The sequence below is a fragment of the Leuciscus leuciscus genome (assembly GCF_965113295.1).
Source record: "Leuciscus leuciscus genome assembly, chromosome: 5".
In the NCBI taxonomy this organism is placed as follows: Eukaryota; Metazoa; Chordata; class Actinopteri; order Cypriniformes; family Leuciscidae; genus Leuciscus; species Leuciscus leuciscus.
In genome coordinates, this window is record NC_138729.1 from 49,782,272 (window position 1) to 49,922,432 (window position 140,161).

The following is a 140,161-nucleotide window of genomic DNA, read 5'->3' on the forward strand; positions in this document are numbered from 1 at the left end:
TTTTTTGGCTTCAGTATCTCGCGGAAAAGAGATTTCCCCTAGCGTAAGATTTACGCAGTACGAGAGTACCTCTCGTAAGAGAACTGAGCTTAGTGTATCAAATTATTAGAGCACATAGTATCAATACTACTGTACATTCCTGCAATACAGGAATATTACAGGACTTCATTTCTAGGAAAATGCAAAGCAATTAGAATCTCTTAAGAACTCCTTCCCTGACAGCTTGGAGTATTGCGCTAAAAGAACAGCGATTTGAATCTATTGAGTACTCCTGCCCTGAGAGCAGCACGTAATACACTAAAATAACAGCAATTTGAATCTATCGAGTACTCCTGCCCTGAGAGCAGCGCTTAATACACTAAAATAACAGCGATTTGAATCTATTGAGTACTCCTGCCCTGAGAGCAGCGCATAATACACTAAAAATAACAGTGATTTGAATCTATTGAGTACTCCTGCCCTGAGAGCAGCGCTTAATACACTAAAATAACAGCGATTTGAATCTATTGAGTACTCCTGCCCTGAGAGCAGCGCTTAATACACTAAAATAACAGCGATTTGAATCTATTGAGTACTCCTGCCCTGAGAGCAGCACGTAATACACTAAAAATAACAGTGATTTGAATCTATTGAGTACTCCTGCCCTGAGAGCAGCGCGTAATACACAAAAAATAACTGCGATTTGAATCTATTGAGTACTCCTGCCCTGAGAGCAGCGCGTAATACACTAAAAAAAACAGCGATTTGAATCTATTGAGTACTCCTGCCCTGAGAGCAGTGCGTAATACATTAAAATAAAAGCGATTTGAATATGAATACTCCTGCCCTAAGAGCAGTGCGTAATACACTAAAATAACAGCGATTTGAATCTATTGAGTACTCCTGCCCTGAAAGCAGCGCGTAGTACACTAAAATAACAGTGATTTGAATCTATCAAGTTCTCCTGCCCTAAGAGCAGCGCATAATACACTAAAATAACAGCAATTTGAATCTATTGAGTACTCCTGCCCTGAGAGCAGCGGATAATACACTAAAAATAACAGCGATTTGAATCTATTGAGTACTCCTGCCCTGAGAGCAGCGCTTAATACACTAAAAATAACAGCGATTTGAATCTATCGAGTACTCCTGCCCTGAGAGCAGCGCATAATACACTAAAATAACAGCAATTTGAATCTATTGAGTACTCCTGCCCTGAGAGCAGCGGATAATACACTAAAAATAACAGCGATTTGAATCTATCGAGTACTCCTGCCCTGAGAGCAGCACGTAATACACTAAAATAACAGCAATTTGAATCTATCGAGTACTCCTGCCCTGAGAGCAGCGCTTAATACACTAAAATAACAGCGATTTGAATCTATTGAGTACTCCTGCCCTGAGAGCAGCGCATAATACACTAAAAATAACAGTGATTTGAATCTATTGAGTACTCCTGCCCTGAGAGCAGCGCTTAATACACTAAAATAACAGCGATTTGAATCTATTGAGTACTCCTGCCCTGAGAGCAGCGCTTAATACACTAAAATAACAGCGATTTGAATCTATTGAGTACTCCTGCCCTGAGAGCAGCACGTAATACACTAAAAATAACAGTGATTTGAATCTATTGAGTACTCCTGCCCTGAGAGCAGCGCGTAATACACAAAAAATAACTGCGATTTGAATCTATTGAGTACTCCTGCCCTGAGAGCAGCGCGTAATACACTAAAAATAACAGCGATTTGAATCTATTGAGTACTCCTGCCCTGAGAGCAGCACGTAATACACTAAAAATAACAGTGATTTGAATCTATTGAGTACTCCTGCCCTGAGAGCAGCACGTAATACACAAAAAATAACTGCGATTTGAATCTATTGAGTACTCCTGCCCTGAGAGCAGCGCGTAATACACTAAAAATAACAGCGATTTGAATCTATTGAGTACTCCTGCCCTGAGAGCAGTGCGTAATACATTAAAATAAAAGCGATTTGAATATGAATACTCCTGCCCTAAGAGCAGTGCGTAATACACTAAAATAACAGCGATTTGAATCTATTGAGTACTCCTGCCCTGAAAGCAGCGCGTAATACACTAAAATAACAGTGATTTGAATCTATCAAGTTCTCCTGCCCTAAGAGCAGCGCATAATACACTAAAATAACAGCAATTTGAATCTATTGAGTACTCCTGCCCTGAGAGCAGCGGATAATACACTAAAAATAACAGCGATTTGAATCTATTGAGTACTCCTGCCCTGAGAGCAGCGCTTAATACACTAAAAATAACAGCGATTTGAATCTATCGAGTACTCCTGCCCTGAGAGCAGCGCATAATACACTAAAATAACAGCAATTTGAATCTATTGAGTACTCCTGCCCTGAGAGCAGCGGATAATACACTAAAAATAACAGCGATTTGAATCTATCGAGTACTCCTGCCCTGAGAGCAGCGCATAATACACTAAAATAACAGCAATTTGAATCTATTGAGTACTCCTGCCCTGAGAGCAGCGCGTAATACACTAAAATAACAGCGATTTGAATCGATCGAGTACTCCTGCCCTGAGAGCAGCGGATAATACAATAAAATAACAGCGATTTTATCTATTGAGTACTCCTGCCCTGAGAGCAGCGCATAATACAATAAAATAACAGCGATTTTAATCTATTGAGTACTCCTGCCCTGAGAGCAGCGCGTAATACACTAAAAAAATAACAGCAATTTGAATCTATTGAGTACTCCTGCCCTGAGAACAGCGCATAATACACTAAAAATAACAGCAATTTGAATCTATTGATGTAACGACAAACTGATAGGAAACAAGTGCGAGTGCACAATGTATTTATTGGGTAACAAATACTCAAGGTTAATGACAGACAACGTATTCTTCTTGATGCGATCGCCAGGAACACAGCAAACAGGAGAGCGTGACACAGGGGCTGAGACAGGCGATCCACAGTGAGAATGCAGGTGAAGAATCCGTGGTGAGATCGGCGGTGAAGAATCCGTGGTGAGATCGGCGGTGAATAATCCAGTCCAGTGCAGTGCAGTGCAGTGCAGGCGAAACACGAGGGAATAAACAGGAGCAGGCACGCAGACAGGGATTCATCAAACAACGATCTGACAAACATAAGACGAAAGACAGGGCATTAAATAGGCTGTGATTATTACCATCAGCTGCCGCTGATCAGGATGATCAGTGACAACGCCCACATGAAACAATGAATGAACTGAGACACACCCACACACGCACACACATGAACACACAGACTAGAATGAGACAGCGGATCTACCAACCGTGACAATTGAGTACTCCTGCCCTGAGAGCAGCACGTAATACACTAAAAAAATAACAGCAATTTGAATCTATTGAGTACTCCTGCCCTGAGAGCAGCGCGTAATACACTAAAAATAACAGCAATTTGAATCTATTGAGTACTCCTGCCCTGAGAGCAGCGCATAATACACTAAAATAACAGCAATTTGAATCTATTGAGTACTCCTGCCCTGAGAGCAGCGCATAATAATACACAAAAAATAACAGCGATTTGAATCGAGCTCCTGCCCTGAGAGAAGCGCTAAGGTGTATAGCTGGTGTGTGGTGAGCGCACTGGCGCCGTTGTACTGTGGCTGCCGTCGCATCATCCAAGTGGATGCTGCACACTGGTGGTGGTTGAGGAGAGATCCCCTGATATGATTGTAAAGCGCTTTGGGTGTACAGTAGTACATATGAAAGCGCTATATAAATGCCTCATTCATTCATTCATTCATTCATGTATCATTTTGACCGGCGTTGAAATATCGCGGAAAATTTGAACGAGTTCTGTTCTCGCATATCAATTTAACAGACAGCGAGGTACCATTGGAAAAGCATGTTTTACACCAGTTACCCCATAAGCAGCTTTGTTTTGGTTGACTGATGAAACAGTCAAATCAAAATGCATACAATACGATATTTAGACGATGATATTAGTTCTGTGCATTTTAAATGTTCGCTTATTATCTTAGTAAACGTTAGAGGATGTTGAATTGTGACAAAATATAGTAGTAAATTCACTTACCTTGCAATAAATGCGTTCTCCCACGAACATCTGTCTTTTATTCCGACTATTCCTCAAGAATCCCTCCGCAGACCGCAGCGCACATCAAATTCAAACGTCTAAACCCCGCCCTTGCTTTAGTTTCATTGGTTGAAGCTGTAAACCAATCATTTTCCTTTCTGCCCTCAGAACATGTTTGAGTAAGTAAAACTCCCATCTGCCTTTGTCTATGGTCAGAAACTTTGCTTTCAAGGAATGCAATAGACTCATCGTTGTGGACTGGGGCAACCACAAGCTCCACAATCTGTTTTAGATCCAACAAGACTTGCCATGCAGGATCATGCTCAGGAATTTTGGGCCCAATTAGAAAGGGGAGCAATCTTAGCAAGTTCCAGTTTTCATGGGCATTGCCGCCTACGGTTTTCCTGCTTGACAGATTTTGCGGCAAAACATGAGGCTTATTTGTTTTGTCGGTCCACTTGTATGGAAAGTGAAGAATGGAATTGTTGATATCATCCAAGCTGATATACTTCTTTGATATTAGTATTTTGAGACAACTTGCTATTTCAACAGGCACAATGCCTTCAAAGAGGTCATGGGCAATGTCAGGAGGGTAGCCACTGACAACATGAAAATGAGAAAGGGCTTTAGTCAAAGGACATGCTCGTTTAACTCCAAAACAGTTACTGCCACTATCTAAGGCTGCTTTGACATGAGTCCCGTGTGTTTCTTTTGTTCTGAGGATAAAAGTTTCTGATCTCACCTCATTCAATGCAATTTCTGAGGCTGTTGCAGTACAAAAACGGCAAAAATAGGGGCCTGTAAAACTCTCAACAAAGCCTGCTATTCCGTGAGCTCCTAAATTGTCTGCAGCAACTGACTGAACTGTACCTTTAAGCGATCTGCCTAGTTGTGGAACAAATATTCCATTAATTTCCAAAGACCTGAGATCTCTAACAAGTGGTTCTAAAACCCTGTCATAGCCATAGCACTTCACATCGTCTGTTTTGCACAACAGTGCTAAGTAGATGGAGGTCAAAGACGAATTACACCCAGGAGGAAGGTTACTCAGCACCCAATACACAGCACAAAGTTTGTGTGTTTTACGGGAGGTGCCTAGAGGGTTGCAGACCTCGAAGTCATCAACATACAAACTTACAGATAGTCTTAACTCCTTCCCTTACAAAAAAAGTGTTTTGCTTAAAATGCAGACCGTCCCTGAAAGACCTGTACACAATTTCACCTGAAGTCTCCACTTCGGTTTCGTGATTACAAACTATCTTGTCCAAGATATCTTTCCTATTCAAAAGCACTTGTAGTGATTCAAGAATGGGGACATACATACTGAAAGGTTTTGTTCTCTTTAGGGCAAAGTACTCCCAGCTTGTGGAGGGTTGCCGGAGCAATGGGTGGCGGGCAATATGCCAACCCGTCGAAGTGGGATGTCGAGGGTTTGTGGGCCAATCCCTTTGCAGGGCCAACAAAATGCTTGGCATCACAGGGGCGAGCCAGCGAAGGGCCATCAAGTTGGCCACTGATGCTGCAGAAGTAGCATCAAGGTGGCTGTGGATCAGGAGAGGAGAGGTATGGCGTGTAGGGTAGTAGCGCTACATGGACATAAGCTGGGACCTGATCACCCCGGCTGGGTCGCCTAGGGGAGGGGGTCTGATTGTTGAAAGACCCGAAACCCCCCGTGATCCTAGGTTACATCACTGATGATATGTCCAGGTGCACCAGACGGTGTATCTAAAATCTAGCATCCAAAATATATTCAACTGGTTCTATTACATTAAAGTTTGCCTTATAATACTGCTTACGTTGATATGCAGAACTCAAAGTCCCACCCTTAGCTATGGCTTTATTTATAGGACTCCCTGTGCATAAAGCAGTGGTTATTTCCTCTATGACATCTCTGTCAACCTGAAGGTTGTGCTTCTGAAAAATATCAACTAGAACACCATCAGTGTGGGAACTTGAGAGAGAGCTAGTTAAGTGGTTAAGCTCAGACAAAAAAAAAAATCACTGATTGCTGTGCTTGGTACATGAGTAAAATGTTCTAACTTTAACAGAGCTGCTGCAAAAGTGTGTTCTATTACATTTGGAAGGTCTTTTGGGGCATTTACACTGGAATCTGTTTGTGCATCCAAGTATGCCTCACCTATATCATCGTTTGAAGTATTTTCAGCTGAATTCAGGGAAACAAAAGTGGTAGATGTCACAATGCCTGGTTTAAAATCTGTTAATGAATAGGAATTGTGTGTTCTGCTCTTGTGGGATTTAAATGTTCCGTAGATATTTGTTTGAAAGTTGCAACCTAAAAACATGCAAGTTACAATCTCATTTTTCTTCAGGTGTGCATTAATGTGAACCCAGTAATCCCTTTCAGAGACAAGATCCTCACAAAGACACAAATGGCAGCTAAATATACAACTATCTATTTGATGAGAGGTTTCAGCCACATGGAATCTATTCAAATGAATTAAAAGTGCATTCCATGTTCTAAAAGTGCATGGGCAGGTTACATATGCACATGGGAATCTATTATTATTCCCATAAAAACTATGTTTTACCCGATAATGCTTTAATACATGGGACTACTTGGTAAAACTGAGGGGCAGGCTTTACAACGCCACATTCACAGCATTTTCTGCATCACTCATCACTGAAAAAGAGAAATAAAAAATAAATGAAAAAAGGATAAATCAAAAGAAAGGTTTCACAAATATAAGTATTTCTAATTAAAAATAAACATGCTGTCAAATTATGAAATATCAAACAACAACAAAACATACTCCTATCAGGATTTTTAGGGACAATCACCATTTCCTGGACATTGTCGTCCGAAACCAATCACCGTGTCTATAATGATGCCTGTGGAATTATATTTATTTAAATATTCTTTTTAAAACCCTGTTTTTAAAACATGAAATAAACAACGACAACAGGTGGTCAAATTTGTAAGTTGCACTACTGGCACTATCTCAAAAAATTGTTGCAAAATGTGAGAAAACATTTTAGACTCACACTCTGTGGGAAACACTGAATAGCCTACTACAGAACCCTGCCCTGTAAGGCAAAAAATGTAAACATTACTCACCACACAAATTGAGCCCACAGTGAAAGAGCTGACTCCACATTACATGTACAGAGTGAGTTTAGTGTCCATCTGCAACAACAAAGAGCAAGAACATAAATTAATGTTACCGTGAAATAATTAAAAATTTAACTTATATGTTAACCTTAAATCATAAGCCCTTCAAGTTAAACTCTTCCTTCTTGTTTAAGATGAACAGCGAACCATTTAAAAAACACATTTTGTAGATTAAGTGACCCTTTGTCTTTTCTAAAAGGTTACTCGAAATGTACCATAACTTAAAACATTAAAGGTATAGCGGAGGATTTTCCCGAATTTTAGAAAAGAACCGCCCTCTCCACTTTTTGAAAAAATGCACATGCGCAACACTCTACCTGCTCCCGAGAGGGAACGCCTATTAAACGCTAGCATCGCTAATCATAGCTTACATTAACTTTTACTAGCAGTGATTTTAAATGGATTTCTCCAAATAGCATGCCAAACTTTACCTGTCGAGTAGAAACTTCGCGACTGAGGCATTGAGGCATCAGTGGGAAGCCCAACCTGTGCTTTTAGCGCACGCCAGCGTGTGAAATATTCTCCCAAAAACACTTCGTCTTGTTTCTTTCTTCAGAGGCCTTTCTCTTCTTGTCATACAATTCGTAGACACTTTTTCTCTTGCGACCCTCAGACATTTGGAAAAAACCCGGTGAGAACGGCGAGCTTCAATGAATGGCTGAAACCATAGCTCACCACACACATATACACCTGAAAGTGCGCATGCGCAGAAAGGACGAGCACGTACGATGGCCTTACGTAAACATATCACCAGAATGATTGACACTTAGGTGGACCAATAGTATAGGCTACCCACCCGGAAAAAGAAAATCCTCCGCTATACCTTTAATGCAGTTCCTGGCAAAGCAGTATTTTTGGGTGTTTGCGCCACAAAAGTTAACTTGGCTGGGGTACCCCACCCCCAAAGTAGAGTAGTAGGGAGAGATTATGGGCTCTAACAGAGTCAACGCATCGATACGCATACGCGCCTGCAAGGCTACGCATCACTACGCTTCGGCCGCCATTATGCGTAGCAAAATGTGTCGTCCCAGTTTTTGATACGCGACGCACCGTTGCATGCAATACTATGCGTTGTTGGTGGGGGCGATACTGCAAGTTGCTTGCGTCCGATGTGTAGACTATGAAAGGGAGCACGTCGCTCACGTTGCTCGCGTTGACTCTGTCAGAGCCCTATTGCGTAGCCGGCCGCACTAACCTGGCAAGTTGTCGCTTCAGTCTTTTGAAAAATGAACCTGCTAAAATGGCGTTTTTCAGGGACTAATATGGGCTAAGGCCACGCCCCCTTGGCGGGCTCTGACGTGTAATGGTGTGATGCAAGCTCATTGGCGCACACGTCAGAGGCGCCCGCGCCATTGGATGTGCAGTTGCCACAGCACAAACAATGAGTGAGCCAGACACTCACTGTGCTAGCTGTGCTGCTGCAAAATGCGTTTTACACAGACTGTATAACGTTAAAACAGTTACTGTGCACTGGGATCCTTCAGATTGATAGTCAAAATGTCCTAGTTTTTTCCCCTTTTCGGGGATTATATTCCTAGTTTTGATCTCAGACGTCTGGTCACTTTATCTCATATATCAGAATATTCTATTACTGTTAAGCCCACTATAAATACACTGAACCATGTGTTCTGTATCATAGCTACATTTATGACCTTTGTAGAAAAAAAAAAAAGCCGCGTGAAAATCAGTTCGGTATTCAGTGAGGTATGATTAATTAAATGCGCTGACATCTTATTGCACCCGCCAAACAGATTACACGGAGTGGAGCGGGTGACCAGTCTAAGATGGCGGGCCCACGGCTCGTCCGCACCAATAACTTAGGCAGTAGCGGTCGATAGGGCGTCTACTCTCTATCTCTGGTTAAACACACACTTCGTTCAAATTCGACAAAAACTATATAAAACTCACCAAAACCTTGTTGTTCCAAAAATCTGCAATTTCAGTTTTGCTGCAACAGTGCTCTAACTCGTAGAATTATTATTTTAGCCTAACGTTATTCTGTCTGTAACTTACATGATGCACGTCTCTGTTTCTCTCTTACTGGTAAAGTTACTCTGAGCTACGCAACCGTTTATTGCAGGTGCTTAACAATCGACCAAAGCGGTCCCGCACCGTCTCACTTTCATCTTGTAAAATCAGCTTTTTTCTTTGCTCTCTTCGAAAATGGGGGTCCCACATTATTTAATTGTTACCAGCAGACTATTAGCAAAGCATACTTACAGAGTTGAGCTGAGCGATGGTGGAAATAGACCCAGGGCAAGTTGAGCTGGAAGTTGCAAGTGGAAACGTTGAAAAAAAGCGCTGACTTTTCTTTCTTCTTCCCGAAATGCATTTGAACCCGTGCGTGATTATCGCGAGATAAAATGAGAACTGGTATTAACTTGATGGATTGACTTACTTTATCCCAACATGAGTTAAATATGTTTGTGCACGCTTTCTGCAGATAATGTGCAGTCTACACAATTCTATCACGTTTTACATAAGAACATAAAACCCTTTAGTAAAATATACTAAATATAATTTGATAAATCTAACAGGTGACCAGTCTCCCTTTTTTCAGTGTAGATGACAAATAAAATAATGGTTCTTTTTTATTTTTTAAATTCTCTAGAAAAGGTTTTCTTCTCATGGGTTCAACAATGTTTTGGACCAGCTGTAGTTTGTTTATTATGCATGCAGGGCAACCACCCATTAGAGCATTACAATAATCTAGAATTGAGGTCATGAATGCATGAACTAACTGTTCCGCATTTGTCATTGAGAGCATATATCGAAATTTAGATATATTTTTAAGATGGAATAATGCGGTTTTACATATGCTAGAAACATGGCTTTCAAATTAAAGATTGGTGGTATTATACCCGCGTCCAGACCTCTGGAAACTCCATGTATGGTCCCTGGACTAGATGACCTACCCCAGACAGTAGTTGACACCATCACTTCTGCTAGAGCCCCCTCTAGCAGGCGAACCTGTTCGTTGAGTGGTGTTCTTCTCACCAGGAGAACCCCCAAACTTGCTCGATCAAAGCAGTGCTTTCCTTCCTGCAAGAATAGTTGGAGCGAAGGATGTCTCCCTCCACCCTTAAAGTGTATGTTGCCACTATCACCGCACATCACGATGCAGTTGAGGGTAAATTGCTGGGAAAGCACGACCTGATCGTCAGGTTCCTGTGGGGGGCCGAGGAGACTAAATCCACCTGGCCCACTCTCAATACCTTCTTGGGATTTGTCTCTGGTCCTTTCGGCTTTTCAGAGAGCCTTTGAGCTTTTGCAATCAGCAGAGTTAAAAAAAAAAATCCCTTCCGGGACCAGGTGGTGAACTTGCAAGCGCTGCCTTCGGAGGAGGCAGACCCAGCCCTGGCTTTTCTCTGTCCCATTCGCGCTTTGCACCTTTACGTGGAAAGAACGCAAAGCCTCAGGACCTCAGACCAGCTCTTTGTCTGTTACGGAGGCCAGCAGAAGGGAAAGGCTTTCTCCAAGCAGAGGATGGCCCACTGGATAGTGGCGTGTCCTGCCCGTTCGGCTTGAGAGCCCACTAGGAGTGTCGCTTCTTCCTGGGCGCTGGCACACGGCGCCTCGCTGACAGATATCTGTAAAGTTACTGGCTGGGCGACACCTATCACGTTGGCTAGGTTTAATAGCCTACGTGTTGAGCAGGCTGGAACACTGTTTGTTATGTTTCGTGGTCCAGGCTGGGCCAGTTTGTTTTTTCTTGCCATTTGTGGAGCCTGGGCTGTCTATAGAGACCGCGCTTTTTTACAGTGTGTTCAGGGGACAGGCAGCTAGCGGATAATGAAAAGATTTTTGCTGTATGTGACACAAAATGTTTTGGCCTATAAAAACACGTGACATCGCTTAGTTAGTCGCTTTAATTCCTGAAAAGACCGTAGTAGGCATTCACATTCGAACGAACTGAACTGAGTCACTTCCACACTAACTGAACTGAGTCCTTGTAACGTAAATGCCTCTGGGTTAATGCGAATTAGCTCAAGAATATAGGGAATTTTAGGAATATTAATATTTATGACTCATGGTCATAATTCATAAATCGCATATGCATTTACTTTATCAATTATAGGAAATGCCTCGTTCTGTACTGTCTGATCATTACAGTTAAGAAGAAGTATTCCTGTTTACAAAACTCCAAGAAAGTTTATCTTCTGGCCACGAAGACAAAACCTCTTTGGGTTTATAAATTAAAACTACTCAAAGTAGTTTTATAATATAGAGCCTGTAGCTTTATAGATCTTTTGTTTCATTGACTTTATAAAAAGTGGGTTTTCAAAACACAGAGACAGTTAAAAGTATAAATGGGTTTATTAATAAAATGGCACACGCTAGAGATTATAAGCTACAAATATAAACGTACGTAAAATGCAAACGATAAAACAAACAAACATTTAAACAAACATGACGTGATCGGAATGAATGACATGAAAGAAAGAAAGAAAGAAAGAAAGAAAGAAAGAAAGAAAGAAAGAAAGAAAGAAATAAAGAGTTAAGAGATAGAGGGTAACTTAATTCACAGACCTACAAGCTAAACACCAGGAATCAGCTGTTAGAGAGAAAGATACTTGCGAGATGTGGTACTCTTTCAGTGTGATGCTGAAAAGGGGGACGCGCGCGTGCGCGTGTCCGGCTGGTTTGCGTCTAGCTTTGTCTTCTGGGTCGTTTCGCAAAACGATGTAAAGGCTCACTTGAATTTAACGTTACCGAGAAAGTTCAGATTCGTCTCCCGGGATGGGAGAGGCTGGAAATCTTAGTTGCAAAGACCGGCTGTTACGACTCGAACATGGGTTCGTTCGATGGAGAAGGCCAGGGCCTCCTCCAGATGTTCCTTGGAGGAGCGCTGCGCCGGGGAGAAGAAGGTCCGAAGAGCGGAAGTTGAGTTGGAAGCGATAAGAGAGAGGAAGAGAGAAGGTTTTGGACTTTTATCAGTGTCCCAGGTGCCGTCCCCTCCTTCGTGTAGGACGAATCAGCTGTCGAGATTTTTCGAGCGGGAAGATTCCTTTGTCCGGTTAGACACGCCCACTCGAATGAGTCATGATTGACTTTAACTGGAGAGGATTTTCTCCAGACATATGAACTTATAAAACAATGCGCATCACTGAATTCTGCTATCGGAATTCAACTCCGTTAGCTGGAGAGGATTACAGAGATATCAAAAATAGAATCTAGGCATTGTAGCCATGCAAAGATACATTATTATGCATTTGTATAGGCAATAGTGGTTCTATTAATGTTACAAATAGGACATATGCTTTCCTATGGTTTACACACACCTCTTAACACACAAATTTATATATTTAGTACCTTTAAGAGTGACTTTATGGGTAAAATTCCTTTTCTGTAGGGGGTTTCTGTTTCACAGTCCAGAGTGTGTTTGTGTGTGTGTTGGAATGTTGCGACCCTGTTATCTCATGCACAGGGCTGGATAGCTCTGTGGTCAAATTTTATGACCTGCCAATGAGTTCGGGTTACGGGATGCGATTCTACTGGGAGAACATTCTTCAAAAATACATTTCAGATCCAAACACTCGAAGATCATAACTATATGATCAAAACAACATTAATCACACATACATACAGGAAATTCAGATACAAGTCTGAGTTACACACATTTAAAAGAATGTTAAGTTACACACAACGGATGTGTGTGTGTGTGTGTGTGTGTGTGTGTATGTGTGTGTGTGTCATGAGACTGTAAAAGTCACATGGAGTCCATGCTGAAATGGGGGTTTTAGAGGGGATTCTAAGAAAACAGGGTTTCCTTATGTGACTCAAAGGTCCCTCGGGGGATACGAGTCACATGGGCGCTGGTAAATTGGTCCTCGTGGGGCAATTATTAACCAGCCAGGACAAAGACGATGTGTTTTGCCATCACATGATCCACTTAATGCGAAAAGCAGATGCCATTGTTGTTACATCCTTTACATTCACACAAACTGAACTGAGTCAACTGCATTGCACTCAGACTTCAGTGTACACATACAGGTTGATTCTTTCTTTATAATTTTTTTTATTTGATTGTCATAGATGAATGATATATTTTGTTTTCAAGTGGTGATTTGTAAAGGACGAAGATAGTCTCATGATAAGTGATAAGTGCGTGTTGAATTGACGTGAGATAAATTTCAGTGAAAACAGTTACTGTTCAGTGAACTGAACTGTTCATTAATTCATTTTATTATTATTCATTAATTCATTTTATTTCATATTTTATTTTATACATTGGTTTAATTATATATATATATATATATATATATATATATATATATACACATATATATATTTATTTATTATAAATATATATATATATTTGTTTTATATATATATATATATATATATATATATATATATATATATATATATATATATATATATATATATATATATTAATCTAGTTAGTACTGTAGATAACCATTTAAACAAGTGCAGACACACATTTAAAATCCTTAATAATTTTTTTTTTCTTCTTTTGATTAATGCAAGGTGTGAGACCCCGAACCCGGGACTCCAGATACTATTATAATAAGTTGTGATTATATGTATTTGGTGAGCTAAGACCCAAGGAGATAATTGTCCTCCTTTTTTTTTCTTTTTTTTTTTTGAATCGTACTAATGGGTTACAATTACATGTTGTCAACTATATTGTTTTAAGTTTATGTCAAATTTGTTATGGTAAACATATTGGAATCTAAAGTAGGCTTAAAGGATGTTATTTGGCATAATATATTAAAATCAATATAAAACTGTCACTCATCCCAGACTTCATCGCAATCTCAGAAAAGTTCTGTTTTAATCAGTGAAGGCGTCTGCACTGCATAATTACTCTCTTATTTAAATCATGACTAGGCTACACTTTGTTATAATGAGAGGATATGTGAGCATGCAGAACTCACTGCTGTACAAATACTCTGGCGTTTTGAGCGGTGGGTGGATTCTGACTAACTTACACCTTACACCACTTACACCTTTGATTGGCCATTGCGTTCAAGAAATCAACAGACATGTCTGTGAATAGCTTCATTGCTCAATGCTGCAAAAACACATTGTAAATAGAAACCCTCTGACTCTCCAGAAGGCAAACACAAATACACACTGGAGCGTTTGTAAATCAGTTTCTCCAATATGATAATATAGTATTAACCTGAGGGTGCTCTTGCGTTCGTTTGAGGGTGCTTAGCACCACCTAGCACCGCTGTAGAACCGGACCTGCCTTTTGTGCGGCGCCCCCCTTCCATTTTGCACCCAACCAACCGCCTATGCCACGGGCTGCCCTGCTCAGCTCCTGGAGGGCCACAATCCTGCAGAGTTTCTTTCTAACACGCATACATTTAGTTTTAAAATAAATAATCCTGAAGGACTTGATTAGCTTGATCAAGTGTGTTTAATTAGGGTTGAAGCTAAACTAAACCAAAGAGTATAGAAGCCCAAGAGGCGAAACTCTGTTGTGTTATGGGTAACAGTCTGTAGATGGCGCTGCAGAGGCGCGTCTGCCATTATGGACTGAAAGCTGCTGAAATCGTTAGTGCCAGTCAATGGTAAAATCAATGCCTCTTCTCTCACAAAAAGAAAAAAATACAAAAAAACGTATCATACACAAATGCACACACAATAGATGGTGGTGTCTGATTAATTACTGAGATCTTATGGCACCACTTCCATTTTAGTACTGTTTATAGTTCATGTGTGCACTTGCTAGTTTGCACATCTTTTTTGTAGCCTACCTTTCCGCCTGTAATAGGACATTCACAGATTGTTTTTATTCTTGCCATTGAAACGTTCACTGTGTGCACTTTCACTGAAGATGTTGAAAAAACAAGTTGTTAATATTTTTGTGATATCTATGTAAAAGATTAACTGTCTTTAGAAATGTTCATTTATAATTTTATTTATTTATTTATTTATTTATTTTTCCAAATCATATGGTGATGTTCACTAATTTCAAAATCAACATTTGAATAAATATCTTATTACTGTGTGTCTGCATATATATTATTTCATGAATTTCTGTTATTCATATAACAAGGAAAATGCATAATAGAACATAAATATTGATAGATTAAAGGTCTGCAGTAATTTTATAATTGTATCTTTGCAAACCGTAAGTGGTAGGCTAATGAAGCCGATTCGGTGGGGGACATACCATTACGAAAAAGAATATAGGAATCTTATATTTTGGGACAAAATATTATAGTAATCTTATAGGAATACGAGCCGCTATAGTATTTCTATAGTAGTCTTATAGTCCTTCTATAGTAATATTTTGTCCCAAAATACTATTTTCCTAAGGGTAATTAGGCCATGTATAACCAACACATAAACGTAAAATTTTCTGTCATTTAACGTCGGTCATCCTCATTAATGTATTTTAAATTGTTTTCATATTTAGATATGACGGCCAGAAAATTAAGTTATGTTAAGTTTTTGTTATGTTAAGTTGGTTCAGTGCCATTGACTATTATTATTATTTTTCGGCGTTTTCCTTCAGTTTTCAGTCCATAATGGCGGCCGCGCCGTCACGTCATGGGGGCAACTGTTGCTATGGAGCATTCTATTGAGTTTCGCCTCTTGGGCTTCTATACTCTTTGACTAAACTACAGGACTGTGGCCTCCAGGAACTGAGTTTGAAACATATGCACTGGATCAATTAAATGGGACACATTTTTAATTTACTGGTAATCTTTAGCTAAATAATATATAGTAATTGTACATGTTGGCAAATCAACAAATGCATAACCTAGACTATGTACATGCAAAAAATGTTTTTTTTTTGTTTTTTTTTGCACTTCTATGTGCATCTCAGTAACAGAATACCTAGAACCTTCCCAGACTGAATCATCTGGATATCAGTTCCTCAAAATTATGTGAAAGCGCATGTTTTTTTAAGGAACATGATTTCATAAATGATAAATATACCTTATTTATGAAATCTTGTTCCTTAAAAACATCCACATCAACACTTTCTATTTGATGCAAAAATAAACTGTGTAAGATAATCAAACGACAGAAAAACAAGCTGTTTCCCCTTTTTTCCGTTGATGCATGGAAAAATGCTTTGATTTTGTATTGTTTGAATACTGAACCACAGAGCCATACGTCACAGCAGTTTCAGGACAGCGCCAGGCCAGCTGTTTATGCAGGCTTAAGATTTGCACTATACGCAGTGGCTATCTGTAGTGTATCATTTGTAAAGTGTATTATTACAAATACATATAACATGTAAAGTATGTGTTTTAAAACACATACGTGTTTTTATTTCACGCAGATATAATCAACAGAAGCTATTTCTTTTAATGTAACGTGCGGCACAGTAGCTGATTCACGCTGATAATTCGTGTGGCGGTTTGTCCCATTTGTAGAATTATTATTTATAAGAACAACATACTCTTCAGATCTGTGGATAAACAATTTCTACAAAATGAAATGATGATGGCAAGGATATTAAACCGAACTCGGTGTGTCTTTAGTTCTCCATACATGGTGCTTGCTCAGCGCAACTGGACACACACCGTCAGTTATAAGTAGCTATGAGAGGAGCTCTGCTTTCAGAACAAAATATAGCTACTTTTTCCAACAAATAGCTGTGCAGTGTGGCGATCTCTGTTTTTAATGTCACATATAGGCCTCTAATGTTGAACGACTGGAGGTAAACAACCACACTGTCAGCTCTATGTCGTTGTCACGGAATGGGTAAATACAAAAGGTGCGAGGACTCAAGTGCAGAGAAAGAAATATTTATTAATAAAAGAAAAGCTAAACACAAAACAAAACCCACGAGGGGGAAAACATAACTAGTAAATACAAAACCAAAAACAGAACAAGAACTTACTGGGGAATCACAGGGAACAGGAAACATTAGACAACGAACCGACACAGACTGCAAACAAGAGGGGACTTATAAAGGGAACTAATCAAGAGGGAACAGGTGGAAGAACTCAAACAATAATCAGATAACAAGTGGGAGGGATCAGACAATGACATGAGCACATGGCCCAAAATAACAAAACACCCATGTGCAGCACAAGACAGGACAGGCATGTGACATTACCCCCTCCCTACGGAGCGGCTACCAGACGCTCCATCAGGCCAGGGCGGGACGGGAGGGACAGACCAGGGCGGAGCAGACTGTCCCTCGGGCGGCCAGGGCGGAGGAGACTGTCCCTCGGGCGGCCAGGGCGGAGCAGACTGTCCCTCGGGCGGCCAGGGCGGAGCAGACTGTCCCTCGGGCGGCCAGGGTGGAGCAGACTGTCCCTCGGGCGGCCAGGGCGGAGCAGACTGTCCCTCGGGCGGCCAGGGCGGAGCAGACTGTCCCTCGGGCGGCCAGGGCACCGGAACAGACACCACCGGCTCAGGAACTGGAACCACCGGCTCAGGCACTGGAACTGGCACCAACGGCTCAGGCACTGGAACTGGCACCAACGGCTCAGAAACAGGAACTGGCACCATCGACTCAGGCACTGGAACTGGCACCACCAACACAGGCTCGGCAGGCGTGACGTGAACAGGCTCGGCGGCGGCCATCTTGTCCTAAGACACAGGCTCGGCAGGCGTGACGTGAACAGGCTCGGCGGCGGCCATCTTGTCCGAAGACACAGGCTCAGCAGGCGTGACGTGAACAGGCTCGGCGGCGGCCATCTTGTCCAAAGACATAGGCTCAGGAACAGTCTCTGGATCGGCAGACGTCCTGTGCTTCCTCCACGCCTGCAGTACCGCCACTGCATAAAAAAGGAAGACCACTCTCTTGGCCGTGGCAGGACTGATGGTGGGCGGCTCCGAGACGATCTCAGGGATGACAGCGGGCTGCTCGGAGGGGATGGCCTCCGGGACGACAGTGGGCTGCTCGGAGGGGACGGCCTCCGGGCCATTGGGGAGGCAGGAAGTCTTCCTCCTCCTCCTCCTCCGCTTCCGGACCACCGGACTCGAGACCACCGGAACTGGGACCACCGGACTCGGGACCACCGGACTCGGGACCACCGGAACTGGGACCACCGGGACAGTCACGGAGGGAGTCTTCCTTCTCCTCCTCCGTTTCGGGACCACTGGACTCGGGACCATCGGACTCGGGGTCACCGGAACTGGGACCATCTGACTCGGGACCACCTGACTCGGGACCACCTTCCTGGCAATTCTCTCCTGATGGCGAATAAGACCCTCCACCATCGCCTCAAAACTGACCCGATCAAACGCCGATCGGATCAGCCAGTCCATCGGTTTGTCGAGCGCATGATTAAATAAGTCCTTACGAGCCTCCTCGTCAAGATTCAGCCCCTCAGCTGCGCTACAGAACACGTGACTGAATTCTCTCACCCCCGTCCCCTGCTGACGAAGGGAGATTAGCTCCTGAAATCGGAGAATCCGCTCCCAGTGCGGACAGGAGACTGGTTGCGCCCCCTTTCTCCGCTGAGTCCTCATTGGTCGGGTCGTTATGTCACGGAATGGGTAAATACAAAAGGTGCGAGGACTCAAGTAGTGATGTTACGTCTGACACCGACGCTCCGAAGCTTGCTTCAAACTCGAACGGTCCTTGCAATGAACCACTGCTTCGGAGCTTGTATCATTACGTCACTATTCACGTGAAAATGACTTCTGAAGCAAACACACTGGTTCACTCCTGTAGTGATCCACCTTTGACAGCCCAATCCAGTGTTGACAGGTTTGAAACCTGGCGGCTGTATTTCTTATAAAAGTGAAGCCAAACCATGGCAACAGTAGTCGGTGTCAGTAGTCGGTGTCTCTAAAGCTGGTGAAATTGTTTTAAAAAAAAAAGATATCACCTTTCACCAAAGACAAAGAAAATAATATTTCTGAATAAAAACCATACCATTTAATGAACACTTTGTCTAAGCCTTCTGCATGTACCCAAAGCACATCCTCTGCCACATTTTTTTATTATTAATTAGAGAACATATGAACATTGTTGCATAAAAATATGCATCAAAGACAGAAACTTCAAAAACCCTCTGCTACATTATACAAGTACAACCAGTTACACAAGCACATCCTTTTCAACATACAAAAATATCAGTCCCACCAGTTAACAAGTTATAGAGTTCTGCTTCCCACAGCTAAACAAGATAAAGCTTTCACACATGATACTGCCCTGCTAAAAAAAAAACAAAAAAAAAAAAACTATAGAAACCATTACCGAAATTCTATTGGATTTAATGGTTTTCATGAGAATTTTATTGGTTGTAATGGGAATTATAGTGGTCTCTGTGGGTCTCTACTGATATGTGTTGGGTTCTATTGGTGGGGGCATTAAATCCTAATGGAATATGTCCCAAACACACTACAAAAAAGAATTCTGTAGTGGTTTAAATGGTAAAAGCCAATGGTTCCTATTGGTATTTTAATAGAAACCATTAGTATTTCTGTGATGTTTCCAACTTTTTTTAAGCTGGTCTGATCTTCTGTCCTTGTCTAAAGAAATAATTACACACACACACATCATGCTTAATGTTTTATTATCAAGGTGAACACATAAAATTCATCAGTATATGTAAAATTCACCAACATAAATGAGTTTCACAGCTCTAACACTGTTTCAGCTTTGATCGCCTCGGTAAACACGTAATAAACGGGGCGTTAACATATAAGCCTACTTGCATTTTATGGTTGTCAGCTTTGTTGCATTACATTTACTTCACCAGGAGATGGTGCTGCAATTCAGTGTTGCCAGATTAGAAATGTCGAAGTATCGTACCAAAACCTCAAAATTATCGTTTTTTGAGAAAAATTATCGTACACGAACCAAACACATAAAATATAGCTATTTTCCAACAATTTTATTTTCCAAATAATTTTACAGCCAATTTAAACAAGCTGTGTAATACGCTCACACTAACTGGAGGAAGTCTGGCTACTTAACTTTTTTTTGCCAAAGTGCAAAAGATATGCCGACAGTCCACATTTTGAACTAGACCATAATTAAACTATGATACAGAGAGAAAAAAGTGCACAATTAACACTAGACAGATTCAAATTCGATCTCTAAGTTGCTGTCATCATCGGATTGTGCTGTGTTGGCAGGTGTTGTTGGTAGGGGAATCCTTTTACGGTACAGATTGGATGCCATCATGGAACTGATCTAAACTGAACTGTCTTCTTCGGCAAAACTGTAGTGTAGTGTTGACGTGCGGTCGACACCATGTGGTATGTGTGTGTATACGTGTGCTTGCGTGCAGGCAGGCGAGCCTGCGAAATGATTCGGGGTCAGAGAGAGAAGCGGTAGGATGTGTGTTTGGACGAAAGAATGAAAACTCTGAAATTATCGTACATTATGGGATTTTTTTCATTATTGATCGTACATCGTACAGAGGTCAAAATTATCGTACAGAGGTCAAAATTATCGTACAAATACGATAATTATCGTACATCTGGCAACACTGCTGCAATTTCTATCTGAATGAAGCTTCGAGTAATGAACCATTTTCGACACAATTGTATCAGAAAGCAATAATGCTTCGAAACGCTTCATTTGGCCATCACTAGACTCAAGTGCAGAGAAAGAAATATTTATTAATAAAAGAAAAGCTAAACACAAAACAAAACCCACGAGGGGGAAAACATAACTAGTAAATACAAAACCAAAAACAGAACAAGAACTTACTGGGGAATCACAGGGAACAGGAAACATTAGACAACGAACCGACACAGACTGCAAACAAGAGGGGACTTATAAAGGGAACTAATCAAGAGGGAACAGGTGGAAGAACTCAAACAATAATCAGATAACAAGTGGGAGGGATCAGACAATGACATGAGCACATGGCCCAAAATAACAAAACACCCATGTGCAGCACAAGACAGGACAGGCATGTGACAGTCGTGCATATATTCTTCAGAAATATACTTATATTCTTCATAAAAATCTTAAAAGAGTTAGTGTGTTAGTTGTTGTTTTAGTTAGTTAGATCGAACAAACCAAACAACATTGAAACAAACCGCCACACAGTATGAACGAATTATCAGCGCGAATCAGCAACTGTGCCGCACGTTGCATTCATAGAAATAGCTGCTGTTGATTATATCTGCGCGAAATCAAAACATATATATTTACAAATTTTACACTACAGATAGCCACTGCATAGTACAACTCTTCCTGTCCTGAAACTGCTGTGACGAATGGCTCTGTGGTTCAGCATTCAAACATTACAGAATCAAAGCATTTTTTCTTTTTTACTTTCTTTTTTACTTTCATTTTAAATGAATTTTTTTCCTTATTTTTTCCGTCGTTTGATTCTGAAGTATTAGATGACAATTAAAATAACAGTCCTTTTTCATTTTTAAAATTCTCTATCTAAAATGAAAATCAAACGACCAAAAGATACACGGACCACTAACCATATACTAACATCAAATAATGTCTTGTTAATGCATTATTGTGTCATGACTTTACTTGAAGGGGCACATCATAATTTATTCACAAATTCAGCTCATGATTTATCATAAACTTACTATCAAATACTCATGTACTAGTACAACCAGTATTCAGCCCAGTTAAGTGATGTTGTATGACTTTTCAAAAACTCAGAGAACGGAGGTACAGTATCATTATGGCCTGTGTCTGGATGGAGAGTGATCTTCTGATCCCAGCAAACGTTCCCCTGACCTCAGTTCGTTTCCTGTTTGGATATTTTTTTGGGAACCGTTTCCTCAGGAACTTTGTTAGTCACAGTAGGCTGAGTTGATGGCAAAGAGAATATCACAAAACAGATTAAGACCTTTTAAGATAAATGATTAGTGGATTTAGTGTTTTGTATATTTACCCGCGGTTGGGTATATATACAATAGAAGTCGCTTTGGCTACGGCAGTTCATTGGAACGAAACCGTAGCCAAGGCGACATCTAGTGTATATATCTATACCCGCCCGCGCTCTCAGATCACTTGGACGTGGCTGTGTACAAGAGGTAAAAACGATATAAATACTGTTCGTTTTCTCACACAAACCGCTCGTTTCGTGTCTTAGGCCATCAATGTGTACTTACGATGGGGAATTGTTTAATTTGAACGATGGGGAATTGTTTTAATTTGGACTCTGTGCATGCTCTTTGAGGTGGTGACCATCGACCTGCATTATATGACTGACAGACAAGAACGGTTTGACCTAAAAATATCAAAATTGAAACTACTGCGGAAAAAAAGACACCTACATCTTGGATGCCCTTGAGGTAAGCTAAAACATACCAAAAATTTATTTCAAAGTGAACTATCCCTTTAAAAACATTAACATCATTCTGAGGAACGCTCGGGGTTACTTAAAGGTGCTCTAAGTGATGCCGGGAGTGTTGACATTCGAATTGTTGTCAAACAAAACGGAGGCTAGCTAGACCCTCCCTCCTCCTCAACCCGTCTCCTCCCTCCTCCCCCTCCCTTCCGGCATAAAGGAAAGTCAAAGTAGTCACTAAAAACAAAGTTAAGTTTTATTGATACTTCATTCAATGTGTAATGTCACCAAGTTAGATAAATGCTTTTATATATTGCAGAACAGAATGCAGAAAAAGAGAAACATTGTCTTAAAATCGTTTCGCCACCTGAGGTTATAACGTTAGCTCCCATACAAGGACGCAATAATAGCAAGATAACGTTAGCTTCGCGTTTCCCAGTGAGCATAAACAACGGCGGCGGCGTAAACAAATTTAGTCAAAGTTGTCAATAGCCTATAAATGAACATTCAAATCCATAACAAACAGTGGGTGAAAACAATCATTCACACAAATTGTCGCCCTACTGTGAATTTGCTTGACCATTTACAATAGAAATTGATCGCTAGCTGCTAGAAACATAACTGTTATATGTTGTATTCACCAAAGCTAACGCTGACTGCATAGTTCTAGCTAATTACATCCTTGTGTTGGTTTGGCGAACATGAACGTCAATTTAGAAAGAAAAATGGATTTACCTGTTCTGCAAAAACAGAGCAACTGAATGTCGGATTGGAAGCCCTTCTGCCGGCGGAGTTCTCGCCACCTTTCGAGGGTTTTTCCGATGTAAATTCGGGACTTTGCGCGTTCCTTATCCTCGTCCCTTATCCTTGTCCCTCTTCTTTGCAATTTGTTCATCGGAACGTCGTCTCTTTAGTTGTGTGTCGGCCATAATTCAAACTTCCCTCTTCATGCTTCTCTCTCCTCCACACACACACCCTTCATGTGCACGCGCACTAACCCCCAAACCACACCCCTCAAATTCTTCTTGTCGGTGATTGGCTGGAGCACTGTTTGTTGTGTTTCGTGGTGCGGGTGAGCCCAGTTTGTTTTTATTGCCGTTTGTGGAGCCTGGGCTGTCTACAGAGACCGCGTTTTTTTACAGTGTGTTCAGGGGACAGGCAGCTAGCGGATAGTGAGGAGATGTTTGCTGTATGTGACAAAAAATGTTTTGGCCTAAAAAACGCGTGACATCACTTAGAGCACCTTTAAATAAATTAACAGAAAGTGAACTAGTGTGGATAAAAGATGCAAAAAAAAAAAAACACAAACAAACCAAAAAAAAAACATGGCAGATCGATTCAAACTATAAACTTCGACGGGTAAGGAATAAAGCTACCAGCTATCAAAACAAAACTGTTCATTTCACTTAATTTAACTGAACTTATCGTATGTGTGTTAAACACGTTGTGGTTCATAGGAAAATATTGTATTACTCTCCCCATTGCACATGAATGTCATTAAAAATAATTATATTTAACCATTTTTCACGAAGATAGGCTTTAAGAGTTCATCAAATGCATATTGTATATATATGAGGCAAATACCTGTCTTTTTGTTTGTTTGTTTTTTGCTTAATTGCTTCTTAAAAATATAAATAAAACAAATTATTAGTGATAATTGACACTTAAAGCTAAGAATGTAAAGAAACCTTAGACATTTTTTTATTTTTTATTAATAGTTATTTTCCAGCACATTAGGGCCCCAAAAAGCATTATTTATTTGATTAATTTTTTCAATTTTACATCTTACATAGCTTATGGATATACAATTAAAATAGCTGGAGCAATTGCTTTGAGGTCAGGTGTCCTTTTTTAAAAAAAAAAAAAAAACTTTTTCCAGGGGGAGTGGGATTTTCACAGCATTAAAATATGGACTATTGAAATCACACTCCCCTCTCCAGCACAGGTGTAGGTCATAGACTCGCCACACTACTGCCCCTGTCACATCTTGGTTTAGAGATTATGTGGTGACAAAAGCATTTGATTGTAACTGCATTAAGATGGGTTTTCCAGGGGGAGTGGGATTTTCACAGCATTAAAATACGGACTGGTGAAATCACACTCCCTTCTCCAGCACAGGTGTATATGTTTACAATTAATAACAATAACAATTATGTGCTAATTGTGTGCTTATTTACAACATTATGTGTTTATTTCTTTAATCAACGAAAGGTCAATCTTCACCCATATAACAGAAGATACAATACAATACAACTATTATACCTTCTTACGTGCAACGTTACCAGGTGCTGTCCGTGGCGATGGTGCTGAATTGGTTGATATCGATGGCTCGAGAATCAATTATTCTCTCGTGCAGGGGCTACTTCACTGCGTTATGTGAGAAAGTGGTGTTCTTGATAAAAGAAGCACTTCAGTAAATAGTTGAAATTGCATTTATTATTTAGGACTCAATAGCAGTAAACATGAACTGAACAAGGAAAAAATGCAAATTAAACGACCACAAAGCAAAACAATAGTATGTTGTTATGATGTTTGTGTTCTGATATGCTTATTATGTAAATAAATGTAAGATGCTTAATAAATACTTTAGGCTGATTTTGTTGTCGTATGACATTTTGTTATTGAACCAGCAACTGCATGTTTTGTACACTTGGGTAAAGAGACGAGAACTATCATTTGACATGGTACACCTAAATGAGTCCAACTGCCCATTATGACAAAAGATGATGTGATACATGTACTTCATCTGTGTATTATAATAATTTTTGCCAGTGTGATTCACTTGAAGCTTAATGTAAAAACTGTTGACAACTCTCCAAAATAGAAATACCTTTGATTAATGTGATGTTACATTAAATTATTCCAGCTGGATCCCCAGGACTATAAATACATCCTTGGGATCATTAATGACTGCAGCCATTGGACTCTGACGGTACTATTATTTTCTCATGACCTCATTTGTCTTTTTATGCAGTTATGTTCCTAAAACATTTATGTTGTTTTGCAATAAAAAAATACATGTTGTTTACACATTGTTTATGTTTATATATGTGTTGTGGTTAGGCTGTTCCATGTCTTTGTTTTTGTGAGATCTAATATCCTAAAAATTTCACATTAAGGTCATGATCCCACAAGAGAGGAGGGCTTTATACCTTAATCCATTGGGGGAGAGCAAAACCAACATAAAGAGATGTCGGGATGTGACAAGGTAATCCAGCCTTCATAGCAACTTACATGAAACTTGAAAGCATAAAAACTTGCAGAGCACTGTTCCACTTTTACAGTTTTCTTTTCCATTTCATACAGATCATTCATGAGACAAAGGGGTCTTCATCATAGATCAAGGTGGATGTGTGACACACTACCACACCCACTGCAAAAAGACAGCAGTTCCTGTGGGGCCTTTGTCTTAAAAGTAACTAAACGATCAAAGTGCATTTAAGGATCAGTGTTTATATAATGTGGAAAAAGTTGAAAAAGACACACACACACACACACACACACACACACACACACACACACACACACACACACACACACAGACACAGACACAGACACACACACTCTCTCTAATATCTCTCTCTATATCTCTCTCTCACACACCTATCTCCAGCTTTGATTAAAAAAATAATTTGAAAAGATTACAACTTAATATAGCGATTATAAAATGTAACACTGTATAAATATTTGCCTCAGAACTACATTGTATGTTATTTTTAGTTTGCAGAATGCATCTTGAAGGAGGAGACTATAGACTTTTCCGTAAAATTGATCAGGTGGGAAATTGCCACTTGTCTCCTAAAAAACACGGGTAAGAATTTGGGATTTGCAAATCCTAGTCTAAATTAACTCTACGCATGTTTTCAAATTAAATGTGGTGTTTAATATAATCACACTCTACCTTATTTTTTTTTTGTTAGAAAACCTGATGGACCTGTGTTTCATCTGTGGGGAGAGGGAAAATGGAACTTACTGGGTAAGTTTACCACATTTTTTTTGTGTGTAAAACATAATTGATTTCAAGATATTTGCATTGCAATTATTGTTTAACTGTAAGAGTATTTACTAAATATGTATAGTAATATGTTTAGATACGCTGTGATGTCTGCTCAAGGTGTTTTCACTGCAACTGCGCAAACAAAACAATGGAAGTCAAGAGCTTCATTTGCCGGGCCTGCACTTAGAAATCAAAACTGTAAATTGACTGTAAATAGTTCATTTTAGTTAAGTGTGTAAAATCCAATAGCTTTCCTGACTCACATATACTTAGTAAACTTTACTCAGCAATATAAAATACGTACTTCTTACTAGGTTTTGTTGAGTTACAGTCAATTACAGGGTGAAAATTACAAGTTACTCAATCGTTTGAGTGACGCTTACTTGAAATAAGCAAGTAGCAACAAAGGATGCAATGACGTTACTAAACCAGTTAGAGGCAGCAGTGAATTAAAGCATGCCTAATGTGCAGAAAAAACAAAGAAGAAGAAGCGGCACTTGTGAGAGCATGCGCAGTAGATTCTGTGCGTATTTCATTTTCGGCGCCAATTTTGCAGATGTGGAAAGACTTTGACAGACTGCCTACGTTTTTGGCATAATAATAATAAGGTGAGTAATCAAGTATGCGACTTTTGTGTGAATGTTTTTTTTAACTGTCTGTCGCTAATTTTTACTGATCTCCTTAATGTCTACCAAATAATTGTGATATTCGGAGCTTGAAGAATATGGTTTGGCCTGTTGTTGTTTTTTTGCGCATAAAACTATCAGGTACCATAACAGTTCCTGGAATGCCTGAAAACCGATTTATTTGTCCCAAATGTAATAATTATGGTTCTCTTACGAGAGGTACTCTCGTACTGCGTAAATCTTACGCTAGGGGAAATCTCTTTTCCGCGAGATACTGAAGCCAAAAAATTATCCTTAATTTTGAAATAATGTAAAACGCGTTGCGGCAGCATGCAGACATAGGCGAGACAGCTCGCGCGCCTATTGGCTGCCCTGCGGCAACTGCAGCAGCCTATCGATAAGGCCCTATCGTGACGTCATCACCAATGGGGGCGCTTCGCGCCCCATACGTCACGTCCCGCCGAAACGGGCGTGGCCTGGGGCTATAAATATAGCATCGAAAGGCTAGCTTACCGATTTTTCATCTCTTCAGCGGAGCTCACGCATCGCTGGATCCAGAGAGAAGAAGCCGCGCCGTGGAAACAGCATTTCAGCGGGACGAGTTCGGTACCTGGAGTCGCTGGCCGCGCCGCCTTCAACCACCGTTCCTGCTACGCTATCCGGCGTTATATCCTTTTATTGCATTGTGTGTGTTCGCCGCCGCGACTCACACTCCTTCTCTAAAAGAGCAGAGCGTCTTTTTCAAGATGTCTCGTCCATCCTGTGGCTCGTGCCGAGCCCCACTCAGCGACGGGGACCGCCATGTCATCTGCGTTTCCTGCCTGGGTGAAGGACATGCAGCTCTAGCGCTCGCTGACGGCGGATGCCCTCACTGCGAGCTTATGCCTATGGCGACTCTGAGGACTCGCATGGCAACTTTCCACGAGCCTGCACCTCCCGCTTCGACGCCGCGCCGTAAAAAGCGCCGTGCTCAGCGGATCCCTGAGCCTCCCACCGAGAAAAGCTCGCCGGTGCGCCTGCCAGCTTCGCCGTCTGCTTCTCTCGAGTCTCTCACTCCTGGACAGTGGCCGCCGCTGGCCGCCGCTTCCGCCGGAGATGACAAGGAAGAAGCGGCAGTTTTCGAGGAGGACAACTGCTCTATCCTGGCTTCGGACAGCGAGGATTGGGCGAGCTCTGTGGACCTCGCCCCTTCTTCTGCCCGCGAGTCGTCAGGAAAACGGGCCAGCATTGAAGCTGAGCTGATGCGTCTGCTCACACAGGCCACAGAGAGCCTCGGCCTCGAGTGGTCCGCGCCCGCCGAGCCTACACGCAACCGTCTGGACGGCTGTTTTCTGCAAGGGGACCGCGTTTCCACGCCCTCAAGACCCGCCCCGTTTCTTCCTGAGCTTCATGAAGAACTGGCAAAGTCTTGGAGCGCCCCTTTTTCAGCCAGGCTGCGTTCCTCTGCTTCGGCGGCATTCTCCGTGGTGGACGGTGCAAAAGACAGAGGATACCTCGCTCTCCCTCTAGTGGAGGAGGCAGTAGCAGCCCATCTTTGCCCGCCCTCTGCTGGACGGCGGACTAAGACGGCGCTACCTTCAAAAGCCTGCCGCGCTACTTCTACCCTGCACAGTCGCGCTTACACCGCCGCTGGGCAGGCTGCATCAGCGCTACACACTATGGCCACTCTCCAGATCTTCCAAGCTAACCTTCTCCGAAAGCTGGACGAGGAAGGCACGGAAGCAGTCAACGTGGCGGATTTAAGGAGCGCTACGGACCTCGCTCTCCGCGCTACGAAATCCGCTGCACAGGCCATAGGGCGGAACATGGCCTCTCTCACCGTTGCTGAGAGACACCTCTGGCTGACGCTTTCAGAAATGCCGGACTCGGAGCGCTCTGTGTTCCTCGACGCCCCCGTTTCTGCTACTGGCCTCTTTGGATCGTCCGTCAAAGATTTCGCGGACAGATTCGCTGAGGTACAAAAGACGTCGCAGGCCATGAAGCACTTTTTGCCAAAGCGCTCTAGCTCCGCATCAGGCCGCTCTAAACAGCCGTCTGTTCGCAGCTCGCAGCCGCCGCCCCCCGCCGCCGCTTCACAGCGTCGACAGGCCCGGGACCAGAGACCACGCTCTCGCTCTGCCGGCCGCCGCCCCCCACAGCGTGGGACTCGGCCGAAGGTTGAGATGAAGCCCGAGGCCTCAAAGTCTTCCTAGCCAGCTTAGGAAAACGACGGTGTTCAAGCCCCGCTGCGGCCGGGTTTCCACCAAAACTTCCCGCTCGTCCAGTTCCATTACATGCGACTGTTCCAGTGTACTCTACAGTAAACAAGTCGGTTACATTACCCGCTTGCCTGTACACAAACGCCGTTTTCACGGCGACCCAGATAAATCCTGTAAAGAGCGTATTTTCTGGTATTCCGGCCACGGCCGACGGTGTTATGAGTGTAGTAAAAATGCCCACTGCCCAGTGCCCATTCCTACACAAAGACACAGCCCGCCCCACAGGGCTCGCGCACATAAAATCGACTCATGTCGATTGCGCACAGAATGTAGTGAACGTGCCCACGTCCCAGTGCCCACAAACACTACACGCTGCATGTCTCTCGGTTTCTGTAAAAACGAAACCAACGCACATACAACCGACTCAGGTCGATGGTGTTTTCAGTGCAAATGTGCCCGCTGTCCTGCGCCCACATTCACTCACAGACATGACGAATCCCTCGGTTTCCCCCACGCTCGCCGTCTCTCAGCTACCTGCCGTGAGAGAGCCGAGCGCGGGCGAACCGCCCGCTGTGATCAAAACACTCCCCGCCTCGAGCGCTGCAAATGCGGTGTCTATAATACAGCATACCGAAGCTCCCCGGTCGCCACTATGTCACGACCAGAGCTCCGATCTCATTCAACCCTTAGCTATGCATGCACATGCGTGGGCAAAGCTTCCCGGTGTATCAGAATGGGTGCTGAACATTATAGAAAGAGGCTATTCGCTACAGTTCGCTCGACGTCCCCGCCGTTGTGCGGTGCGAGTCGAAACCACGGTAGAAAAGGAAGTAGCAAGTGTACTTCGTACCGAAATTGCGAAACTGTTGAGCAAAGGGGCAATAGAGCCTTTATCTCAAGCTCAGAGCGAAGGGGGGCTATACAGCAGATATTTTCTGGTTCCGAAAAAAGACGGGGGTCTCAGACCCATTCTAGATCTAAGACAACTGAACGTAGCGCTTTCAAAACGCCGGTTCAGAATGCTCACAACCAAGAAAATCCTCGCGCAAATTCGCCACGGGGACTGGTTTGTGTCAATAGATCTGAAAGACGCGTATTTCCAAATACAAATAGCGTCACGTCACAGGCGATTTTTGAGATTCGCCTTCGAGGGCCAGGCTTATCAATACACAGTCCTACCGTTTGGCCTGTCCCTAGCACCCCGTACATTCACGAAGTGCATGGACGCAGCCCTCGCTCCCCTGAAACTTCGGGGAATGCTAGTTTTGAACTACTTGGACGATTGGCTGGTTCTAGCTCAGTCACATACGGAGCTCATAGAACACAGAACCATTTTACTCGAACATCTCGAGAATCTGGGTCTCAAAGTCAACTGGGCGAAAAGTTCACTGTCTCCCAGTCAGAGAATGTCTTTTCTGGGCAAAGAACTGGACTCGCTGTCAATGACAGCTCAAATATCGCTACAGCGCAGATTGACTATTCAGCGCATGACAGAAACCTTCCGCCGTGGCACTATAGTCCCGCTAAAGAAGTTTCAAAGGATGCTCGGTCTCATGGCAGCAGCATCCACAGTTCTCCAGCTGGGTCTGCTTCGCATGCGCCCACTGCAGTTCTGGCTACAAGCGCGAGTACCGCGTTGAGCATGGACTTCAGGTCTCTTTCGTCTCAAGGTCGATCAGAAATGCGTCTCAGCACTGATACCCTGGAGAGCGACCGACTGGTACCAGTCAGGTGTAAGCCTGGGGACTTCCTCGAGTGTGAAGGTGGTGTCCACGGACGCCTCCACCTCGGGATGGGGAGCACTGCTCGAGGGCAGACCGTTTTTCGGCCAGTGGTCAGAACGGGAAAAGCTTCTGCACATAAACTGCCTGGAAATGATGGCAGTCGACAACGCGCTGAGGCGCTTTCGTCCCCAAATAGCAGGACACCACGTCTTGGTCCGCTCGGACAACATGTCAGTGGTAGCCTACATAAATCGCCAGGGAGGCATCACATCCCGAAACCTATACAGGTTAGCGAAACGCCTCCTGGTATGGGCTCAGCACAATTTGCGCTCGCTCAGAGCAGCGCATGTGCCTGGCCACCTGAATGTGGGACCAGACAGACTGTCCAGGAACAATGTTCCAGCAGGAGAATGGTCACTGCATCCGCAGACAGTCCAACTGCTGTGGCAGACATTCGGCAGAGCAAAGATAGACCTGTTTGCGCCTCAAGAAAACGCTCACTGCCCGGAATTTTTCTCAAAGAGCAGGGATGCGCTGGCCCACGTCTGGCCCCGCTGCCCGCTCTATGCTTTTCCCCCCATCACGCTCCTACCTCAGGTATTAGAGCGGATCAGGGAAAGCAGATGCTCAGTGTTACTGGTTGCTCCGTTCTGGAAGAACCAGGCTTGGTTCCCAGTTCTTATGCAGCTGACGAGCACTGCCCCATGGCCAATACCAGTGAGGAGGGACCTCCTCTCTCAAGCCAGGGGCTCGATCTGGCATCCTCGCCCGGAGCTTTGGTCCCTACATGCGTGGGCCATCAACGGGTACCCTCTGATATCCCAGAGGGAGTGTTAAACACGATCATGCAGGCTAGAGCTCCCTCTACGAGACGGCTCTATTCCTCAAAATGGTCAGTGTTCTCCAGCTGGTGCACAGCACGCGGCTTTTCACCCCTGGACTGTGGAGTGACGGAGGTTCTCTCCTTCCTACAAGAGCTACTGGATGAAGGCAGAGCCCCATCCACGCTCAAAGTCTATGTGGCGGCTATAGCAGCGTTTTCCAAACCAACGCTTGGTCAGTCACTAGGAAGGAACGATCTGGTCATTCGGTTCCTTAGAGGAGCTAAGAGGTTAAATCCTCCCAGACCTCCCTCAGTCCCCATATGGGACCTTTCTACGGTCTTGGAGGCCATGAAGGGTGCCCCATTTGAGCCTATCCAGTCAGTAGATATCAAACACTTGTCTTTCAAAACGGTGTTTCTTCTGGCTCTCGCTTCAGTGAAGCGCATAGGGGACTTACAAGCGCTCTCAGTGAGTGCGACGTGTATGGAGTTTGGGCCAAATGACTCGAAAGTCATACTCAAACCAAGGCACGGGTACGTCCCTAAATCCCTCAACACACCGTTCAGGGCCCAGGTAATTTCCCTGTCTGCCCTGCCGGTCTCTAACGAGGAGAAGGACGCCAGCTTCCTTTGCCCAGTCAGGGCGCTAAGGGCTTATGTGTCCCGCACGTCTGTTTTCAGACAGACGGAGCAGCTCTTTGTTTCACTCTACGGACGTTCTAAGGGACTCGCCGTTTCGAAACAGAGCCTATCCAGATGGATAGTCGATGCTATAGCGCTGGCTTACACCTCTAAGGGCTTGCAGTGCCCATTAGGTGTCAGAGCGCACTCCACGAGAGGCGTGGCCTCGTCGTGGGCTTGGTCTAGTGGGATTGCCTTGCAAGATATCTGTATGGCGGCAGGCTGGGCCTCCCAGTCTACATTTATAAGGTTTTATAACCTAGAGGTTCCCGCTCTGCAAGCTAAGCTGCTTTCAGTCTAAAAATCGGTACTGTCTGCCCCGAGTACGTCCGGCCCAGAATACTGAAATAGCGCGAGCAACGCTCGTTTAGATCGCGCAGCTCTATGGGCAATGTGTAAGACCCACTATATTCATCAGTCCAGGCCGGGGTCGCCCTGACTGAATAAATACCATCACTATAACTGTTCTTATAGGATGCTGCATTACAGGAATGATGCTATTCTAGCCACTCTTCCTGGGCTCTCTGTGAGTCACTTATGATCATGTACTACATGAGCCCGGGCACCTGCCCTTGGGACTTTGGTGCTGGATCATAGCATGCACAGCGTTTTACACTGTTTCCCCTAGCGTAAGACTTACGCAGTACGAGAGTACCTCTCGTAAGAGAACGTACTCGGTTACTAACGTAACCTCGGTTCTCTCTAGAGAGGAAACGAGTACTGCGTATCTTGCCGTGCCTGCGCACGCTCCGGTTCGCTCCGGCGATGAAAAACCGGTAAGCTAGCCTTTCGATGCTATATTTATAGCCCCAGGCCACGCCCGTTTCGGCGGGACGTGACGTATGGGGCGCGAAGCGCCCCCATTGGTGATGACGTCACGATAGGGCCTTATCGATAGGCTGCTGCAGTTGCCGCAGGGCAGCCAATAGGCGCGCGAGTTGTCTCGCCTATGTCTGCATGCTGCCGCAACGCGTTTTACATTATTTCAAAATTAAGGATAATTTTTTGGCTTCAGTATCTCGCGGAAAAGAGATTTCCCCTAGCGTAAGATTTACGCAGTACTCGTTTCCTCTCTAGAGAGAACCGAGGTTACGTTAGTAACCGAGTACGTTTTCTATTTTACCATTCTCACTGATGCATTCTCCTCTGGCATTGGTTTAAATTATTAAGGTTCCAAATCTGGTGAAATGGCGCACATCTAAGTTACAGTTAAATGTAACCTGCAGCTTATGCAGAGATGAAGTATGTGATGCTTTTTGACAGTATTTGTGATTTCACAACAGCATTAAACTATTATTTTTTAAATTGAGTAAATTCAGATTGTAATGCATGCAAGCACTGTAAAAGTTTTTTTTTTTTTTTTTTTTACTCAAACTCAAATGCTTTATCACTGCTGATAAAATTAGCCATTTTTTAACAAGATGAGAAACTTAGTAATGTAAAGTGATGTTATCCCTAGTGATGTTACCCTAGTGGAACTCTCATTGCATCAAAGATGGACCAGACCTTCTCAATGCAAAGACGTGAAATTGTGGATGCAGATGGAGCAGTGGCCAGCTCTTTTTACAGAGAGACAAGTAAGTACTTATTCATACCGTTTCCACCATGAGAAACCACATTCTGTTTAGGTTTGGCTTTAGAATTGGCCTGTTGGCCTGACCATGCATTGAAAAGATTTCCACACTGTCCCATGCCTTTTTTTTTTTTGTTGCCTGTGTTGTAGGTGTTTTCAGAGTTTAACAGGATAGTCCCCACAGATCTGCAGACTGCAGAGTAACTTTTATGTTGCTGTGGAATGTGGATCGGTACACACCACGCTTTGTCACAATCTTCAAGTCTTCAAGAAGCATTGGAGAGAAATTAGATGAGCTTATGCAGCAAATTAATACAGGGGTGAGTTTACTGCAGCCTTAATTTTTTATTATTATTCTGAGTTGATCATGGTTTTGCTTACAATCTATCTAGCTGTTGTACAATCAGAGTTATATTAGAAAATGTCCTGTCTCATCCAAGCTTGATAATGGCAGTGAATGGCTGTATATTTTTTTAAGTCCATCAGAATGCATCCATCCATGATAAAAGTGCATCTATCCATCAATATATCAATATACGGCCATTCACTTGCATTGTAAAGCTTGGATAAGACAGGACATTTTCTTTTACATAACTCTGATTGTATTCATCTGAAAGAAAAATGTAATATACACACAGGATAACTTGAGGGTAATTTTCATTTTTGGGTGAACTATCCCTAAGAGTCGGCATAAAATAAAAAAACATATAAATTATATAAACTTAATGGGACATTTTAATTAAAGGCAGTGTATTCAGGGCAGATAACTGTCAATTAATCAAGCCTTTTCACTTTTCCCTGTTGTAATATTTTTATTTTTTGGTTTCATTCAGGTATGTGATGTTGATGAAGCCTGGGCACAACTATCTGTTGGGGTGCTGACTGTCATTGATGAGGAAGAACTTCCCTCTCTAACTTTGCCCAGTGTCTACTGACATCATTGTTGAGAGAGGTATTGTAATGGATAATCTGCAGAACCTGCCTCAGACAATTTGAATCTATTTTGGTCAGTCTTATGCTTTAAATTTGGATTACCCAAAAGACTTGAAAAATACTTTTAACTTCATTCAGAAATTGATGCTTGGTTTGGGACAGAACAAACTCCCACCAAAACTGCAATCTCTAAAAAATCTCCTGTTGAGTAATCAAATGTGCAAAATAAAAGGGAAATGAAGCCATTTGTTTAAAATTGTCTACCCATTAGTTCATGAGCAAGTTAAAGGGTTAGTTCACCCAAAAATGAAAATTCTGTCAGTAATTACTCACCTTCATGTCATTCAAAACCTGTAAGACCTTCATTCATCTTCAAAACACAAATAAAGATATTTTTGATGAAATCTGAGAGCTTTCTACCCCCCAATGACCGTAACGTCATTGCAACTTTCAAGGCCCAGAAAGGTAGTAAAAATATTGTTACAATAGTCCATGTGACTACAGTAGTTCAACCTTAATATTATGAAGCGACGAGAATACTTTTTGTGCGCAAAAAAACCCCAAATAATGACATTATTCAACAATCTCTTCTCTTCCACGTCATTCTCCTACGCTGCCTGTTGACATAGTGTAAACAGCCCAGTGCTTCTGGGTTCTACGTTAGAACGAAGGCTTATTATTGGCCAGCATCACACATGACCAGCGTCAGCCAATAATAAGCCTACGTTCTGACGTAGAACCCAGAAGCACTTTACACTACGTCAACAGCATAGGAGAATGACGTGGAAGAGAAGAGATTATTGAATAATGTCGTAATGGTGGAGTTTTTACACACAAAAAGTATTCTTGTCGCTTCATAACATTAAGATTGAAGTACTGTAGTCACATGGACTATTTTAACGATGTCTTTACTACCTTTCTGGGCCTTGAAAGTTGCAATGACATTGCAGTCTATGGAGGGACAGACAGCTCTCAGATTTCATCAAATATCTTCATTTGTGTTCCGAAGATGAACGAAAGTCTTACGGAGTTGGAACAACTTGAGGGTGAGTAATTACTGACAGAATAAAACATTTTGGGTGAACTAACCCTTTAAGATGCTGTCAGCGTATTCATTCAGCGTATGTGTGTCAGAGACATTGCTTTTTCATTGTTTAGGCTAATGAATGTAGCCACTTTTTTTGCACTTCTATATACCAAGTTTGGTCTTCGAATTATTATTGATTAAAGTGAGTAATTGTTATGTATTGAATTGTTAAAGCTGTTTGTTGAGAATGAGGTAGACTCCAGGGTATGGTTTTAAATATATTTATTTTGATTCAGATTTTATATACATTTACTAATACGTTATTAAAATCAAAGGTTGTATTTGTTAACATTAGTTAATGCACTGTATTGTTCAACTAACATGAACAATGAATAGCTGTATTTTTTATTAACTAACATTAACAAAGATTAATAAATACTGTAACAAATGTATTTATCATGGTTAGTTCATGTTAGTTAATACACTGACTAATGTTAACTAATGAACCTTATAACGTGTTTCTGTTTTTTTGTTTTAAAAAAACTTTAAAAAACTAAAGTGACTACACCCAGCTGGCATTTTAACGTAGAGTCAGCGTTGAATCAACGTCAGGTGTCAGTGTTGGATAACCGTTGGATTTTGTCATGGTTGTAAAAATAATGTTGATTTGACGTACAACTCAAATTTTATTTATATTTCTATGTTGAATCCATAGTGAGTTAACAACACCATTTCAACCATTTGGTGTTCAACGTTGTTTTGACGTTGAATTAATGTTTTTTCATAAACTGACATTATTTCAACCACATTTAAACGTTTAAGGTCAGTCGAATGCCAGCTGGGCATAAATTGTATACCCCAATGCAAACTTGTGTGGACCACCCCTGTGTCAGTTGTTAAGAAAACAAATACAATAAATTTACCTTTGAACTGTATCATTGCCTTAAATTTATTTGTCCAGTTGTAAATGTTATCTTTGTAAAATTAAGAAAGTTTTCTCAATGATATATAATAGATGATTGATAGCACTTAAGTTATTGGAGTAAAGCTTACTTGCTCTTTTAAGTGCAATCGGTTTGCATGGTTTTATCAAGTAACCTGGATTGCTTTGGAAGTAAAGTAAACTCAGTAATTCCAAGTTGTATGCAGAAAACATCAGAGTTAACACGACTAGCATAAATGAGTACATCTAAAGTAAATAATCAAGTATACTATACAAATTAGTTTTAAGTTACTAGAACTCTCTTGTAAAGGCGGCCGCACACCGGACGCGCAGCTCAGCGCCGCGCCGCGCCACGTCTAGGACAACTGTCACCTGAAAATCCGATAACATCAGCAATTTTCTGATTTCTGTAAATAAATATAAAACTAAATGTAAATTGCAGCACAGGGTGAAGTCCGTTTATACATTAACTACGATTTGAGACACACACATGTAAATTTTATATAAAACTATGTAAATGGCGCTCTGTGGCGCGGCAGGATTTTGAACACGGTCCTGAGCCGCCGCGGACAGACGCCGAAAGGCGGTGTGTGTACTCTCATAGAGAATAGTGTGTTCGAATTTAAAAGACGTGGCGCTGCGCGGCGCGCCGCCGAGCTGCGCGTCCGGTGTGCGACCCCCTTAAGTGTACACTACTAGACATGCACTTGTTAGTACTACATACTATTCCTATTTGACGTTACTTAGTTTTTTAAGTGCAATCGGTTTGCATGCTTTTTTTGAGTAAGCTGAACTAATCGGATTTTACATAGTGTAATTTTGTTATTGTTATTCAGTGCATAGAATGTAAATAGAGATTAATTTGTTTTTGTTCAACTGTAATTTGTTTTTGTTCAAATTCTCAAATTGTTCAAAATTGTCATAATTTAACCCTCTGATGCTCTTTATTTATGTCTACACTCGTGTTTTTTGGGGTCTCCAGAGACCCCAGACAATAACATTTAATTTTGTAACAAGATAATAGTTTTTTTTTTTACAAATGTAATTTTATTCTGTTTGTTAATGTTTTTACTCAACATTTGTGCAGTTTTTGGAGAATTTATGATATCTTTTAAATTTCTATAAATAAATATTTATTTAAATAAGCTTTTTACAAAAAAAAACAGCATTTGATGTAAAATTCACTTTATAAAAGACCCAGATTTCTAACTTTCATTCATGGGGATAACATGGATCATTTTAAATGGTTTAATGTAACATTTTTGGAAAATGCAGTAAAAAAAAAAAAAAAAATCACTAGATGGCCATAGAGCTCCACTATATGCTATTTGCTATTAGACTACCTGAAAGATATCTTTTCACAAGTTGGATTCAGTTGGATTCATATCTAAATATTATAAAATCACAATTATAACAAAAATAAAATATTTTTGTCAAAGTTTAGCATTTTTTTGTACTGAACCCCCACCCCCCCCCCCCCACCCCATAATTTTGACAAATTATAGCCCTACAAATGTTCCTGTGTGTGTGTGTGCATGTGTGTGTGTGTGTGCGTGTGTGTGTGAGTGTGCACATTTTCAATGTGTCAGTGTCACCAATTTATTTTTGTGGTGGTACTGCATTTTGGATGATTTTATTTGACAAATGATAAGAGAACAGTTATAGTCTCAAAAATGTATTCCTCTATATGTGTGTGTGTGTGTGTGTGTGTGTGTGTGTGTGTGTACGCGTGTTGTGAGCAAAATAATTTAGCATTGTGGATGTTTTTTGCATTGGTGGAAGTGTGCCACTTTATTTGTGCCATTTCTGTCGATGTGTTCTGCGTTGTTTCTGATTTTGATGATGAATTTTGTCTATTTTGATTGCGGGGTCTCCAGAGACCCCGAAGACCACGAGTGTCACAATTTTTGTCACGCTAACATAAAAACAGATATCATTCCAATTTAAATTTTTTTTTGTAGATCTAGAAAGTGTGAAGAGCCGTAGAAGGTTTCATACCATTTGGACAAAGGGAACATTTTTTTTAATTTGAGCAAAAGTCATTTGGGGTCAAAAAGACCCCGTAAACCACCTGAGGGAGTTAAATGCTTTTGCACCACACAATCTCTAAAGTGAGTCTATGACCTTATACACCAGTCTGTATTTTAATGCTGTGAAAATCCCACTCCCCCTGGAAAACCCATCTTAATGCAGTTACAATCAAATGCTTTTGTCACCACATAATCTCTAAACCAAGATGTGACAGGGGCAGTAGTGTGGCGAGTCTATGACCTACACCCGTGCTGGAGAGCGGAGTGTGATTTCAATAGTCCATATTTTAATGCTGTGAAAATCCCACTCCCCCTGGAAAAAGTTTTTTTTATTTAAAAAAGGACACCTGACCGCAAAGCAATTGCTCCAGCTATTTTAATTGTATATCCATAAGCTATGTAAGATGTAAAATTGAAAGAATTAATAAAATAAATAATGCTTTTTGGGGCCCTAATGTGCTGGGGTGCGTTCTCCGATAACGTTGTCTCTTAGCGCGCTACGAAGACTCAAAAGGTACACCTTAACTACAGGTATACCTTTCCTACGTGTGTTCTCCGAACTATACCTTAGGATGTTGCTTAAGGTAAACCTTCTTAAGTTCGACCTTAGCAGGTGCTGTCCATGGTGGAGGCGCTGAATAGGTTGATATCGATGCCTCGATGATCGATTGTGCGCTCTTTCCTTCACAGCGGTATAGGTAAAGTATTGAGAAAACAATGTTCTTTATAAAGAAGCGTTTTAGAAATAGTACAAACTGCATTTATCGGGGCTCATTTAAATATGTACATGCAGAAATAAATATGATTGTGTTTATAATTTAGCAAGTGTGCAATCCCAAACCCTCACGGCCATAAGTGTGTTAATGTTCTCCACAACGTATGCTCATTATCCACCAGCCATGTAGTTGACATACACTAAAGGCGGCCGCACACCGGACGCGCAGCTCAGCGCCGCGTCGCGCCACGTCTAGGACAACTCTCATCTGAAAATCTGATAACATCAGCAATTTTCTGATTTCTGTAAATAAATATAAAACTAAATGTATATTGCAGCACAGGGTGAAGTCCGTATATACATTAACTACGATTTGAGACACATACATGTAAATTTAATATAAAACTATGTAAATGGCGCTCTGTGGCGCGGCAGGATTTTGAACACGTTCCTGAGCCGCCGCGGACAGACGCCGGAAGGCGCCGCCGGTGTGTGTACTGTCATAATGTGTTCGAATTTAAAAGACGTGGCGCTGCGCGGCGCGCCGCCGAGCTGCGCGTCCGGTGTGCGACCACTGGCTCCGCGGACGGCGCCGTCTTTGATTTAAAACAAGTACTCGCTGTCTCGCTGCCATAGCTATAAAGTTTGTGTAAACTCATCTTTCTTTATATAGACTCCTAACCCCTCCCAGCAGGCACACAACGTCATATGACGTTGATATTCGGTTGAATTTTGGTTGCGACGTCGGATGACTAAAATCCAACATCAACTCAACGTCTAAGACAGCAACAGGTATCATTCAAAAATAATTGTAGAATTTTGATGAAAGGTTTTGATCCACGCAAACTACTTCTTCACTGCTGTTTCCCGGTGGTTTAGAGGTAAATTACTCCGAGTCGCCCCCTGTCGTTTCAAAGAATAACACAACGGCGCGCGCGTCAAGTATAAATGCCTCGTCCGTCTGGAGAGGTGCGCGCGCGGTCTGCGGTGACTCGCGCTCTTGCGGCTGCGTCGAGTATAAACAAGGCTTACGTTGATATTTTGTTGTTTTTAGGTTGTGTTGTAAAGTTACCAAAATCCAACGTCTCTATGACGTCATAATGGTAACGTCCACACAACGTAAAATTCTAACATCATTAGACGTAGAAGTTTTGTTGGTTTTAGGTTGTGGTATTTACTAACCAAAATACAACGTCAAGCCAACGTCTCAAGACAACGTCATATTTACGTCAAACACTGACATTCAGTCGTGAGGTATGGTGACCAAAACTCAACGTCACCTTGACGTCATAATGTTGACGTCCACACAACGTCAAATTCTAACACCATTAGACGTTGATATTTTGTTGGTTTTAGGTTGTGGTATTAACTAACCAAAATACAACGTCAAGCCAACGTCTCAAGACAACGTCATATTTACGTCAAACACTGACATTTAGTTGTGAGGTATGGTGACCAAACCCCAACGTCACCTTGACGTCATAATGTTGACGTTCACACAGCGTCAAATTCTAACACCATTAGACGTTGATATTTTGTTGGTTCTAGGTTGTGGTATTAACTAACCAAAATACAACGTCAAGCCAACGTCTCCTAACAACGTCATATTTGCGTCAAACACTGACATTCAGTCGTGAGGTATGGTGACCAAACCCCAACGTCACCTTGACGTCATAATGTTGACGTCCGCACAACGTCAAATTCTAACATCATTAGATGTTGATATTTTGTTGGTTTTAGGTTGTGGTATAAACTAACCAAAATACAACGTCAAGCCAACGTCTTCTGACAACGTCATATTTGCGTCAAAAACTGACATTCAGTCGTGAGGTATGGTGACCAAACCCCAACGTCATATTGACGTCATAATGTTGACGTCCACACAATGTCAAATTCTAACATCATTAGATGTTGATATTTTGTTGGTTTTAGGTTGTGGTATTAACTAACCAAAATACAACGTCAAGCCAACGTCTCCTGACAACGTCATATTTGCGTCAAACACTGACATTTAGTCGTGAGGTATGGTGACCAAACCCCAACGTCGCCTTAACGTCATAATGTTGACGTCCACACAACGTCAAATTTTAACATCATTAGATGTTGATATTTTGTTGGTTTTAGGCTGTGGTATCAACCTAACCAAAATACAACGTCAAGCCAACGTCTCCTAACAACATCATATTTACGTCAAACACTGACATTTAGTCGTGAGGTATGGTGACCAAACCCCAACGTCACCTTGACGTCATAATGTTGACGTCCACACAACGTCAAATTTGAACATCATTAGATGTTGATATTTTGTTGGTTTTAGGCTGTGGTATTAACCTAACCAAAATACAACGTCAAGCCAACGTCTCCTAACAACATCATATTTACGTCAAACACTGACATTTAGTCGTGAGGTATGGTGACCAAACCCCAACGTCACCTTGACGTCATAATGTTGACGTCCGCACAATGTCAAATTTTAACATCATTAGACGTTGATATTTTGTTGGTTTTAGGTTGTGGTATTAACTAACCAAAATACAATGTCAAGCCAACGTCTCCTGACAATGTCATATTTGCGTCAAACACTGACATTTAGTCGTGAGGTATGGTGACCAAACCCCAACGTCACTTTAACGTCATAATGTTGACGTCCGCACAACGTCAAATTTTAACATCATTGGACGTTGATATTTTGTTGGTTTTAGGTTGTGGTATTTACTAACCAAAATACAACGTCAAGCCAACGTCTCCTGACAACGTCATATTAGCGTCAAACACTGACATTTAGTCGTGAGGTATGGTGACCAAACCCCAACGCCACCTTGACGTCATAATGCTGGCGTCCACATAACGTCAAATTGTAACATCATTAGACGTTGATATTTTGTTGGTTTTAGGTTGTGGTATTTACTAACCAAAATACAACGTCAAGCCAATGTCTCCTAACAACGTCATATTTGCGTCAAACACTGACATTTAGTCGTGAGGTATGGTGACCAAACCCCAACGTCACCTTAACGTCATAATGTTGACGTCCGCACAACGTCAAATTCTAACATCATTAGACGTTGATATTTTGTTGGTTTTAGGTTGTGGTATTAACTAACCAAAATACAACGTCAAGCCAACGACACCTGACAACGTTATATTTGCGTCAAACACTGGCATTTAGTTGTGAGATATGGTGACCAAACCCCAACGTCACCTTAACGTCATGGGGCCCTATTTTAACGATCTGAAACGCAAGTGTCAAAGCGCAAAGCGCAAGTAACTTTGTGGGCGGGTCTTGGCGCTGTTGCTATTTTCCCGGCGGGATAAATGACTCTTGCACCTGGCGCAAATCTAAAAGGGGTTGGTCTGAAGTAGCTTCATTATTCATAGGTGTGGTTTGGGCGTAACGTGAAATAAACCAATCAGAGCGACATCTCACATTCCCTTTAAGAGCAGGCGCGCTTGTTCTAAAGCGGATTCCTATTATAACGGCGGATTTGCCAGGCGCACGACAGGAGCGGTTCAAGGCCGAGGAGACCGACGTTCTCGTCAGGGACGCTGAGGATGGAGAAACACACCCAAATTAACTTCGGTTAAACAGGCGTATGATAATTTGGGTAAATGTGTAAGCTAGATGTATGCTTTTATAATAAAATGTCTATCTATCTATCTATCTATCTATCTATCTATCTATCTATCTATCTATCTATCTATCTATCGTAATAATGTATGATTTGCAAAAATGATAACTGCTGCGTCTGTGTGTAGATGAGAGAATCAAAGTGTATGCGCGTTGTGCACACGCTACATTGTTTAAGGCCAAGCATGCGCCCTTAAAATAGCATATGAATAACATGCGCAACGCGCCACTGACTTTAAACTGTTTTTTTTTCGGTCAGTGGCGCAATTGTTTTCTAAACCTGTAAAATAGCATGAGGGAACGTTTGCGCCGGAACACGCCTCCTCTTTGCGCTGAACCGCCCCGGGGAGCGCAAGTGTATTTCTTAGTTAACCGACGTGCATCTGTGGAGGGAAAAGTCCGCTTTGCGCGGGTGCAAAATAGGAATGATACATGCGTCGGTGTACAAAGTCAATTGCGCTGGGTGCAAGATAGGGCCCATAATGTTGATGTCCGCACAACGTCAAATTCTAACATCATTAGACGTTGATATTTAGTTGGTTTTAGGTTGTGGTATTAACTAACCAAAATACAACGTCAAGCCAACGTCTCCTGACAACGTCTTATTTGCGTCAAACACTGACATTTAGTTGTGAGGTATGGTGACCAAACCCCAACGTCACCTTAACGTCATAATGTTGACATCCGCACAACGTCAAATTCTAACATCATTAGACGTTGATATTTTGTTGGTTTTAGGTTGTGGTATTAACTAACCAAAATACAACGTCAAGCCAACGTCTCCTGAGAACGTTATATTTGCGTCAAACACTGACATTTAGTTGTGAGGTATGGTGACCAGGGCCGGCGCTCCGCACACGCACATCACGCACTGCGCGTAGGGCACCAAGTGCTTGGGGGGGCACCAAAAAATCTGGGTCGTGAAAAATCATCACAATAGGGTACTAGTATAAATAACAAATAAAATATGTCTAAAGCATGTTAATATTGGGTTTAAGTGGTCGTTCAATGAGGCCTATTATATGTTGATCCGACGAAAATTATGTGTATATTTAAGTGGTCCAGTGGTAGAATTTTTGCCAAGCGTGTCAGAGGTTCTGAGTTCTAATCCGCACTCATATCGTTTTTTTTTTTTTTTTTTTTCATCAAAACCGATTATGTTTTTTAGTGGTTGTATATCAGGCAGGGACACTTTTTGTGCTTTTTGTTTTCTAATTGTACCGGAGCGAATAGAGAGTCTCTCCACAACGGATTGAAACGCGCGTCTGAGTGAAGGCTGTGCGCGAGCCAGAAACAAACATAGTATCCGCGCCACTGATCGCTCGGCAACGAGCACTTTGATCAGTTGATTTAAAAAAACAACACATTTCAGCATTCCACCAAGCATTTGTGCTTAGGGCACCCAAATGGCTAGCGCCGGCCCTGATGGTGACCAAACCCCAACGTCACCTTAACGTCATAATGTTGACGTCCGCACAACGTCAAATTCTAACATCATTAGACGTTGATATTTTGTTGGTTTTAGGTTGTGGTATTAACTAACCAAAATACAACGTCAAGCCAACGTCTCCTGACAACGTTATATTTGCGTCAAACACTGACATTTAGTTGTGAGATATGGTGACCAAACCCCAACGTCATCTTAACGTCATAATGTTGACGTCCGCACAACGTCAAATTCTAACATCATTAGACGTTGATATTTTGTTGGTTTTAGGTTGTGGTATTAACTAACCAAAATACAACGTCTCCTGACAACGTTATATTTGCGTCAAACACTGACATTTAGTTGTGAGGTATGGTGACCAAACCCCAACGTCATCTTAACGTCATAATGTTGACGTCCGCACAACGTCAAATTCTAACATCATTAGACGTTGATGTTTTGTTGGTTTTAGGTTGTGGTATTAACTAACCAAAATACAACGTCAAGCCAACGTCTCCTGACAAAGTTATATTTGCGTCAAACACTGACATTTAGTTGTGAGGTATGGTGACCAAACCCCAACGTCACTTTGACGTCATAATGTTGACGTCCATACAACGTCAAATTCTAACATCATTAGACGTTGATATTTTGTTGGTTTTAGGTTGTGGTATTAACTAACCAAAATACAACGTCAAGCCAACATCTCCAAACAACTTCATATTTACGTCAAACACTGACATTTAGTCATGAGGTAAGGTGACCACAACCTAATATGTTGTGGTCACCATACCTCATATCCTTTTCTACACGCTGAAATGTCAATCACTGTAACTTCAGTACATCCTATAACTTAATTGTGTCTTATACCTGACCTTAAGATGATCGTTGAAACGGTAGGCAAACAAGTGGAGCAACATCTAAATGCGCAAGCAACCTTACGTTGTCCATTGCATGTAGAAGTGCTAAATACTGACATTTAGTCGTGAGGTATGGTGACCAAAACCCAACGTCTCCTTGATGTCATTATGGTAACATCCAGACAAAATCAAATTCTAACATCATTAGATGTGACATTTTACAATTTACTTGTGACATTAACTTACCAAAATCAAACGTCAAGCCAACGTCATATTCATGTCAAACACTGACATTTCGTCATGAGGTATGGTGACCAAAACCCAACGTCTCCTAAACAACAATGTTAACATCCACACAACATGAAATTCTAACATCATTAGACACTGATATTTTGGGGGGTTTGTAAGGTGTGTTGTAAAGTAACAAATATTCAACATCTTTCCAATGTCAACATCTGCTAATTCTAACATACGCCTAGATATTTTCTTGGTTTTAAGTTGTGTTGTAAAATCCAACATTGTGCCAATGTCTCAAGCTAACGTCATATTGATGTCAAATACTAAATGTGAATGAATGTGTTGTTGGGTCACAATCTCACTTCTAAATTGTCGTGAGGTATGGTGGTCTAAACCCAGCTATGAGACAATGTTAACATCTAGGCAAACAACATTCCATTATTAGATGTTGTTGTTTTGTTGACTGCACATTATGGTTACTAACCAAAACACAAACGTCAGCATGCTAATGTACATACATCTAAAATAGGATACAGGCAACATTAGACAAATTTGATACGATTTCAGTTATGGTGTTGGGTAAGATAAATCAATGTCTCAAATACCCCAACTTCAAGCTTCCTGTAAGCATGGCTCTTTATTTTATTTAAGGTGATAGTTCAGATTATCCATAGATTTTCTGGTCCATGCAAGTGTAATAGATCAAGTTGACCCAGTGTGTTCCCTGTCAGAAGAACAAGCTCGACTTCACCAGGAGTGTGCTGATCTAAAATGAATGAACTACCTGCAAGCAAGCAACTGAAAGACTGTTGTGCGCACAACAACACACATTGGTTCGGGATTTATTAATGGTTTATACTTATTTCTACAATTATATAATGAATCCTAAACCACCTTGTGTTGTTTTGCATTTTTTTATATAAATATATCAGCTGGGTTGCTGCTCAAAATTATGTTGTTTGCAGGTGTATACACTATATTCATTTTGGAGCAGCACACTCCCAGTAAGGTGTTCATTCTCACAAGAGAAAATGGTTCAAATTGGGATGATCTACATTATGGAACAGCAAATACACTGTGTGGGTGAAATGTTTAAGTTGTGCCTTTTGGTAATGATCAAAATCTCCTAAGTCACAATACAGCAGTTTGTCAGCGACTAATGAATACAGGTAGTGACAGCGTAACAGTAATCAACATCTGTATAGCATCCCAGCTGGCATTTTAACGTAGAGTCAGCGTTGAATCAACGTCAGGTGTCAGTGTTGGATAACCGTTGGATTTTGTCATGGTTGTAAAAATAATGTTGATTTGACGTACAACTCAAATTTTATTTATATTTCTATGTTGAATCCATAGTGAGTTAACAACACCATTTCAACCATTTGGTGTTCAACGTTGTTTTGACGTTGAATTAATGTTTTTTCATAAACTGACATTATTTCAACCACATTTAAACGTTTAAGGTCAGTCGAATGCCAGCTGGGATACGTCAACCACCTGACAAAAGTTTTAGCTGTTTTATCAGGGCTACTTATCAGGTGAGTTGGACCTCATGGCACTGAAATTTTGGTTATAGCGTTTATAACACATGGCCTTAATTTGGATTCCATGAGACACAGACATACATTGCACCCATAATTTATTTATCAAGTTGTGCTTCATAACAGTGCAGCTGTCAGACAAACGCAGTAATTATTATTAGTATACAATAATGATGATAATATGAACAACAATAATAATAAAATCAATTTAGCCTACTGACGTGTGTAAAAACAAATTGTAGAATGTTGCAGGTAACCCAAGAAATTTGAAAGTAATTCCTAACCAATCACAGTTAGGCATCAATTTGAAAATAATTCCTAACCAATCACAGTTAGGCATCAAAGACCTCACGTTTCCTCTCCAGCTGTTGTACTGGCGGGCTGGGCACTGCACACACAGTGCACACATTTCAACATCCTGACACACCTGCTGTGGACGATGAGTGAACAGAGGTAAGGAAAATATAAATAGATATTGGTGTTTATTCGTTTTTTTTTTTTCTCTGTGAGGCAGCAATGGATTTTTGTGAACTGGCGCGATTCTCCACCTACTATTTAACTACCAGAGTAGGCCTACCTTTAATAATGTAGTTAAAAGTGACTTAAATATAATAACTATATATAATGTAGTACAAGTAGTGATAGGAATGTCGCCTCAGCGCACATTTTTCTGACTGAACTGCACGTGCGCCGGCTGTCCGGTTCGCTGGGGGTACCGCTGTTGTTGAGGGAGTCGGGGAAACGTGACTAGCACGTGAAATAAATGCATTTATTTATATCAATTTTACGGAGCCCTCCACATGACACGCATAATAGTAGCCATACGTGTCCTTTGCCGTGGATTCTAGATCACTTTATTGTGTAAAATGTGCTAGTGGGTCAATTTAAAGGGTCAAAAGATTTTCGACATGCCAATTTTAAAATACAAAAAATAATAATATCTATTGCAATTGTTCTAACATTAAGACTGTTGTGTACACATACATACTGAGTGTTTATTCATATAGATGAATTGGTCGTAGCCTTAAAAAATGTCATGTGGTGCGACCGTGATTTATCATTTTATTTCCTTAACATGCTTAATTTATTTTTTTACGAGTAACACTTTACAATACGGGTGCACTAATATGCATTAATTCATGCACAGATAATCATGAGTTAATGTATGACAGAATTATTACTGCATCAGCAACTAATATGGAGTCTAAATGATTAATACTGTAGATGAATTAATATATGAATAGTAATTAATTAAATCTGTCATAATGTATTAATTCCATAATAATATATTTTATTAACTAGTGTCAATTAATGTGTTCATTACCACAATGGGTCAAAGCAAATTATTTGCAAAGTTATCATTATGTGTCCATTAACTAATTGTTAAGTAATATGTCATAGTAAAATCCATAGTGTGGATGTCAAAACCAAAATGACAAATTACAATTAGTTAATCATTTGTCTTAAGCTGTAAATTTACTCTCTGATTTTTGTAGCCCCCCGGCAAATTCAGAAGCCCATCTCAGAAAAGCAGACCAGACCACCTTCTCAGGGAGGACCATCTCTCCAAACAAAACAAAGTTGAAGATCAGGTTCATGTCATCCTCAGTTATAATATAAGGGAAAAATATGATTTGTGCATTTTACTTTTGCTTTCAAATTGGCGCCAATTGCTTGAATGGTGGGTTCATTATTGATCTTAATGTAAAACAAAATAATACAGTACAATGACAAACTTGCTTAAATAGGCGCTTTTACATTTCATTTTCAAACCTAAATCTTCCGTCATCATCTCGTCAGTCAGCTCCTCACTAACGCTGCATTGAGCAGACAATTTCAGGTTTTAAGTGTAGCGTCTGTTCTCTAACTTTTTCAACCTTTTAGGACCCACACTAAAACGTTGTGTTTTTGCTCACCCCCGAAAGTATCAATTTTAACATGTTATAAAACCAGTGTGACATCAAGATATGACAAACCTACTAAACTATAACAACCGCTTCATAATGTGTTGTATATAATTAATTATTTGGACATTTAAATCCTCTTTCTTTTGTATCCACAGGTTGATGACAAATGAGGTAATGGCCAGTTTCAATATGAAGTGTGGGAAGGGGAAGCTTGCCTTCACCAAGCTCCATCTTTACAATGTTGTCACAGGTAAAAAAAAAAACGTAAAAAAAAACAGTAACCTCATAGTACCTTTCCGTTTGATATCTTTAATTTTTCAGAACTCTAACGTAGGGATGGGCAATCTGACAATTTTATATCGTGATCGATCTTGAAGACGTCCACGTTCTACTTTTCAAGCGAGTCTTAGAGATCGCAAACTTTTATGTCCTCAAAACAGCAGGACTTTTATTTTGACAATAATGTGTCCCCAGTGAAGCTGACTTTTATTTTTACGAGCGACCCTGAGCACACAGCGCTCTTATTCTTCGTCTTCATTAGTTTATGGTCTCTGTTTAACAGTTTTGTCTAATACGTTACTGGATAGAACCTGTTGTTGGATAGAACAAAAAGTAAACTGTATATGAAAAAGTATTATAGTGTTTGCTTTTATATTATTTGTAACAGAAAGGCAAACACTATTAATACTTTCTCATTTACCATGAGCATTCAGCAAATATACGCATTTATATCATTTAACAAATCTTTGAATATTTAAAAAACATTTAATTTCACAATCCTTGCAGACTTAGTCGAATCCAGCTGTCAGATATTCTGAAGTGTGCATAGACGGTCAGTCCTGGTCAGTCCATGTGAATTAGTTCAGCTTCACTGGGGACACATGATCGACAAACTTTAAACCCTTGATTTCAAACTATGCTGGGGCTATATTCAGTTGCCCTCTGTCATATTCATGTCATTTACACTGTGTGCTAAATGTAAAATGAGTGTCACCATGTCTTTATTTGAAAAAATATGATTCCTAGTGCGCACAAACTTACTGAGTGCCCAGTTAAAGGACAAGTTCGGTGGGCTTTAAAGGTGGTATCAGTGATTTCAGGCCTGAGATCTGCACACAAAAACAAATGGTTTCACCAAACACTCAAAACAAAAACAAATAGTGTTCCAACCAATCACCGACAGGGGGAGGGTGTTGTGAGGTTTTGAGCCAGCTTCTTCTTCAGCTCTGACTTTGCGTGCAGCCGTGCACGAGCACAATGTTTTTGTGTGCAGATCTCAGAGCCTAGGCTGCCTACAGAGCAGGGATGGAAATTAGCACCCGCCACCAGCCAAATGCGGGTGATTTTGTGTTGTGGCGGGTAAACTCGCTTCACCTACCGGCCACCGTGGCGGGTAAATACAAATATACTGTTTCACACAGACGGCGGACACTTTTAGAGGACATAAGTGTACGCTGAAATAAAGTCTTTCACCTCAGAAAAACGGACTTTCTTGTCCTGTCACGTCAGCCGTTATCCTGTGCTCGGAGCGCACACTCTTCAATTGCACGCGCAAATGCGGCGGCGCGCGCTGTGTATCGCCTCACTGTATATAAAGTGCACAAGAAACTACGAGCATGCAACGCCGTTACGTTGTAAATTACACAAAATAAAAGTAATGCAGGTATGATTTTCATTCTGTTCACCAGGAGCAGTTTCCATGGTTCATTAACAGTTATTGTTAATATTGTGTATTCACCATGGCAACTGTCGTTTCCATATTAACCCCAAAAATGCCCCTTTATTTTTCTTTGTGTTATTTTTAATATTTTTAAATGACTCTAGTGGCTCATACCAACATTGTATTAACAAAAACTAGTTTGGGACTGCTATTTAATAGCTTTAGCATAGGCCTAATGTTTATTTATTAGTACTAGTCTTTACTATTAGTCATATTCTTACAATTTATGTTAAGTAAAGGGGGACAGTACTTGTGTGTGTGGAAATAGCCGGTTTCAATAAAACTACTTGTGACATGTCATATTTGGCTTTGACTTTGACTGAACATTTGCTCTCACTTTGCGGAAAAAATATCGGGATATATATCGTATATCGATATTCAGCCTAAATAATCGGGGTATGACTTTTGGTCCATATCGCCCAGCCCTAGTTTCATTGTTGGGACTAAAAACCTAAAACTGGAAGCCATAAAAGACCACGAATCATTCAAATGCCACATCCAGGTAAAAAAGAGAAATATATATAAGAGAGAAAGAGAAAATGTCAGTATTTCATTGAGACTTGAGATTAAATAAACTGCTTAAGTATTGTAGATCTTGTAGTATTAATTTTCACATGCAGTTACACATTGTCGGTTAAAAACAAGAAAGTGGCTGGTAAAAACATTGAGTGGCTGGTAGATTTTGAAATCCACCAGCCACAGTGGCCGGTGGACAAACAAGTTAATTTCCATCCCTGCTACAGAGACGCGTTTTTTTGACGGCATGCTTATGGGGCGGGCAGCTTGCGGATCGTTAGGAAAAAAAATAAAAATATATTTGGGCCTGAAATCACTGATACCACCTTTAAGTGTAAAATACAGAACTTGTCCTTTAATTACACTATTTTTATTCACATTTTTTTAAGCGATTTCTTTTATATGTGAAAAATTCGGTAATAGCCTATAATTACAGAATTAAGAAGTTACAATCTAAAATAAGGCTGTTTAATTTATAGATACATTTTTTTAACTTTTTAAATTAATTTTCAGATTATTTATTTAAATATGAATTCATATCTTAGTATATCAGATTGGTATCGGTCGATGCCAGTCTGAATTTTCTTGATGAGAGTTCATCTCAAATTTGGGAAGATCACGATTATGATCATGGATCGTGATTGTTTCTTATAAGATCGTGATTTGAAATTTTTGTAAGATCCTCCACCCCTACTCTAACTGTTGTTTTTACATTCATTCTGATGTCTTTTAAATGTTCATTTAGCTTAAGACACTCTGCAAAAACACTTAGGCTTTGCACGTGTGCATTCACATTTTTCTGCTTAGAATGTCTGATCGCTATTTGTGAACAGCATCAAAAGTTAAAATTTCTCTCTTTTGATGAGTTACAGCATGTACATGCAAGAATGTTACATGTGTATGGCCCTTAAAGCTAGGGTAGAATTTTTTTTCCAGAAACTGGTTGAAAGTGTGTTCCTATCTTGGTAGAGATATATATATATATATATATATATAGGATGTCCTACCTGTTTGTCAATATATACATTTGCATACCTCTACGCAACTTGTTTGCAAAAACAAACATGTCATCAGCGTGTTCATTGTGCAGAGAAAGTGAGAATAGATGCCAAACATTAGCAGTTCCTCTTGAACCAACAAGTGAAAAAGGTTTTATTAAAAAAAAAAAAAACTTATGACATTATATTATTGCAAAATGTTTTTTTTTTTTTTTTTAAACCTTTTTTTCATTATTCACATTCATTATTATTGTTATGTCTCACCAGTGAATAAGACATGAGGTAATCTAAAAGCGTTGCACTTTCCTCCACCAACTCTTGTCTCTCCTCCTGGCTCTTTGCAGAGGAGGCATGGCTTTGGAGACACTCTGAAGGGAGGGTGGGATCATATGTTTTCAAAGCTAGCTTGCTATTGCTAGCCTCTGTGAAATTTCCTACCCTAGCATTAAGACTGTTCGCAATATTTATTGTTTTAATGCTTACTGTAGTGCATCATATCCTATATTCCCCATACATTTTAATTTTCTAATATTTCTTACAGAGAGTGTCCAGAGGACTTCAAAGGAGACGGAGGCAAACATTGGAGCGGTTGTCGCCTTATGTTTAAAATATGCCCCAGACAGGGTGGGCGGAGATGGCAGGAAAAACATTTGTACGATTTTAGAATAAGGATAATGTTAAATATAAATGGTTATTGTTGAAATCCTTCTGTTAAAATAATGTAAATAAAATAAAATAAAAGGTTATTTTATAATCCATTTAATTTCTTTGTCATTTATCTAATAAACAACATTTGTGGATTCCAGTTTCACTAAGATTTTTAAGTTACTTTTCTGTTTGCTCGTCTTAAGATAAATACTTTTGGGTTGTCTCGCATTGGATCTTGCCCTCTGTTCGATCTTGTTGTTACATGAAGTTTCTTTGTATGTTGATTTTTATTTTACAACGAAAACCTGGCTTTGCCAATGGCAACAAAATAACCATATATTTCTTTAAGTTGGAATTTGACAGCTGATGTTGTGATTTGAATGATATCTGGCCCAACATGTGAGTTTGATGTCTAGCTTAACATTGGGTTCTGACGTCAAACTGATTTCCATTTTCAACCAAAATGCAATGTCCAACATGGGAGGTTTACCCAACATCTAGTTGACGTCATAACCCAACGTCAGACTGACGTTTACTTTCAATGTTGGACAGACATTGCATTTTGGTTGAAAATGATAATCGGGTTGACATCATAACTCAACGTTAGATTGATGTCTACATCAAACGTTGGATAGACGTTGCATTTTGATTGAAAATGAAAATTGGGTTGACGTCATAACCCAACGTCAGTCTGACGTCAATATCCAACGTAGGAAAGACGTTGCATTTTGGTTGAAAATGAAAATCGGGTTGACGTCATAACCCAACGTCAGACTGACGTCAGTATCCAACGTTGGAAAGACGTTGCATTTTGATTGAAAATGAAAATCGGGTTGACGTCATAACCCAACGTCAGTCTGACGTCAATATCCAACGTAGGAAAGACGTTGCATTTTGGTTGAAAATTAAAATTGGGTTGACGTCATAACCCAACGTCAGTCTGACGTCAATATCCAACGTAGGAAAGACGTTGCATTTTGGTTGAAAATGAAAATCGGGTTGACGTCATAACCCAACGTCAGTCTGACGTCAATATCCAACGTTGGAAAGACGTTGCATTTTGATTGAAAATGAAAATCGGGTTGACGTCATAACCCAACGTCAGACTGACGTCAATATCCAACGTAGGAAAGACGTTGCATTTTGGTTGAAAATGAAAATCGGGTTGACGTCATAACCCAACGTCAGTATCCAACGTTGGAAAGACGTTGCATTTTGGTTGAAAATGAAAATCGGGTTGACGTCATAACCCAACGTCAGTCTGACGTCAATATCCAACGTAGGAAAGACGTTGCATTTTGGTTGAAAATGAAAATCGGGTTGACGTCATAACCCAACGTCAGTCTGACGTCAATATCCAACGTAGGAAAGACGTTGCATTTTGGTTGAAAATGAAAATCGGGTTGACGTCATAACCCAACGTCAGTCTGACGTCAATATCCAACGTTGGACAGACGTTGCATTTTGATTGAAAATGAAAATCGGGTTGACGTCATAACCAAACGTCAGAATGACGTCAACTTCCAACGTTGGACAGACGTTGGATATTGACGTCAGACTGACGTTGGGTTATGACGTCAACCCGATTTTCATTTTCAATCAAAATGCAACGTTTGGGTCCAACGTCAATCTAACGTCATATTGACGTCCGGTGCCTGCTGGGCTCATTTACACCGCACACATCTGCGGCACAAGACGATACAGAGATAATGCAGTTCTCATGCTATACTTCTGGCACGATCATTTTATAGCAACAAATCCCACCACTAGTATGGTCTAAAACACAATTGTCATCCTTTTTATACCACAGGACAGCAAATGCGAGTAAATCTTTGCAGGAATGCAATATGGAAACTAGGGATGCAACAATACAGTTAGCCCACGGTTCAATACATAAATCGTTTTTTTAACCACGATTTTCGGTTCAGTTCTGATGGCTTGACACATAAGAGTGTTTTTTTTGTGTGTGATTCTGTGATGCTTAGGCAATAGGGAACAGTAAGAGGTTAAGGAGAAAAAAATAAAAACGATTTATTGCAATACTCCTTTATTTTACTTAAAAGCTAAGAAAAGTCCACTAGTTCCTAGTATATTGTATAATATAAAATTAACACTGACATCTCACTGCTGCTGGTAGCCCATGTACAAACTGGGGAACACATAAATTCTTAAATTTTGAAAATAAACATACATGTGAAGTTAGTAAACATAAATTGAACATTTCAAATAAACATATTTGTGCCTTCAGACAGTGATATTGCTGGGTGATGGCGCCGCAGATGTGCAGTCATGTTGGAAGTGTTTCCGTTTGAGTAGGCTACACGTGTAAAACAATGCTTGCACACAGTCATTTTTTTGTTTACCGTTTTTTTCTTCCTCGGCATTATACTCAACGGCAAACCCGAAATATCCCCACACCGCAGATTTGAAAGACGCCGGCGCTTCCTCGTACTGTAGCCTCACTTCACCGCCGCTCGCCATGTTAAAGTGTGGAATGATGGTTAAGCGCCCCCTAACTTTAGAGTATAGTGATTGAATATTTACTCGCGGGGAGGAGTTTCCTCATCTCAGCTGAGATGGTGCTCGATGCAGAGCCAAATGGGAGGAGCTAGAGCTCGAGCTCCCCCTTTTCTGGAGCTCCAGCTCCACCTCGCTATGTTTAGTGAGTGGGGATTCGCTGCAGCGTAAAATGGGAGGAGCTAGAGCTCTAGATCTAATCCCTCGCTGGATATAGTGGACAGAACATGATGCGCTATCAAGCCTTTTAATGTTAGTGCGAGTTCAACCGTGATAAAAAGACAAGTTTGTTTTGATGCGCAAGATGTTGACATACATAATATTGTATTTCTCTAATATTTGTCATGATTGATTAATTATGTATCGTTTCTGTGACAAACGCGTAAACACTTAATAAGACCATTGCTCACACTATGCGTGTGTTTTTCTAAAAACCGTTGAAACTTTGTTTCTGTGTATTATTTTCTCTTTATTATACGATGAACAGTTTCGTTGTTTTCCTCACTTTTTAAAGCCGATTTGTACAAAAGCGTCTGCTATATGATTATGTAAATTACTAGACTTAAAAGGCAATGTGAAAGCCTACTATCTGTGCACCCGTTTATTTTTTGTCCACTGCATTAACGTGTGTGTTATTTGTGAATTAATCTAAATCATCTGATTAATTTATGAAATAAAAATAATAAGACTAGGTTACCTAATCTACCCTTTTTGTACGTAAATGTAAAAGGCTACTCCAACAGGCCAGTTGTAATTTTTTTTGTTATATTGTAAATTTAAATGGAATATTGACTGTAATTTTGGATAGACTCAACCTTGATAGGCTATGCATTAAGCTAGTTTAATGAAATGGAAACAAGATAACAAAATGTGCTCTGAGATTATCCACCCAAATTTGGGAGAAGATAATTTAAAAGTCACTTGCTCCACTCTCCCACAAGTGTTGAGTTGGATTTATTTGTTTCTATTAGCCTAAATTAGAAAAATGTTCATCTAACATAAAATTAATCCTAAATCTAGATAAAATGTTATAAGATAAATAAATAAAAATTACATAAGTATATCCCAAGAACACAACACTTTTTTTCCACACAACATTTTTGGTATAATAAGATAAAATAATACATTTTATGAATATATTTCAAGAACACACTTCACATAACATTGTAATATTTTACAAAACTCAATCAATTTATTTTCATAGTACCCCCACTGGTAGATTCAAGTTCAATTTGATTTTATTTATACAGCACATTTTATAACAGCCACTGATTGACCTAACGTTAAGTGCTTTACAGAACTACAAAATTAAAAGGGAATAATACTTGCATAACAGCACAACACAGATAAGTGCAGCAAATAAGCTAAGAGCAGCCTTAAACAGGACAGGAGTAGCAAAAACATTATCGGACTTAAAATATAAAATAAGAAAACAGAAATGGCAAAAACAGTATCAGACAGACTTATCAATAATAAAACAGAGATGGCAGTGTCAGACTCCGGTAAAAAGGAAGGTTTCAGGCGTCATTTATGTGTGGAAATAAATCTGATATGAATTGGATGTGCATTTTTGACCTGCCAATTAAGCGGACAGATCGTACATGCTGTCAATGCGAGTCGTACGTCATTAAAAATGTGTCTTTTTATAACTGTTCGCGGTACAGATATCTATAACAAATGAAACAACTCTTGTTAAATAACAGAGTATTCATTTTGTTCATTTGTGTTACTGTTAAATAAAAATCGATCTGGCGCTGAAATATGTTGCTTTTGAAATCATGCTGAGTGTTCGTAGTCTGTCAATTTAGCGACAAGCAGTTTCTCTAAATAACGCTGCCTAGCATAATTATTTAGTCTCTCCCGATAGAGCCCGTTTCCTTACGCTTCCTCCTAATCCATATCTTTATCTTGGCCTCACTGTAGAAGTAACCATGGTAACTGATAGAGTTACCACCTAAAATGGCGTCGCCTTCCCGGAATGCAACGCTGCGGGAAAATATCGTGACGTAACTCTTTGATAGCGAGAAAGTTAACCTGCGCATGCGCGGCCCCGCCCACTAAATCCAGCGTGGTGAAGCTGGAGCTCTAGCGAGGGGAGGAGCTGGAGCTCTAGCTCCTCCCATTTGGCTCTGCATCGAGTACCACTTGTCTCAGCTCGTAGACTTACGGGCACACACAAACAGTCAATTTGGAGAGAAATAAAACGCACATAAATTATTTAAACGTAAAACCACAATTCACAAGCACGTATTGAACCGTGGATGTCGTGCCGAACGGTTCAATATTATATTGAGAATTGTGGCATCCCTAATGGAAACTGTACAAAGGAACATTTCTCTTCAGCAACACTATGAAAGTAAATAGCAGGCACAACAATGCCGTTATAACCATAGATATCTATGGGTTCAATATGCGTCACATGACTTAACGTGTCATCTTTTTCAAATACCTCCGTTTTCACAGTCCACACTACAACACCAAAATGGTGTTTTCAAATGTTATTAACTTTGGAGAGCTGTTTAAAAAAGCTCTGACTATGACAAAAACGCCGTCTCAGTGTGGACGCAAGACCAAAACGGAGAGAAAAAGATGCGTTTTCAAACAAAAGTGTATTACAAGGCCTATACAAGCTGGTAGTCAGACTCATTAATGAAGGTTTTAACAAGAACCAGGTGAAGATCATTTCCTGAATATCCCACTGTGGCGTTTAGGCATTTGCATGTTAGAAACATGGTGTAAAGTATTCGTCTGACCCAGACTGGAAGAGGCTGATCACTGTTTAAGGCTCCATTAATTCTCTCCATTAAATGTGTCTTATGGTGTAAAGTATCTCGGCGTGATTCGAGTCATTAACATTGTTTCCACTTCCCCTTTTTTGTCCGCTGTGGAAATCTTGGTTATGAGCCCTTGAGTCTGAGACACTCTGATCACATGTTTTGATTGTTTCGTGTGATGAGATAATGAAGTTTAAAGAAATATCTCACCCAAACATTTGCTCACCCATAAAGTGCTTCCAAACAATGACTTTCTTTCCTCTGTGAAACACTGGATATCTGAAAAGAAAGTCATACAGGTTCATATAACAACATGAGAGCTAGAGTTTTCTTTTTTGGATGAACTATCCCTTTAAAAATATTTGTGAACTTGTAAAACAGTCAGATTTGCTCTATTTCCTCTATGTTAGAAAAAGCAACTGCTAAATGCATAAAGGGAAGTTTTCTGAACTTAAAGCTGCTGTACATGTTTTTTGCACATAACTAGATTTGCACATTATTTGCTGTAAATGTGTTAAAGTGATGTTAAGCTGTGCAACCATCATGTTGCTATGGGTGTTGTGGATGGTGCTTGGTTGCTATGATGTTCTATATGTTTTAAGCATGTTGCTATGCAGTTGCTAGGCTGTTCTGGGTGATTAGTTGGCCATTGTCAAGTAGTGATTTGGGTGGTAACTTGGGACAAGTTACACATCGAAGTATAATACTGCTAATTTTGAGCAGTGGTAAGAGAGACATATTTTGCAATGCTAATGATTGTTTCCAAACTATTTTCCAAAAGATAGAACTAAAGATTAAACTATTAAAATTATTAAAAAACATTGTCGAAAAACTTAAACTTAACTTAAACTGTTGCCTCGACAAATATAACTGAAAAAAGTTGAAGTACTACATTTACTAAAACAAAACTGAAATATCAATAAAAGCTAAATGGAAATATATTTTTAAAAACACTCATATAAAGAGCAAAAGCACATTAAATGAATTAAACTAACATTAAAATAAAAACTGAATATAAAAATAAAAGTAATACTTTAGGTTTTATTTGGTAACATTAATTAACTGCATTATATAACATGAACTTACAATTAACAATACTTCTACAGCATTTATTAATCTTTATTTATCGACATTTATTAATACATATTAGGATAAAAAATGTGTGCACTGTGAACTAACATATACATTTATATGAACTAACAACAACAAAAGTTAATAAATGCTGTAAAAATATGTTTTGGTTATTGTTAGTTTATGTTAGTTAATTCATTAATTAATGTCAACCAATTAAACCTTATAGTAAAGTGGTACCTTAAAGCTTATTCAAAATATTAGTAAATACTACACTAGTCAATAAATGCTAAAATAACTCTGGTTGTAGTTCTAGAGGTAAAGCAGGTTTCCTCTCTCAGGACTGAATGATCTTCTGTCTCCCTCAAGAGGCTCAGGGAATGTTAACATCTCTGTTGTGGCTTTGACTGCTAAAGCAGAGCCTCGCTGACACAGTCTCCAAGGGTTTTCTTTCATTGTTTCATTGAGTGATGCTGACAACAATCGGGCATGTGAAGAGCCAAACTCATCCTTCTTCCCTCTTTCTCTCCTTCTCCTCCAGGTCCGTCTGACGTGCCTTTCTTGGTGAGGTATAATCGACGGCCCACTTGCCCTGATGCCAGCGTGGGGGTCCATATTCCCTCCACACCGCCCTCACGCCACAGAAAGAGCCACAGCCTCGGCAACGCGTGTGTTTTCTCTCCTCTTATGTTTACACACACTCAGGCCCTGTTTACAGCTGGTGTTAAGATGCGTTTCGGTCGATCGGATCACAAGTAGATGAGGGAGACACGTTCCCGTTTACACCTGGTGTCTCTTTTGTCCACTTTCGACCACTTCTGTCCTGCTTTCTTGAGTTAAATCTATGGGCTTTTTCAGATCTTTCGATCTAATGGACGAAATTAGCTCACGCAATTTACATGTGAACACGACCGGAGACAACAGAAAACATGTGGACAGCATCAGCTTTAGTTTCTGCTCTGACAGACACAAGATCAGCCGAACGCTGTGAGTGTGTGTTAGAAATCAGGAATGGTGAGAGAACATTGAGCTTGGTATGTTGTTCCTCTTCAAACCAAACTTTGGTCTTCAGCCGACAAAGTTTAAATCCCGTCTGGCTAGAGCTCTTCCCATAATGTTCATTCATTAGGTCAGTAGGAGGAGAGTAGACGGTCTTTTGTGTCTGTTTGAACACACTCGACCACATGAGCGTTTACAATACGAAAGCGATCCGGTCGAATGTGTTTTCATCTACCTCTGGAAGAGGCTGAAAGTGGAAAAGCTCAATGTTTTAGACCCCGTTTACTCCTGTATTTAGTGTCGTCCACTTGTGATCCGATCGACCAAAACGCTTCTTAATACCAGGTGGAACCAGGTGACAGTAAAGACATTTATAATGTTACAAAAATGATATTTCTAATAAATGTTGTTCTTTTTAACTTTCTATTCATCAAATAATCCTAAATACAATATGTCTCTGGTTTCCCCAAAAATATGAAGCTGCACAGCATTGATAATAAAGAAGAAAAAAGAATGTATCTTGAGCATCAGATCATCATATGAGAATGATTTCTGAAGGATCATGTGACACTGAAGACTGGAGGAATGATGCTGAAAATTCAGCTTTGATCACAGGAATACATTACACTTTACTATATAATCAAATAGAACATAGGTTATTTTTAATTGTAATAATATTTCACTGTTTTTACTGTATTTTTGATCAAATAAATGCAGCCTTGGTGAGCAGAAGAGACGTCTTTCAAAAACATTAACCTCAAACTTGAATGCTAATGTAAATATCAAATATGCAGCACTTTTCCTTAAGTCTGTTAAGTTTACCTCGCACTAGAAACTGGTTAAGACGATGTTGTTGGACCTCATGTCTCATGATGGTTTTCTGACTCTCCCTCTCCCTCTCTCAGTATGATGTGGCATTTCGGTGTGGTGGAGAGTAAAAGTGCGACGTTCCCCACAGAGAAACCCCGTCACCTGCTGGACGACAGCTTCTTAGAGTCTCAGAGTCCGACCCGGATCCATCCGCACAGCTCATCCGTGTCCAACGGCATCTCTATAGGTATCACAACAAGCTGATGCGCTTTACACAAGCACTGCATGTCCCGGGTGTTATCCCTCCACTTCAAATAAATAAATCCATGCATGCATACATACATAAAATGTGGAAGTACTTGGAAGTACACAGGCCTAGCGTGAATGTGAAACTTTTGGTTACACTTTGTTTTAAGGTGTCATTGTTACTGTCTAATTATAGATTTAAGTACTGAATAATATTAAGCAACTACATGTACTTACTATAAGGTTAGGGTAGGATTAGGATTTGGTTGAGGGTTAGTTGCATGTAATTATGCATAATTTACTGTTATTACCATGGTAAGTACATGTAACATGTAATAAGGACACTGTAAAATAAAGTGTTACCCTTTATTTTAATGTGTCTGTGTTACAGTGTAATTAAACATTTAATTACTTAGTGATAACAATTAACTATATGTACTTACTATAGGGTTAGGCTTGTGAATAGGGGTTGGCTTAGGGTTAGTTGCATGTTATTATGCATCATTTATAGTTATTATAATTGCACTTTATTTTACAGTACATGCACTTACATGTACTTACAGTGTACTTACCTAAGAAAGTACTGGTTAATATAAGGTAACTACATGTGTTAAGGTTAGGTTTAGGGGCAGGTTCAGGGTTAGAACTAGTTATTACCCAGTTATTGTAATTACTATAATAAGTATATAGTATGTACACAGGGAACAAGACTACTGTTATTACTACAGTAACTACATGTAACGTGTAACAAGGACACTGTAAAATTAAGTGTTACCAAATTTTTACTTTACTTCTTGTTGTGTTTCTGGTGTAATTCCTGAGGGCAGATTTCAGGTATAACTGCATGTATTGTGCAAAAGGTACTGTGCCACATGGCAACAAGGTTGAAAGACTAAATATAACTTTATATAGAGAAAATCAGTGAATCTACCACACAGATCACATGCAACACATACGGTAAAGTCAGTAAATACCCCATGTACTTCCATTGTTGAGGTATTTTTTTTTATTCTTCATGCTGATTGGTCAATAAAGTGTACGTCACTGTAGAGACCAACTATTAACCTTAATTATAGTTAGATTATCAACATTATTCCACAACTCTTTTTTTTAAACCTAGAACTTTATGCTGAACTGCTTTTGTACCTTATTGCTTCATTATCACGGTCAGAGATGAAGGATTGTGTGATTTGTGCTCAAATGGAAACGGTTGAGGTTTGTTTCTGTTTATCAGGCAGCAGTCAGAGTTCCTTCTGTGGTGATCTCTCCCCGGGACTCGAGAGGTGAGACTCTGGCATGTAGTTGTGTGTCATCTAATATCATCTGCTCACATTACAGCTTTATTATGGGTTACTCAGATCATTCTAGAGTAAAACTGAACTATTATGAAAAAGAAAATGTTTTTTTTTTTCTGGCCCAAAAGTCTGTGATTACTAATAAGAGGTAATCTAACTGGTAACCTTTACAATAAGGTCACATTAGTTTACAAGTTAATGCATTAACTAATAATGAGCAATACATTAGTCGGTAACCTTATTGTAAAGTGTTGCCATAAAACCTTCATATGATCAACTGCCATGTATCTTTTCATGCTAAAGGTTTAAAATGAGAGTTCTAAAAAGAATGGCTTTTATTTAATTTTTCATTCGAATTTCAACTGTATTTATTTTTGTTGTTGTTTAATTGTCGTTTCCCGTTCTAAATGTTTAACATCCATTTATGTCCATTCCACAGAAAAATGTGTAGATATACATACAGCAAAACACAATAACACAACTAAAGCAAACAAAAACTGCTCTCAGAACAGTTTAAGGTTTAAATGGATAGTTCGCCTGACAATGAAAAGTCATTTAATCACCCTTACGTCGATCCAAACCCGTATGACTTTCTTTCTTCTGTGAAACACAAAAGGAAATGTTTAGCAGATGTTCACGCTGCTCTCTTCCATGTGACCGAAGGGCTGTTAAACACCATGAAGCATTTCAATATCTGCACTAGTCTTAAGTTTGCACAGGAACATATGAATAAAGAAGACTTGATATATATAGTGTCGAATATTTGTCGAATGAACTGTAAAATTATGTTTTTTTGGAAGTTGAAAGTAATCACTGTACTGTATGTTTTAACTGCATGGAAAAGAGAAAGTGAGTAAATGATGAGAAATCTAATTGTTGGGTGTACTATCCTTTTAGCATTTGCACAGATTCAATAATTGTATTATTTTTTTCATTAGTCAGTGAGACTCCGTGTATACACTTAAAATATATATATATTTAGACCTACATTTAAGATTTATGCATTTGAATTTCATATGCAATTTCCATCCATTTGATTTACACAATTTTATCTAATAAACTTAATGTGATGCATATTTGTCAGTCATACATAAATTAAACGGGTAAGATTTCTGTGATTGGACTAATAAATTGAATGTGTTTAAATACACAATAACTAGGTTTATGTATCTATTATCAATAAATCCAATTTGTTTCATACATTTTATTTGCTGTTATACAGCTAACCATATGTTAACAGTATAACAATGCATAACAATGCACAGATTTATGATGATTCTGCTCAATTTGAATAAATGCATTTTTAGATTATGTGAATAAAATCAAAAAGATGCAAATAGCTAATAATAAAAATGTAAAAATTCTTACCCGTTTCTTTTAATTACGACAGACACATATGCATCACATTAAGTTTATTTGTTTATGTTAAATTTGTGTAATTCATACAGAGAGAAATTTTAGATGCAATTTGAATCCCTAAATTTAGGCCTAAATATTTCTTTTGAGTGCAGTTGTCGGCTCAAATTGCACTGACGTTAAACTGATTGTGCCGAATGTGCAAACAGGGGCCGCATGTACTCGACTCTGGGCCCTAACTGGAGGGTCCCTCACCGCAACTCCCCCAGAGACCGCAGCCATGCCCACAGGTACCAACTCCACGGGGTCAAAGGTCACCTTCTCCATTCCTCTGGGGCGTCGGGTTCACCTGTCTCGGCATGCAGCGTCTCTTCTAAAACATCCCAGTTTTCCCTCTCTTTCGGGTTTAGACCAAAGACTGTCATGTCTGTCATCCGTTTTCTCTTTTTCCAGATGTCAGGATGTTTATAGACCAGAATTACTGTATTTCTAGAAGAGAAAAGCTCTGTTCTGAAACCTAATGAGCTGCCTTACGGTCCTCTGTCCTCTCGGCCTACCTAGAGACTTCCTTCTGATGCAGAATCCTAACTGTAGTGACACTGAACATGGGCAGCATTCATATCACATTACTTTTACATTCAGTCATCTAGCACAGGCAGTGCCAGGGGGCGCAAAAAAAATTAAATGAACAAATAATAAAAAACATGATTAAAATAAATTAATTAATTAACTGATTAAAATAAATAATGACAATTAGGTTAATTTTTTTTTTATAAAACAAACAAAAAAGATTAAATAAGATTAATTCATTAATTAGATTACAATAAATAATACAGATATTTAAAAAATTTTATATAAAAATGTATTATTCTTTAAAAAATAAAAAAAGATTAAACTAAATTTAGTAAAATAAATAAACAATAAAAGCATGATTAAACTAACTAAATAAATAAACTTAGTAAAATAAATAAACAATAACACTAAGATTCATTAATAAAGTAAACAAAAATATTAAATAAGAATACATTTAAATGATTTGATTACAACGAATAAATAATAATAATAATAATAATAATAATAAACAGTAATTACAATAGGGACCTCACACCATCGGTGCTCGTATTGCTAATATTATAAATAATAATATTTAAATTAAAAAATAAATAATAATTCATTGAAATAAATAATACATCTAACAGAGCAGTACTATAATGAGTCAAAACATATATATATATAATATAATATATCAGAAACAAAATATTTTCTATATAATATTTTACACATATTTATAATATTAATTTTACACAATATAAATTGGGTCTTTATAAATGAAAGTATATAGCTGCTTTTTAAATTTTAGGATGGGGTCCCTCACACAAGGATGATCATATCTGGGCATCTAAAAGATTGAAAGCCGCAGATTTAACAGAAACTTTTATCCAGTGCAACGACACGTTTGAGTGCTTTGATTGTGTTTTCTTTGAGTGAAGATTCTAGAAGCAATGCAAGTGTGATACAAACACACAGGAGACTCGAATCCACACACTGCAACAGTGACTGTCCAATGATGGTATAGTGTAAAATGAAGGAGTTCATTGTAAAATATATCCAGATAGTGGCAAAAAGTGATGTCCAGAGGAGATATTTGTTTTTTTATCTCCCAACAAGTTCAATTAAACAATCAAAATATGCGGAAAATATGTAATAATTTTTACATATTCCAAATATGAGGGAAGAACAAAACACTAAACTTGGTTAATTATTTGGCAAACTACAGCTACAGGTTTTATTTGACTATTATACAAAAAATGCATAGATAAACAAAAAACTCACGGGGAAAAAGCATGCCTTGACTACAACATAATCCGTTATTAATATTCCGTTGGTTCTCACTTGTTTTTGCATGCGTTCATAATTTCTTTGTAAGACAGCTTGACCAAAAATGATGTCACACAAATTGGCATGTTCCATTGCGTTATCACAAATAAAACAATCGACTATGCAATATCCTTTACAATGACATTTTTTATAATATTTGCATAAAGTGTGAAGATGTCCAATTTCCTAAGCCGGACATCACCTTTGGCCTCTACTGTGTATGCAAATGTATCATAGTTTGAGAGAGTAAAGAAATGGGTAGTGTAGGTCTTCACTGGAAGTTCAGATGTGAAAGGCTGTTGACCTTCAGTGTTTACATTGATAGTCTGAATAAGATTCCTCGAGTTAAAAGGCTTCCTACAGGCAGCTCACTGGGTTTTGACACAGAGCCGGTATCTTTTGAGTGGGTGTTTGCCTGGTGAAGGGAATCTTTCTGTCCTCTTTACACTCGCACGTGCTCATCTTTACTCCACCGCATCCTCAGATCAGATGTGAACTGTAACTTCTGTTCTCTTAGGGCTCATTACATGGTTAGAGAAGCAACTATCACCATATGTCCACTGAACACACACACACACACACACACACACACACACACACACACACACACGGGTCGGTTGTTGTATTCGAGGTGTTCAGCTGATGTGTTTTCCCACTGTCAGTCCGTCAGTAGCAGAGTCCAGTGTGAGTCCCGGAGAGCCAGGCGTCACGATGGAGGGGCCGGTGAAGAGGAAAACCCTGATGAAGGAGGGCAAGAAGCCTACGGTAACAACACATCACACTGGGATGATACTTCAGAACACTAATAATAATATGTTTCATTTATATAGCGCCTTTCCCAAGCTCAAGGATGCTTCACAATAACAGCAAACAACAAACAGTCAGTTCATACATAATAAATGGACAGTAGATATTTGCCCAGTCCAAGACATGAGCGATTGCAGTTGCACATCACATTCCAGTCGAATACACACAGAAACAAAAACAACACTATTAACAGACAGACAGAAGGTGGGAGTTGAAGCAAAGGTCAGATTCAAAAGACTAATGGTATGTAGGATACATTTATGACTGTAATACAGAGTTATGGAAAATGTAGAAGAAAAAAAAATGTCTCTACTATGTAACTGTTTGTGTACAATAATGAGCGAAGACCTCATAAAACCATCTTCCAAACTCTAATCCCTAATCCGCTAAGCCTCGTATAATTATTTATATTTTACGGATTTCCTGGCTGCATACTTTCATCATTTGTTCATGCATGTTTACATCATAAACATAAATAAAGGAAAGAAAGGCTTGAAGCCACAAAATGAACCTCGAAACAAAAATAGTGTTTACAAGCAGAAAGGAAAAGCAACAGTACACATAATAAAACATCAATATATTACATATTTTACATAATAATACATATTTTGCATAGCAGCACATTTGCTGTGCATTGACTAGTTTCACAAAACACTGGTTACGTTGGTAACAATGTCAATCTCTAAACCAGCTTTGGTCTATTTGCCTTTAAATAGCCTTGCCAAGTTATAGTTTCCACTGTTATACACTGTGATCTGATATCTGATCTAATGTCAGCGTTGCCAGCTAACTTACTTTAAAACAATTGATTTCAACAAGTCAGAACTACAACAGCTATAAGCTACTTCCCTGCTCAGTTTTCAGATATGTGTATCTGTTATTAGAAGAGTTTTGGTGTCATTAGTGACATTCATACTGATAAAGTGATCATCTGTAATCATGAGCACAACTATAGCATAATTACCAAAACAATATTCCTCCGCAAGTAACCTGTGCTTCCACCGTTAGAGGACCAAAAGTCACGTACAGTTTAAATATTTTTCAGCATTTTCCAATATTTGGCGTATAATGATATTTCTGCATTTGCTCTGAAATGGTGTACACTAACTGCAGGATGCAGATCACATACTTCTAGAGCATGGAAATACAAACGGATACACTCTCCAGATGTTGATTTGCTGATTTGAACATACTTTACAAAGAAAAAAGGATGCAACGGGGCAAGTTTGTAGCTTCGACTTTATTTGGTGAAAGGTTGCATGAGGTTACAGGGCCTTACAGGGCCCAACGTTTGAGAACACATTCACAATTCCCATCAGGTGTTCCTGTGGCTCTGAGCTAAATATTGACTCAACCGCTCCATCTAGTGACCAACATCTACAAAAGCAGGCCATAATCTAACTCTGCTGTGTGCCTTCTTTGAAACAATGTATCTAGAAAGAATATCCAAAAGATTTCCCTTGATATTAAAATAATCAAGCCATGTTTTCCAATGACAGTTTTGAACTAATTTAACACAAAGTATTAATATTGCCAAAAGAGTTATTTACTGTTCAGTATGTATGTATGCACACTACCGTTCAAAAGTTTAACGCCTGTCATATTTTGAAAGAAGTCTCTTATACTCACTAAGACTGATTTTCTGATTTTAATCGAAAGTATAGTAATATTGTGAAATTATTACAATTAAAAAAAAAAAATTCTATTGTAATATATTGTAAAATGTAATGTGTTCCTGTGATCAAAGCAGTCCAGCATCATTACTCCAGTCTTCAGTGTCACATGATCCTTCAGAAATCATTCTAATATGATGATTTGATGCTCAACAAACATTCCTGATTATTATCAATGTTGAAATCAGTTGTGCTGCTTAATATTATTGTGGAAACCTTGATACATTTTTTTTGGATTCTTTGATGAATAGAAAGTTCAAAAGAACAGCATTTATTTGAAATATAATCTTTTGAAACATTATAAAAGTCTTTACAGTCATATTTGAATAAATTAATGCATTCTTGCTGAATATATATTGCTGAATATAAGTGTCACTTTATTTATTTTTAAAAAATCGTAGTGTATGTGGATTCTGTGTGATGTTTTATTTTATGCTTGTTCTAGCTTGCCTCATGGAGCCGGTATTGGATCTCACTGTGTGGTTCGACTCTGATATTCTACAGATCTAAAGCCCTGCGAGCCGCTGAACGGAAACATGTGAGTGTTTCTGCATACGCTGCGTTCCATGATTCAAGCTAAAAGAATGTCAGAGCAATTCCTCATTTAAAAATCGTCAAAACATTGATGGAGGTTTATGTGATTCTTTTAAGAAGAAAAAATCAAATCATTTGAAATTGCTAAATAAAGCAATTTGCTTTATTTAGCTTAAATTATGCTTAAATAAAGATAACACGTCTGAAATGTTCCTCCTGAAAACAGTACAAGTCTCGGGCGTGTAAGAAAGTGTCGGTTCTGGGCTGGATGGTTGTTCTGCCGGATGATCCCGATCAACCCAACATCTTCCAGCTCAACGATCCTGATAAAGGTACGTCTCTTCCACAGTAGTTTTATATGTCACTTCACAAATGACAGACTTGGTGAGTGTTAAATGAATGATAGTGAGATATATACCTGTGTGTGTGTGGGTGTATATATATTGTACATTTTTTAATATATATAACTGGAGCATAACCTCTGTGTTTCTTAGGGAATGTTTACAAGTTTCAGACTGGAGATCGGTTCTCTGCGATCATATGGCACAAGCGGCTGGAGGAGGCCTGTCGGAGAAGAAGACCTCAGGTATCCGCAAATGTGTTTTGACACAAATATTTACATGCTAGCAATAAAATTATTTTGCAATGGGACTGGACAGTATGACCAAAATGATCATGGTATGGTAATTTTATATCACAATAATGGTATATATTGCAATATAGTTATTTTTGATGGAAATTCAAATGAAAAAAAAAATGTGATGGACACATTTATTTTTTTTTGATAACAAAAGAAAGTCCAAATCCAAAAACAGTGTCACATAATGTTACACTTAAGTTCAATTCAAAAGTAAAATGGTAATATAAATATATTATTTAATAATACTATAATATAACTCATGTTGACTATAAATTGTAATAGTAGGCTATGTGTGTGTATGTATATATATATATATAACAGTACTTATTTGAGTTCAATGTAACTACATCACCTTAAAATAAAGTGTAGACAAAATATTTTTTATTTAAATAAAATACATAAAAAATGTAAAATCTAATATTGAAAAAAATGAAGACTCTAAATTCTGATTTAATAGTAATGCAGCAGGTTGTGACATTGCTCTGCTACTGTGATCTCCAGCATCATACAGTCCAGCCTTTATTATCTCAGCATTATAACTGCATAATACCATAGTTGCTCTTTCCACTTTTATAGATACCAGCGAATCTCATGTCATTTGAGTAAATGGACTTGTGTAGCTCTCGCCTGAAGACGTTTATAATGTGCCAAAGGCCCACAGAGATTGAGTAGAACATGTTTAGTTCAGCAAAAGGGCAAAGAAGAGAAAAAAACCTTCCATATTGAAGAGTCACTGAGCCGAAGGACTCGATCTGTTCCACCGGCCCTCCATTAGCCCGACGTCCACAACTGAGATCAAGATGTTTGTTACAGACCTGGACGTGGAGGTTTGAGCTGTAGTTCTGGGAAAGGATGTGGAAGGACATCAATTTACCCTGTTTCAGCTCTTCATGTCTTCAATATGGAGACTTTTGGATATCGAGGTGTTTGTGTCGCTGTCGTGGACGCTTCAGTGAGCATGTTACTTGAACACATGCATTGTGGGAATTAAATTGTACACAGAAGCTAGACACCCGTCTTGAAGTGTCCCCGTTGGAAATCATCTGTAGCCTAAGACTAAAAAGCCAAACTAACAGGCATTTGCTCCTACAAAGAGCCGTAACAAACAAAACACAGATGGATCCGCACAATTCCTCAAAGCGGAAGACTTAAACCAGCGAATGACTCTCATCGGTTCATGGTTTAGTTACACACACACAATGGTTGCCAAGATCTCTAACCATATCTCTTTTAAGCACAGTGATTTTTATTTGTGGTCAACGTTATGATGTGAAAATGACAGATCTAGCTGAAGGATATTTGTGAGTGTGACTTGTTTACATCAGGGATTCTGTATCCAGTTTCAGTTTTAGCCATTTTATACTCGGAAAAGCTAGTTTTGGGCTTTAAGTATTAACAAATTCTCGTGACTTTTCTGTAAAATGAAGGTTTTGCCTGATTTTAAGTAGGTTTAGCTCACAACTTAAACCAGCTGAAATATGTCCAACAAAAGCAAGCGGTTTGTGTTCGTCACATTTAAGTTTCTTTGAAAGTGTTTCTTGTAACGGGACAGAACGGTTTTATATCACTATCACTCAAATAATCATGTAAATTATCACAGACTCTCTGACTCTCTACTGACTCTCACAAAACCCTTCAAAAACATGTCTATGTCATATCTTAGCCACAAATGAATAGAAAGAAATTGGTTGTGCTTAAACATTTGTTGCATTGTGACATTATTTTGATGGCAATTAAGCACATTTAACCCCCAAATTGTAATACAAACTGTAATAAAAAAAATAAAAAACTGATATATTATTTAAATTGTAAGTATTTATACATCATGGTCATATTTATTGTACTCCCTTTAATTTATGCTTATTGATTTCTTTTTAAAATTATTGATTATTTTTTTTTATATATATATATTGTAATGCAATTGAAATGCTTAATTGTCAAGAAAATGTCACAAGGATAAAAAAATAAATAAAAAAGTAAGAATACGCTCAATTTTCTTAATGCAAAACATAATTCTTTATAGATATCTTTTGAGTTTTGCTGTGACATGTGACCTGGACATGTTTAGCTGAGATTTATCCTCCATAAACATCAATGCTGGAATACATGCAGAGACGTGCAGATATGACGGCTGTAATTAACTGAACAGAGTTTTGATTTTGAAGAGATATCTATTCTTTTATGTCTGATTATATCAGTTTAGTTAAGAATGTGAAGCATCTGACGGCAGGCAACGATGTTTTAGCGTTTAGTATTCATTAGAGATGTTCATTCAGATCGAGTGAAAGATCAACACTGGGTAATAATGTAGTCGTCTGTAAGTTTATTTCATATTTCGTTCTGTGCAGGACTGATGATATGAAGTGTGTGTGTGTGTGTGTGTGTGTGTGTGTGTGTGTGTGTGTGTGTGTGTGTGTGTGTGTGTGTGTGTGTGTGTGTGTGTGTGTGTTATAAGCATGTTTGAATGACGTTGAACTCTTATAAAGGTGCGGTGCATCTGTCACTGAAGGAGAAACACTGGACACACAATCCACAATCTCTGAGTACATTCATATCAGCTTCAGAAATAAACATAAAGCAGAATCAGAGGAATAATTCTCTTCAGAAGGAAAATTCTGTCATTATTTACACCTCATGTTGATTGATCCAGTATGCTGATTTATTATTAAAGGGCATATTTGAGTTTTTCCATATATTGACCATTTGGAGGTTTGGAACGGCATGAGGGTGAGTGAATAATGACACAATTTTCATTTTGGTAAGAATTATCCCTTTACAGTGAATTGTCAGATATTTTTAAAACACTCTTCTGAGTCTAATAATATCGCAGCACACAGCAAACTGACTAGTTATTTGTTGCGAGTGTTATTTATCTGGCATCAGTTTTGCCTTTCTGTGTATGAATTAAACTGTGTTTGTTGAAGAGACATGTTTTTATTTCTGTATTGTCCGAGCGATCGCTTTCATAAAACACACAGACACACACATGTACAGATGCGCTGCATGTACGTTATGACTGTGAATTCACTCTTGTTGTGTTGCCATGTAAATATGTTGCTAAATTATTTCTTGTTTGCCATCGTGGAACATGTGGTTTATCAGCTAAAAGGCTGATTCTTCTGTACAAACATTAAATGCAGTGAACACAGGATTGCCTTGGTCTACACTTGGTTTTTCACTTGACATCTGGAAGAAGTTAACATTTGTGGTTTGAGAGGATGAGAATGGGAAGGATCTGTAGTTATTGGATTTATCGGTGGTTAGTGCACTGGAGTGGCACGTTGGTGCAATCTGCTAAAACAATAGTGAAAAAAGAAAATTGCATTAATTCTTATACAGTACCTCTCAGTTGTATTGGCAAATCATAAAAGGTATTTGTCATGTAGATGTACAGTACCAGTTACTAATATAATTGCAATATGCATGTTTATGACATGATAATACAAGATAAAAACCTTTGCAGCAGAAATGTATGGACTGGAGAAGATTGATGGTATGTTTTATTTTTTGGTTTGTTTATAATGCTAGCTCAATTTAAATGTATTAAACATTATTTAATTTTATTTTCAGTCTCTCTTCCAGCTTCCCTCGTGATGTTATCTGAATCTGGAGCTCAGTAAAATATTAGTCTTGTGTAACCTGGTTAATGACTATCAACTTTCTTTCCAGCTCATTTCAACCAAGAACCGCCACTAAGACAGAAAGAGACTATTTGACTGACATGTAAACCATGTTTCAATATTTATTTACCCCTTTTACTGCATGTGCAGATAAGATGGCAGAAGAAAGCATAAACAGCCACCTGACATGCAAGTAAAGACCACTGCTTTTATATCAGTTATTCCTTACAAACAATGATTCGTATAAATTGTGACAAATCTCTGATCTGTCCTTTACAGTGTCAACTCAAGGACATTTAAATTAAACTTTTCTTTGTGGATTTTTTGTTTATAAAGACATTCTAACTTGAGCGATGGTCCGTGTTTATGTCACCTCAGCACTCTGTCAAATTCTTTATTAAAATCATCTAAGTTCATATTATCTGTTCAATACATCCTCGGTTTTCAGAAAGTTACACTTTTATATATTTTGCACACAGAAAGACTTAGGGCCCTATTTTAACGATCTGAAACGCAAGTGTCAAAGCGCAAAGCGCAAGTAACTTTGTGGGCGGGTCTCGGCGCTGTTGCTATTTTCCCGGCGGGATAAATGACTATTGCGCCAGGCGCAAATCTAAAATGGGTTGGTCTGAAGTAGCTTCATTATTCATAGGTGTGGTTTGGGCGTAACGTGAAATAAACCAATCAGAGCGTCATCTCACATTCCCTTTAAGAGCAAACGCGCTTTTTCCATAGCGGATTGCTATTGAAACGGCGGATTTGCCAGGCGCGCGCCAGGAGCGGTTCACAGCCAAGGAGAGCAACGCTCTCGTCACGGCCGTAAAAGAGAGAAGTTACATTGAAATGGAGAAACCCACCCAAATTAACTTCGGTTAAACAGGCGTATGATAATTTGGGTAAATGTGTAAGCTAGATGTATGCTTTTATAATAAATAGTCTATCTATCTATCTATCTATCTATCTATCTATCTATCTATCTATCGTAATAATGTATTCAAAAATGAAAACTGCTGCTTCTGTGTAGATGAGAGAATCAAAGTGTAGGCTATGTGCGTTGTGCACACGCTACATTGATTATGGCCAAGCATGCGCCCTTAAAATAGCATATGAATAACATGCGCAACGCGCCACTGACTTTAAACTATTTTTTCCTGGTTAGTGGCGCAATTGTTTTCTAAACCTGCAAAATAGCATGAATGAACGTTTGCGCCGGAACACGCCTCCTCTTTGCGCTGAACCGCCCCCGGGAGCGCAAGTGTATTTCCTAACTTACCGACGTGCTTCTGTGGAGGGAAAAGTCCGCTTTGCGCGGGTGCAAAATAGGAATGATACATGCGTCGGTGTACAAAGTCACTTGCGCTGGGTGCAAGATAGGGCCCTTAGTATTTTTGGCCACAAAATTTAAAACCTAAAACTGACTTCATGAATGAAATTCACATTCAAGTTCCTTCCATTTTGTGCACATAAGGCTGTATGTACTATTCATTTCAAGGACAACACGTGTTGTGGCAAATTCTAAGTCCTCAAATCAGGTCTCGAAGAAATCTCTCAAGAGTCGAAGTTCCAGGTTTCAGAAGAAGTAACTTTATTGACAAGCAACAAAGTGAGATGCAGCTGTCCATCTGATTTGCAATGGTCGGTACCTCAGGTCTTATACCTTTTCTTATCACTAGGTAGCCAATCAGCTATCTTTCTCTTCTTGCTCCACCTCAAGATTTCGCTACCGTTAGCATCATCTTTCCCGGAGACATTATTCTATTGGTGGAAAAATCTTTGGCCATACCTATTTTTAAAGAATATCTTTGGTCACATGATTCTCTGCACCTGCAGTGTTGTAATGCCATCCATCATTTTTAATTAACGTTTTTAGTACCATCTTATCAACTACCTATACACATCTTCTCTCTGAGCTTGTTAGGTACTCTTCCATCCTCACAGACCCCTTGACCTAATTTAACCTGATTTATCCTGATTTAACCTGGGTTCTGACTGAGACACAGCAATACAGACTTTTACATGAGGCAAAGGAAAATCTCCAACACACGTTACACGTTTTGTAGATAAAATGCACCCAGTGTGTGGCACTTTAGATGACAGGTGTATGCGTTTTGGTGAATGGTGTATAGTGTTCCTGTTGCTCAAACAGTATAGCATGGTGCTAGCAAAGGCAAGGTCACTGGTTCAATTCCCAGGGAATGCATGATCAAATTAAATATATACCTTGAATATTAATAATGCAAGTCACTTTGAGTAAAAGTGTTTACCAAATGCATAAATATAAATGGTAATTTAAAGACACTGTTAATACTTACCTGTTAATACTTACCTAACAAACACATAACCTGGCCTACTGGAACAACCAGTTATGTGGAACATTGGTGAAATAAAGCCTGGACACTTCCTTCAACTGCTTTCAGACACTTGAAGTTCATAGTGGATTAAAAGCATTTACACACACACTGATTGTAATGGATCATTAAACATCTTAGAAACATGTATAGTCATAACAGTTGATCAAAAAAAAAAAAAAAAAAACTTTTATGTAAGTTATGTACAATTATGTACAATTCACATCAAATTATCCAAAAATTGGACTAATGACTTGTTGTGGGATGTCACTTTACTATAGCCACTAGCTACTGATATTCCCCACTGATTGGCCGGCAGTGGATCTATATCCTCACACAGCGAGCGATTCTCTCTCCTCAGCGAGCGATTCTCTCTCCTCACACAGCGAGCGATACTCTCTCCTCAGCTGGCGACTCACTCTCCTCACACAGCGAGCGATACTCTCTCCTCAGCTGGCGACTCACTCTCCTCACACAGCGAGCGATTCTCTCTCCTCAGCTGGCGACTCAATCTCCTCACACAGCGAGCGATACTCTCTCCTCAGCTGGCGACTCACTCTCCTCACACAGCGAGCGATACTCTCTCCTCAGCTGGCGACTCACTCTCCTCACACAGCGAGCGATTCTCTCTCCTCAGCTGGCGACTCACTCTCCTCACACAGCGAGCGATACTCTCTCCTCAGCTGGCGACTCACTCTCCTCACACAGCGAGCGATTCTCTCTCCTCAGCTGGCGACTCACTCTCCTCACACAGCGAGCGATACTCTCTCCTCAGCTGGCGACTCACTCTCCTCACACAGCGAGCGACTCATTCTCCTCATACAGCGAGCGATTCTCTCTCCTCAGCTGGCGACTCACTCTCCTCACACAGCGAGCGATACTCTCTCCTCAGCTGGCGACTCACTCTCCTCACACAGCGAGCGATACTCTCTCCTCAGCTGGAGACTCACTCTCCTCACACAGCGAGCGATACTCTCTCCTCAGCTGGCGACTCACTCTCCTCACACAGCGAGCGACTCATTCTCCTCATACAGCGAGCGATTCTCTCCTCAGCTGGCGACTCACTCTCCTCACACAGCGAGCGACTCACTCTCCTCAGCTGGCGACTCACTCTCCTCAGCTTGGTGACTCACTCTCCTCAGCTGGCGACTCACTCTCCTCAGCGAGCGACTCACTCTTTTTTCCATGTTTATCTGTATTGCTTTAATGCATTGTAATGTTTAATAAAAATTGGGAGCTGAGGAGAGTGAGTCGCCCGCTGAGGAGAGTGAGTTGCCTGCTGAGGAGAGTGAGTCGCCAGAAGCTATATCATCTTCCGAATACGTTCCGGTTGGTCTCTTTGTCATTCTCGCGGAGAGATCTCGCTTGAGTCTGCACAGCTTTTGGGTTGGCAATATTGCTCCTCACTGTAGCTGTGTGTCAAGGAAAAACAAAGATACGCAATTTTGCGTTTGACTTGATTGGATTATTGGACTTTATTGGATTGTTTTCAGACCCATTGGTTATCCAGGGTCTTTACAAACGCAGTGTTCCGGCCACTGGAGTTGAGGTTAGTGTTGTAGAACTTATTGGTTAACCAGGGTTCTTTTTGTCACAGTGTGCTTTCTGGGCATGCAATTGGATTCCAGGGGAATGAGAGCTACCCTCACGGAAGGCAGAAGGCAGGTGTTGCAGAGAACCTTGTTAAAGTTTCAGGTCCATTGCAAGCTGCCCTTTATCAGCTTCCTAAGACTGACAGGTCTTCTCACAGCGGCGTCATCAGTCATTCAGCTAGGCCTGTTGCATCTTCGTCCGTTCCAACACTGGTTGATAGCCAAACGTTTGTCACCGGTTCACAATCGACACACGCTGGTTCGGGTCACGACCAGTTGTGCAGCCTCTCTGAGACTTTGGAGTAGGGACCATTTTTAATCACGGATGCCCCCCTCAGTGGGTGGGGAGGACTTTGGCATCACCAAGGTATCCGGGGCAGTTGGGACCCACAGTTAAGGGCTGTGCATATCAATCTGCTGGAACTGTGGCAGTCTTTTCACCCTGAGACATTTCAAGCAGGAACTATCAGGGAGACACATTCTGGTGAGGACAGAAAATACCACAGTGGTATTTTTAATCAATCACCAAGGGGCCACCAGGTCCCTACCCTGTCTCCAGTTGACAAGAAGACTTCTATTGTGGGCAAACAGCCACTTTCTTTCAGTCAGAGCTACTCACATCCCTGGTCGCTGCAATAGTGTAGCAACTTTCCTGTTTGGAGCCGATACCAGGGGAATGGTGTCCACACAAGGAAGTTGTTCAGTCAATTTGGAGGAGCTACGGATTAGCGTCCGTGGACCTTTTCGCCAGCAGGATAGCAACTTACTGTCCGCTATGGTTTTCAGCGCAGGAGGAGGAAGGTTCATTGGGCCAGGATGCCATGGCCCACGAATGGCCAGATCTTGTCCTCTATGCCTTTCCCCCAATTCCACTCCTTTGGTCCGTCCTGAGACGAGTGCAGGAGAAGCATCACAGGCTCATTCTGGTGGCTCCTTGTTGGTCAGCAATGCCTTGGTTCAGTCTCTTATCAACTCTAACAATGGGGCCACCTCACCCCCTGCCACCGCGGAAGGATCTGCTGTCACAGATGGGGGCGGCACTGTAGCATCCCTTTCCAAACCGGCTGAAACTGTGCATCTGGCCCCTGGGGTTGAGAGGGTGCTATCTCAGTGTTCAGCGGTAATAAGGAATAGTGATTATGAGTGCTAGAGCACCTTCAACACGTCATACTTACGCCAGTAAGTGGAAACTGTTCGTCTCTTGGTGCACAGATCGTGCCCTTAACCCAGTTGATTGTTCCATCAGTGTGGTGCTGGACTTCCTTCTGTACTTGTTGGATACTTGTTGTTCGCCAGCCACACTTAAAGTGTTTGGGGCTGCCCTGTCTGCTTATCGGGATCCTATGGAGCAGTCGTCAATTGGTGCAAATAGGCTAGTGGTGGCTTTTCTCAAAGGAGCTGTATGGCTAAAGCCACCAGTACGGGTAGTGTGTACCCAGTGGGATTTATGGGTGGTGTTGGACAGGTTGTGTTCAGCACCTTACGAACCTATTGAACAGGCAGATATTAAAAGCCTTTCTATGAAGACAGCATTTCTGTTAGCCATAACATCATGCAAAAGGTTCGGTGAGTTACATGCTCTGTCGGTGAGTCCACAGTGTCTCAGGTGGGGGCCAGAGGGCAATCAAGTTACACTTATGCCGAACCCAGCATTTCAGCCCAAGGTATTCGCATCAATTCACCAACCTTCCCATTCAGCTAGAGGTGTTTATAGAAGAGGACAAGGCGGCTCTATTTCCAGTCTGTATGTTAAGGCAGTATGTATGGTGTGTATGGCAGTATGCGTGTATGGCAGTATGTATGGTGCCCCATGGCGTACCACTGACCAGCTAATGCTGCCACTTCTTGGGCAGCATTATGTGGTGTGCCTTTCTCAGAGATATGTGCAGCAGCTACATGGGCATCACCTTGCACATTCACAAGGTTCTATAGAATGAATGTGGCTCCTACAACTTTTAGTTCTGCTATATTGCCAGAAAATGCTTGAGCCTTCACATCCTCGTGACTTGGCTACATTCATCTTCCACCATGTATTGACCGTCTCTGGCGGTCTGGAACAGTGAAATAGAACGCTGGTTACTGGTCGTAACCGTGGTTCTATGAATTGTGGAAGACCGCTAGAGTCTCTGGTCACTCGGATTGAGAATGACTAAAGATACAGACCGTGACGTATTCGGAAGCTGATATAGCTTCTGACATGTCAGTGGTCGAGGTCACATGTGACTGAATTGATACAAGATTCTCGATGTAATGCGCGAGACGCGACTCCTTCCACCATGTATTGACCATCTCTGGCAGTCTTCCACCATTCATAGAACCATGGTTACGAGCAGTAACCAGCGTTCAAAGAGTAAGTACATGGCCATGGAAATGTAGAACCTTGCAACAGAAAGTTTCTTTTTGTATTATTATTTTTTATTATGCAATCAAATACTTACAGGTGACAGATACAACAAAAAACACCAAGGCCAACAAAACATGCATAACAACAACCAACGTGTGAGTGTGTGTGTGTGTGTGTGTGTGTGTGTGTGTGTGTGTGTGTGTGTGTGTGTGTGTGTGTGTGTGTGTGTGTGTGTGTGTGTGTGTGTGTGTGTGTGTGTGTGTGTGTGTGTGTGTGTGTGTGTGTGTGTGCAAGTATGCAAGGGTAACTGGGTGTGTGAGTGGAAGTATCTTAACAGAGTAACATCTTACAGAATTTGTTTAACTAAATAATAATAAATAAATAAAAATATATTTATGATAATAAAAATAATGATGATGATAATAGTAAAAATAATAACTTGAGGATGTGGAACATATGATAATATAGTCTTATTTGATAATACAATAATATTAATGGTAGTAGCGATAATAATAGCAACTAGACTTTTCATCAGGAATAAGGGGGAGGTTGGACGACAAGGAAGAGGACAAATAATAATAATAATAATAACAGTAGTAAGGCTATTACTAATATGGTATTAAAAAGGCTGCCTCCGATCCCTCCTTGGCCACGGCATAATTTAGTCCCCAACCCACGCCACACTACAATGGGCCACCAAGAAGAGGAGCTGCAGGGCCCAAGCCCCCCATCCCCAAGAACACTCCCCACCTCCGGCTGCCACGCACGTGCCATGCTTACCCTGTTTGTTTGCTGTGGGTTTTTTTTTTCTCTTCTTCTTCCCTTTTATTTATTTTTTGCTCGTGATAGACATATATGTATGTCAGCTAGTGTGTTGCAATAAAAAAGCTAGACATGCAGCGTGGAACCAGCTCCGTGCAAAGCCCAGGTCACCACGCCCATGCCACACTTATCCTGCGTATGTGATTTAATATATATTTTTTTATTATTTATTATTACTATTATTGTTATTATCACCACTATTATTATTATTATTATTATTTCTTACCCCTTGTTAAAGCTCCCAATTAATGTGTATGTATCTCATCTAATATTTGATGCATTCAAAAAAACAAGACGTAGTGCTGAAACAGCCAGAGGCAAGAAATCCAGGGCGAAAGAATATAGGACTTTTATATTTCTATAAAAAATCTAAATAGTTGTTAAGTCTGCCCTGTGAATTAAAAAGTTGTCCAACTAAAAGAAGGTAATTTTTGAACCAGTTGTCAAAAAAAAGAAAAGGGAAAAAAAGTGATTTATTCTTGTAGAGAATATCCTTATTGTTCCATAAGTAACATCTGTGTGGGGAAAAGTTGTGTTTGTATATTAGGGACCATGCCAAGAGCATCTGCTTATGACAATTTAACAGGGGTTGACAGGGATCTTTGTAACATTATAGTTACACAATAGGAGAACATTCAGGCCACCTACTTTTGAGAAAATATAATTAGGGATAATATTCCAAAGTAAATAGGGATTATTAAGGGAATTTTTAAGACAATTCATTTTAAAAGTGTTGTTTAAGGTAGTAAAAAAAAAAAAAATCCACCCCCAAAATTTAGTTTACATATTGTTTTTTGGTCTTTATTAATTACAATTCCTAACTATGTAACTTGATCTTTCACAGGGATATTGTATATAGAGGGAACATTAAAGCTTTTAATCGCCATTAGCTCACATTTGTTGATATTTAAATAAAAACCCGAAGCTCTGGAAAAGGAATCAATAAATCTTAAAGCTAAAGGGATTTGAGAGGCATCATTCAAAAACAAAGTGGTGTCATCAGCCAGCTGGCTAATAATAATTTCTCTATCGTCAATTGTAATACCTTGTAAATTACTACTGGAAATATGCAGAGCTAAAAATTGTTAGGCAAGCAAGAATAAATACGGAGATATAGGACAGCCTTGTCTTACTCCACATGACCAATCAAATCTTGGTGAGGTTCCGAATTTTAATTTAATAACACTATTATTATATATGCAAGTCTAATGTGAACGCACAAGTGTTTTAATGTGTTTTGCAAGTGTTTTAATATGTTTTGTCCCATCCGGCCTCCCATAATAAGTCCTATTTTTGGACCTTCCGGCCTGCCACAGGATCCAAACTGGAGCTGACATACTCTCTAGTTACCTCAGGATGGGCATCCCAAGATAAAACAGAGAAGACTTTTTTGCAGAGGTAGACTTTTTTCCACGATGTCCTCTTTGAAACAAAATTTTGACAAAGTCTAAATTGGTGTCAATCAGCACTGACATTGCACCTGCGATGGTCGGCCATTCGAACGCATTCATTGCCAAATGCAAGGCGTCGGATTATTTTCCCAACTTCCTTAATAATCATTGTTATACACCAACAAGCTCTATGCAAAAATGCTGAATATGAAAGAGACAAAAACAAAAACGTGAATCTGTGAAGACGCTGACGTCATGCACATGCGTATTACATGTTCAGTCTATAATTTTCATCGCCATATAATGGCCTGACAGCGAAATACAGATTTTTTTTTGTCGTTTTCGCGGATCCGTGTGAACGGGGGTCTGTACGCGGAAAACTCAAAGGAAAAACTTCTCCGTTTTAAGCATATCGTTAGTGTGTAAACGTATACCCTCAAATGCATGTTTGAGCTGTTTTAAGCTTTATAAAAGCTACTTAAATATCCTAATTGAACTAAGGCCTACTCCTGGCTTAATCTAAACCCTGTCTGTGAAACCAGGCCTTAAATGAATAACATTTCTATAATCGTTTAACAACAATCGTTTACAGTGACTGACAGAACCATAATATACACCAAAACACAACATAAATAGAAAGTGTTGATGTGGAAGTGGATGTTTTTAAGGAACAAGATTTCATAAATTATATTTATCATTTATGAAATCATGTTCCTTAAAAACATGCACATTTTGATGAACTGATATTCAGATGATTCTCTAGGTACTCTGTTACAGAGACACACATAGGAAAAGTGCTAAAAAAAAACTTTTTGCATGTACATTTTCATCATGACAGTTATGTTATGTCTACTTTAGGTTATGCACTTTGTTGATTTGCCAAAATGTACAACTACTATCTATTATTTATCTAAAGATTACCAGTAAATTTAAAATGTGTCCCATTTAATTGATCCAGTGCATACATTTCAAATTCAGTTCCTGGAGGCCACAGTCCTGCAGTTTAGCTTCAACCCTAATTAAACACACTTGATCAAGCTAATCAAGTCCTTCAGGGTTATTTTAAAACTAAATGTATGCGTGTTAGAAAGAAACTCTGCAGGATTGTGGCCCTCCAGGAACTGAGCAGGGCAGCCCGTGGCATAGGCGCCTGGTTGGGTGCAAAATGGAAGGGGGGCGCTGCACAAAAGGCAGGTCTGGTTCTACAGCGGTGCTAGGTGGTTCTAAGCACCCTCAACGAAAGCAAGAGCACCCTCAGGTTAATACTATAATAATATCATATTGGAGAAACTGATTTACAGACGCTCCGGTGTGTATTTGTGTTTGCCTTCTGGAGAGTCAAAGGGTTTCTATTTACAATGTGTTTTTGCAGCATTGAGCAATGAAGCTATTCACAGACATGTCTGTTGATTTCTTGAACGCAATGGCCAATCAAAGGTGTTAGTGGTGTAAGTTAGTCAGACTCCACTCACCATTCAAAATGCCGGAGTATTTGTACAGCAATAAGTTCTGCATGCTCACATATCCTCTCATTATAACAAAGTGTAGTCACGATTTAGATAAGAGAGTAATTATGCAGTGCAGACGCCTTCACTGATTAAAACAGAACTTTCTGAGATTGCGATGAAGTCTGAGATGAGTGACAGTTTTATATTGATTTTAATATATTATGCCAAATAACATCCTTTTAGCCTACTTTAGATTACAATATGTTTACCATAACAAATTTGACATAAACTTAAAACATTATAGTTGACAACATGTAATTATAACCCATTAGTAGGATTCAACACCGAAAAAAAAAAAAGAAAAGGAGGAAAAATATCTCCTTAGGTCTGAGCTCAAATAAATAGAATCACAACTTATTATAATAATATCTGGAGTCACAGGTTTGGGGTCTCACACCTTGCATTAATCAAAAGACACAAAATTGATTAATAATTTTAAATGTGTGTCTGCACTTGTTTAAATGTTTATTTACAGTACTAACTAGATTAAATATATATAATTAAACCAATGTATAAAATAAAATATGAAATAAAATGAATTAATGAATTATAATAAAATGAATTAATGAACAGTTCAGTTCACTAAACAGTAACTGTATTCACTGAAATTTCTCTCTGACACTTCAATTCAACACGCACTTATCACTTTGCACACATCACATGAGACTATCTTTGTCCTTTACAAATCACCACTTGAAAACAAAATATATCATTCATCAATGAAAATCAAATAAAAAAAATAATAAAGAATCAACCTGTATGTGTACACTGAAGTCTGAGTGCAATGCAATTGACTGTTTGTTTGTGTGGAAGTGTAATTGACTCAGTTCAGTTAGTGTGGAAGTGACTCAGTTCAGTTCGAATTAAAGGTGCTCTAAGCGATTTCACACATTTTTTAGGCCAAAACATTTTTTGTCACATACAGCAAACATCTCCTCACTATCCGCTAGCTGCCTGTCCCCTGAACACACAGCTGTCCCCTGAACAGACAGCCCAGGCTCCACAAACGGCAATAAAAACAAACTGGCCCAGCCTGGACCACGAAACATAACAAACAGTGTTCCAAGCCAATATATGGATGAATTTCTCCTAAGACTGAATTCAAGAATTAGAAAAAAAAAGAAAAAGAAACTCACTAATCTGAAGAAGGGATCTAAGAGACAGAGAGCAGACCACAACTGGCACAATCTCATTCCCCCACTGTTGCTGTGTCTCTATTGCCAGGTATGCTGACTCTTTGAAACTGTTTTGATATTACATTTGGAATTGTGTTTCTATTACACTACAGTGTATATGCTGATCAGTTGTGTACTATGTATTCTTTAAAAAAAAAAAAAAAATTATAATCCTCCCTGGCAAAAATAAATATTAATCTTGATTTATTCTGCCAGAAAAGACATACTATAAAGAGTACCTTCGACCACGACATTGTATTCCGTTTTTGGGCCAGTGGGTGGAGCTTACAAAGTGGTGACCCAGACGTGATCTCCCAGTCTCAGGCAAGTGACATCTTTCGGCATGACAATTCAGATCAAAATGGAGCATGAGGTTTGAGCTTCTCCTTCTCTGTCTCCATTTGGTAAGTACATTTTGTCTGTATCTTTTAGAAAGGGAAAACTTAGACGCACCTCATATAGACACATTTGTAGAACAGGTCGATATACCCAGGATAGACCGGATATACCGGAGACCATAGAAATCCGGTATAATTTGAGATTACTAGAAAAACATCTTGGTTATGTATGTAACCCTTGTTCCTTGAAGGAGGGAACAGGAGACGTTACGTCTCTATACACTTTGAGCTAGAGCAGTAGAGCGTTGGCGCTGGCGCAAACAGTAGAGCGTTGGCACTTGTAACGCCAAGGTCATGGATTCAATTCCCAGGGAAAGCAAGAACTAAGAAGAATGTAAATGTGTACCTTGAAATACAATGTAAGTCGCTTTGGATAAAAGTGTCTGCCAAATGCATAAATGTAAATGTACAGAACGAGCAAATTAATGTTGGTGTGCATGAATCGCGTCACGCGCCCCGCCCCGCTGTGCGGGTATAAACACAGAAGCGGACGGACGCACCTTTGTTTTTCCCTGAGAAGCCGAGATCTTGATGGCCGTACAGCGATGGTCACCAACCGTGGCGAAGGGACATAACATCTCCCGTTCCCTCCTTCAGGGAACGAGTGTTACATACGTAACTGAGACGTTCCTTTCAGTCGGTCACGTTCAAAGTTACTTCGACGTGCCAACATAATTGGGATGCCTATAGAAAATTCCAAGGTTGCTGCCACAGTGCCCTACGCAAGACTCTCAGACCCCCAACTGACTGGGGCAGAAGGCCTGGGTAGAGGGAGTTCAAACTGCTGTTCCCTTATAACCCACACACTGGAACTCTTGGATAACACTGGGAAAGCATGCCTTTCCAGAGGAGAGGGACGCTGCGGAAGCCACATCCTGGTGTAACACATGAAGAATACACATATGGACTGTCCGGGTAGGGGCAGTACAACATATGGAATGTCACTGAGGGGGCTCCAGCTTGAGAAGGGGGAGACTACACAGGACAGTGACAGCAGAGTGGACTCTGCCAAGGAAAAGACACGGGCTCACCGCAGGGAGAGTACACATATGGTATTGCCGCAGGGATCACAACATATGGGACCCAGCCTAGCACAGGTTACACAAGCATATGAGTACTAGGCCTGCCGAGGGGTGCAGATGAACTCTACAGGGTTCGCCTAAGTGGGGAACTCGACTGGAGCAAAAAGCGCACATATCTGCTCCATGTGAAGGAGAGTGGCGCAGCAAGCAGACACTAGAGTGGGAACCATTGGTGTAACTGGCTGGTTGAAGCGAGCACACAGAAAGAAACCGGCTCAACAAGTAGGCTATAAAACCTAGCCGACGTGATAGGTGTCACCCAGCCCGCAGCTTTACAGATATCTGTCAGTGAGGCGCTGTGTGGCAGCACCCAGGAAGAAGCGACACTCCTAGTGGGCTCTCAACCTGAACGGGCAGGACACGCCTTGGGCTTTGTAAGCCAAGGCGATGTTATCCACTATCCAGTGGGCCATCCTTTGCTTGGAGAAAGCCTTTCCCTTCTGCTGGCCTCCGTAACAGACAAAGAGCTGGTCTGAGGTCCTGAGACTTTGCATTCTTTCCACGTAAAGGTAGACTTGTAGTCAAGACCGCCTAAACCGAGACCAAGACACTACCAAGACCAGAGGGTATCGAGACCAAGACAAGACCAAGACCAAGACCAAGACAGACCAAGTCAAGACCAAGACCAAGTCGAGACCAAGACCGAGACCAAGTCGAGACCGGAGGGGAAAAAAACAGACTAGTGTTGAAGCTAAGCAATAACTTGTATGAATTCAAGAACAGCAGCATACTAGGGTTCAGCCGCAGTTTACATTCAATACATATTAGATGGTATAACTTCAACTACACAGGCAGAACAATACAGAGACAGACCATGTCATGTGTGTGACTGTGAGCTCACTGTAAATGTTTTTGCAGACTGGGTGAGATCAACTACGTGTAGAAATTGCATGACGGCTGTTACTGCACTATTAGAGGATTGAGACTCCCTTAAAGGAGAACTCCGGTCAATTTTAACATTGAGCTCATTTTTTTTTTGTAAATTTGGAGTGCTGTCAATACAGAGAACAATGACAAAAATCGGTGTTGCCTACACCATGTTATCCTCTTTTTAAAATTCGCACCCTGTTGACTTCAATGGGGCCAGTTTTAAACCTGCTTTTAGCCTCTTAACATCCTTGATGTGTCATTACAAGTGCACAGCCAATGCGAGTGATTCCTTCAGAGTGAACACGGGGAATCTGACTGCAGTAGATGTGAAAGATATGAATAAAAATGAAGTTATTTTAGCCAGCACACATACCTGTATTTACATCCTGTTTTCGGTCGAAGTCCATAGTAATCGATTGTCGAGTTCACGCGCATAGGTTTAGTTACCTATGATCACGCGTGTGATCTCGACAACCGCTTGAAGTGTTATCACAAGCGGAAATCGGATCAAAATAAGATCTAACCTTGGAGGCTGGTTAGTTAACATCCTTATTGATAACGGTGCCATCTATTCTTGCACAAACATTCCGTTGCCACTAAACCACTAAGTAGAGAGACTTGCTACTGCCAATATATTCACAGACATTGCTGTGAGCATGTAAGCACTGCTCTGATCGAGCAAGTTCTCCTGGAGAGAAGAACACCACTCAACGAACAGGTTTGCCTGCTAGAGGGGGCTCTAGCGGGAGTTATGGTGTCAACTACCGTCTAGGGTAGGTCACCTAGTCCAAGGACCATACATGGAGTTTCCAGAGGTCTGGACGCGGGTATAATACCACCAATCTTTCATTTGAAAGCCACGTTTCTAGCATATGTAAAACCGCATTATTCCATCTTAAAAATATATCTTAATTTCGACATATGCTTTCAATGACAAATGCGGAACAGTTAGTTCATGCATTCATGACCTCAATGCTAGATTATTGTAATGCTCTAATGGGTGGTTGCCCTGCACACATAATAAACAAACTACAACTGGTCCAAAACATTGTCGAACCCATGCCTATAATAGAGAAGAAAAAACCTTTTCTAGAGAATTTTTTAAAAATAAAAAAGGACCGTTATTTTAATTGTCATCTAATATTTTAGAATCAAACGATGGAAAACCAAGCGGTTTCCCCTTTTTTTCCGTTGATGCATAAAAATGAAAGTGAAATTATTAGATTTTTTTTTTTTTTTTTTTAATGCTGAACCACAGAGCCATACGTCACAGCAGTTTCAGGACAGCTCCAGGCCAGCTGTTTATGCAGTCTTAAGATTTGCACTATACGCAGTGGCTATCTGTAGTGTATAATTTGTAAAGTGTATTATTACAAATACAAATAACATGTATGTGTTTTAAAACGCATACGTGTTTTTATTTCACTAAAGACACACCAAGCTCGGTTTAATATCCTTGCCATCATCATTTCATTTTGTAGAAATTGTTTATCCACAGATCTGAAGAGTATGTTTTTCTTATAAATAATCATTCTAGAAATGGGACAAACCGCCACACAGTATGAACGAATTATCAGCGTGAATCAGCGACTGTGCCGCACGTTGCATTCATAGAAATAGCTGCTGTTGATTATATCTGCGTGAAATAAAAACATGTATTTACAAATTTTACACTACAGATAGCCACTGCGTATAGTGCAACTCTTAAGCCTGGCGCTGTCCTGAAACTGCTGTGATGTATGGCTCTGTGGTTCACCATTCAAACAATACAAAATCAAAGCATTTTTTCTGCTTTAGTTTCTTTTTTACTTTCATTTCCATGCATCAACGGAAAAAAGGGGAAATGGCTTATTTTTTCTGTCGTTTGATCCTGGAGTATTAGATGATAATTAAAATAACAATCCTTTTTCATTTTTTAAATTCTCTTTCTAAGATGAAAATCAAATGACCAAAAGATACACGGACCACTAACCATATACTTACATCAAAAAATGGCTTGTTAATGCATTATTTTGTCATGACTTTACTTGAAGGGGCACATCATAATTTATTCACAAATTCAGCTCATGATTTATCATAAAATTACTATCAAATACTCACAAATACTTCTGGGTTCGAATCCGCTCTCGTATGGTTTTATTTTTCTCGTATAACGTTAGTTTTTTTAATTTATTTTTTATCAAAACCGATTATGTTCATCAGTGGTTGTATATCAAACAGGGACACATTTGTGTGCATTATGTAATAGCGCGTCCAAATGCAGACAGTGCGGCGTGTGCGCGAGCCACACGAGAAAACACTGTAGGCCTATCCGCGCCACTGATCGCAGCTGCAACGAGCACTTTGATCACTTGATTTAAAAAACACATTTCAGCGCTAGATCGCCTGTTATTTAAAAAAAAAAAACGAACGAAATGAATGCCCTGCCAGTTAACTGGAGATGTTTTATTAATTTGTAGAATAGATACATTCGTGCCGCGAGATGTTTTAAAAAGTGGTGGAAAAAAAACCCCATAAAAAAACAACAACAGAAAAACAGCAGGATTGCGAGGCCCCCTATTCATGGATTTCATTAGGTCCCTTTCCACAGGTGTATTAATCAAGCACAATGCAGTCTGCATTCATAATCTAGGTGCTTGATTTTAAACACCTGTGGAAAGGGACCTGATGAAACCCATGAATTGGCGCGAGGCACTGTGCGGTTGCACAGTTCGCACAGTCTATGCGACGGCTCTGTACAGTATCATTATGGCCTGTGTCTGGATGGAGAGTGATCTTCTGATCCCAGCAAACGTTCCCCTGACCTCAGTTCATGTTTCCTGTTTGGTTATTTTTTTGGGAACTGTTTCCTCAGGAACTTTGTTAGTCACAGTAGGCTGAGTTTGATGGCAAAGAGAATATCACAAAACAGATTAAGGCCTTTTAAGATAAATGATTAGTGGATTTAGTGTTTTCTATGTTTGATAAGGAGGAACAGTGAAAATATGAAAAACTATTTCTGTGCCTTTCAGTAATATTTATGACGAAGCTGCAGATGTTAATAGTTTAAAGTATAACAATAAATTGTTTACATTTATTTCAAAGTCGAAATATTTATTATTCCTTCTCATGTAACCTAATTGATTTAGTTTACTCCTAAATGTTAATTAAAGCAATAACTATCAAACATGTACTAACATGTAGTTAAGGCTGCTGTTATTCAGGCACGAATCCTTATGACTCCTGTTGTAGTCAAGATAGCTCTGCATTGCCTCATGATTAGTTCATTTCTTCACTAATTGTTGAAGTAACTATTAATTCAGGTATTGATTATTCATGTACTGTTATTATTGTAAAGTGTTACCAACATGTTTAATTAATTAGAATATGAATTCCATGTAGGGATACATGCAGTAGTCCCAACAAGCATTTGTATTTTTATGAAACTGTGTTTTCATTAGTTGGTAGATCTTATTGAGTTGGTCATTTAAGGGAGATCATCAAGCAAAGAAGTGTGGCCTGGTTTAACTGTTTGTCACACAGTTTATTTTTGCATCAAATAGAAAGTGTTATTAATAAAAACACCTCAAAATGATGTGGAAGTGAATGTTTTTAAGGAACAGGGATATTTATCATTTATGAAATCATGTTCCTTAAAAACATTAACATCATTCTGAGGAACGCTCAGGGTTACTTAAGTGTATATGGCGTTTTAAAATGTAATCCTTAAAACCTACTAGTCTCTATTTGCATGCTACTAGTACTTATTTTTTAGATAATAGTATCTATTCCATTAAGTACTAGTACTTGTTCATTAGCCCATAGTGCTGCTTCTTTAGGTACTAGTGCCTATTCTTTAGATATACTTAATACTTATGTATTAGCCCCTAGTGCTTATTCTTTAGGTACTAGTGCCTATTCTTTAGATACTAGTACCTTTTTAAAAGATACTAGTAGCTATTCATTAGATTCTAGTGCCTATTATATTGGTACCAGTACTTATGTATTAGATACTAGTGCTTATTCATTAGTTACTAGTACTTATTCATTAGATTCTAGTGCCTATTCAATTGGTACTAGTACGTATTTATTATATACGAGTACTTATTTATTAGTTACTAGTACTTATTATTATATTCTAGTATTATTCATTAGATACTAGTACTGATTAAATAAATACCAGTACTTATTCATTAGATACTAGTACTTATTTCAATAGTGACTAGTAACTATTCTTTTGTTACTAGTAACACATTTTTCTTTTTGCCATTGACTTCTATGGGGATCTGTCATTCAGATATCAACTATTCAGTTCTGACTAGTATGTATTACAGTTGTGATTAGTACATACAGTATATATTAGATACTAGTAGTTATTCATTAGGTACTAGTACTTATTTTTTAGATAGTAGTATTTATTCAATAAATACTGGTAGTAAGTCAATAGATACTAGTACCTATTAAATATATACTTGTACTTATTCATTAGCTACTAGTAATTATTCAATAGATACTAGTACTTATTCATTAGATACTAGTACTTATTCATTAGATACTACTTATTCATTAGATACTAGTATCTAATTAATAGATACTAGTATCTAATTAATAGGTACTGGTATCTAATGAATAAGCAAGAAGACCTCAGACAGCTTGTGATGTCGACTCAAGGACGTGAGAGCCCGGAGTGTCATGAGCATCCAAACTATAAAAGCTTATGAACGTGTACGGAGAGGACCATCCTGTCGCATCACAAACAAGTTGTAAGAGGGCACCCCTTGCCAAAGCAGTAGAGGAGGCAACCCCTCTGGTGGAGTGAGCCCTTAAACCCGTTGGCGAAACTTGACCGCGCGCCTCATAGGCAAGAGCACTAGCATCCCTGACCCAATGTGACATGGTCAGCTTAGTGGCAGCAGCCCCTCGGTTGCAGCCCCATAACAGACAAATAGTTGCTCTGACTTACGCTACTGGCTAGTGTGGTGGACGTAGGCCTGAAGAGCACGGACTGGACACAGTCTGTGAGATCTCTCCTGTTCTGGCGTTCTGAACGGCGGAGGGCAGAAGGTCTCAAGAGTGACAGGATGTACAGTCGAGAAAGGCACCTTAGGCAGGTAGTCAGGATGAGGATGCAAAATCACTTTCACCATTCCTGGGGCAAAGTCTAAGCAGGATGGCGAGATCGACAGAGCCTGCATATCCCCAATTCTTTTTAAAGAAGTTATTGCCATAAGAAAAAACATCTTTAGAGTCAGAAGTTTGTCAGACGCTGATTCTAGAGGTTCAAAAGGAGTCTCAACCAGACCCTCTAGGACTATTGCTAAGTCCCATGAAGGGATCTTGGTTCTTACAGGAGGCCTCAGTCGTCTGGCCCTACGAATGAAGCGAGCGAGCAGAGGATGTCTCCTGAGCGGCACCCCGTCAACCAAGGCATGGCAAGCCGAAAGAGCGGCCACATAAACCCTGAGAGTTGCGAGGATGTGCCTGTTGAAAATTTTTCCTGCAAAACTGAAGCAATCTGGCAGTTGACCGGATCTGCATTATGTACAACACACCACCTTTCAAAGATTTGTTGGCATAACTCTTTCTAGTGGAGGAAGCCCTAGCACTTAGAATGGTCTCAACAACGTCAAGTGAAAGCCCAGTGTCCCTCAGTTGGTAAAAAAAAACCCACATAAAAACTTCTTGAGCGCCAGGTAAACTGCGAATTACACGACAGACAGCTCTTTTCAGAAAGTTCCCCGCATCTCCAATAGTGTAAAGGAAAGAGCCAATCGCAAATAATCTTAGGGCAATGCACACAGTTTGTGCTGTTGTTAAAGCCCGACTTCGACGAGTTGAACATTAATGTGCGTTTCCAACAAATGAACCCTGTATGGCATGACTTTTTGTTTTTTGGGGAAAACGACACCCTCACGAGAAAAAAATATATATCTCAGAAAGTACACTATCAAGCTATGCTAAAGGACTTCCCGTATCAGCTACGAAGCCGCAATCTAATCTACATGAAATAAGACTGCTCGGGAGCAGGTTTAAATTTACGGACCTGTTGCTATGACAGCAAGTCCAGGATGAGCGTCGAAGAACAATCCAAGATCATGCTAAATCGCCAACAATCAAATCCAGCTAACTGAGTTAGCGACATACGAAGAACGGACCCCAGGTCACTACATTATCTTTATGATCAACAAGTAACCAACACCATCTTGATCACATTTTCTCTGTCTGCTGTAACTGTGTTTGGCAAAAAAAAAAAAAACAGCAAGAGAAAAACTGATGTTAAAAAGCCAAGTCAACCTGCCCAACAAAAGCAAACTAATCACAATACTGGTGACGTCAATTTAAACTTATTTTCAATAAAATTTCAACATCTTGACCCCTGAAAGAAATAAAGTCAAACTGGTTAGTAAAAAGTGAAGCTGGTAATGCTGTTTGTAGTGATGTTACGTCTGACACCGACGCTCCGAAGCTTGCTTCAAACTCGAACGGTCCTTGCAATAAACCACTGCTTCGGAGCTTGTATCATTACGTCACTGAAAATGACTTCACACTGGTTCACTCCTGTAGTGAACCACCAGACTGCTTTGACAGCCCAATCCAGTGTTGATGGGTTTGAAACCTGGCGGCTATATTTCTTATAAAAGTGAAGCCAAACCATGGCAACACCGTGATAATATTTCCAAAATGATATTTCTGAATAAAAACCATACCATTCAATGAACACTTTGTCTAAGCCTTCTGCATGTACCCAAAGCACACCCTCTGCCACATTTTTTTTATTATTAATTAGAGAACATATGAACATTGTTACATAAAAACATGCATCAAAGACAGAAACTTCAAAAACCCTCTGCTACATTATACAAGTACAACCAGTTGCACAAGAACATCCTTTTCAACATACAAAAATATCAATCCCACCAGTTAACAAGTTATAGAGTTCTGCTTCCCACAGCTAAACCAGATAAAGCTTTCACACATGATACTGCCTTGCTAAAAAAACCTTAATGGTTTTCATGGGAATTTTATTGGTTGTAATGGGAATTATAGTGGTCTCTGTGGGTCTCTACTGATATGTGTTGGGTTCTATTGGTGGTGGCATTAAATCCTAATGGAATATGTCCCAAACACACAACAAAATAGAATTCTGTAGTGGTTTAAATGGTAAAAGCCATTGGTTCCTATTGGTATTTTAATAGAAACCATTAGAATTTCTGTGATGGTTGCCAACTTTTTTTAAGCTGTCCTTGTCTAAAAAAATAATTACACACACACATCATGCTTAATGTTTTATTATCAAGGTGAACACATGAAATTCATCATTATCTGTAAAATTCACCTACATAAATGAGTTTCAAAGCACTAACACTGTTTCAGCTTTGATCGCCCCGGTAAACGTAATAAACGGGGCGTTAACATATAAGCCTACTTGCATTTTATGGTTGTCAGCTTTGTTGCATTACATTTACTTCACCAGGAGATGGTGCTGCAATTTCTATCTGAATGAAGCTTCGAGTAATGAACCAATTTCGACACAATTGTATCAGAAAGCAATAATGCTTCGAAACACTTCATTTGGCCATCACTAGCTGTTTGTGGAGTTGTTTTATCCTCCTTTGCTAAGATCTTAGAGATTTAATGTCGTCTTATATCTTCAGATGATTTCATCAAGGCTGTGGCTGGAAGTTCTTGTGTTTCTCTTTTTTTCTGTTCTTCTAGTTTTAATGATTCTTCTTGTTATCAGCAGCTGTATTAAATACTCGTCAATCATCACCTAATTAATAACTTAATTATCTCATTAACTTCAACACGCTTCAGTGTTACTTTTAACACCCTGTAGTGTAGACACACATGTACACTGAGGAGTGTTCATTTAACACTGGGGATTTTGCTCTAGTCTGAGGGGCCAAAGACAATAACTTCCGTTCTATCTTTTTTAGACAAAAATTTTGGTGCATCAATAGTCTAGGCCAGGGCTGTACATCGCGGCGAAAAAATTGTTCTATGCAATGAATATATTTACCACAGTAGCACACGTGCAATACAGTTTTGGGTGTCCAATCCTGCTTCTGTTCGAGTCAGGTAAAAGTAGTGGACCACTGAGACCTCACAGCCCATTGCTTCAGCCAAAGGTTCATTACTTAAAGCTTCATTCAGCATTGCTCACTAGTGACACCTAGCTACTGTGCAAAGAAATAGCAGACAAATTAATTAATTCTGAACCAGTTCTGAACCTAATTCTGAACACCGGTTCTGTTTTATTTATTTATTTATTTTCTTCTCACTGTTAATGTCTGTAACCTTCCATTTGCAATAATAAAAAAACCTGAGCAGACATTTGTCCATTGCCTGGGTATAATATAAAATATGTATCTTTCTCTGTCTGAATTTACTTGTGCAGAGCTGTCACACACACAGTTGATTAATTATACATAAATTGTTTGGATAGTCAAGTCAAGTCAAGTCAAGTTTATTTGTATAGCGCTTTTCACAATACAGATTGCATCAAAGCAGCTTCACAGTATTAAATTAAAATAATACAACAAAGTTTGTTTCAATAGGAATTTATTGATTGATAAAATTAAATTAAATATCCCCAAAATATCCCCAACTGAGCAAGCCAAAGGCAACAGTGGCAAGGAACCGAAAAACTCCATCAAGTGACCTAATGGTGTCCTAAAACTCCATCAGGTGCCTTAATGGAGAAAAAAAAACCTTGGGAGAACCCAGGCTCAGTCGGGGGCCAGTTCTCCTCTGGCATTGGATAGAGGCCGGATTGTAGTTTGAACTGTAGGATTATATGAATGCCTGGCTGAAGAGATGCGACTTTAATCTAGTTTTAAACTGAGAGAGCGAGTCTGAGCAACGAACAGTATCAGGAAGACTATTCCAGAGTTTTGGAGCCAAATGTGAAAATGCTCTCCCTCCTTTGGTGGTTCTGGATATCCTAGGTATGACCAAAAGCCTTGAATTTAGTGATCTCAAAGAGCGCGATGGATTATAGGGCGATAGAAGATCCGTTAAATAGACTGGAGCTAAGCCGTTTAGGGCTTTATAAGTCAGTAGCAATACCTTGTAATTAATACGGAACTTTATAGGTAACCAATGCAGTGATGATAAAATCGGTGTTATATGATCATATTTTCTTGATCTCGTAAGAACTCTAGCGGCGGCATTTTGGACTAACTGTAGCTTGTTTATTGAGGATGCAGGACAACCAGCTAATAAAGCATTACAGTAATCCAGTCTCGAGGTCATGAATGCATGAACTAACTTTTCTGCATCAGAAACTGATAGCATATTACGTAGCTTAGCAATGTTTCTAAGGTGGAAAAAGGCTGTTTTTGTAACATAAGAAATATGATTTTCAAAAGACAGGTTGCAATCGAGTATAACACCCAGGTCTTTTACTGTAGAGGATAAAGTAACAGGACATCCTATGATGTTAAAGTTGTATTGTGCGAGGTTTTGTGGGCGGTTTTTTGAACCGATAAGTATTACCTCTGTCTTGTCTGGATTTAATAAAAGAAAATTACGCGTCATCCAATCTTTTATATCTTTAACACACTCTGTCAATTTGGAAAATGTAGCGTTTTCATCCGGCCGTGATGAAATATATATTTGAGTGTCATCAGCATAACAATGGAAACTAATTCCATGTTTCCTTATAATATTTCCAAGTGGCATCATATATATTGAAAATAACAGAGGGCCTAATACAGATCCCTGCGGCACTCCATAGTTTACTGGAGTTATGATCGATTTTTCTCCATTTAAATAGACAAAATGGTAGCGGTCAGATAGGTATGATTTGAACCAGCTTAGTGCTTGTCCTTGAACACCAGTATAATTTTGTAGTCGATCTAAGAGTATTGTGTGATCTATAGTATCGAACGCAGCACTAAGATCAAGTAAAACTAGTATTGAGATACAGCCTTGGTCAGAAGCTAAAAGTAAATCATTTGTGATTTTAACGAGCGCAGTTTCAGTGCTATGATGCGGTCTGAATCCAGACTGAAACTTTTCATAGATATCATTTTGTTGCAAGAAAGAGCCCAGTTGAGCGGACACCACTTTTTCTAATATTTTAGACATAAATGGAAGATTTGAAATGGGTCTATAATTTGCTAGATTATTATGATCTAATTGTGGTTTCTTAATGAGAGGTTTTATAACTGCCAGTTTAAATGTTCTTGGAACATGACCTAAAGATAAAGACGAGTTAATAATATTGAGGAGAGGCTCTTCCACTACAGATAACACTTCTTTCAGTAGTTTAGTTGGTATAGGATCTAATAAACATGTTGTTGTTTTAGATGAAGTGATAAGTTTATTTAACTCTTTTTGTTCTATAGTTGTAAAGCACTGTAATTGTTCTTTCGGGGTGATAATTGAAGCTGAATTGTAAGGCGCGATTGAAGATTGAACGTTTATAATTGTGGTTCTGATGCTTTCTATTTTCTCAGTGAAGAAGTTCATGAAATCATTACTACTGAACTGTAACGGGATATTTTGTTCGGGTGACGTCTGTTTATTTGTTAGTCTAGCCACGGTGTTAAATAGAAACCTTGGATTGTTTTGGTTGTTTTCTATTAGTTTGCGGAGGTGCTCAGCCCTGGCCGCTTTTAGGGCCTTTTTATAACGTGACATACTGTCTTTCCACGCGATTCTAAAGACCTCTAAATTAGTTTGTTTCCATTTACGCTCTAAAATACGGGTTTCTCTCTTTAAAACATGCGTAGTATTGTTATACCATGGTGCTTTATTTTTCTCTCTGACCTTTTTTAATTTAATAGGTGCAACCACATCCAATGTTCTAGAGAGAATGGTGCTCATAGTGCTAGTTAGTTCTTCTAGTTCATCTGTTTGTTTGGGTTCAGGCAGAAGCTGAGACAGATTAGATAAGCAATTTGTGACAGTATGAACAACAAAATGGAAGGTTACATACATGGGATCACATTTTATGGATTTAGATTTTGTTATTGCCAGACTATTTTGTGTATACAGTATGTGAATTAAATAGTTCATAAAGTTACTTTATCACCAGAAGAACTTGTAATGACCATAGCCAAATACTTTAGGGTTAGGGTTAGAAAAAAACAAAACATTTTTGACACTCCACACTGAGCAAAGCAGACACTTTTGCCTGGCATCTCTATGTAATCAGTCAGTGTCAGGGCCCATTTCAATGCTGACTCTCTTTGAATCGAGGGGGCTTAACCCCCCAAATAACCAAAACTAAGTTATTTTGACCTATCATGGCACTTTGATTTAGAAAGTTCTGTCAAACTGAAGTTTTAAGGTGCTTAAATAAAATAAATACATCATATCCTATGTAAACAAGTATTTGTTAACTAGGCTATTACTTTATTGCAGTATGTTATCAACGCAAGATGATACTTCAAAACACCATTTCCCAAAAATAAATAAATAAATAGATAGATAGATAGATAGATAGATAGATAGATAGATAGATAGATAGATAGATAGATAGATAGATAGATAGATAGATAGATAGATTGATTGATTAATAAATCTCATTATGGAGCATGACCCGGGAAACCGCTAAATGGTTCACACTTCAATCCAATGTTCAAACCAAAACTACAACCCTGTTTTGTGTGTGTGTGTGTGTGTGTGTGTGTGTGTGTACAAATGTATGGCCACCATCTCCACCCCTAATGATGCAGTTTAGTTTCAGAGCCCTATAAAAGGGCATCTTCTGCCTTGTCAGAAAGAAGACGGCTGCTGTGTTGTTGAAGAAATCACGATGTTACAAGATTTACAAGACAATACAAGAATAGTGAGTATATAATTTAAAGCTTTATGGTGAAACTATCTATATTGTTAAAGCGCTATATACATTATAATTAGAATGTGACAGCAGTAGATTTAATCAATCAATGCAGCCTTTTTCAGTAATTAGACTAAATAACATAACAGAGATCTTCACTAATAACACAAGTGCATAAATACACAATCAGTTTGAGGGTGAAAAATATTGTGGGGGATTTTATTTTCAGGATAAAACACTTTTCCATACATCAACATCTGTGCAATGTTACTTAAATATTCAATAATTAATTGTACGTCTGAAACATACTGCTGCAATTTTGAACCTATAATCTGAACATAAACAAAACAAATAATTTTTAAAATGTGTTTATCTGACTCTATTTAAGAATACAACTGGTATAAGTGAATGTGTATGTATGTATGTATGTAGAATAGCTTATATAGACCATGACTATAATGAATTATAGCTCCATTTGTACTCATTTATAAATAAGTATTACTATTTTATAAATATATTTTACAAAGACTCATTAAGACCTATACTGCATTATAAGAACAGTTATAGTTACATTTATATTATTTTTATTATGACTTATAAGTCATGCATTTGCTTTTACAATATGCATGCTCATAATCCATTATTCACTAATTTATAAGTATTAATTAGTCAGTCATATGGTTCCATGAATGTATTTATAAAGATGCAACCTGCATTGCTATAATGTTGTTATAATTACAATGACTTTTTAATAATTCAGATTTACTTCTGTCAGATAAGTAAATATATTGTTATTAATAGCCGTGTTGTGTTCTTATAAATACTTATTGTGAGTGACAGTTACTAACCTCTATAATTGCAACATTGATGTATTTACGTAAAGTGAAAACATACAGTAGAAATCATGAAGAAGTGCTCATTTTACATTTTAAGTTGTTTATTTGTAAATGTAACTAAAGAACAAAACGCAAAAAAACACGTAAGAGAAACGAGTGTTTGTTAGCGAGTCTGTTAACAGCTCTGATAATCGAAAGCTTGCTAGACATATGTGGAAATTGTTGGACTGGTCTAATTATCAGCAATGGATGAATGAACAGCATGTAAAAAAATTATACTACAAGGCAAGCAAGCGCAACAACATAGAATGCAAACAATTTTACAAATAAGATATTTATTTACTGGCCACTTCATGCGTTTTCTCAGATCGGATTTCTGATTTATCAAAACGATTCCATTTACACCTGGTCACATAAATGTGTTTTTGCGAAACGGATTTAAATCCGATCTTCAATTCCCGCGCTATGCAGATTTAATGGAGTGCACTTCTCCGAAAGCAACAGATATGAGCTGCATTTTATTGATCATCAGCTAAAATTTCAAAATCAAAGACCGCAATAAGAGAGAGCGGCAACAGCCCTGGTAAGATCATTTCGTTTCTTTACTTTTAATGATGATGATTGTGTGATAAGTGTCTGCGACTTACTTTCACTTTGATTTGCGATAGTTTGCACGTTGTCTTGATGAATCGATGCTCAGCTGCGGTAATGCGTGTTCCAGTAGCGTCGTCATATCTGGCAATAACATATACTATAACACGCTCTCACACGTTTTTTTATTTATTTATTTTTTTACATTTTTGGGAGGAGTACAATTTACATATGTGGTTTCAACAACCAGATGCATTTACACTTGTCCAGTTTCGTCTGGAATGCGGCACAGACCTCCTCCTGAAGTGGTCTGAGCGATCGGATTCAAATCTGTCTCGAGTGCGTTTCGGAGGACATTTACACCTGGTCTTTTCACGATCAGATAGCTATCCGATCTGAGAAAACGCTTGAAGTGGCCAGGTTTAAACAGCCCCCATGACAAAAACATACACACGAAAGCCGAAAACAAACGCTAGTTGGCCTCTCACGTCCAAATTTGAGGAATTGGTGGGGGAAGTGACGTATGCCGTAAAGCAGTCGAATTTTGTAGTTCTTTATGTGCTCGGGTTACTACCCGAACCCCGAAGTTACGTAGTGTCAGTAAAAGCGATACAGGGTCTTGGAAATATATTATGAAGGTTGAAAAGCTATAGTGTTCCTTTAAAGTTACATACTAGCAAAACAGCTGCAACAATATTTTTAAAGTATAATTCCAAACTGCTATAGGTTTGGAATTAGGGCTGAGGAGATATAGATTTGAACAAATCAAAATTACCATTCATGATCTCTAATGCAAACATTAGTCATTAAAGACATTGATAACTAATTGGTACAGCAAACAAGTGTGTCTTGTTACTATTATATTTGGTCATTTATAAATTAGTGCATAATTGATTATTAGCATCCGCATTGAAAAAGCAAATGCATGAAATAAGTAATTATAAAAATAATATTAATGTAACTATAACGTACTCGGTTACTAACGTAACCTCGGTTCTCTCTAGAAGAGGGAACGAGTACTGCGAAGTATCTTACGCTAGGGGAAAATCCCTTTTCTGCGAGATATTGAAGCCAAAAAATTATCCTTAATTTTGTATTATTGTAAAACGCGTTGCGGCAGCATACAGACATAGGCAAGACGGCTTGCGTGCCTATTGGCTGTTCTGCGGCAACTGCAGCAGCCTATCGAGCGAGTCCTAGCGTGACGTCAGACCCAATGAGGGTGCTTCAGAAAATATGATCATATAACACCGATTTTATCATCACTGCATTGGTTACCTATAAAGTTCCGTATTAATTACAAGGTATTGCTACTGACTTATAAAGCCCTAAACGGCTTAGCTCCAGTCTATTTAACGGATCTTCTATCGCCCTATAATCCATCGCGCTCTTTGAGATCACTAAATTCAAGGCTTTTGGTCATACCTAGGATATCCAGAACCACCAAAGGAGGGAGAGCATTTTCACATTTGGCTCCAAAACTCTGGAATAGTCTTCCTGATACTGTTCGTTGCTCAGACTCGCTCTCCCAGTTTAAAACTAGATTAAAGTCGCATCTCTTCAGCCAGGCATTCATATAATCCTACAGTTCAAACTACAATCCGGCCTCTATCCAATGCCAGAGGAGAACTGGCCCCCGACTGAGCCTGGGTTCTCCCAAGGTTTTTTTTTTCTCCATTAAGGCACCTGATGGAGTTTTAGGACACCATTAGGTCACTTGATGGAGTTTTTCGGTTCCTTGCCACTGTTGCCTTTGGCTTGCTCAGTTGGGGATATTTTGGGGATATTTAATTTAATTTTATCAATCAATAAATTCCTCTTGAAACAAACTTTGTTGTATTATTTTAATTTAATACTGTGAAGCTGCTTTGATGCAATCTGTATTGTGAAAAGCGCTATACAAATAAACTTGACTTGACTTGACTTGACTTCGCGCCCGCTGCGTCACGTCCCGCCGAAACGGGCGTGGCTTAGGCCTATAAATCCAGCTCGCAGGCAGCTGATATCTGGTTTTTCATCGCCGAAGCGAACCAGAGCGTGTGCATGCACGGCAAGATACGCAGTACTCGTTCCCTCTTCTAGAGGGAACCGAGGTTACGTTAGTAACCGAGTACGTTCTCTTACAAGAGGTCTCTCGTACTGCGTAAGTATCTTACGCTAGGGGACCCAATGTAAAATGCCGTGCATGCTGGGATCTGACACCAAAGACCCAAGGGCGAAAGCCCGGGGTTCATATAGTGTACAATCACCAAGGGAACTCACAGGGAGTCCGGGAAGAGGGAGGGGCGGAGCCGCGCTCTTCCACATATAGCAGCGTCCCTCAGACGCAAATTACATCATACAGACAGGGCGGAGTACGGCCTGAGTTGATGGAAAATTGTGGGTCTTATTCATTTGCCCATAAGCATTTTATGGTCGATCAGCGAGAAGTGCTCAGCGGACACAGTATTCTGAACCGATAGCATCAGAACAGACAGTACTGGTTTATTTAGACCGACAACAGCCTGGCCTGTAAGGCGGGAACCTCTAGGCTATAAAACCTTATAAATGTAGACGGGGAGGCCCAGCCTGCCGCCATACATATATCTTACAAGGCAATCCCACTTGACCAGGCCCACGATGAAGCCATGCTTCTTGTGGAGTGCGCTCTGACACCCAACGGGCACTGCATGCCCTTGGAAGTGTACGCCAGCGCAATGGCGTCAACTATCCATCCTTTCGACGCGTCTAGTCCCTTGGAACGTCCGCTGAATGAAACAAAGAGCTGCTATGGCCGCCACATAAAATTTGAGCGTGGAAGGGGTCCTGCCCTTATCCAACAGCTCTTGTAGGAAGGAGAGAACCTCCGTCACCCCACAGTCTGGGGGTGACACGCCACAAGCTGTGCACCAGCTGGAGAACACTGACCATTTCGAGGAGTAGAGCCGTTGCGTAGACGGGGCTCTAGCCTGCGTGATCGTGTTTAACACTCCCTTTGGGAGGTCAGCGGGTACCCGTTGATGGCCCAAACATGAAGGGACCACAGCTCTGGGCGAGAATGCCAAATCGAGCCCTTGGCCTGAGAGAGGAGGTCCCTCCTCACTGGCACTGGCCATGGGGCAGTGCTCGCTAGCTGCATCAGAACTGGGAACCAGGTTTGGTTTTTCAGAACGGCGCTACGAGTAGCACTGAGCATCCTTCTTCCCTGATCCGTTCTATCACCGGAGGCAGGAGAGAGACGGGAGGAAAGGCATAGAGCGGGCGGTGGGGCCATACATGAGCCAGTGCGTCCCTGCTCTTGGAGAAAAATTCCAGACAGTGAGCGTTTTCTTGAGACGCAAACAGGTCTACTTCCGCTCTGCCGAATTTCTTCCACAGCAGCTGGACTGTCTGTGGGTGTAGAGACCACTCGCCTGTCGGAACATTGTTCCTGGACAATCTGTCCGGTCCTACGTTTAGGAGCCCTGGCACATGCGCTGCTCTCAGCGAGAGCAGGTTGCGCTGAGCCCACACCAGGAGGCGTTCTGTCAGCCTGTGCAGGTTTCGGGACCTGAGGCCGCCCTGGCGATTTATGTAGGACACCACTGACATGTTGTCCGAGCGGACCAGGACGTGGTGTCCTCTTATTTGGGGACAAAAAACGCGTTAGCGCATTGTCTACTGCCAACATTTCGAGGCAGTTTATGTGCAGAAGCTTCTCCCGTTCTGACCATTGGCCGAAGAACGGTCTGCCCTCGAGCAGCGCTCCCCATCCCGAGGTGGATGCGTCCGTAGACACCACCCTCACACTCGAGGAAGTCCCCAGGCTTACACCTGATCGGTACCAGTCGTTTGGTTTCAGAGCTGCGATGCATTTCTGATTGACCTTGAGACGAAGCAGACCGGAAGCCCGCGCTCGGCACGGTACTCGCGCTTTCAGCCAGAACTGTAGCGGGCGCATGTGAAGCAATCCTGGCTGAAGTACTGATGATGCTGAGGCCATGAGACCTAGCATCCTCTGAAATTTCCTGAGCGGGACCGATGTGCCGCAGCGGAAAGAGCTCGCTGTGCGCTGAATGTCCAGTACGCGCTGTGGTGACAGTCGCGCTATCATAGACAGCGAGTCCAGTTCTGTGCCCAGAAAAGATATTATCTGTCTGGGGGACAGAGAACTCTTCGCCCAATTGACTCTGAGACCCAGATTCTCGAGGTGATCGAGTAAAATGGTCCTGTGCTCTATGAGCTCCGAGTGAGATTGAGCTAGAATCAGCCAATCGTCCAAGTAGTTCAATACTCGCATGCCCTGTAGTCTGAGGGGTGCGAGCGCTGCGTCCATGCACATTGTAAATGTACGGGGTGCTAGGGACAAGCCGAACGGTAGGACTGTGTACTGATATGCCTGGCCCTCGAAGGCGAATCTCAAATATCGCCTGTGACGTGACGCTATCTGTATTTGAAAATACGCGTCTTTCAGATCTATTGACACAAACCAATCTCCTCTGCGAATCTGCGCGAGGATTTTTCTGGTCGTGAGCATTCTGAACTGTCGCTTCGCAAGCACTCTGTTCAGTTGCCTGAGATTTAGTATGGGTCTGAGACCCCCGTCTTTTTTCGGTACCAGGAAGTATCTGCTGTATAGCCCTCCTTCGCTCTGAGCTTGAGATAAAGGCTCTATGGCCCCTTTGCTCAACAGTTTCAAAATTTCGGCTCAAAGTAGGTTTGCTACTTCTGAGTTTACCGTAGTTTCGACGCGTGTCGCATAGCGGCGAGGGCGTCGGCGAAACTCTAGCGAATAGCCTCTTTCTAATGTCTAGCACCCACTTCGAAACCCCGGGTAGCCTTGCCCATGCATCTGCACGAATGGCTAGGGGTTGAATGCGGAGCGCGCTCTGGTCGCTCAGCGACAGAGGGGCTTCGGTGTGCTGCAACATATGCGTCGCGCTTATGACATTCGAGGCAGGGGGCTGCAAAATACACATCTGCAGTCGCCTTTTCAGGGAACTGACAGAGCGAGCATTGACGGCATAATTTTATCTGCTGGTTGACCCGGGATCAAACACGGGTCTCTCACGCAAAAGCCTGAGAATCTGCCACTGGGCCACAGGGGAAGACACATAGGCATTCAGTTAGCGCGAGTATTATCAGAGAGCGTCAACATGCTGGCGTTTGTTTGCAGGCATGCGTGTATTACAACAGGCTCGCTCACTGCAATATTGACATTTCCAGTCGCCTGAACTTCAGAGGGGAATGAGAAATGTGTGAGAAATGGAGGTCGGCCCGGCCGCAGCGGGACTAAAAGCACTCTTTTCTCCTTTCGCCAGTGACGCGCGGGAACCATAGAAACGGTGTTTGGGTGCAGGCGAGCGAGTTGTACAACGCGCTCGTTGGCTGCAAAATGCACATCTGCAGTCGCTTTTCAGGGAACTGACAGAGCGAAGCATTGGCGACATAAATTATCTGCTGTTAGACCGGGATTCGAACACCGGTCTCTCGTGCGAAAAACCTAAGATTCCACCACTGAGCCACAGGGGGGGAACACAAAGGCTTTCAGATGCACGAGCATATAAGAGAGCGTCAACATGTTTTCTTCGGCGTTTGCTTGCAGGCATGCGTTTATTATAACAGGCTCGTTTGCTGCAATATTGATATTTCCAGCGCCTGATCAGGGAACTGAGAAATGTGTGAGAAATTGAGGTCAGTCCGGCCTCGGCGGGACTAAAAACACTCTTTTCTCCTTTCGCCGGTGAGTGACGCGTGAATGGGGCGCAGGGGCAGGGTAGCTTTTTATTGTAACGTAAAGAAAAACTAACCCCGACCGTCCGCTTCCAGCCTCCCTTGTGAACGGCGCAGTTTGCGCGGCTCGAACAGAGGGAGAGAGAAAGCTAGCCCCGTGACCGTCCGCTCTTGACATCCCCTGTGAACGGCGTGGTTTGCGCGGCTCGAACAGAGGGAGAGCAGGTATCGTCCCCCAAGCAGGCAAGGCAAGCGGGCACCACGCCCGTTTCTGAAACTTTGCACATGTCTGCTGGCTAATAAATGTGATGTGTCTGTCGAGTTTCATGCAATTTCAAGCATGCTAAGAGTCTCAAAAGCATCAAAAAAGAATATTAAAGTTTGATGCGTTGCCATGGCAACAGTATCTAAGATATCAATAATCCTTTCACAGGTCTACATCTGCTGTGTGTCTACATTATACACATAAAGTTTGAAGCAAATCGGGTAAAAATAAGAGAGTGATTTCAAAGCATTTTGAAAGTGACAAACTTCCTGCAGCCAGTTGGTGGCGCTATAACTTTTACTCACAATAGTCACATCCATGTGATCGGCCTCTTACAACGAACACACTGCAGAAGTTTCATCAAGATCACTTTATGTATGCAGAAGTTATAACACACTTCCTGTGTCCCATTATTCGCCATAAATTCGTTTCCTCGTCACGGCCAAACCGTTCGAGATATCAAAAATCCGTTGACAAGAATTCATCCTCAATGTCTTGACTTCATTCACACCGAGTTTGGTGGCGATCGGATGAATTCCCTAGGAGGAGTATTTCACATTCCATTGTATGCGTTTTCCAAACAATGTATAATAACCGACTTCCTGTTGGGCTGGCGTAAAACTTAGAGCACGAAAGTTGTTCGGCTCGATGAGATCTATATGTGTACTGAGTTTCATATTATTACATGCAAGTGTTTTTGATTTATGGACCAAGTTTTCGGACCCCATTCCAGGGGGCGCTGTCGAGCCCCCCTGCCACGCCCCGGTACCAGCTTCAGCCCGGCCCTGATGGCCGCAGGTTCTGACGTGTGCCCAAAAGTGGCAAAAAGGAAACAAAGTAAAGATGAGTTTGACTGATAATTTTTTTTAAAGGGTTGTAAAGATATCGCGACATGTCTTTACCGTGTATTCTTTTGGCCACGATAACCAATGTCGTGGTGTGAAAAATCTGATATTGTGAAAGCCCTAGTTTGTATTCATTCACTTTTACTTATAACCACATAATCAACAATATATGTACCAATTTGCTGTTAGAAAAAAAATTACTTATCATATTAGTTTTTTAGACACACTGTACACATACATTTTTGTGGGATTCAGGACCCCTGGTGGTTTTCAAAAGATTTTCAAAAGTAATATCAACTCTTCTGTTTTATAGCTGAGTTCATCCAAACTCCAGGAAAGGTATGTAATCCAGCTCTGATTCCTGCAATGATGAAGCAGTGCACTTTATTACATATACTGCTACATTACTTACACAATTAAAGTGTATAACAAAATGGATCATTCTGAGAATAACTGTTCAAATTAACAAATTGTATTCAAATCAAGAATATATGTGTTACACATACAAATATATTAAATAGCAGTGCGTGATGATGATGTTCATGGTCGGTCTGTCTGTGTGATCGCTGCAACAGTGAGGTGAGAATCGAACACTCTCTGAATAAGAATGAGGAGATGTTTAGAGTCAGAAGGAGAAACACTGTTCAACAAAGCCTGCAGAAACTTGGCATACGCTGCAGTGTGGTAAAACATCTTATACTTTATATATCTGTCTGACTCCGAGGTCGCGTTAGACTTTCGCGTCTGTTTCGAGTCTGTTATTTTGATGGACAGGATCGTCAATATTTTCACATTTTAATGATAATAAGACATTTAATAGCTTCTTTTTTCGGTCACATTTTTATTCACAAACTTACAGGACAAGCATATAGGCTAGGCTATGCATTTATTTATATTATGAAAATAATGTTGAAAAAGAGGCACTTGTCGTGGATCATGAGTGAATCCGATCATCCCTTCCTCTTTACTACATTACAGAACTAAATAAACATGAATGAACATCAGTAAATATGTTTAAAGATACAGTAGCCTACAAATTACCAAAATCACTGTATCATGTCTCGTGTCATCGCCAACGCATTCTCATCCTAGGGCGTCATATACTGACGCTTTTGACATTTCGTCTACATCAAACGCACATGGCACCCTTTAGCGTCATTATGAGACGCACAGAGCTTTGTTCGGTTATGGGTAGGTTTAGGTCTGGGGTAGGGTTAGGGTTAGACCGCTAGGAGGCGCCTTCTGGCCCATATCTATCTGCGTCTCATATTGACGCTAAAGGGTGCCATGTGCGTTTGATGTAGACGAAATGTCAAAAGCGTCAGTATATGACGACTTGGGATGAGATCGGGCTGTAATCGCTCAATCAGTGTTGAAAACAATGTCAAGTAACATTATACCTCAGAAAAGCCCTTCGTAAACTTAAACTTGATAATCCGCAAGAAAAAATAACTCTAGAGAGCAGTGTTTTGCAAAATATATAATGCACAATATTACATAATCTTTCTTTTCTGTTCTTTAATATTTAATGCATGCTTGAATGAATCCATCAAGTTTTAATGACAGTCACCGTTTAAAACAAAACAAACGGTGTAATCAAACACATTGGCTTGGACAGACTTTTTGGTTGAATCCGAAATCGCCCCCTAAACCCTCAATCACTATTCCCAACGCGAGTCCACTAATACAGTTCACTTAAAGGAGTGAATCAAAACTAGTGAGCGAATTCAGACAGCCATTGAGTGTACATCAGTTGAATGACACCAAAATGGCTGTCCCCTTAAATAATTCCCTATTTGAAGTGGGCGATTTCTCGTGTCAGTTTTCATTTTAATCTGGAGACTGAACTTGCGCTCTACTGCCGCACTGGAACACACTCGCCACCAACTGGGAATTACAGTTACATGTTATAATAGGCGTATAGATATCCCTCAGTGTAATCTGTAAAAATGACGGATGGCGTTCAGATTTTTCCATCACTGCTAAAAAATGTTTTGGTTAATGAGACCTCTGAGTCTGACTATTCCTTCTTGAAATAACCTACAAAATGTTTTTGTAGCTGCTGAATATCAAATGTTTGCAAAATGAAACCGTGTGTGTTTCAGGATGAAGTGCGAAACATTGCATTAGTGGGTTCTGGAGGAGGAGAAAGAGCCATGGTGGGTTTGCTGGGATCCCTGGTTCAACTCGATAAAGTGGGACTTCTGGACTCCATCCTTTATCTGAGCGGAGTCTCTGGATCTACCTGGTACGAACCCTGAGAAAGAACACACACACACACACACACACACACACACACACACACACACACACACACACACACACACACACAGAGACACACACACACACACACACACACACACACACACACACACACACACACACACACACACAGAGACACACACACACACACACACACACACACACACACACACACACACACACACACACACACACACACACACACACACAGAGATGTGGTGAATGCCAAAAACTACAGCATCATGTTGTTCCTCTGAAGGTGCATGGCCTCCTTATATCAGGAACCAGACTGGTCCACCAAACTAGAGGCTGTGAAAGACAAGATCATCCAGAGACTCAGCGGTCCTGCCGTCAGCTGGGGAGATGCATTTGCCAAACTGAAGAAATATTACTATGAGAAAGACATCTTCAGCTTGACTGACTTCTGGGCAGCGATGGTCGTCACAGCATTTGTGAAAGAGGTCTGTTACTATTCATAATACAGCCTTCATGACTTGCGTGATTTATGAGAAGGTCACATTTAGGTTTAACAAGTTCTATGTGTTAAATAATTTTAATAGATTGTAATATAAATATTTAATCAATAGTATAAATATTTCAACATTGATCAGATTACAAAGTACTACAAATCTACCTGCCATCCTCTGGTAAAAGAAAACATACTTGCAAAAAATGAAAATATGGGATTCATAATCTAATTTTAACCTGGAAATAAACAAAGTTTTGTGATTTCAAATAAATATGTAAAATAACATAAGTAATAAATACATTTCAGATTGTGCACTAGTTAGGTCACTTTTCTTTTATAAAGATAATTTGAGTAAGTTTTATCACTTGAACTTGCTTGTGATTGAAGAAATTTTTCTAACTGTCCCTGGTCTCCACTACAATAACATGCAAAAACTGCGTTCTCTATAGATCGATGAACACACACTCACAGAGCAGTGGAACCAGCAGAGTAAAGACCCGTTTCCCATCTACACATTGATCGACAAGCAATTCAAACAGAAAAAGGAAGGAGGTCTGTGTGTTTGTTTGTTTGAAAGAGACAGACAGTTAATTTGCTCATGCCGGCTGTTATATGGACGTGTTTCTGTCTGCAGACCCCTGGTTCGAGATCACTCCACATGAAGCAGGTTTTTCCCTCACTGGAGCATTTGTGGGAGTCTCCAGCTTTGGCAGTCAGTTTGAAAAAGGCTCTATGATCAAGAAGCAGCCTGAAATTGACATGCTGTACCTGCAAGGTAACAAACGAATAGATCGATAGTTTCTGTGATGTATTGATCCTTTGATCGGGTCTGTAATAGTTATTCATTTCCATGTCAAAACTGAAATGTAAACAGTAACATTATGACTAGAAATATCAAAAAATCATTTGGACCTCAATTTCAACAACACATTGAGTATTTGAAGAGGAATTTATCATGTCCAATATATTATCAGGGGGCCCAAGCCACTGCCCCTTTGCCCTCATTCAGCCCTTGGTCAGACCTTTCCTTTCTACGGGCTGGAGTGCCCTTACAAGTGTCCAGTCACGTTGTTGTTGCAACGGATGCCTCCAGAACAGCCTGGGGTGCTGTGTGCAATGGACATGCAGCTTCAGGCTCCTGGATGGGACCTCGACTGTAGTGGCATACAAATTGCCTGTTGCTGGCAGTGGTGCTCGCCCTGCGCCGGTTTCAACCATTGCTTCAGGGCAAGCATGTGTTGGTCCGTACGGACAACTCCGCGACGGTTGTGTACATGAAACGCCAAGGCAGGGTACACTCAGGGGCGCAACTAACCAGTGTCAGAGGGGTATGCAGCAACAATTTTGGCGCTTTTACTTTTTTAGTAACAGTGTCTGTCTACATTACACTACTACATAATAATAGTTATAATATTAATCCCATGATAGGGCTAATAGCCATATATTGTAAAACAAATGCACTGAAAAATAAAGGAAACTTTCGTAATTAGTTTTGTACTAATTTCTATACTTCACATTAAAGATGGGATTGGGCCAGCCCAGTGTCAATCAAGAAAAGAACCAATCGTGTTGGTAATATACAAACGCTGATCTACGTGTTTAATGAAAAACTTTTTTTTTTGACCAATGCATTACAACGGCACTAACCCAGCGCCGCCAATTAAGCAAAACAAAACAAAACGAATGGCATCAATTGACATGCCATCTCCTTTTCCCTCTTTCTTTTTCTATTTTTAATCCCGACAGGTTTTTTTGCTTTATCCATCTTTTTCGACTTGTACCTGCTTTCTCAGTGCTCACGGCGCCCCCTCCTGCTCGCGATATTATCTCCCCCTCTCTATGTCAAAATTATATGATGGAATCTTATGAACATCCTATTCTAGCCTGTTAGTCCTCTAAAAAGTTATATACTGTAACATTGAGGAAATGCAGAAATTATTTAGAAACGCACAACAGCAGTTACATATAGATTTTAAAAATTTTTCTTTATCATCGCTTTGGCGCCCCTCTGGTGCTGCGCCCTATGCGCCGCATATAGCGCATACCCACTTTTTGCGCCACTGGGTACACTCACGTCACATTTCACAACTCGCTCGCCATCTCCTTCTCTGGAGTCAGCAGCAACTCAGGCCATTCACATTCCAGGCGAGCTCAATTTTGCGGCCGACGAGCCCTCACGACAGATCATGCTTCCGGAAGAATGGAGAATCCATCACCAGGTGGTCCAGGGGATCTGGAGTCGATTCGGGGCTGCACAGGTAGACCTTTTTGCCTTCCAAGAGTCCTCCTACTGCCTGCTTTTTAATTCCCTGACCGAGGCATGGAGACATGGAGGACTTGAGTGACCGGCGGTGGTAGACACTATCACTTAAGCCAGAGCTCCCTCTACTAGGTGAGCTTATGCTTTGAATTGGAGTCTGTTTACTGAGTGGTGTTTTTCCCGTCGGGATGAACCCCAGAAATGCCAGATCAGCTCTGTGCTTTTCTTCTTGCAAGAGAGGTGGGAGCGGAGGCTGGCCCCCTCCACCTTGAAAGCGTATGTTTCCACCATCGCAGCACATCAGGATGCAGTTGATGGTAGGTCGCTGGTCATTAGGTTAAATCCTCCCAAACCGTGCCTCGTCTCCTCCTGGGACCTCTCTGTGGTCTTTTCTAGTTGGCAGAGAGCTCAATTTGAGCCTCTGGAGTAAGTAGAGCTTAAGATCCTGTCTCTAAAGACAGTGCTCCTGACCGCACTCACTTCCATCAAGATGGTACCTGAGGAGGACCTGCAGGCATTTTTGGTGAGCGAATTGTATACTATGAGTTTGGGCCAGTCTTATCTCACAAGATCCTAAGACCCTGGCCTGGATATGTGCCCAAAGTTTCCAAAACTCCTTTTAGGGAGCAGGTGGTGAACTTGCAAGCACTGCCCCCAGAAGAGTTTTGGGTGAGTTACTACAATTTGACAGTTTCGAAAAATGTGCCAAAGCAATTGAGAAAAACTGTAAGTAATATTAATTACTATTAAAGGGCTGTTATAATGCCCTTTTCACAAGATGTAGAATAAGTCTCTGATGTCCCCAGAGTGTGTATTTGAAGTTTTAGCTCAAAATACCCCACAGATATTTTTATATAGCATGTTAAAATTGTCGCTTTTTGAGGGTGAGTAAAAACGCACCGTTTTGTGTCTGTCCCTTTAAATGCAAATGAGCTGCTGCTCACGGCACAGGGGGCGGAGCTTCAACAACTTGTGTCCTGAAAGTTTCTAAAACTTTTAGCATTTTATGTTCAAACCGGAGTCAGACAAAAATGGAGAGACTCAAGAAGAAGTGACAACATGTAGACCACATTTCTAAATGGTTAGTTGATGAATTTATGTAGATTATGGCCATTATGGTTATGGGGTTTGATAGTGCCTGACAGAACACACATCCACTGTGAATGTAATGTCTGAGGATGGACAGAAAGACGACTCATAGTTAATACTTGTGATAGCAATCCGTCAAAATGTTCATCTTTGTTGCTGCTTCTTCTTGGGTGAGCGTGATTTTAACTCGAATAATATCCCGTAGTCTAGTAACTTTTCAGTTAAATAACAAAAAATGTTAAAAAATTTACTGGAAAAATGTTATATGGTCAAAAACGGTATCGCTTCAATATTGCATCACACAAAACTAACAATCATTGCCGGAAATGAAATCAGCGTCAATACGAAATATTATATTACACATATAAAATGATTTACTCATAATTATTTACTGATTGCTTAATTCACACAACTATTTATTCCAAATCTATAAAGAAACATAGGCCTAACTTATGGCTCTTACAATAGAGCCTGCACTCGAGAAATGATGTGAACGGGGCTTTTAGATTAAAAACTGATATGAAAACCTTTAATGTCCATCATAAAATCAATTTACAGATCAGTAATATCCAATAACAAAAACAATTGATCATTAAACCTCAAAATTCGATTAAATGTCACAGATAAAAAGTCAAGCAGAATAACTCAATAAATGTGTTGAAATGTGATGTCTTACTCCACCTTACCCTATATATCTGAAAACTGTATGTTGAACTAATATATATATATATATAAAGATGTTCCTGTTTGTTGATATTGTGTGTTTTCTGCAGCTCTGTGTGGCAGCGCTTTAGCTGATGGAGACGAGATTCTGAAATTCATCTGGCAAAAGATAAAAGGTACAGTTGCATTTGTTCTCAAGATTCACTTCTGCCTAAAAATGCCAGTCAATTCATCAAGGGCATATCATTTACTGTATTAGGAACACTAGGGACATGTACCTACCAATATCCAGCGACTACTGAATTGTCCCTAACAATAATTTTGATCAAACAATTTAAATATATTTATATGCAACCACTGTTGTCGAAATTTTGGCCGCATCTGAAACGGGTCTTACCATTGACATTACCTGAGAAGTCAAAGTAAATAAGTTAGAAAACTGCATGCGCTCTTTTAAAGGACATGCGTGACCTTAAGGATAATGCATGAATGGAGAACATAAGGTAAATGTTTAAACAAGTTTAACCTTTACCAAACTTTAACTTTATTGTTAAACAATATACAAAGCAAACTGTTAGTCAAAATATCCTTAAAGTAAAAACAACATTGAAATATGAGAGGTTTGGGGGATGGAGGATGTGTAAGGTGCAATTCATTGTCATATGAACTCTTTTTGTTTTTCAGATTTATTTGAAAAGAAAAAAAATATACTTGAGGAAATGGGGAAAGGTAAATCATTTATTATTGATTTTAGTTTATAATAAGTTACATGTAGTACAATATTTGATAAAAAAATTAAAAAAAATTAAAAAATAAACATTTTAGTGTGTTAATGTTTGTTCAATGTTTTCTTCAGAAGATCCAGACCCATCTATAGACAAGTGTTTCCAGGTGATCTTGGACCTTGTGGACATGAATCTCTGTGTTTTGGATGGCAAAGATCCTTCTGCTTATGATAAATCCATCAGAACAACACTGACTGGTAAACCTTTTATTAAATTGCAGTAGAAATCTTATTTCTCAGGATTACATTTTTACTTTTTTTTTTTTTTTTTTTTGAAGAGACACAAACAAACAAACAAACAAAAAATCTATTGAACATTTCCCCAAAAAATATTTTATATTGATGCCAAATAAAATGAGTCTGTGCCTGTTCAGACGTACTGTTCAGTGGTTATACTGTCAGGTCACGTCTAATATCCACAGTGTATGTTTTCTTTAGTTTTTGTCCTCTTGTTTTGTCGGCTGAATGATTGACACAAAGTGCACAACAATACAATTCATTGACTGGACAGTATGTCCCTCACAGCCTTGCGTTCAAGTCAAATTAAATATGCCATCTACTGTCCATAGTTAACACATTATATGTGGTAAGTTGTCACAACAGGAACCTGCTATTTATTGACCGTGATTTAAGAATACCTTTTATTTTTTTAAATATTAAATACTATTTCAATTCAAATATAGCTCTATCTCACATCGTATCGGTGTTTAAAATGTATTTTCCAGCTAAATTTAAATAAACAATTAATGCAACAACGAAAATGGATATGGCAACATGTAAACATATCAAACCTCTGACTGAGGTTAATTTACTTTAATTTTTAATAAATGAAAAATTCGGGTTGATTCGAACCCATGCAGACAGTTGATCAGAACTGTGTAAAGACATCAAGTTGAGGAAATTCACTCTCCAGACTCCAGAATCTCTTTCAAGGAGTATACTGATGATAGTTCAAATGCAGATAAGTTTGATTTTTATATGCACGCACACTATATTACATCAGGAAGGTCAGGGCTCTGCCAACAAACATGAGATGAAGCTGATTAATCCAGAAAACAGTTCACTTTCACTGCATCTGCTCAGCACCCCTGTGCTACTTCCTAAAGGCACAGGATCTGTGGTGACATTGAATAATTTGATTGATCAAACAGAAATCCACTGTTTTGGCCAAAAAAATTATAACTCAGTTATGTTCTTCTCTTTTTACAGACCTCGCTGGAGGCATAACTCAGCTGATTTTTCCAGAGGGGAAACTGGATCTCGCTGATAAAGAAGCTGCAAAACTGTATATGGAGAGTTACAGCACGGATGTATGCAACAATTTGAGTGTTCGGTTCAGTTTCTGGCCGTTCGGTAGGTTGAACTGATATATACAATGTACTTCACTTTTGATTTTCAAGCCAAATTAATGCATAAAGAACAAAGCATTTTCATATTTTAAATATGGCCATAACTGAGCTTCCAGTTTGAACCAGTGTAATTTAATACCTAATGCCCAAACTTTCTTATACTAGGACCCTAGAGATGCATCATTTATCTTGAGAACCGCTTTACACATTTTAGTGTGTTAAACTCTCTTTTAGTTAATATTTTTATTTTCCTTGTCATATTATTGAGAATGGTACCCTACCCATGTGAACTGCAAGCCAAGTACTGACAATAAACCAGATTAAAATGATAACTTATCCTATTTATTTATTTAATACAAAATAATCACTGTCAGGACAGACCATAACAAAGTAACACATTACATATATATGGTAACACTTTATTTTACAGTGTCCTTGTTATAAATGTAACATGTAGTTACCATGGTAATAACAGTAAATTATGCATAATTACATGCATGTAATATAACCATTTGCATACTAACCCATGCATGCAACTAACCATCAACCAAATCCTAATCCTACCCTAACCATATAGTATGTACATGCTGTTGATTATTATTACTCAGTACTTAAATATATAATTACACTAGGGCTGCACGATTTGGGGAAAATATCATATTGCGATAATTGAGGTCAATATTGCGATTGCGATTGCGATATGCAATATAATAAACAAATGGTTTCATGAGTCAACTTGCTCAAGGAAAATAAATGCACACACAGATTAGTGATAATCTGCCTAAAGAAAAAAGTTATTTAGTCAAGAGCAGTGAGTGTTTTTCTCTGTTCCCTTTGTTCTTTGATTAACTTTAGCGACAGATATAATTAGTGGCTACTGTGTACTGTCCCTTTAAGACCAGCCGCTGCTGACAGAGACGCGGATCTCACACGCGCCTCATTCTCTCACGAGTCACAACTCTTCACGTTCATCATAAGACTACTCTTATGTTATTAAGATACTCGACAAAAAGACATTTTGGCATAATTGTGCGTGTTATTGTTCGTTCAAGCTCGAAAGAGAACTGTATTCTGGCATGCTATTTTGTGCGCACGCACGATATTAGCGCGAGTCTTTCTGTGTGTCACAGTCAGGACATTCACAGGCAGCACGTTCATTTTGGCATGTGTGTTGTTCGTTCTACCGCGAAAGAGAACTTGATACTGGCGCACGTCTATCTGTGGGTCGTGTGTGTGTGTGTGTGTGTGTGTGTCAGGAGGACGACATTCACTGACAGCGCGTTCTTTTTTGTCTTATCGCGCATGAATGGTTTAAAAGCATTTGCATGAATAAGAGTGGGATCATGTAACACTAGCCAAAGGATGCCAAAAATTAACAGATGCTGCGTTAATTGCGTTAACAGCGCTAATTTGTTTATTTAATATAAAATCGCCGCATTTTGAGTCATATAATCGCGTAGGCTTGACATCGCGATTGCGATACGATTAATCGTGCAGCACTAAATTACACTGTAACAATGACACCTTAAAATAAAGTATAACCATATATATTAGCTATATACATTATAGATAATATATTATCGCTGCCATTTTAATCACTGAAGCTGCCAATTACAACGTGAGGTACACAACGTTGCACTGGAAAACTCCTGTTATTATCAACGAAGCTGTCTACTCTCTGCAATGAAGCTCTTATTGACATTGTGTAATGAAAGGATTCATGAGTGTGCAGAACTCGCTCTGAACAAACACTCCACAACACTCCCCCGTTTTAGACGGTGAGTGGATTCTGACTAACTTAAACACTTCTGATTGGCTGTTGTGTTCACACACTCAACATATATGCCAAAGATCAATGCTGCAAAAATAGTTTGTAAATATAAACCTTTAAAGCTACACTGTGTAATTTTTTTAGTTGATTCTTAGCAAAAAACACTTAGTTCTTTAAAAAATATATGTGCTCATTAATGTATATTTACTTCTTTCAAGTAATAAAGTATCCTCGTAAGTTTATAATCTGCAATTGAAAGTACATACGGGTGAGGGGTTCGAATGCCGGTTGCCATGTTGCCCCTCCATCTTGAAACTACATTAGCCAAAGAGGGACATACCTGTAAATTCAAGCTTCGCCTTTCGCGCTTTACACTCAGTGACGAATGCGAGGGGGAGATTACTCGCGACTGCCGGCAGATTTGAAAGATTGCTGATGGAGGATCACGCCTATTTTCGAGGACATGTAGCAGAGTCGCCAAGGAAGCAAAAGAGAGAATTAAAACATCAACGCAACAGGCAAATCAGCAAGACCAAAGTCAATACTGGAGTAACTTTTCCCAGATGGAAAGAGGTCGAGGAGCAACGATTTTAAAACGGACGCCGAGGTTGCCTGCTTTCCTCTCGAGAGGTAATCCAGCCTATTTGTGTAAATTTGAAGTTTTATAGTTGCTTGTCTAACCATAGCATGGTTGTGCATGACGCCAGAACGACCTCTAGTATAACTTGCATTACTTTTCCTCACGTCAATGGTGAAAAAGTATTGTTTACCTTGTAACATAAATCTGTGCTGCGACGGATCACAGGTGATAGTTTTAAAGGCGCAATTGGACGAAGTCTAACTGGAAGCCATGTTAATCTTGAAATAATACGGCCACCGTAGGAGTTAAAACGCCCTCGAAATTGAAAGGAACAGAAACTAATATTCACTGGGTAGTCATATACAATTTCACCGCTAGATGGGGGAAAATATCACACAGTGTAGCTTTAACACTCTTAACAGAACACTTACACAAAGCATATTTTCTTTCTTGGTGCTTTGCTATGTTTATCAGTAAAGGACTCATCAGACTGATTCAAACCACGAGTCTGAATAATACAATAAAAGGACCAGCTGATGGTTAATTTGAGTCTTTTGTTCATGAATCGGACTATAGGCCTACAGTTCACGCTCTGCATTTGTGTTGTGTTTGCAGTCTATGAGGAGTTGGATTTATAGACAAACCTTTTGAATTTCCAATTTTTAAAAAAAAATGTTTGTAGTTCTTTAGAAAACCAGCTATGGCTATGTACTAGTTCTTTAAAGCTAAAACAAATACAAAACACTGATTCGAAGAACCTATAATGAAACATCAGGAACTTTTTTTAATCTCCAAAGAGCCTTATAGTCAAGTCAAGAACCCTATACGTGCAAAGACTGTCCTAAGAACCCTTTAGGTAACCAACAAACCACTGAAGAAACTTTCAGTGTATGAGTGTATTTGTCAATATGAGTGTATTTGTCGTATTTGTCAATATGAGTGTATTTGTTGGACAGATTTTTTCTACAGCTTTTGTAGATGCATCTTTCAGTGGATTTGGGGCAGGAAATATTACTTTCTCAACAACATGACAGGTGAGAAGAGACTTGCTGATTACTGGCAATTCAATGTGAATGATAAAAAACGAATGTCTCACTTTGATCTCTCCCTAAAATACTGTCAGCTAAAGCAGTGCCCGCCACTCTACTGGAAAGTGAAATGAGAGACTATATAGACGCTGGACTGTTGCTCAACTCACCCTATTTCTCAGTGCTGAGAAAAGAGAGAAACATTAACCTCATAATTTCCCTGGATTTCAGTGATGGTGATCCTTTCACGGTATTATATATAATTCTCTCCAATATAATAATGCACACTTACTGTCATATAACCTCATTTAAAGGATTAGTTCCCCTAGAAATGTAAATTCAATCATCAATCACTCACACTCATGTTGTTCCAAACACCTATGACTGACTTTCTTCACAAAATTAGTTTTTTTTTTTGAAGAAGAAGAAGAATCTTGCTGCTTTTTTCTTCATGACACAGTGACCACCAGAGGTCACGCTAAACTTAAATGTACAGAATAAAAATAATTTAAAAAACACTGACAGATACTGAAATGCTGTGTATCATTTTAATAATAAAAGACAACAACATTTCAGCATGTTTTAATTTAACCATCTTTACATGGTATATACAAAGAAAATCTAATGGAGAGCTATCTGTTAGCATTACCATTCATCTGAGTGTCAGTTTCTCGGCTGACACATGAACCCCTGGAAGTACTTCCACTTTTAATAAAGTGATGCTGCAATGCTTTTCCTCTGCAGACAGTGAAGGAAGCTGCCAAGATGTGCAGGGAACGAAACATCCCTTTCCCTGAGGTCATCATTCCCAATGGACACTCAGAGAAACCGAAGGACTTCTATGTGTTCAAAGGCCAAAACGCTCCAACCGTGATTCACATCCCTCTCTTTAATGTGGTCAACTGTGGAGGCAAGTTAAAATCTTACAATGTCCTGAATAAAATAGAAATATCAACTGTGTTCTGATTTAAGTGTGTCACTGTTTCTTCAGATGAAATTGAGGCCTGGAGGAACAAATATTGCACGTTTCAAGGTGCTTACAGCGCTGAGATGATCACTGATCTTATGGAGGTCACTGGAAAAAACATCACAAACAATAAAGCAAAAGTGGTGGAAGAGATTCGTGCGATCATTGGGCTTCCGGAGTTCCATGATCCAGGATCCAGCCGATAACATGACTAAATTTAACACTGTGACTAAACACGATTAATGACAATCAAAATACATACTAAAATGATCTGCATATAGTTAATTTAACAAGAAATAGTGTTTAATTTAATTTTCTATCTTTAATAATCACTTAACATTATTATTACACAGCATTTTTACCTTTTCTGCAAACTGTGATTTGTGTGCTATTATTATCAGAGGTTGGTAAAGTTTGTAATTCATTTCTCTTTATATTAAAAATGTTTCTACATGATTGACCTTCATTAAAAATAGCTGACCATCATTGATCAAATCAGCAATAACAAACTGGATTACAAGTATAACTGCAGATTTAAAAAGTTGTATTACTTTTACAAATATTGTGTTCTTGTCCATTATTGTTTCTGTTCCAATGAAGTTGAAATATTAAGGTTCTGTTGACAAAATAAACATAATATGATCACTTTACAATATTATTTTCATTTTCGTGACAATATTTTAGTGTAAACAATACAATCTGTGGCAGTTTGGAGGCTTCATAATAAAAATATTACACCAACATTGAAAGGATTTTTAATTCGTGTCTAAAATGTCTCCTAGCACAGTGGTTCCCAACCTTTTTTTGTCTGAGACCCCCTTTTTCTCAAGAAAATATTTTAGGGCCCCCCTTCACATTTAATGATATTTTCGCTCTTGTAAGTTTGCAGCAAGGATGACAAAATATGTTGTTTTCAAACAAATGGTATGTTTACTATAAACAGATATGTTTATGCACAAATAATAGCCTATAATATTGAAAATACAATAACAAAAACATTAATTTTTGTAATTTTGTAATTTTTGCCCTTTGTAATTTAAAAATGTAAGCCTAGGAGTAGCCTATAAATTTGCCCTATTTTAAATGCAATAACAAAAATATCAGTATTCACACTTGTGTGTAGGTAAAAAAAAGAATGAATATAGGCTATTATTACTAAATGACTTCTGTCTGGGGCCTCAATACTTGCATGTTATTTGTGAGGCTTTATCAATGTGAGGCTTTATTTTTGAGGCTTTTGGCGCTATAGCGAGCGATAATAAACATGCGTTTATTAACAGAATAATCCGTCTTTCGGAAGAACATTGTAGCCGGAACTACTTCTCTCTGTGTGCGTCTATGACGAGTCACGCAGGTACTGGGCTACTCCGCAGCGGCAGCGATCCGAACCAGGGTAAAATAGTCCCAATGTAATCACTTATTATAGGTGTACCATAGTGATTCAGAAGACAAAAACACGGTTTGGAAAATGGATTCATGATGAACTCGCTCATTATATAAATTTTGAACAGAAAAAAGTTTTCAAAATATGACGCGACCCCCCACAGAGCTCGCTGAGGCCCCCTTGTGGGCCGCGACCCCCCTGTTGGGAACCGATGTCCTAGCAGACACCTTGATCCTTTACTGCTTCCTGTAATTTCTAAACTCAATATTACTAAACTCTGTTTGGGTAATGTTAGACATTTCTAAGTGACCGCCTAAATGTCCAAAATCCTATAAATGTAAGTACAAGTGATAAAAGGTTATTAAGTTATACACAATAGCTGATGTGTTTTATGACTGGAGCTCTGGATTAACCAATCAGCATCCAGGACCACACCTCTCAGTTTTGTAATAATGAGCATTTGTGCTGTTTGCTATATGATATAAAATGACCAGGACGAAACATATTTTAAGTCATAATCTTATTGATGGCAAATGTGGCACAAATTAATCTGGAGGAACAACCTTGTTTTGCTACACATTAATATTTGACCTATTTAGATTCTGAACTCATCACCATTGTGTAGATTGATGAGTAACTCAACACACCACATTGTCTCCAAGGTGGGAGAAAAAAACTTATTTTGAAATCATGTTTTAGTAATAATGTGTATTAGCATACATGGTTGAACCTTACAACACTGTTGCTATAGTTACTGTAAAAAACTGCTAACAGTAAGCTGTGGCTGTTTACAGTAATTTACTGTAATTTGTGGTTGGAGTTACGGTAAAACAAATAGTAAACTATTCGACAATATCAAGCTGTAATTATCATGTACAGTAAAAACTGACTGTATTTACCATATTACTGCTATTAAATAAAAAATATATATATTTAAAAAGGTCCTTCATTCGAATTCATTCATATTCATATAATATTCCCATGTATAAAATAGTCATAGTTACAATAATTAATAAAAAAACACATTGTTAGTCCTACACGATCCAGTCGTAAGTGGACGACGCTAAATACAGGTGTAAACAGGGTCTAAAACATTTTGAGCTTGTCCACTTTTGACCTCTTCCAGAGGTAGTCGAAAACACATTCGACCAGATTGCTTTCGTAGGGTAAACGGTCATGTGTTCAATGTGTTCGAACAGCCACAAAAGATGCCTACTCTCCTCCTACTTGCTACAGATCTGCCAGGCTCTCACACCAGCCAATCACAGCGCACTCCTTCTCCTGAATTCTGATCACACACACCTGCACCTCATCATCACCCTCATCACTTCCACTATATATGCACACACTTCACCCCAGCTCATTGTCCGGTCTCGTTTTATATGAAGTGGACACTTACCTTACTTCCTCCAGCGATCTCTAAGATATCTTAAGCGAACCTTCTCCAGTGTCTCGTCTCCATTCTCTCGAGTGTTCATCATTCCTCCATCTCTCCGTTCCCACCTGTGTGCATCAGCTCCGTCATCCATCTCTTCATCTCCCAGTCATTGAACAAGTAAGAAGGAACATTCCATTCACCGCCAGAATCCCGCTCTCCAGATTATCATTGAACTTCTCACTGCTTACTGCTTATCTGCTCATTAAGCAATAAAACAATTGCACTTGTCAATAAAACATCCTGTTAACTTCTGTAAGGGTGGAATTCCTGCAGTGGTTCAAGCTGCAAGAACTGCCGAGTGACTAAAGAAACGTTATTAGCAAGATGGTAGAAAACTGCAAAACTGGAAATAAGCGCAGTTACAATAGCTTAATATTTGTGGGAGAGCGTTGCTATAGAGAGTGATGATATTGTATTGCAATATGTAGCATTTCAAAGTCAATACCAAATCAAAACTAGTTAGCACATTAGTTGTAATTGAAAAGGTTCAATGACAAAATATGGTTATGGTTACACTTAAAATAGTTACAAAATAGATGTATGAGATGATGATAACTTATATTATTAATTGTACCCAGCATATATGAAAAATGTTACCAGAAAGAGAGAGAGAGAGAGAGAGAGACAAAGAAGAGAGGAGGCAAAAGGAGAGAGCCCCAAGAATAAGAAGAGAAGGGACCTGGAGAAGAAGAGAGCCAGAGCATCAAAGAGACAGAGCAACAGTTTCAATCTTGTTTTATCCTTTCCTTGACCATGTGACTAAAACCCAACTGTGAGACATTCAAACTGACCAATCAGATGATTACACTCCCCCTACTGTACTAAAGTTGTGACAATTCATCAACCCCCAAAGTACAAACATTTTGCTAGATCACTATCAGCCCTTCTGTGCCTTTAGGAACTCCAAATGGTCATTGTGGTAGAAAGAGGGGGTAGAAAAACAGTCAAGCTTGGATTACTTTCAATTCTACACTTCCACCTTCCTCTCCTGAGTCTGCTTCCATAACACTACTGACTTAATGAGTAAACATTATGAAGCTCGTTAACCAGACGGGATTTAAACTTTGTTGGCTGAAGACCCAAGTTTAGTTTGAATATGAAACCAAACCATTCCTGATTTCGAACACACACACTCACAGCGTTCGGCTGGTCTTGTGGCTCTCAGAGCAGAAACTACAGCTGCTGCTCTCTGTATGTTTGTCCATCGTCTCCGTTCACATTTATATGTCAGTTGCGTGAGCTTATTTCATCCATCAGATTGAAAGATCTGAAAAAGTCCATACATTACTCAGGGCCGGTTCTAGACATTTGGAGGCCCGCACCCCTCCACCTTTCAAATGAATAAAAAAAAACATGTGAAACATAGGCCTATATGAAATTCTTTCATATTCTTGTTTAAGGTTTATTTATGTACCGTGTTTTGCAACACGCATTGTTTCAAAGTGATTGGCACTTTCATACACTATGAAAAATGTTAAATGTGCACATTTAAAGTGAGCATTAAATACAATCGCTCTTCTTTTCAATAATTTCTATTGTATCAGTTTCAGATTAGTATCAAGTCATGCATGTCAAATGACTACAATTTCACCATATTTGGTTGATTAGCGCATTAACCACCAGAAAATATTTATTTACACCTTTTATTGCATGTGCAGCTAAAGTGTCAGAGGAGAGCGTTATGAACACCTGACATGTGAATAAAGATCATTAATGTCTATATCAAATATCCCAAGCACATAAAAGAAGGCTTCAAAGACTTTTAAAATATTTTGCTAACACAAACTAAATACAAAACTATTAAAAATATTGAAAATGCAATAACAATTAACTAACTAATTGCAACATAATTCCAGATACATTTGCTCGTTACATTTTGAGACTATTTGTCTATTTAGGTGCATCGATTGCCTCATTATTGTAGATTCAGTGATTTCAGGATCACATGTATGTTGATGATGTGATGATGCTAATCTAGTGGCTTTACCTTTAAAGTGTTAAAAGCTACCAGAATGACTAGAAAAAAACATTTCAGTTCACATTTTACACATGTAATGCATGAAAATGCAAACTTATTTTTACAGATGTGACAATGTTACCATCAAACAAGTGGCTTCAGTATAAATGATTTAAAGAATGTATAATATTCAACAATATTATTTATTTGATTGCAGCTACACTTGGATGGGAACTGACCTGAGCTGGATGATGACATCACTGTTTTTCTGCAGAACTACTTTATAGATTAAATGAACTAATTTAATAATTGATGATTAACTGAGTTCAGCTGAACAATGACACTTTTTTTCTTTTAGAGCTGCTGTACAGCCGAAATGAACTCTGTTGATTCATCGAATAATTTTTCCTGTTATCATTATAAAGCTGATTTGATCTGTATTGTATAAAGCCCTATACAAATAAAGGTGAGTTGACTTCAATGTACCTTCTGTTCTACTGCCAATTAGCTAAATGTATATCAAAGGTGAAGTGCCATGCAGTAAGTACAAGGTGAATTACAAATTATAAGGATGTAATGTCAAACTTTTCCTAGTCTGTTTTTTTTTTACTTTTCTTTTTTTTTAAATGTATGGGAACCATCTCCACCCCTAATGATGTAGTTTAGTTTCAGAGCCCTATAAAAGGGCATCTTCTGCCTTGTCAGAGAGAAAACGGCTGCTGTGATGCTGATGAAGTCTCAGGATTCACAAAACTATACAGGAATAGTGAGTATATCATTTAAAGCTTTATGTTGCTAATGTCTTTTCAGCAATTAAAAGGCTTAATGTCATTATAATTGGAACTTGACAGCAGTAGCTTGAATTAATCCATGCAGCCTTTTTCAGAAATTAGATCTAATACCAATTAAATAACATAATGATCTGCACACTAACAAATGTGCACAAATTCACAACCAGTATGAGGGTGAAATATCAGGATTTCACATTCCATAAATCAACATCTGTACAATGTTACTTAAATATTCTATAAATAACTGTATCTGAAACATATACTGCTGCAAGCCAATAATCAGAACATAAACCAGTCGAAGAAAAAAAAAAAGAAAGTTGTATTATGGCCATTTAATATTATTATTATTATTATTTAAAAGTCACCTTAATTATTGTTAAAATAAACTTTTCAAATCATGTTTATATTTGAATAACAGTAATTAAATGATTTAATTGTTTAGCAGCTTTTTAAGCTGAAACATTTATATTAAGCTTATCGTCTCCTTTATTTACTTTTGGCCATTAGTCTAGGTTTGTATTCACTTGTACTTGTATAATGTTGACCTTTTACAAATTTCATTTTTTTTCCTCAGAATTATTATTTATTTATTTTGCCAGAAGTTACTGATTTGCTATTTTGATAAACTGATTAATTCTTCTGTTTTATAGATGAGTGCATCCGGTATGGAAGGCATTTTCTGCCAAATTTAAATAAATAAATTAAATGATTAAAATTTAAATTAAAACCAGATTAACGATTTCATTACAGAAAACTGTATGCAAAAAATTTGACAAAATTGAGAATGAAATTAAATGATTTCATTTTCACAGCATTATCCCTGTCAAATTGAAAAATAAAATGCAATTGGTGATTTCACATTTCATTTTCACTACAGTATCGAGGCAAGACTGCCAATATTAAAATGAAAAGCCAAACGTGAAAAAGAAACTACAAATACAGTTTTTACAATGCTCTTTAGTAACGCTCACGCAATAATAGTGACACAATTCAAATACAAATGTAAATTTTCGTTTTCATTTTAATTCCTCTTTTATTTCACAGTTTTCATTTTCGTTTTCATTTTCAAAGACAACCTGCATGCAAATTCTATGTTAATGAGTGGGTGTGGCTTATTCTAGTAACGGCGCTGAGACACGCTTTCTGTAAAGCGAAGTCGTCGACGTCCCGTGTGCATGATTTGAATGTGTGAAACGAAATTATTTAAATGTGATTATATTGTAATCGAGACGACGAGATATGGCGAAATCTGTTAGTGAGCTTTTGCGGGAAGCTGCCGCAGCATTAGAACATGGAAACAACCAGCCTGACCATGTTAGTTATGATGTTAGACTCAGACCATAATCGACGATGAGGTTCATTCAGAATCAGAATCAGAATCAGAAAGAGCTTTATTGCCAAGTGTGCTTGCACCCACAAGGAATTTTTCTTGGTACTGAAGCTTCCAGTGCACATATACAAATACAAATACAACAAGAAACATAGTAATACAAATTCTAAGAATAAAATATATAAAAAAATAAAATAAAATAAAATAGTATAAAAAGTAAAAAAAAGGGGTCACAGTTGGGTTTAGTCTGAATAAACATTTACAGATTATGAACATATTTACAGTATTTTGAGAAGTATGAATAATATAAATATAAATATCACCTGAGTTAGAGAATATTACACTAGACAGTGGGAGTCTAGTGCATGTTACAGATTATGAACATATTTACAGTATTTTGAGTAGTATGAATAATATAAATATAAATATCACCTGAGTTAAGAGAATATTGCACTAGACAGTGGGAGTATTGCACTTGCAGGCATATGCCTTGGGGGGCATGTTAAGTGTTCAGAAGGGAAATGGCCTGTGGAAAGAAACTGTTCCTGTGCCTGGATGTTCTTGTGGCCAGTGATCTGTGTCGCCGTCCTGACGGTAACAGTTCAAACAGGGGGTGTCCAGGGTGAGTGGAGTCTGTGATGATTTTACCTGCTCTCTTCCTCACTCTGGAAGAGTACAGGTCCTGGAGGGTTGGCAGGGGGGCACCAATAATCCTCTCTGCTGTCCGGACTGTCCGTTGTAGTCTCCTGATGTCCGATTTGGTAGCTGAACCAAACCAGACAGTGATGGAAGTGCTTAAAACAGACTCAATGACGGCTGAGTAGAACTGGATCAGCAGCTCCTGTGGCAGATTGAACTTCTTCAGCTGGCGAAGGAAGTACAGTCTCTGCTGGGCCTTTTTCACAATGGAGTCAATGTGATTTGCCCACTTCAGGTCCTGAGAGATGGTAGAGCCCAGGAACCTGAATGACTCCACTGCTTCCACAGTGCTGTTCATGATGGTGAGAGGGGGAAGTGCTGGGGATTTTCTCCTGAAATCCACAATCATCTCCACTGTTTTGAGCGTGTTCAGCTCAAGGTTGTTATAGCTGCACCAGACAGCCAGCTGTTCAACCCCCAGTCTGTAAGCAGACTCGTCACCATTTTGGATGAGACCGATGACGGTGGTGTCGTCTGCAAATTTCAGGAGCTTGACAGAGGGGTCTTTAGAAGTGCAGTCATTAGTGTACAGGGAGAAGAGCAGTGGGGAGAGAACGCACCCTTGGGGGGCGCCAGTGCTGATGGTGAGGGTCCTGGATGTGAGCTTCCCCAGTCTCACTCGCTGCTGCCGGTCTGTCAGGAAGCTGGAGATCCACTGACAGATTGAGGATGGCATGGAGAGCTGAGTCAGTTTGGCTGTGAGAAGATCAGGGATGATGGTATTGAAGGCCGAACTGAAGTCCACAAATAAGATCCGTGCATAAGTCCCAGGTCTGTCAAGATGTTGCAGGATATAGTGCAGTCCCATGTTGACTGCATCATCCACAGACCTGTTTGCTCTGTAAGCAAACTGAAAGGGATCCAGAAGGGGTCCAGTGATGTCCTTCAGATAGGCCAACACCAGTCTTTCAAACGACTTCATGACCACAGACGTGAGAGCGACAGGTCTGTAGTCATTAAGTCCAGTGATTTTAGGTTTTTTGGGAACCGGAATGATAGTGGAGCGTTTGAAGCAGCAGGGAACTTCACACTGCTCCAATGATCTGTTGAAGATCTGCGTGAAGACTGGGGCCAGTTGGTCAGCGCAGGCTTTTAGACAAGCAGATGAGATGCCGTCTGGGCCTGAAGCTTTCCTAGTCTTCTGTTTTTTGAAGACTCGGCTCACGTCCTCCACACAGACCTTAAGCTCAGGTTGGATGGCAGAAGGGGGGAGGAGAGGGGTTGCAGGAGGTGATGGTGGATGTGTGAAGTGCACATCAGAGCGGGTGTGAGGTGTGAGTCTGGGCTTCTCAAACCTGCAATAGAATGCATTGAGAGTGTCAGCCAGTTGTTGATTCTCCACAGATCGGGGGGATGGTGATTTGTAGTTGGTGATGTTCCTCAGGCCTCTCCAGACTGATGCCGGGTCGTTGGCTGAAAACTGGTTTTTCAGCTTTTCAGAGTAGCTTCTTTTAGCAACTCTGATCTCCTTTGTCAGTCTGTTTCTGGCCTGGTTATACAAGATTTTATCCCCACTTCTGTAAGCATCCTCTTTGGCATGACGAAGCTGTTTGAGTTTCCCAGTAAACCATGGTTTATCATTAGTGAATGATAAGAATGTCCTGGTAGGAATGCATGTATCCTCACAGAAACTGATATATGATGTTACAGTATCTGTGAGCTCATCCAGATCGGTGGCTGCAGCTTCAAAAACAGTCCAATCAGTGCAATCGAAGCAGGCCTGTAGATCCTGCTCTGCTTCGTTGGTCCATCTTTTTACAGTCCTTATTACAGGTTTAGCTGATTTCAGTTTCTGCCTGTAGGTCGGTATAAGATGAACCAAACAATGATCAGAGAGCCCCAAAGCTGCCCGTGGGACGGAGTGATACGCATTCTTTATCGTGGTGTAACAGTGGTCCAATATATTACTGTCTCTGGTAGGACATGTAACATGCTGTCTGTATTTTGGCAGTTCACGGGAGAGATTTGCTTTGTTAAAATCCCCAAGAATGATTAAAAGAGAGTCTGGGTACCTTTGTTCCATTTCAGCTATATGTTCAGCCAGCTGTTGTATCGCCGCGCTCACACACGCGTCTGGAGGAATGTAAACATTCGCGAGAATGAATGAGGAAAACTCCCGCGGCGAGTAGAAAGGTTTACAGTTTATGAAATGTGCCTCTAAATTAGGAGAGCACATCTTCTTCAGTGTTGTTACATCTGAACACCAACTTTCGTTAATGTAGAAACACAATCCACCACCTCTCGTTTTCCCCGTTAGTTCCGCGATGCGATCCGCTCGGAACAGCTGAAAGCCCGGCAGATGTAGTGCGTTGTCCGGTATGGCTTCACTCAGCCAGGTTTCAGTGAAGCACAGAGCAGCGGAGTTTAAAAAATCCTTGTTAGTGCGGGTGAGGAGAAGAAGTTCGTCCATTTTGTTAGGAAGAGATCGGAGATTCGCAAGATGGATACTGGGGAGTGCAGTACGGAGGCCGCGCTCGCGGAGTTTAACCAGCGCGCCAGCGCGCTTCCCGCGTTTGCGTCTGACCGCGCGTTTGAACAACACCGCTGCCCCTCCGACGAGAATGTCCAGTAAAACGTCTGAGTAATCAAAATCTGTAAAAAAGTTGTCTGGTGTGTGTTTCCTAATGTCCAGTAGTTCGTCTTTGGTGAAACTGATAGGAAAAGAATGACTAAACGCAGAACAAACCAACAAAAACAACACAATAACTGGAGAGCTCCACACCGAGGCAGCCATCCGCGGCGCCATCTTGGATATGTTATATCATGTATTAGGCTGTTTTGGAAATTCAACTATTTGGGTGTACAGAAGTCTTAGTAACACAATTTCTACAACAATTATAGCCAGACATTAATACCCACTGGCTTTAACCGAGAACCTCGGCCAATGTTTCATATTCGCGTCGTGCCTAACAACGCCCTTCAGCCGTGACTTATTCAGATACAGCACTAGCCTAGAGTAGCCTACCTTATTGATTTTATAAAACGGTTACCACGCAATACAAATATTAATCCCGAAACATATGTATCTATGCAACTATCATGAAGTAAAATGAATCACTAAAAGCCAATTCCTTCCGCTGGAGAAAAAAAAATAGTCCCTGACCATAAAGCAACAGAAGTTACATTATTTCTCCATTAGATGGAGACAAAGACTGTCTTAATGAGTGAGTCAGTCAGTCAGTAGAGAAGACTTTTGAAATGACTCAAACTTGTGATCACGGAGAAGAAAGACGCAACTGACATGACTATAGGCACGGACAACCCCTATTAACTGTTAAAAGTACAAGATATCACACCGGACATTCAAACGGATTGTTTATTATGAATATAGCACTGACCTGAAGGAAAATGCTATATCTAGCCTACTGTAAAGGTACACTCGCTTTCTCGATCTCATCCAGAAGTTGTTACTGGAAATGAAAATCAGCATTGTGATTCTTTTTGTACACAAACTTAAAATAACCAAAAGACACGTAACAGTTAAACAGCGGACAGATACAGGCTAGTGCTGTATCTGAATAAGTCACGGCGGAAGGGCGTTGTTAGGTACGAGGCGAATATGAAACATTGGCCGAGGTTCTCGGTTAAAGCTAGCGGGTATTAATGTCTGGCTATAATTGTTGTAGAAATTGTGTTACTAAGACCTTTGTACACCCAAATAGTTGAATTTCCAAAACAGCCTAATACATGAATGAACCTCATCGTCGATTATGGTCTAGTCTGAGTCTAACATCATAACTAATATGGTCAGGCTGGTTGTTTCCATGTTCTAATGCTGCGGCAGCTTCCCGCAAAAGCTCACTGACAGATTTCGCCATATCTCGTCTTCTCGATTACAATATAATCACATTTAAATAATTTCGTTTCACACATTCAACTCATGCACACGGGACGTCGACGACTTCGCTTTACAGAAGGCGTGTCTCTAGCGCCGTTTCTAGAATAAGCCACACCCACTCATTAACATAGAATTTGCATGCAGGTTGTCTTTGAAAATGAAAACGAAAATGAAAACTGTGAAATAAAAGAGGAATTAAAATGAAAACGAAAATGTACATTTGTATTTGAATTGTGTCACTATTATTGCGTGAGCGTTACTAAAGAGCATTGTAAAAACTGTATTTGTAGTTTCTTTTTCACGTTTGGCTTTTCATTTTTTTTACAAATGTTTTTTGTTTCATTATTAATAATCTGGTTTGCATGATCTCTCTGTCAACAGTAGCGCTACACTCTTAAAAATAAAGCTTCTTTGTTGACATCGATGGAAACGTACTCGGTTACTAACGTAACCTCGGTTCTCTCTAGAAGAGGGAACGAGTACTGCGTAAGATATCTTACGCTAGGGGAAAATCCTTTTTCCGCGAGATATTGAAGCCAAAAATTATCCTTAATTTTGTAATAATGCAAAACGCGTTGCAGCAGCAATGCAGACATAGGCGAGACAGCTCGCGCGCCTATTGGCTGCTCTGCGGCAACTGCAGCAGCCTATCGAGCGAGGCCTGGCGTGACGTCAGACCCAATCAGGGCACTTCGCGCCCGCTGCGTCACGTCCCGCCGAAATGGGCGTGGTCTAGGCCTATAAATATCGCTCGCAGGCAGCTATTATCTGGTTTTTCATCATCGAAGCAACCAGAGCGTGTGCATGCACGGCAAGATACGCAGTACTCGTTCCCTCTTCTAGAGAGAACCGAGGTTACGTTAGTAACCGAGTACGTTCTCTTACGAGAGGTCTCTCGTACTGCGTAAGATATCTTACGCTAGGGGACCCAGTGTAAAACGCCGTGCGTGCTGAGATCTGACACCAAAGACCCAAGGGCGAAAGCCCGGGGTACATATAGTGCACAAACACTCAGTGAACTCACAGAGAGTCCGGGAAGAAGGAGGGGTGCAGCCTCACTTTTCCACATAAAGTAGCGTCGAAGGGACGCAAATTTCATCATACAGACAGGGCGGGGTACGGCCTGAACAGATGGGGAAAAAATGTGGGTCTTACACAGTTTGCCCAGCTTTAAACTGTCGAAAATTGAGCTGTGCTCAGTAAACGCAGCATTCTGAGCTGAACGCATCAGGTCAGATAATACTGGTAGTCTAGACCGACAGCAGCCTGGCCTGCAGGGCGGGAACCTCTAGGTTATAAAACCTTATAAATGTAGACGGGGAGGCCCAGCCTGCCGCCATACAAATATCTTGCAAGGCAATCCCACTCGACCAAGCCCACGAAGAGGCCATGCCTCTTGTGGAATGCGCTCTGACACCCAAAGGGCACTGCATGCCCTTGGAGGCGTATGCCAGCGCTATAGCATCAACTATCCATCTGGATAGGCTCTGTTTCGACGCGGCTAGTCCCTTAGAACGTCCGCTAAACGAAACAAAGAGCTGTTCCGTCTGTCTGAAAACAGACGAGCGAGACACATAAGCTCGTAATGCCCTGACTGGGCAAAGGAGGCTCGCGTCTCTTTCCTCATCAGGGACCGGTAGGGCTGACAGAGAGATAATCTGCGCCCTAAACGGTGTGTTGAGGGATTTTGGAACATAACCGTGCTTAGGTTTGAGTATAACTTTGGAGTCATTGGGCCCAAACTCCATGCACGCCGCGCTCACAGAGAGCGCGTGCAGATCCCCTATGCGCTTCACCGAAGCGAGAGCCAGCAAAAACACCGTTTTGAAAGACAGGTGTTTCAAATCGATTGACTGTAAAGGCTCAAATGGCGCACCTTTCATGGCTTCCAGAACCGTAGAAAGGTCCCATACGGGGACTGAGGGAGGTCTGGGAGGATTCAGTCTCTTAGCTCCTTTAAGGAAGCGGATGACTAAATCGTTCCTTCCTATTGACTGACCAAGCGTTGTTTCTGAGAACGCTGCTATAGCCGCCACATAAACTTTGAGCGTGGAGGGGGCCCTGCCCCCATCCAACAGCTCTTGTAGGAAGGAAAGCACCTCCGTCACATCACAATTTGTGGGTGACACACCACGGGCTGTGCACCAGCCCGAAAACACTGACCATTTCGAAGAATAGAGTCGTCTTGTAGACGGAGCTCTAGCCTGCGTGATCGTGTTTAATACTCCTTTAGGGAGTCCAACATGTACCCGTTGATGGCCCAGACATGAAGGGACCATAGATCCGGGTGAGGATGCCAGATCGAGCCGCGGGCCTGTGAGAGGAGATCTCTCCTCACTGGTACTGGCCACGGGGCAGTACTTGCTAACTGCATCACGGCTGGGAACCAAGGTTGGTTTTTCCAGAACGGTGCTACCAGCAGTACTGAGCATCCTTCTTCCCTGATCCGTTCTATCACCTGAGGCAGGAGAGAGACGGGGGGAAAAGCATAGAGCGGGCGGCGGGGCCACACATGGGCCAGCGCGCTCCTGCTCTTGGAGAAAAATTCTTGACAGTGAGCGTTTTCTTGAGACGCAAACAGGTCCACTTCCGCTCTGCCGAATTTCTTCCACAGCAGTTGGACTGTCTGTGGGTGTAGGGACCATTCGCCTGCCGGAACATTGTTCCTGGACAGTCTGTCTGGTCCTATATTCATGATCCCTGGCACGTGCGCTGCTCTGAGCGAGCGCAGGTTGCACTGAGCCCATACCAGGAGGCGTTCTGCCAGCCTGTACAGTTTCTCGGATCTGATGCCGCCCTGGCGATTTATGTAGGATACCACAGACATGTTGTCCGAGCGGACCAAGACGTGGTGACCTTTTATTTGGGGACAAAAACGCGTCAGCGCGTTGTCTACTGCCAGCATTTCGAGGCAGTTTATGTGCAGGAGCTTCTCCCGTTCTGACCACTGGCCGAAGAACGGTCTGCCCTCGAGCAGCGCTCCCCATCCCGAGGTGGACGCGTCCGTGGACACCACTTTCACCCTCGAGGAAGTCCCCAGGCTTACACCTGATTGGTACCAGTCGTTCGCTTTCCAGGGTTTCAGAGCTGTAACGCATTTCTGATTGACCCTGAGGCGAAGCAAACCGGGTGCCCACGCTTTGCGTGGGACTCGCGCTTTCAGCCAAAACTGCAGCGGGCGCATGCGGAGCAGACCCAGCTGGAGTACTGACGATGCTGAGGCCATGAGACCTAGCATCTTCTGAAATCTTTTGAGCGGGACAGACGCGCCGCAGCGAAAAGAGTTCGCTGTGCGTCGAATGTCTACCGCGCGCTGTTGTGATAGTCGCGCTATCATGGATAGTGAGTCCAGTTCTGTGCCCAGGAAAGATATTTTCTGACTGGGTGACAGGGAGCTCTTCGCCCAATTGACACTCAGACCCAAATCCTCGAGGTGATCGAGTAAAATGGTCGTGTGTTCTATGAGCACTGCGCGAGATTGCGCTAGAATCAGCCAATCGTCCAAATAATTCAGCACTCGCATGCCTCTCATTCTGAGGGGTGCGAGCGCCGCGTCCATGCACTTCGTAAATGTACGGGGTGCTAGGGACAAACCGAACGGCAGGACTGTGTACTGATATGCCTGGCCCTCGAAGGCGAATCTCAAAAATCGCCTGTGACGTGACGCTATCTGTATTTGAAAATACGCGTCTTTCAGATCTATTGACACAAACCAATCTCCTTGGCGAATCTGCACAAGGATTTGCCTGGTCGTGAGCATCCTGAACTGTCGCTTCACAAGCACTTTGTTCAGTTGCCTTAGATCTAGTATGGGTCTGAGACCCCCGTCTTTTTTCGGTACCAGGAAGTATCTGCTGTATAGCCCTCCTTCGCTCTGATCTTGAGAGAGGGGTTCTATGGCCCCTTTTCTCAATAGTTTCGTCACTTCGGCTCGAAGTAGATGTGCTACTTCTGTTTTTACCGTGGTCTCGACGCGCGCCACATAGCGGCGAGGGCGTCGGCGAAACTGCAGCGAATAGCCTCTTTTTATAATGTTCAACACCCACTTCGAAACCCCGGGCAGCTTTGCCCATCCGTCTGCATGGATAGCTAGGGGTCGAATACGAAGGGCGCTCCGCTCGCTCAGCGATGGAGAAGCTTCTGTGTGCTGTAACACAAGCGTGTCGCTCGTGACATTTGAGGCATGGGGCGCGCTGATGACAGCGGGCAGATTGCCCGCGCTCGACTCCTCTACGGTGGTTAACCGCGAGGGGGAGGGCTGGGCGGTTCCCGTGGGAACTGTCATGTCTATGTGTGGATGTGGGCGCGGGACAGCGGGCACATTTATCACACCGAAAACATCGTTCGCTTGCGTGAAGCGAGTGCACGTTGGTTTCGTTTTTACAGAAACCGTGAGACATGCATAACGTGGTGTTAGTGGGCACTGGGTAGTGGGCACATTCACCATGTTTGAAGCGCAACCGACCTGAGTCGGTTTTATGTGCGCGAGCCCTGTGTGACAGGCTGTGCTTATGTGTAGGGATGGGCACTGGGCAGTGGGCATTCTTACTACATACGAAACACCATCGGCCGTGGCCGGGACACCAGAAAATACGCTCTTTTGGGGATTTATCTGGGTAGCCGTGAAAACGGCATTTGTGTGCAGGCAAGCGGGTAACAGAACCGACTTGTTGGCTGCAGAAAACACTGGAACAGTCACATTTTCTGGAACTGGACGAGCGAATAGCTTTGGTGTGAGTCCGGCCGCAGCGGGACTGGAACACCGTCGTTTTCCTAGCTGTGCTAGGACGACTTCGGGGCCTCGGGCTTCACCGTAACCTTAGGTCGCGGGCCGCGTCCTGCGGGGCGGCGACCGGATGAGCGGGAGCGCGGTCTCGCGCTTCTGGCCTGGCAGCGCTGTGAAGTGGAGGCGGTGGACGGTGGCTGTGAGCTCTGAGCAGACGGTTTCGCACGGCCTGCTGCAGAGCTGGAGCGCTTCGGGAGGAAGTGCTTCATAGCCTGGGACGCTTTCTGTACCTCTGCGAATCTCTCCGCGAAATCTTTGACGGAGGATCCGAAGAGGCCTGCGGCGGAAAGCGGGGCGTCGAGGAACGCGGTGCGCTCAGACTCGGCCATTTCCGAGAGCGTCAGCCATAGATGTCTCTCAGACACGGTGAGAGAAGCCATAGTCCGTCCAATGGCTTGCGCTGCGGACTTAGTAGCACGAAGGGCGAGGTCCGTGGCACTCCTTAAGTCCGGCACGCAGATCGCGTCAGGTCCTTCCTCATCCAGCTTACGGAGGAGATCGGCCTGGAAGATCTGGAGCGTTGCCATGGTATGCAACGCTGACGCAGCTTGCCCGGCGGCGGAGAAAGCGCGGTGGAGCAAGCTCGACGTCGTGCGGCAAGCTTTAGAGGGTAGGGCCGGCTTAGCGCGCCGTCCAGCGGAGGGCGGGCATAAGTGGGCCGCTATCGCCTCTTCAACCGGCGGCAGCGAGAGGTATCCTTTGTTCTTGGCATCGTCAAAGGCAGAGAATGCCAAAGAAACAGCAGGACGCACTCTAGCAGAATAGGGGGCGCTCCAGGACTTGGCGACTTCTTCGTGTAACTCAGGAAGAAAAGGCGCCGGTCTGGACACAGGTGAAGCGCGCTCCCCAGGCAGGAAAAATCCATCCAGCCGGTTGTGAGCGGCTGCTCAGGCGAAGACCACTCGAGGCCGAGGCTCGCCGCGGCCTGTGCGAGTACTCGCATGAGTTCCGTCTCGATGGAAGCTCTCTTGCCTGACGAAGTGCGGGCAGGGGGCGCGGGGTCCTCAGAGCCCGCCCAATCCTCACTGCCTGACGCCAGGATAGAGCAGGAATCATCCTCTCCCAGCAGGGCTTCCTCATCCGCGATATCAACGGAAGCGGCGGCAGACGGCGGCCGCTGTCCGTCAGGAAGCGAAACAGAAGAAGCCGGGGAAGCAAGCGGGCGAACCGGCGAGCTTTGGCGGCTGAGGGAGGGTTCCGGGGCCCGCTGGGCACGGCGCTTTTTACGGCGCGACGCCGCGGCGGGCGGGGGAGCAGTCTCGGTGAAGACGGCTAGGCGAGTCCTCAGAGTCGCCATTGCCATCAGCTCGCAGTGAGGGCATCCGCTGTCAGCGAGCGCGAGAGCTGCATGTTCCTCACCCAGGCAGGAAACGCAGATCACGTGGCGGTCCCCGTCGCTGAGTGTGGCTCTGCACGAGCCGCAGGAAGGCATCTTTAAAAAGACGCTAGCTCTTTTAGAAATGTGTGTCGCGGCGGCGACACACACACACAGAAATACAGTGTAATAAAGAGAAGGATATAAGCGCCGGAAAGCGCAGCAGGAAGGCAGGAAGGCGGCGCGGCCAGCGACTTCAGTGACTCGTCCCGCTGAAGGTGCTCTCTCTCGACGGCGCGGCTCCTAATCCAGCTCCAGCGATGCGTGTGCTTCGCTTGAAGGATGAAAAATCAGATAATAGCTGCCTGCGAGCGATATTTATAGGCCTAGACCACGCCCATTTCGGCGGGACGTGACGCAGCGGGCGCGAAGTGCCCTGATTGGGTCTGACGTCACGCCAGGCCTCGCTCGATAGGCTGCTGCAGTTGCCGCAGAGCAGCCAATAGGCGCGCGAGCTGTCTCGCCTATGTCTGCATTGCTGCTGCAACGCGTTTTGCATTATTACAAAATTAAGGATAATTTTTGGCTTCAATATCTCGCGGAAAAAGGATTTTCCCCTAGCGTAAGATATCTTACGCAGTACGAGAGACCTCTCGTAAGAGAACTTTCTATTCCAAAAGAAGGAATAGCTAGTGGAAACAGTTAGTGGAAAAATGTTCTTTACAATTTTTAAATGTTCTTCACTCTGAGAAAAAAAAGGTTATTTTAAGAACTTTTGACAGAAAGGGTAGAATAACCCTTTCACTTGTTTGGGAATCACTCTCCAAGTACTGTCAGATTAACAGTTTAGTTTTTTAAGTTTTAAGTTTTTTTAAAGAACTGTTGACTGAAAGGGTAAAATAAATAACCAATGTAAAAATGAAGCAAACCGCACAGTATTATCAGTGTGAACCATGGACGTGACGAACAGCATTCATGGAGATAAAATAAAAACGTTAAAAAATTCTTTGAAACTGTGTTACCTTTTCAAAATATTCCATCAAACTGGATTATTTGAGGCGCGTGCACTAATATTTTCACTTCCGTTCGTTTGATCGTTGTCTCAAGGACATGTCCACAATAGGGGAAATATCCACTGGAACAGTTTCTCAACTGAATATTACACAACAGGGGCAGAAGTATTGCACAAACACATGCCTACAGGCTTTTCTAAATCATAAAAATATTACTTTTCTTTGTCATAGGCTATGTCATAATTCTTAAACAGAATTATGCTTGCATCATATTTTGATTGGAGAATGAAATAGCAAATGTAACTGCTTGTGAACTTGTGATTTAAATCTCAATCTAAAAATATTAAATCATCCAGATTATTCTCTGTTCATTTTCAAAATTTAGTGAGTTTATTCTCAACATTTTATTTACTTTTTTTCTCAAATGTAACTTTTTTCTCGAAACACAGTTAGGCTACTTTATTCTCGAAATTTAATGAGTTTAATCTCGAAACACAACGACTTTATTTTCTAAATTTAATGAGTTTATTCTCAACATTGTATTTCGACTTTTTTTTCTCGAAATTTAACGAGTTTAATCTTGCATTATAATGACTTTCGAGATGTTTTTATTTCTTTATTATTGCTTGGCCCCAATCCTCTTCCGTACTCTTCCGTAATATCCAAAATCATTTAATTCTCTCTTTATTTCTGTTGATGCATTTTGTCAATTTTTTCACTTTGGTATTATTTTTTATTACATAAAAAAAAAAAAAAAAAAAAACCTTCTAAACTCTAAATAAAACATAAAATACTTTATGTTTTTAAATGTTTAAACATTTGACTTTCAATACAATACACAAAATAAATTTAGTAAATTATGAAAGTATTTCATTTGGATAATCTTCCTTGAAAGTAACTGCCCCTTCATATTCAATCCATGAAGAGCACCTGAATGGAGTCAGATGTATTAAAATGAATCAGAATAGAAGCAAATGAAATGTTTTTTTGTTTTTTTTCTCAGATCCTGACAAACAGATGCTTCTTTCTTAGAATTGAATATATTTTTTTTTTTTTTTTTTTTTACTTCACCAAACAGATGTTTTATCTGGGAATAAGCAAATTTTTTCAAGGTTTTGTAATGTAGGTTTTTTTTTTTTTTTTTTTACCAACTTTTTAACCATGATTGACTCATGTTGACCATAATCTCTTTTTCTAACTAAATATAAAATTACAGTTTCTCCTAAAGATTATTTCTGGGTTAAAAGGCTTCTAGAAACATTCATTGAATCGCTGATTTAGTTTGTTGAATCTGTTTTCTCTCTCTAAAATAATCAATGTGTTTTCTTTGTTTCAAATTAGAAAGCTCTGTAAGTGTTACTATTTGTAATAATCTTAATGTTTAATTTTATTTGGGGGAAAAAGCATGGGAAAAACCCAAATCTGATCAGGATGGCTGTCCCTCAGTTTAGTTGTGGAGGATTGCTTTAATAAAAATTTACATTTTGCCCTGATTATTAAATCCAATGCAGACTGTTCCAGTTTTAGGATTCAAAAGATTCA

General features: G+C 40.3%; 4 protein-coding genes and 2 long non-coding RNA genes across 9 annotated transcripts; 4 read left to right on the forward strand and 2 right to left on the reverse strand.

Annotated features, from left to right (window-relative positions):
• Positions 1-17,670: 17,670 nt before the first annotated feature.
• LOC309498188 (uncharacterized protein) lies at positions 17,671-18,642 on the reverse strand. Its single transcript, XM_082168735.1, has 2 exons — positions 18,125-18,642; positions 17,671-18,082 (listed from the first exon to the last, which is right to left on the reverse strand). Exons 1-2 carry the CDS (start codon positions 18,590-18,592, stop codon positions 17,708-17,710), a joined length of 843 nt encoding a protein of 280 aa, XP_082024861.1. The 5' UTR covers positions 18,593-18,642; the 3' UTR covers positions 17,671-17,707.
• Positions 18,643-33,514: 14,872 nt separating this feature from the next.
• LOC309500176 lies at positions 33,515-35,247 on the forward strand. Its single transcript, XR_014206490.1, has 3 exons — positions 33,515-33,973; positions 34,120-34,289; positions 34,803-35,247. It is a non-coding gene; the product is annotated as an uncharacterized lncRNA (long non-coding RNA).
• A 24,411-nt stretch (positions 35,248-59,658) lies between these two features.
• On the forward strand, positions 59,659-70,705 carry LOC309499734 (ras-specific guanine nucleotide-releasing factor RalGPS1-like). 2 transcript variants are annotated; one of them, XM_082171171.1, is made up of 9 exons: positions 59,667-60,128; positions 61,365-61,516; positions 62,750-62,798; positions 64,376-64,456; positions 66,707-66,809; positions 68,970-69,062; positions 69,285-69,390; positions 69,553-69,644; positions 70,275-70,705. In XM_082171171.1, the coding sequence occupies exons 2-9, from the start codon at positions 61,366-61,368 to the stop codon at positions 70,302-70,304; spliced, it is 705 nt and encodes a 234-aa protein (XP_082027297.1). In that variant the 5' UTR covers positions 59,667-60,128; position 61,365; the 3' UTR covers positions 70,305-70,705. The 2 variants fall into 2 exon arrangements, with proteins under 2 accessions (XP_082027298.1, XP_082027297.1); XM_082171172.1 differs by lacking the exon at positions 64,376-64,456 and having other exon boundaries at positions 59,659-60,128.
• Positions 70,706-71,957: 1,252 nt separating this feature from the next.
• Positions 71,958-72,847, forward strand: LOC309499755. Its single transcript, XR_014206327.1, has 2 exons — positions 71,958-72,097; positions 72,154-72,847. It is a non-coding gene; the product is annotated as an uncharacterized lncRNA (long non-coding RNA).
• A 25,658-nt stretch (positions 72,848-98,505) lies between these two features.
• On the forward strand, positions 98,506-120,721 carry LOC309499704 (cytosolic phospholipase A2 gamma-like). Of its 3 annotated transcripts, none has more exons than XM_082171111.1 (15): positions 98,506-98,627; positions 107,160-107,185; positions 107,422-107,530; positions 108,952-109,094; positions 109,368-109,569; positions 110,027-110,129; positions 110,212-110,352; positions 113,700-113,765; positions 114,274-114,318; positions 114,446-114,571; positions 115,583-115,726; positions 119,030-119,107; positions 119,197-119,351; positions 119,846-120,011; positions 120,093-120,721. In XM_082171111.1, exons 1-15 carry the CDS (start codon positions 98,595-98,597, stop codon positions 120,272-120,274), a joined length of 1,719 nt encoding a protein of 572 aa, XP_082027237.1. In that variant the 5' UTR covers positions 98,506-98,594; the 3' UTR covers positions 120,275-120,721. The 3 variants fall into 3 exon arrangements, with proteins under 3 accessions (XP_082027237.1, XP_082027238.1, XP_082027239.1); XM_082171112.1 differs by having other exon boundaries at positions 114,449-114,571; XM_082171113.1 differs by lacking the exons at positions 107,160-107,185; positions 107,422-107,530 and having other exon boundaries at positions 98,565-98,627.
• Positions 98,740-107,153, reverse strand: LOC309500137 (uncharacterized protein; the record flags this gene model as incomplete). The annotated part of the gene is made up of 3 exons (XM_082171701.1): positions 106,712-107,153; positions 103,849-106,667; positions 98,740-98,751 (listed from the first exon to the last, which is right to left on the reverse strand). The coding sequence occupies exons 2-3, from the start codon at positions 104,980-104,982 to the stop codon at positions 98,740-98,742; spliced, it is 1,146 nt and encodes a 381-aa protein (XP_082027827.1). The 5' UTR covers positions 104,983-106,667; positions 106,712-107,153.
• Positions 120,722-140,161: the final 19,440 nt, after the last annotated feature.

Bases quoted from the DNA above. Each gene is read 5' to 3' on its own strand.
- LOC309498188 (XM_082168735.1), bottom strand. From the start codon at position 18,592: ATGAGGACTCAGCGGAGAAAGGGGGCGCAACCAGTCTCCTGTCCGCAC. The intron at 18,083-18,124 runs GTGGTCCCAGTT...GTGGTCCGGAAG, and splicing joins GTCCGGTGGTCCCGAGTCCG to CGGAGGAGGAGGAGGAGGAA.
- LOC309499734 (XM_082171171.1), top strand. From the start codon at position 61,366: ATGATGTGGCATTTCGGTGTGGTGGAGAGTAAAAGTGCGACGTTCCCC. The intron at 61,517-62,749 runs GTATCACAACAA...TCTGTTTATCAG, and splicing joins GTCCAACGGCATCTCTATAG to GCAGCAGTCAGAGTTCCTTC. The intron at 69,645-70,274 runs GTATCCGCAAAT...CCACTTTTATAG, and splicing joins GTCGGAGAAGAAGACCTCAG to ATACCAGCGAATCTCATGTC.
- LOC309499704 (XM_082171111.1), top strand. From the start codon at position 98,595: ATGTTACAAGATTTACAAGACAATACAAGAATA. The intron at 107,186-107,421 runs GTATGTAATCCA...TCGCTGCAACAG, and splicing joins TCATCCAAACTCCAGGAAAG to TGAGGTGAGAATCGAACACT. The intron at 114,572-115,582 runs GTAAACCTTTTA...CTCTTTTTACAG, and splicing joins CATCAGAACAACACTGACTG to ACCTCGCTGGAGGCATAACT.